The following is a 144179-nucleotide window of genomic DNA, read 5'->3' as shown; positions in this document are numbered from 1 at the left end:
AGAAAAATACTCAAATATATTTTAGCAGATGACAAAACTGCTAACAAAAATACGTGAAAAGCATTTGATTTTTCAGTAGTGGCTTGAGACAACTGGCTAGTCATTGGAGAAAAAATAAATATATGAGTGTGTGTGTATGTGTGTGTGTGTGTGTGTGTGTGTGTGTGTGTGTGTTTCATATCTTACCTACAAGAACAAATCAAACCCAAAGTGAAAAATTAAACCATAAAATCTTTAGAAGAAAATATTGGCAATGTTTTTCTTAAAGTGGATTAAAGAAAGTTCTTTCGGAGACAAGACACCCAAAATAAGAAAGTATACAGAAAAATGTTGAACATTTTGATGACTTTTCAAAGAAGAGTAAGAAATTCTGAATGTATAATATAGTTTTAAAATTTTTAAATACAATTGATAAAATAGAAATATATCTGTAATATCATTTTGATAATAGTGGTATTAGCAGCTGCATTATTTCATCATTAATTGATAATCTATCTTTTAGCATTTGTATGCATCATTTAACTCAACACCCCCCAGCAATTCTTTTATTTTACAAATGAAATAACTACAAATCTATAAGATCTTGCTCAACTCTTGAGATAGTAATTATAGAACCAGGGTTTTCACAATATTTGCATTTATTTCAACATATGTTTATTTAAAAATTATTATACTGATCATAAGAGAAAAACTACCCATTTACACACAATTTATACAGATCAATGAGGACCAAAAAAGAGTCTCCTCACAAATGGTTTACGTATAAGAATAGATAGCGCCTCTCTCTCCCAATCCCTTTATCATTCCCATATTGTCATATACATACAAATTGGCACCACGTACTAAAATAATAAGTAATCTTCCTTATCAAAAAACAAAATTGAAAAGTAATATTTACTTTTCATTTATTGGATTAGTAAAGATTATAAAACTGTTTATATCTATTGTGAAAATATTGACAGGGAAATATGGTCTTTGGTACTTATTAAGAGTATAAACATGTATAATTTTTGGAGAATATTTTGGAAACATTTATCAAATTATTAATTATGGATATCCTTTGAGTCTGCTATAACAACCAGGAATGTTTCATAAATTGATGAGCAGATAAGACTACAAATAGAAAAGATAGAATACAGAGAAGTCATTATAGGGTTATGTATTATTACAAAAACTAAAAATGATATAAATGTCCATAATTATAGAATTGATTAAATAAATGTAGGGCAATCATAGATCCTGATTTTCCTAGGACAATTCTAGTTCATGGTTGTTGTCCTGTCATGGACACTATTACAAATAGAGCCCTCTTAACGTTCGTGAATTGTGTCACTTGGAAATTAAATGATAAGATAAATGTATTTAAATATTTTTCTATAGTGATTGGAAGTGATAAAAGCCTATATTATCTGACATCTTGTCATATGTAACATGAGTAGAAAAGGCAGTGTGGAATAGGTTACAAAATATAACTACTATTTTTGTTTTAAGATATATATAAATGCATATGCATACTCATCTATGTCATTGTTAATTAATATAAGAAATTAATAACTCCAATTAGTGGAAGTCAAACACCTTTATTTTATTACTTATATTTCTATGAATTGAAATTTTGCAATAAACATATACTATAATACAAACAATGAAGCTATTTTCATTTGGGAAAAACAGAAGTTCTTGAGCAAACAGAGCAAATAAAGGACATAATATATATATATATATATATATATATATATATATATATATATATATATATATATGAAATTAAAAGTTGAATAAGTTGTTTTGTGTTCACTAGATATTAAAGTAAACTGCAAGTTAAACATTCAGTTTTTATATGAAAGATTTTATTCTATGAAAAGACACAAAGGCTTATAAAATGCAATAAAAGTTAATTTTATTACTAATATTCAGTGAAGATATGGTGGATGGATGGATAGATGGAAGGATGGATGTTTATTTATTTAGATACATGAATATAGAAATGTGTAGGAACTAAAGTTACCAAGAATTTCATCAAGGAGCAACTTGATCATTATCTTGGAACTTTCATTTTGGTATTTCAGAGGCCAGTCTCCAAATACCAACTGCTACTAGATTAGCCCATGCCTTTCGATAGTTCACTACAGAATAGTTGAGAATGGCAGTAGCCTTAATGTGAAGAGATAGTGAAATAACAAGGACTCTTTCCCATGTGTCTGAACTGCCATGTCCCTTTGCTGTGCACCTGTCGTCAGTGATTTTAAAATGGTGACAAGAGGAATGTCTTTAACTGGTAGAAGACAGGACTGAATTTCCTTTATATTGAATGCCTAATCTCTCCACTTTCCATTCTTCCCTTCTTCCATATACTAACTCATTTTTATTTATTTTACAGAAATAAAGCAAGGAAATAAAGCAAGCATTAATATGCAGAAAAAGCCAAACTGAGGGCTATGGCTCTGACTGACATAAAATTATAAGGATTATTTTCTTCATTTTAATTTTTCACCTGCCAGGATTTACTAGGAACAAGCATTATTCCTCAAGTAGAGCTGTAAAAGTCACTAGTTTTTCTGCAGAATCAGAAAGATTTTGGTGCTATGTAAGTCTTACTTTATGCTTTATCCTGAAAATTTGATCTTCAATTCTATTAATTACAGTAAAAAGAAATAATACTATTAGGTAGTTTTATCATAAATATTTTTAATTTAAATTAATAAAGGTCATAGATCACAGTAAAATTCACATGTAATGGGAAAGTAGGTGTTACAATACTTTCAAATCTGTATCAAACAATTAAATTGAGAAGAGCACCTAGTGATGCTATTAATTCATTTTCTTTCTTATACCAGTGTTTAATGCTCTGATTTTCTCTCACTTATACTGAAATACAAACTTCAGCAAGATAGTAATATTTGATATATATCTTCATCCTTACTCTAAATATTATGATTCTATTCATCTATTTCAAAATCATTTTACTTCCACATTTGGTCCTTTGTTCAGTGAAAAGGAAAAAGAAAAACTTGTATTTTTTACTGCCTCGGCCTCAGGGCTTATTGATACATGGTAAAAATGACAATTTTGGTCTATGATTTTTCTAGTTCCATGATAAATGAGCGGGGAATATGGATTTTCTATGACAAACTTAACCAGAAACATGAGCAGCTGACCAGCAGAAGGCTGACCTCAGCCTCCATAATGAAAAGTAATAATCAAGTCGCCAGTTTCTTAATGCTCAATTGGTTGTTTCTTTTCTTTTCTTTTCTTTTTTTTCTTTCTAAGTAAATGTTCACTTTGGGACCAAATTGATATTGAAAATTTAGAATTAAAAACAGCTAAATTGATCCTTAAGATTGCAAGAACTTTCGGCCTCATAAAACTTGGATCCTTCCCTGGGAGCAGTGATGGCCTTTATTTCTACTGGCTCGTCTATGAGATCACAGGAGACGATATACAGGTTCCCAACACTATAACACCGAAACCACTTAGTTTTCTCATTGGTCATCTACTGAATGTAAAACAGAATTTGTGACAAACTGTTGCTAAATTATTAGAAAGAATACAAGATTTTTCTGACTACTTGGAAAATTCTATATACTCTGCCCCCTTGTTTATCTCCTTGAATCAGTCGCCTCCAGAGAGCAAGTGAGAAAGTTTCTCATCTCCAGAGTGCTTAGTTTTCAAGCTACCCGAATATTCCACTGAGATCTCAGCTAGTTGGATACTACAATTTTGGTTAAACCATCATGTGGGAAGGTGGCTGACATATTTTGAGGAATCATAGAAAAACCTCAGAAACGTCCCTGGCATTGCAGTCATCCAAGGATGGTACATTCCAGTCCAACAGAGCAGGACTCAGGATCTAGAGCATCCAAAGGTGCATTATTAAAAGATGCTACACAAAATTATTGCTGCTTATTACTGAATGGCTTTTTTGTTCACTGTTTTTTTTTTCATTGAAATGAATAAGATCTGAAAAGCTTAGAAACCTGTGATGTGGGTCGGGGGAGAAGCAACATAAATTATACCAAGTATGTAAAGAAGGTGAGGTCTAAGGCCCAAACAACCCACATTAGGATCTGTCTTTCCCACTTGCTGTGTGCTCTCAAAAGATGATCAAATCTCTAGTTTCTCAACAATTTTTTCCCTGTAAAACAGAGACAATACAGTGTCTCCCTCAAAGGGCTTTTGAGAAGGTCAAGTGAATAAAAATACATAAACCTCTTGGAAGGATAGCTGGAATATGGCAAATGCTATGCACAGCATAGTTATTATTATTATTAAATTCTCCTAGAAACTTGGAACTGAATCTACAACTTCTTGCTTCCAACTATAAATCAAACTAGAGTAGAAATAAGGAAAAATAAATTGTGTCTAGAAAATAGGTCTTCTAAATAAGGGAATGGCAAATTTGAAAAACACCAACTATTACATAAAGTCTATAAAAAATTGAGGATTAAAAAAAATGAATTTCCTCCTAGAGAAATTTGGAGAAAGAACAACTTCTAAAAAGGTGAGAAAATAAAAACTTTTTAATTCTCTGAAATTTAAAAGAAAAATTTCTTCTGTAAAACAAGAAAGAAAAATAAAAAGAGAACAAAGTCTAGGCTAAAGATATAATGAGATGCAAAGTATGAGAGATGGGTGGGAGAAGAGATAATTTCATAGGCATTGTAAATAAAACTGAAAAGAAAACTATTGATGCTCTTTGGGAGTAATCAGGAGCTGACGTGGCCTTGTTGAAAACTGAACCAGGGATCTACCAGACAAACATGAGAAGTTTTCCTAAGACAGACAGAAAGAGAAAATGAGGAGTAATAGACAATGAGAAAAAAAAAAGACAAACAGAAAAACAGTTGCTTCTAAATAAGCAAAGAATAAAAGAATTTTAAATAATAATAAAAATATGATTCTTTAGCTAAAGATCAAACTATTAAAGAAACATGAATGCAAAAATGGGTTGAATCATCGAATACTAGATAATTTGATAAAAAGAGATCTATGCTTAAATCTATGCCAGTTTTTACTTGCAGTTATAAGAGCAAATGCGAAATCACTACAGGTATTCAAAGAATAGAATAATAATAACCCATTAAAAATAAAATACTAAAAATAGAAATTCTGACTGTGTTTAAAGAACAAAATCTGTTGGTACTTATACTCCTTTTCTGCAATAGTATTGTCAGAAAACAATAAAGAAAACTCAGTTGGTATTTGAATATGGTAAAATTGTCATCAAAAAAGACCTAGGTGAATTAACAGAAAATTTACTAGGAAAAAGCATTGAAAATTCAAAAAGATTGCATAAATAAAATAAAAAGACTACCCTGGGTGTCTCTGTTTGTTTTATTCTGCTACAGCAAACTACCTGAGACTGGAAAGTTTATAAAAGAAGGAAGTTCATTTGGCTCATGGTTCTGTATTCTGGTCAGGATCTTATAAGGGTCTCCTTCCTACTTCATAACATGGTAGAAGACAAGAACAAACTCAGAAAGCCGAACTCACTTTATAGCAATCCACTCTTGCAAGAATAAATCCACTTCCATGAGTAGAACATTCATCTATTTTAATGAACTAATCACCCCTTAAAGCTCCCATCTCCCAACACCAACACAGTAGCAATTAACTTTCAACTTGAGTTTCCGAGGAGACGGATCATAGCCGCAGATTTATGCTGTTTTAATCACATCAATATGCGTACTGGCTAATGTGCCTTTAGTATCATTGAAAATTGGCAACAGTTTAGTTTTAGCCATGGCTTGGAAACAGCCATTATCTCTTTTCACTGTTCATTCCTCTTTAGTCACATAATGTAATGAAAATTAAATAATGCCTCCCTTTAAGAGTCCTTGACAGTTGACAAAGACTGATTTCCTTAGAAAAATGAAGCCAAACCAAAAAGTCTTCAGTAGATTTCAAAAAGCAGGAATTATCATGCCATGAGCTTTGATAACTTAGAATAAATAAACTAGAAATTAAACCAAGATTCAAACAAAACTACGAAAACCTCTAGAAATTAAAGTCCTGCTAAGTAGCACTTGTAATGCTTCAAGGATTCAACTGATAGTATGACCAGAGAAGGAGAAAAAGTTGCTCCTACTGTCTCTTGCTCAGGAAAACGCTTCCTTGTGGCCAGCCACCAGCCTGCACAGTCTCAGGGCTCTACCAGCTCCACCTGAGATGCCTACCTTGTCTTTCTGCCTGTCTAGTGATCGATTAAGCATCTTCATTACCTAAAGGTGGAGTGGATTTAGGAGGCAGAGGAAGAAGTGGAGCAGCAAGGCTGTTATTACTGGATGTGCGATGTGACTTAGGTAGGAGCTGTTCTGTGCATCAGCATCCTAAGCACAGCAATCCTACCTGGCTGTCCAAGAAGATGTGCTTCTTTTCTTTTGCACTGAAATGCACATGCTCTTGAACTTAAAAGCATTCTTTGCAGAGAGAGATCAGCAGTGAAGGTCACCCCTTCCCCATGGAAATCCCCTCCAATCACTAAACTGATGTTATTAACAGAAAGTATCTCTTTCCCTCTGTGCCTTTTGAAATGAGATGTTATGGGGTCCATCACATTACTAGATGCCATGATGGGTAGCAGTCTGAGAGGGGACATGTTCATACAGCTGGGGAATAAAGTTAGAAAAATATGGTGATGTTTTTATAAAGAACCAAAATATCTATGAAATGCTCAAGTCTAGTCAAAACAGAAGCTCAGAGATCTCAGCCCTAAAATGGAGACTATTTTAATATCACATAATTGGAAGATGCTGTTGTCCAAAGAAAAGGATTGGAGACCTAGTTTATAGGTTCATAGTGGTCAGTCATCCCTCCTTAGCTAACAATGACATTTGATCTATTTTGAAAAAAAGAACCTGAGAGAAGGGAAAACAGAATGTGAAGAAGAAGCAAACTGCGTGGCCCCTTCTTTTACCCTAGAAATATTAAGTGGCAGAACTTCCAGAGAAAGAATCCTGGAAGGACTGGGAAGAGAGAAATGCACAGACATTCAGAATAAAATTTGGGAGAAGGAAATTTATTGCAGACTGATAAATACATTCAAGCTATTCTGCTGCCTAAAGTCTAACGGGTAGCATTTCAAAAAGAACAAAATAGGCAATGAGCTAAAGACATCAGACAGGTAAATGCTGGCTATCTCAGGTGCTCCTCCTCTGCTCCATTGTAGTGGAACACTAAATTGTCCCTTAACTCTTGGTAATGTAATTGTTTGAGTATGTGTGTCTATTTTCATTAGACTCAGAAGTACAGAAGTAGGCTACCTGCCTGTCTCTTGGGTGTTCAGTGCCTGACAACAATAAGTGCTTCTTCCAAGAATAAATGGCATGGTTAGGTAGGTGAGAATGAGTGTGCGTGTGTGTGTGTCGGGGGGAGTAAACCTCCAACTGACAGCCAGATCTCCTTGGATAGCTTCAGTGACAAAGAGCCCATTATCTGTAAAAGCAATTTGGGTAATTTTAAACTATTGGGCAATTTAATTATTCAAGTAAATACTTTAAATTAAATATATTAAATTAAAATCCCCTTCTTAAAGTAGTTTTACCACGGAACACTGGATGGCACATGCTTACGATATAGTCCCTTCTTAAGATCTAACATCCTCTAGCATACATTCTCTTTGACAGTATTATCACAAGCAATTTACAAAATCAGAAACTGAGGCTGAGATAAATTACATAACTTGCCCAATGTCAGACCTTTGGTGTTAATTACTGTTCTGGGGCTTGAACTCAGCTGTCTTTGACTTGGTATTTTATGAGACACAGTGCTATATTGAAAATAACTACAGTTCCTCAGAAGGACCTTTTTAAGAACGGTTTTTACAACATTAACCTCAAAATCATTTTTGTATCTCTCTCCAAGGCAGCGCAAAAATTAACACCACGATTTAGATGTTCAGAATGCAGAAGAACTGTCACCAAACTTAATGTGGGAAAAAATTTCATCTGAGTGAACTAAAATTGTGTCTAACCAAATTTATATTTATTTGGTGGTAAATAAAATTTCCAGATTATTTTTGTTTCAAATTCTTTCAAAGAAAGGCTTTCCCAATCTAGTTATAAAAATTCATTGTTTTTGTTAAAGAGCAAGATCATTTATCTTTGTTAAGTGTCATCATTTCAGATTAGGTCTGTCACAATCATTTTAAAACTTGATTCTGACATCTATCATATTACCTAGTCTCCAGATTTAATGTCATCTTCAAATTTGATCACCACGTCTCCTAAGCATTGTCGTGTCAATGCTAAAATATTAAAAGGGCAAGATGAATCACAGAGTTTGGCAATATTGTATTAGAAAAGCCCCTGAAGATAGAAATAACAACTCTGGAGAGATTGCTCAATAGTTTGCAGGAAAATAATCCAGATTATTTTTCACCATATTGTTAACCAGTAAATAAGAGTAACCTTTGTTTAAATACCATGCAGAAATCATTATACCCTACCTGTCAACCCTATCTGAACAGTCTAATTTGTTCTAGCATATTATTAATCGATGGATCTATATTGACTCCTTGTAATCACATAATATTTTTCTATGAGATAAGAAAAAATACTGTTTATAATATGCCCTTGAGTTTTCTAGAGAGCAAATGTGGGTAGACTTGTGGTGTCTTGTCTTTTTCCTGGAAAGAGAAAACATGGGTATCTCAGTGGAAGATACAGTAAAAACACACAATTATATTCTTCCTGACACCATGTTTGGGATATTATACATTTTGCTTATTAGACACACCCTGGCCATTTCATCAATTTCAAGATAACATGTACCTACCTTTTGTATTATTTCAAAATACATATTTTTACAAAATGTTGGAAAATTTTGGAACTTTTACTATAGTATGTTCAATATAACAGTACTATAAAACCAGAAGATAGGCTTTGTGTAGAATCATCACAGAATCAAGATAAGTTTTTTAATATTGTCAAAACAATTTGCCATTTGAAGACATCTAATATCTTCCTGTCAATTGACTAATACTGGCGGGACTATTCTTCAAAAATATTAGCTCGTGATCCCATAGAACTTAGCTTATTTTAAATGTCATGTCAATGCTAAAATATTAAAAGGGCAAGATGAATCACAGAGTTTGGCAATATTGTATTAGAAAATACAATATTGTATTAGAAATCATTTACAACAATGATTTCTTTAAAAATATCCTGTTCAAAATTGTGAATTTAACCCAATAATATAAATGGATATTTGCCCAGTGAACTCTGCTTTCTGAAAGCAGAAATTGGCACAAATCCTCATTTTACATTTTATGATTTCATTGATTTTGATCTTACATGATTTAGGTATTTTGTCTATCTCTTTCCAGGAATTGATTTTCTCTGAACCTTGCTGGACTGTCTGCAGGTTTACTGAAAATGTTTTGGAGTATATTGCCCAGGCAGTCTTGAAGTGAGGTCCAAGTGGAGATGTGCTAATGACTTGGTCATTTAGGTCTTTGCCCATGCAATGGGAACACGAATCTCACTGCAGTTCCTTCAGATTCCACATGATGGTGGCCTTGTCTCCGCAAACAGGGCCTCAAGTCCCTCTGTGCTAGAAGTTTACTGGCCTCAATTTCAAGCTCTGGCAATAAAGCAGCTTTCCAGAGTCCCTTGTGAAATGGCCAAGGCTCTTAGCTTGGGCTCCATCCACCACCTGTGGCTGAGATACAGGCACAGAGCGCAGCATGATGCTTGCAGAGAGCAGAGGGAAGAGTGGAATATTTTCAAATGCTTTTCATTTCTTCAAGTGTGTTTGGCTTTTGAGTTTTGCTTTTCTGTTGAAATTTTTTTCTAGCAAAAATTTCAAGTTTGAAGATGGAAGATGAAAATATAAAGAAAGAACTTACATAATGCCATATCTTACCTGATGTTTACTCTCTTACCTCCCTCAAGAGAGGAACATTCCGGTACAATAGCCAACATGGGTCTTGAGTATTTAAAGTCTAATCCAGATGGAGATTTGTGTGAAGTATAAAATGCTCACAAAATTTCAAAGATTTAATACTACAAATATACAGTAAAGATGATTGATTATTTACTATAAAGAAAGGTAATACCTTGGATAAGTTAAAGTATATTACTAAAATTGATTTCATCTGTTCCTTGTTATGTTTTAAAAAGTGGCTGCTAGAAAAATTTAAAATTATATGTTACTTGTTTTTGTGGCTCACATTGCATTTCTATTGGACTGAGCTTGTCCAGAACAAAGGTGGCCAATGTCTGTTTCCTCAGAAAATCTCTCAGTGCCTCACCCTAGTTATCAGTTCTACCCAGAATCTAAATTTCCAGGAAAAATTGGAGACCTTAATGTGGCTATGACATGGACACATTTCAAAGGTCCAAAAGATGAGCTGGTTATAGCTGATTATTAGAATTATGGGGAGGGAAAGGCCTTTTAATTGATTTCTGATCTCTTCTAAATAGATATGTTTATTTAACAAATAAAGACTAATTTATATTTTATATGACTACTTTTTTTTCCTTTCCTTTTCCTCTTTCTCTCCACTTACTTTACCTATGAGAAAGGGATGATATTCAGGTAAGAGAATACTATGCTACCTGAATAAACTGATGTGGAAGAGACATGATAATTAGGTTGCAAGAGATAAGGGTGGAGTGAAGATTGCCACCTTCAGTCCTGTTCCAGAATTGTCTGGTGTTTCCAAGTAGGGCACCTTCAATCATATAAACAAAACCTGGCATAAATTATAAAACCAGCTGCTTGACCTGAGGGTATTTTCCATGTCTCAAAGTAGCAGGATATGAGATCAACATACAAAAATCAATAGCTTTCCTATACTCCAATAATGAACCTGCTGATACATCAGGAAAATTATGACATTAATAATAATACGCTAAAAAATAATAAAACAAAATATTTAGGAATAAATCTAAGAAGAGAAAAGATCTATACAATGAAAGTTGTAGCATACTGAAGAAAAAAATAAACACTTTAGAAGATGGAAGTACTGCCCCCATGTTCTTGAATAGGCAGAATTGATCTTGTCAAAATGGCCATAGTACTAAAATCATTATATATATATATATATACACAATTCAATGTTTATAAAAATATCAATTACATTCTTCACAGAACTAGAATATGCAGTCCTAAAATTCATTTGGAAGAACAAAAGACCCAGAATAGCCAAAGCAATAGTAAAAAGAAGAGCAATACTGGAGCTATCAGATCATAATCTGATCTTTGTAACTATAATAACAAAAACAGCAAAGTATTGGCACCAAAACAGACATAAAGACCAGTGGAACAGAAGGCACAAGACAAACCCATGAAGGTATCACATCTGATATTCCATAAAGGTGCCAAAAACATACATTGGAGAAAACATAGACTTTTTTAAATAAATGCTGCTGGAAGAACTGGATATCCACATATAGAAGCATTAAATTAGATCCCTATCTCTTACCCTGCACAAAATTCAACTTGAAGTGGACCAAGATCTAAGAATTAGACTAGAAACTGAAAATGCTAAAAGAAAATAGCTCAGTACTACAAAGGATTGGCGCAGTCACCAACGTCTTCACAAGACCTAAAGCTCAAGAATAAAAAGCAAAAATCAATAAAAGGGATGATGTCAAATTAAAACGCTTTGGCATAACCAAGGAAGCAATTAAGAACATGAAGACAGAGCCTGGAGAATGGGAAAATATCTTTTCTAGCTACTTCTCTGACAGGGTATTAATATATAGAATATTTAAAGAACTGAAAAAAATAACTCGATAAAATAAATAACCCAATCAGTTAATAAGCAAAAGAACTAAGCAGACATTTCTCAAAAGAAGAAAAATGGCCAATACATGAAAAGAATGTTCAACATCTTTAGCAATTAGGGAAATGCAAATCACAATGACATTGAAATTTCATCTCATTCCAGTTAGAATGGCAATCATTAAGAACACAAATAATAATAAAGCTGATGAGAATGTGGGTGTAAACTTACACTCATATCTTGTTGATGGGGACTGGAAATTAGTACTAGCACTTTGAACACAGTATAAAAAGTCCTCAAAAGACTAAGAATGAAACCACCATTTGATCCAGGTATCCTACTCCTTGGTATTTATCCAAAAGAACTAAAATCAGAATACTCTAATAGTACAGTCCCTGAAGTAATGTTTATATAAGCATAATCCATAGTAACCAAGTTAAGGGATCAGCCCAGGTGCCCATTAACAGTCAAGGAAAAATGTGTTATATATACACAATTGAGCTTTACTCTGCCATAAAGAAGAATGATATTATGGCACTTGCTGGTAAATGATGGAACTGGAGAATATCATACTTGGTGAAATAAACCAGACTCAGAAATTCTGTCAAGGGTGAAATGTTTGATCTCATACGTGGAAACTAAAGATAAATAAGGGGAAAGAAGAGGAGATCCCATGAAAATAGAAAAAAAAATTTAAGAGGAAGGAGATTGAAAGGGAAGGGAAAGGGATGAGAAAAGGCAGGAGTTATGGAATAAAATTGAACAAATGATTCTGTGTACATATATGAATATACCACAGTGAATCCTACCTTTATGCATGTCTATAAAGCACCAATTAAAAAAAACAATAAATAAATAGAAGGAAGATCAGTAGAAAAGAGGAAGTGGAACAGAGAAAAGGAGAAAAGGGAGGAAAGGGGATGTACTGAGGACTCAAGTGGAGCAAGTTATACTCCATGCATGGACGATTATATCAAAATGAACCCCACTATTATGTATAACTCAAATGCACTAATAAAAACATTTCAAACTCTTACTGTTTATTAATTTTCAGATGACCAACTGAATAATTCAAAAGATAAGTTTTGGTAGGAACTGGACTGTATGTTAGCAGTTGATGTCATTTCTCTACACCAACAGCGAAGGCCTCTAAGATTTTTTCAGATTAACAGATAAAATTTACATCTGCATAGCATCCAACATATTCTTACATATGGACATGTTGTGGAACAGCTAAATCAAACTAATTTAAATATAATTTACCATACTTGCTTTACAAAATATTGTATAGAAATTTTATTCAAAATTTTGTTATCCTGGAAGCATTTATAAAATCACATACATGGAATGCACATTAGATTGGAGAGCCATCAAGTCTCTTTCCCTTTATTATTTAAATACACATTATCTACATTTGGAAGCTGATGAATCTTGGTTTGAGTTAAATATAACATCTTAAGGGAGAAAAAAAAGTCCCTTATGAAGAAGTAAAATGCATTAATTTGAAGTAACCAAAAAGCTGGGGGTGAGAAGCGCTTTGGAACATCACCTAGAGGAAAAAAGTGATGGAATTCATAAAAGAAACGAAGTTTAACCAAAAAATATAAAATTTTAGCAGACTTGATCCAACCACTAACTTAGTAACCACTCAGGATGCAGGTGACCACTTCATATGTGCCTGACCTGTACTAAGTGTTGAGGTTAAAGCAAGAAACACAAGAGTCTCAAATTCATAGGTTTTAAACCCCCAAGAACATAATAATTACTAAACATAGTAATAAACATTCTAAATATTAATAAACATAGCAATAAAGATTTAACAATAATTATACTAATTAAATTTGTTTAAGCACCTGCTTGATATCATAAATAGTACTAATCGCTTTTTATAGATTATTTCACAGAAATTCTTTAGGAGAGGTAAAATTATTGTCACCATTTTACTTATAGGTAACAGGTTCATTGAGGTAAAGTTCACAATCTTATAAGAAGTGCAGGAGTTGGGATATTAATCAAAGGTATCTCATGGTGCTATTTCCAACTCCACCGAAGAGTGTTCAAAGAAAATGCATTTTCTTGGCTTCACAAAAAGTACAACATCTCAATCATCCCAAATGGAGTCTTATCAAGGTTCAGAACAAATGCTTCTTAACCTTGTAAAAAAGCTGAATTGATCTCCAAAATATGGAGAATAACACTCATTCTCATCACTTGCACATATTTTCAGGAGAAAGTTACTTCAACCTTATAGGTTATGGAAGCAAACACCACCCTGAAATATATATATATATATATATATATATATATATATATATATATATATATATATCCCACAGTCTAAGAAAAAATGTTAAATCAACAGAGCTCTCTTCATTCCTTAACCTTCTCTTTCTGTACCTGTATTCCTGTATTTTGCAATTTTCTGTGTCCAGAGGGTGACATCACATGATGTAGGCTAGTCCAGGAACCCTAGAATAAAAGGCCTTAGTCAGCTTTCTGTCACTATAACTAGTATCTAAAATAATCAACTTATAAAGAGAAAAGGATTATTTGGGTTCATTGTTTTAGAACTCCCAGTCCATGATTAGACAGTCCTATTCCTTATGGGTCTGTGGCAAGGCAACGTGTCATGGCAGAAGCAGGCAGCAGAGCAAAACCACTCACCTTAAGGCCAGGAACCAAATAAGGAAGCAAAAAGGGCCAGGGTCTCAAAATCTCATTTGAGGGCATGCTCTTGACCTAAATGCCTTCCAGTAGGCCACTCCTGTTTAAGGTTCCTCCATCTCCAAAGGTACTCAGCTGAGGATCAAAACATGCTTGGGGGTCACTCAAGATATAAGCTATAGCAAAAAGTAAACATTCATCAATAAATGTTGGTAGACAGATAATAGAACATCTCAAAATGAGTTGGGTAGTAACAATGAAAAAGTAACACCAAGCTAAAGTGACTGTTATGTCTGAGATAGTCAGCCTCCACTTGATTGGACATCAATTGGACATTGATATCAAGAGGACATTGGATATCCCAGCACACTGTGTCTTACCTGTCTTTCTACCTCTGCTTTGTGAACTGGGATAGAACAAAATGAATACATTGAAGGCAAGTGTTTCCTGAGAAGCTGTACTTTTTAGAAAACATACAACAGATACAGATATGGATGGAGTGAGTTTGACGATCGTGCTGGCTTTTTGTCCACCATGTGCAATGTGTGCGACTATAGTAAGATATTTTCACAATCCATATGTCCACCCAACATCCCTGAATAACACAAAACCTCACTTTTGATCTAAGCTAATGGTTCTGTTGTATAAAATTCCATTTATGTCTTCTAATTCCTTCCAAAATTGATGTGGTTCTGATTCAATTGTTCCAAGATATGCCCTTACATCATCGGTTTATTGTTTGAAATATTTGTTTTCTTTTATTTTCTAGGTAATAACATTTATGTTTATGTTTACAGACCATATATTAAAACCTAAAAGAAGGGTGCACCTACCAAAACCCAAAAAGATTACTTAGATTAAGTAACCTGAAGATCTATAGTCTGCATGACAAATTAGGGACATAGGTAGTCAATCCTTATTCATGGATTTACTATTTGGATTTGTCTACTCACTAAACTTTAAGCCCCAAAATAAACAGTTTCAGCCCTTTGATAGTCCTTCATAGATATGGACACACTATACAGTAAAAAATTTAGAGTAGCTCAGCAGGCAAGTTCCCTGTTAAAGTATAAAAAAAGGTAGCACCTGGACTTTTGCTGTAGTTCTTATTTTAATAACAAGTTTCCGTCTCACAGTTTATTTAGTGCCATATTTTCCACGTTTTTGGTGGTTTTCACTGATGACTTTTCAGTTTAAAATGTCCCCCAGCACAGTAATGAACTGCTGACTGGTGTTCTCAGGGACAAGAAGTCACCACGTGCCTTGTGGAGAAAGTTATGTGTATGAGAGAAACTTGGTCCCAGTGTGTATGGGAGTCTCACCACAAGTGAGTTCAGTACTAACAAATCAACAATCCGTATTGAATAAGGTGTCTTGAAATGAGAACACACCTAATTCAAAGTTATTACTGACGAGTTGATTAAAATGTAAATGGAGGCTCTCAGGAACCCAAGCATATTCCCCTGGGAGCACTGATTCCGTACCCACTAATTCAGTGTCTATATCCACTTCATCACATATGACTATCAAAATTAAGAACTGATGATCTCCCTTAAAAAAAAAGTTCCCTTTAATATAATAGAAAAAGAATTTTTAAAGTAAATCCAAGACTCTAAGATGTCTGGGTACCCGAAGACATTGTGGCTATTTGGGTCTCTGTCTTTTAATATTTCACCCATACTTAATCAAAAGAAAGTTACACAATAAGATTTTTCAGCTTAAGTTAATCAACATAAGGCTCAAGTGTGAAAATGATTGTAGCTAACAAACAATAGAATGCCAAATCCCAGTTAATAATCCTTCATGGGCTCCCTCTGCTGTAAGTCTTCAGAGTTCAAAAGCAGAGAGGAGAAATTGGGGCTACTGGTGGAGTACCATGGAATCCATACTAAACACAGAAATGTTATTATAAAATGCTCTGATAGGTCAGAGTACAGTTTCCAAGGAAGAGACTTTATGTACAATTTGAAAGACTGAAAAGAAGCAGCAAAAGGGGAAAAAAAATTCACAGTGTGGAAAGACAAAAATGTACAAAAAGACAGAAGGTGTTATAATCACTTTATCACCAACACAAAAGTAAAATGTCCATTAGAGATCAAGGACTTAACTAACCTTAAAACATGACATGGTACCTCATAAATATAGAGGACATTTTGATATTTAAAAGTAATATTAATAAAAAATTACCACAAGGGCCTACTCTATGCTAACAATTTTGAAAACTCAATGAAATGGATAATTTCCTGAAGAAACATACACTTGCAAAATTAACTCCATTAGATAAAGAAAGATTAAACAAGTAAAAGAAATCAATAAAGTTGTTGGGTGACTTCTCATACTTTGTAGGATTTTCAACAGTAGTTCTAGATGCTGTCTCATAGAAATTCTATAAAAGCTTCCAATATTGTATAACTTTTTCCAGAATACTAAAAATAAATAAATTCGCCCAGCTTTTTAATGAAGTGGCTGAAATATTGACACCTCGACCTATTAAAGAGAGTATAATTAATAGGTCAGTATATTTTATGGGTATCAAAAGTACTATAAAATTCTAACAGAGTCAACTCTGTGTTAAGAAAATGATACATTATGATCACACTGAATTTATTCCAGGAATGTGAAAAATGAGGTGCCAGTGATGAGGAGAAAAGATGAAGGAAACATAACATTGAGATTCTGAGTCTCAGTGGCTGAGGAATGTTGGTGCAATGTTCAAATGGATGTGAGTTGTTTTGAGAAAAACCACATTTCACTCTGGCCTCACATTATGCCCTCCATTGTCTCTTGGTGTACCTTGGTTCGTGGTTTCTGTTAAATGAGAATTTTGTGTAAATATGATAAACTGTAAGTTACCCACATTATTTATTATGTATCTATTCCTATAGCACTTGGGATGGTGACAGAGAGGACAATGACCAGAAAAACTCGGAAGTCAAAGCATCGTTGGATGGCATATCTACATGCAGGAGAAGATCATTGATACGAACAAGCAATACCTCTGTCAAATGAGATGGAGAGAACAGAAGGGCTGGGTAAGAAGTTGTCTCCCACCCTAGGCTGAAGGACCAAGACTTGGGATGACAGTCTAAGCAAATGGCTTTGCAAATTGCAGAAATGAGTGGATGCATCAATGAGATGTTTCAAGCACATCGTGGCAACATCGTCGAGTGCCTGCAGGAGTAACTCCACCGTGCTTTCGCAGCACCTTGTGTTCCTTTCAGAATCTCAAATCTCTAGACAATGGAAAGCAATGGGAATACTTCCCTAAAATGTGCAGCCACGAACTTGGCAATTAGTTAGGTTTTATCATACCCAGGTGCAGTGTCCTGGAATTTGGTCACCTTTGTACAGACAATGCATTTCAGAAAGACTGTTATGCAGTGTGGGGGAGTTTTTTAATATGAGGGGTGAATATTGTACTTGTTGTCATTTAAAACCTCTAGGGTTTTAATTATTTTGTTTGTGTATCAATAGCTGTTAGAACTAGGTTTTCTCCTCATAAAATTGATTTTCTTAGACATAATGAAAGCATTTCTCTTAACATCAACTTATGTAATTTCTGTGCTTTGACTAAACTAGCAGGGTTTTCCTTCCTGCCTCTGTTATTCTCCCACCTGATATCTTCTCCTTTGCACACCCAGAAAGATCAATTTTTCTAAAAGATCCACTTTGACCATGTCAGTCACTCCCCTGCTTACAACCATTTAGTCCACGGTATCTAAACTCTTTAGCCCACAAATAAAACTCTCCACAGTCTGTGAAAATCTCTTCTAGTGTCACTTCCCATCTCTCCTCTGTATATAATCTGTGCTCCTGATGAACTAGCTTACTATATACCATCACCAAATTTTTTTTGCCTCTACAGTACTGTGGAGTTTTTTCTATTTTGTTTATTTGTTTAGCTATATGTAATTTTTCATCAGAAAATAAATTTAAAACATGAAAAAATTGTGAGAATGATACTAAGGATGTTGATATAACTCTTAAACCAGATTTACTGACTGTAAACAATTTTTTTTTATTTTTTTTGTTTTGTTTTATTTTATCTGATTTGCTCCCTGCTTTTCAAAAATTTATACTACTTTTATTAAGTTGAACTTTTAAATTCTGAGATAACTGTAGATTCACATGAAGTTTCAAGAAACAGCACGAAGAGGTTCCATATCCCCTTGACCTGGGATCCTCCAATGGCAGTTTTCTGCAGACCTGTGCTACAGTAGCAGAGACAGGAAATGGACAATGATACTGTCAAGGTGAAACAATTTTAAAATTAGTTTTTAGATATTATATTATGACTGAATTCTATTCTGTTATCCCAGTGATTTTGTTTGTTTGGTTGGTTTCTTATATAAATTTTGGTAACCAAAAATCTTGATTAGGCTCTTATAACCTAATCAACCTTAATTGTTCTTTATTTACACATTATTGGTGCATGAAAATTGTACATAATGGTGGGATTTGTTGTTCTATTTGTACATGCACAATATATAATAATATAATTTGGCCAATGTCCTTCCCTGCTATTTCCCCTTTCCTTCCTCTTTTCCCTCCCCCTGGTCTTTTTCTCTACTCTACCTATCTCTCTTCAATTTTCATGAGATCCTTCCACAAGTTTGTTTTCCTTTTTCTTCTCTATCTTCCTTATATGAAAGAAAACATTCAACCCCTGACTTTCTGGGGTTGGTTTTATTTTGCTTAGCATAATGTTCTTAAGTTCTACCCATTTATCTGTAAATGTCATGATTTTATTTATCTTTATGACCAAATAAAATTCCATTGTGTGTATGTATGTGTATGTATGTGTGTGTATGCATATATGTATATATACATACACACCACATTTTCATTATCAATTCATCCATTAATGGACAGCTAGTTTGGTTCCATATTTTGTCTGCTGTGAATTGTACTGCTATAAACATGGGAATGCATATATCAATGTATTGAATTATGCTGATTTTATTATTTGGAATAAATACTGAGGAGTGGTATGATGAAGTCATATGGTGCTTACATTCCCAGTCTCTTGAGAAACGTCCATACTAATTTCTGTGGTGATTGCACTAACGTACAACCCCACCAACAGTTTATAAGTGTTGCATTTTCTTCATATCCTCTCCAGCATTTATTATTGTTTGTATTATTGATGGTTGCCATTTTAATTGGAATGAGATGACATATAAGGCTGTTTATTATTTGTATTTCCCTAATTGTTAAAGATGTTGAACATTATTTCATATATTTTTCAGTCATTTGTATTTCTTCTTTTGAGAAGTGTCTGTTTAGTTCATTTCCTCATCCATTAATTCTATACTTCTTCATATATTAAATGTTTTTTGTTATTTATTTAATATACTTGGATTATTAATTCTCTGTCAAACGAGTACCATGCAAAGATTTTTCTCCCATTCTGTAAATTCTCTTTTCACATCCTTAGTTGTTTCCTTTGCTATGAAGAAGCTTCTTAATGTGATACCATTCAGTTTATTAATAATTGGTATCATTTTCAGAGTTTTAAGCATTGTATTGACTCATTGATGTAGCAAATTGCATCATTTATTTACATATATTAAACCATCTCTGCAACCATGGAATACAACTAACTGGTCATAATGTACAATCTCCTTAATATGTTATTGAATAAAATTAATATTTATTAAGGAAGGTTGCACTTAAGTTCATCAGGGATATTGGTCTATTCTTTTCTTGGTGTGTCCTTACCTGGCTTTTATATGAGAGTGATATTGGCTTTGTAGAATGAATTTGGAAGAGTTCCATACCTTTCAAGTTAGAATAATCTGAAAAGCATTGCCATTAATTAATTTTAAAGGTCCATAGAATTTATCTGGTCCTGGGATTTTTATTTGTTGAAATACTTTTGTATTAGTGCTTCTATCTCATCGCTACAATCAGTCTGTTAGGTTTTCTATGTTCTCTTTATTCAATCTGCCAGACCTCATGTACCTGGAAATGTATCCAATTCTTCTAGGTTCCCCAATTTATCGGAGTATAAGTTTTCAAAATAGTCCCTACTGATTCTCTGGATCTCTATTATGTCTGTGGTGGTTTCCCCTTTTTCATCTCTAATTTTATTAATTTGGGTCTTCTCCTTTTTTCTTTTGGTTGGTTTGGCTAACCAAATTTGTTGACCTTTTCAAAGAATCAACTCTACTTTTCATTGATCCTTCGTATGTTGTTTGATTCTCTGTTTCATTGATTTCAGCCCTCATTTTAATTATTTTCTTCCCTCTACTGGTTTTAGAATTAGTTTGTTCTTGTTTTTTAGGGGTCTGGAAATATATGATTCAGTTGTTTATTTGGTGTGTTTCTGATTTTCTTAGGTAGGAATTCGGCTATAAACTTTCCTCTTAGAACCACCTTCATAGTATCTCAAAAGTTGTGTTGTATCATTACTCTCACTTAACTTTAAGAATTTTCAAATTTCTTTCCTAATTTCTCCTATCACCTGTTCACTATTCAAAAGTGTCTTATTCAATATCCATGTGTTTGGATAGTTTCTGTGATTTTTTTTTCTTGTTTAGTGATTACTATTTTTGTCAGATCAGATGCAAGGAATTATATCAATTTTTTTTTTGTATTTTCCAATAGTTGCTTGGTGGCCCAATGAGACAATTGTCAACCAATCAGCACAACAAGAAACACACACACACACACACACACACACACACATAGGAGAGGACACAATATTTTTAATTAAAAAATGAAAGAATTTTCTCCATCAAAGTGGTCAAAACTGTTGGCAGGGGTGGATGATAGCTGTCTTTGCCAGACTCTCCTTTCTGTTTCTTCTTGGGCTGCATACACCTTAAAAAGAACAAGGGCTGGGTGTTGTTAAATCCCTCCTGGTTTTGTGTTGCTTACTGAAATGCCAACTGGAGTGGCCTAAAACTGAAGCTGTTTAAAATAGCTTTCAGTTCCCTTCTGACCAGTATAAGGTGGTATAAAATGGGGAGTAAAATCAGTTGGAGTTTTGTCTGGACAGACCAGATTGATGCTGCAGAGTTCTAAGTGGAATGTTTTGGCAGCTGAGGCTTAGCTCTATGCAGGCCTTTGGGACTTTCTTGGGTGTCATCTCCTTTGGAGAGATTAAATCAACATATCCTTAGGGTTGGGCAAATGCCAGTCTCTGCTGAGAGCCTGGATCTCAGGAGCCTCATGAGAATTCTATTCATAGGGCAGGGGAGTCAACCTTCCACAGTTCTCACACACACGGCTACCCACAAATAGGGCCTTCCCAGGCTTAATCCTCAAGTGTATCCAAGCCTGACTATTTGGTTTCCTAGCACTCTCTTGTTGGTCATGTGAGCCAACAGACTCAAAGGAAAAATGAGCTGCACCCCCTCCATATCTCTGACTTAAATCTCCCTGGGTACAATCCTCTATTTGCCTGTTTGATTCATGTTCTGCTAGGTACACCCTAGGCAACATGGTGGGTGCTTGCTGGGACAGTATGGAAATATTCGTTATGATCTCCCATGCTCCTACAGCAGCAAGATGCAGTGTGGCCTCCTTGGTGGGTCCTGCCTTAGCTCTCCACTTACCAGTTAAGAAACACAAAACCCTTTTCATACACAGTTCACCGTGTAGCATCTGTATCAGCTACTGACAGCTTTACTGTCCCACAGATTTTTTTCATGCCAACTTTGCCCATCGGTATTTCTGTCTCTGTATTATCCCTCTCCTCTTCAGTGAACCCGTGCCACTGCAGTTGCCACAACTCACTTGGCTCCAGAGTAATCTTTCTTGTTCTTTTTCAGGGCACCCACATGTTTGAGTCCCTGAGACTGACTGTCCAATATTGAATTTCAGTGAATTTCCTGTTCCACCCACCTGGCTGACAAGCAATAAGATTGCTACTCAAATTCTAAGCCATGGAGCAACAGCCTTTCTTTTATACACTATCTTGAGTTCTTCACATGGTCAATTTTTGGCTGGCAAGTGACATCTTAGTACAGTAATTTGATTGTTTTTATGCCATGTTTTGTGGTTACTCAATTCATATATGATTCAAGCGTCAGTCAGAGATTAGGCAAATATCTGCATAAGTTTGGCATTCCCTCTCCGTTTCTTTCCTTTCTAGAATTCCTCTCACATCATCTGTTGACTGTGGATTTCTGAGCTATTTATAGAGAAAAAAAACGAGTATAGATTTCTACCAGTGATTAGGAAATTTTTTTAAATGATGAAAAAGAAAAATTTTATGAATAAAAAATGAGAAATAATTCTCTGCCTTTCTTTCCTTCCAGGTTATTTTAGTCGGTTATTTTACTGCTGTGACTAAAAGATCTGAACAGAACAGGAGGAAAAATTTATTTGAGGGCTCACTGTTTCAGAGGTCTTAGTCCGTGGAAGGCCAGCTCCATTCCTTGGGACACCATCATGGTGGAAGAGTATGGCAGAGGGAAGCAGCTCACATCATGTTTAGGAAGCAGGGAGAGAGAGAGAGAAATCCACTCTCCAGATACAAATATATACCCCCAAGACATGCCCCAATCCCCACCTCCTCCAGCCACATCCTACCACTTCAGGTACCACTCAGTTAATCCCTATCAGACTATTAATTCACTGATTGGGTTAAGACTCTTACAACCTCATCATTTCTCCTCTGAACCTTCTTGCATTGTCTCACACGTGAGCTTTTCAGGGACACCTCACTTCCAAACCATAACACAGGTATTGCGTGTTGCTGCTCCTCCCAAATCACAATGTTCATGTTCACTTGCAAGTGCCTTCAAATAAATATATTTGCCTTGACCAGGCCCTATATTTGCTATTTGATAAAGGGTTGGTCCCCTACAAATTTATTCAGCTTCATGATAGAAGGAGATATTCTCCATCCCCATTGTTATTTTTCATTTCCTAAATTTCATCTTTCTCCATTTCACATATGAATCCTGGCTAGTGACTTGTCTATTTTATTATTTTTAATTAAATTTTATTTGTGAATTTGATTTAGGGCTCTTCTATTCATTTTTTAAAATTCTATCTTTAATTTTTCCTTACTATGACTTTATATTGACAACTCAATTATTTTACTTTTAATTTTTTTAGTATTTATTGCTATAATGATTCAGGGTTGGGCATTTTGACTACTTTTAAAAGCAACCATAGATTCTGATACATAGAATTTTAATTTTTTAAATATATAAAATTTCTGGTTCTTTATCCTTTCATTGAAGAGTTGTTTTATAAAAAATAGATTTTTTTATATAGGAGGCTGTTTTTCTCATTTGATATTCAACTTCTATTTTCATTATATTGTTGTCAGATAGTACTCCCTATAATAGTTCTACTTTATAAAAATTAATAATTATTTTTTGTGTATTGATGAATATTCAATTTATAGGAATGTTTCAATAGACATTCTCTTAATGTTCTAGAATTTAATTTTAGAGTCTATAAAAATAATTGACCTTCTGAATGAATTCCTGGGAGCCAGATTTCCACTTTACTAACTTAATACCAATTATCATCCCTTGAAAGAATCCTGGTTCAGAAACCACATTATGGCCTAACCTCCACTATATACTATATTTGATTTTATTGAAAAATAAGTTCTACAAGGATCTTTTTATTTGTTTATTTTTTTTGTTTGTTTATTTACTTTAGTGCTTTAGCCCCGGGTCTTAGAATAGTACTTTGTAGAGAGTAGATTTAAAAAATAGAGACAAAGAGCAGTAAGTCAATCAAATTGATTCTTGAAGTTGATTTTTTAAAAGAATTAATCTACATAATTAATGCACATGTTTGGGTTTGGTCAATTTATAGGCCTCCCTTAGGGATGTGTAAAATACATTATTAAGAAAAACTTTGGCCTCTTATGGTGGCTTTTCTACAAAAAGCTGGTTATGTGGTAGGTAGCCTGATTTCAATGAAGAAAATGGGATTTCTTGGTGTCAAGGACCATGTAGTAGCAATAAATTGCCAAAGACCAGAAAAGTATGAATGTCACAATCAAAGGGAGAGCAAAATGGAAAAATAAATGTTTGGTATTGGGTAGTTGATCCTGGTATCCCTAATGTAAAAGGAGAGTATTCTATGGTTTCACTTAATTTGTGTAAGTAGAAAGCTCTAGATTTGGTGAACACAGGTTTGATTTAAGTTACTACAATTACTGAGTAAAGTCAACTTTTCAACAGAACCAAGACTGCACAGGGACTGTTCTCATCTGTGTCAGACAAGGACTAATTCTCTGGCAATGGTATCATCAAGTTCAAAACAACGTACAATGAAAATAAAAAGCAATCACAAAAGCAAGGTATTAATGACATCACAAAATTCCATAAGAACCTTAATCTTGAACTTCTCAGCTTCCAAAATGTTCAGAGATAACATAGTTGCTGAAGTAAGCCAGTCTGTGGTAATTTGCTATAACAGCTGGACCTAAGATGCAACATAGGGTGCACTTTGTTCCTTGAGGCAGCCAAACGTGAGTGTGTGCACCTGTGTGTACATGCACACACTCATTTGGCAATACACTGGAATACTATTAAAATAAATAATTATTTAACTCAATAAACTTAGGACAATTTGATTTGAGTTCTTGAATAAGAACAATATGTGAGCAATTTTGCCTGTAAACCTAGAGGATAAATTCACTTTGTTGTGGATTCTATCCAATGAGTCAAAATGTTGATATAAAGTTTGTGTCTCTTGTGTGCTTTCCACATTGCTTAGATATTTTATTCCTTAATAATAATTAGAGTGCTTAATAGGTATTGGGGCACCACTAAAAATGAGTCTATTATGCAACTTCATAGCAGAAGGAAAATAAATCTCCTTTCCTATATTGTCTCTGATCTCTACTCTCTATTAAATTTATCTTCTCAAATTGACCTTTTAAGTAGCCAGAACATGGTCACATACTTTGAGGGTGACAATTCATGCACTAGTTTTCTGTGAACCTCTCTGTAGCTCATACAAATGCTGTAAGAAGTGTCATTCCAGTCTTGAAGATTTTTTTGATATATAAGAACTCTCCTCTCCCTACTTATCATCTTGAAGTCTCTCATTTCTCTCTATTCTCATAAAAAGTGAGAAGATGCTTTTTCAAGAGTTATTAAATTTTGTTTTGCAGTCCACTGCCTAGGAATGAGATTTCCTGGTGATTTAATTCTGTTGTGTTTCCTAACTCAGGTTTAATTCTATTCACCCCCATGGAAATCAGAGTAAAGAAGTACTCATTACTATGAATATGAACTGCATTGCTATGAAGTTGATCATATTTTAAATAATTTAATGCAGAGCATTTTTTACCCAGGTAATTTAATGACCCATATCAACTATAGGAATTTCAAAAACTGTTATGTAAAACAGAAGAACCACTTGGAAAAGGCAAGTTGCATATTAGAAATGACCCCACGGAGTGAGATTACAATGATGAGTGTTCTGTGGTTCAAGGGTTGACCCCAGCAAGCTCAAAGACTGAATTATCAACAGACTATTGCTAGAAACCTATGGTAGAGTAGATTCACATTAAACATGGATTAATTTCTAGGAATAAAAATAAGTACATTTCAGACTGTAATACTTTGACATCGCATTGATTTTCTTCCAGTATGGAGACCATGTGAGTATAAATATAGGAGGCATTTTGGTTAATCTTCCCCTCCTGAGCATTTTTCTACTTGCACTGCGGAATGAGCCACAGCATATCCTCTTACCCTATGTTAACCATTCTGTCTTATCTCCTCATATAGCCCAGCTCCTCTATCTGATAGGCTCATCCTTGTTTGATAACTTTGTGAAATCAATCTTTTTTTTTCCTACACATTTTTATTTTTTATTTTAAGACTGGGTAGTTGCTTAGGGCCCTGCTAAGTTGCTGAGGCTTGCTTGAACTTGCAATCCTCCTGCCTCAGCCTACTGAGATGTGAAATCAATCTATACTGCTTCTTTTTTTGATTTAAAAAAAAATCATTCCTTTTGAGTTGCCTTTACATGTGCCCCATTGAGTACTGATCTTATAGACATCTTTAGAAGGCAATCTATTTATTTTTAAATATATATTTTCAAAGATCACCCATTCTAAAATTTCTCTCTTCATGTTTTTAACTGTTTCCTTTGCTGTGGAGAAGTTTTTAACTTTAATGACATCTCAATTACTGACTCTTGTTTTCATTTCTTGAGCTTTAGTGGTCTTTCTAAGGAAGTTGATGTCTGCATCAATAAATTGGAGCATTGAGTCTGTTTTCATCTAGGGGTTGCAAACTATCTCATCTAGTTTTTAGGTTTTGATCCACTTTGAGTTGACTTTTGTGCAAGATGAAACATAGGAATCTAATTTTGTTTTTCTATATATGGATCTCCAGTTGTTGGAGCATTGTTTGTTAAAATGTCTATTTTTTCCTCCAGTGTATACTTTCATAATTTTGTCGAGTATCAGATGACTGTATCTATGTAGATTTGTTTCTGTGTCTTCTATATGAGTCCATTGGTCTTCATGGTTTTTTATTTGTGTGTTTCCAGTACCATGTTGTTTTTGTCACTAGAGCTCTGTAGTATAATTCTAGATCAGGTATTGAAGTATTGTGATGCCTCCCACATCACTCTTCTTGCTCAGGTTTGTTTTGTTTATTCTGAGTTTTTCACTCTTCCAAATTAATTTCAGGAATCTTTTCTTTCATACTTTGAAGAATGTAATTGGTATTTTGATGGGGATTGCATTAAATCTGTACAATGCCTTGGTAGTATGGCCATTTTGACAATATCAGTTCTGCCTCTTCAAGGACATGGGGAGCCCTAACATTTCCTAAGATCTTCAATTTTTTTCTACAGTTTTCATTATGAAGGTCTTCCCTCCCCTATCAATTCCACTTATCCAAGAACATGGAAGGGCTTTCTATCTTCTAATGTCTTCTTCAATTTATTTCTTCCATACTTAATAGTTTTCATTGTAAAGGTCTTTCACTTTCTAAGTTTATTCCCCAGAATTTTTTGAGATTATTGTGAATGAGACTGATTTCTTGATTTCTTTCTCAGCAAATTCATAACTGGAGAATAGGAAAACAATTTACTTGTGAATGTTGACCTTGTACACTGTGACTTTGCTAAATTGTTTATGCACTGCAGAAGTCTTCTGGTGGAGATGCATGGGTCTTCAAGATATAAGATCATGTCATCAGCAAAAGAGATAATTTAATTTCTTGTTTTCCTAATTGTATTCCTATAATTTTCTTTTCTTCCCTGATTGCTCTTTACAAGCTGTTCCTTTGAAAGGGCATTAATATTCAGAATATAAGAAGAACTCAAAAATTTTAACAAAAGATAATAATGATAATAGCACAATTAATAAATAGACAAAACAATTAAACACTTCTCAAAAGAAATACAAATGACCAACAAATACATGAAGAAAGTATTCAACATCTCTAGCAATAAGGAAGATGTCAATCAAAAATACATTGAGATTTCATCTCACTCCAGGTAGAATGGCAGTTATCAAGAACACAATCATATATTGCTGGTAGGACTGCAAATTGGTGCAACCAATCTGGAAAACAGTATGGAGATTCCTTAGAAAACTTGGAATGGAACCACCATTTGATCCAGCTATCCCACTTCTTGGTCTAAACCCAAAGGATTTAAAATCAGCATACTATAGTAACACAGCTACATCAATGTTTATAGAAGCTCAATTCAAAATAGCTAAACTCTGGAATCAACCTAGATGCCCTGCAAAAGATGAATGGATAAATAAATTGCGGTATATATACACAATGGAATATTACTCAACATTAAAAAAAAGAATAAAATTATGGCATTTGCAGGAACACAGGAACATGGATGGAGTTGGAGAATATCATGTTAAGCAAAGGAAGCCAGTTCCAAAAAAAAGAAGGCTAAATGCTCTCTCTGATAAATGGATGCTGATCCATAATGGAGGGGTGGATCATGAAAAAAAATTGAGGAATTTTGATGGGGCAAAGGGCAAGGAGGGGTGAGGTGGGGGAAAGAGGGAAGGAAAGATGGTGGAATGATATGGACATCATTACCCTAAGTACATGTATGACTACACATATGGTGTGATGCTACATTGTGTACAACCAGATAAATGAAAAGTTGGGCTGAAATTGTGTACAATGAATCAAAATGTATTCTGCTGTCATGTATACCTAATTAAAATGAATAAATTAATTAATTTTTTAAAAATAATACAAGTTATATGTGCTGGTAATGATGTACATGGAAAGGTACACTAATACATTGTTGGTGGAACTGCAAATTATACTACCATTTTGGAAAGCAGTATGGAGATTCTGCAAAAGTCTAGGAATGGAACCACTAAATGACCCTGTTACCCAACTTCATGGTATTTATCCAAAAGAACTAAAATTGAAATACTATGGTGATACATGTACATCAGTGTTAATAGCTGTACAATTCACAATAACCAAGATATAGAACTAACCCATAAAACCTGACAAGAGATAAATGGATAAAGAAAACTTGCTATGGATACACAACAGAGTTTCTACTTTATTGCATTTGCTGGTAAATGGATAGAATTGGAGAATATTAGTCTAAGTGAAATAAGCCAGACTCAGAAAGGGGAATAGAATGTTTTGCCTCATATGCAGAAGCCAGAGCCAAATAATAGAAAAGGTGTGCCCCATGAAAATAGAAGGGAAATCAGTGGAGTAGAGGAAAGGGATAGAGGTAGAAGGAGGAAAGATGGGAAAAAGGAAGAACTGCAGATTAAAATTGACCAAGTTATGTCATTTACAAATATGAATACACAACTGTGGATTTCACCTTTATGTATACCTATAAAGGACCAATTTTAAAGAGCTATAAATAAATTCAAGGAAGACCAGTGGACTAGAGGAAGTGGTGTGGGGAGGGAGAGGGAGGGAAAGAGGAAGTACTGGTGTCTACAGTGAAGCAATTTATATTCCATGCATGTGTAATTATGTCAAAATGAACCCCAATATTATGTGTAACTATAATTAACTAATAAAAACATTTTATGTAGATGCATATACACACATGTACATAAATATACATTTTTTCAAATTCTTAGACACTGGCTTTCTGTAAACTCCAATCACTGACAATAGGTTAAAAATTATATATATATATTTGATTAAAAATTGAAATGCATATTTGAAATAAGTCCTAAACATTTATGAGTTAGGAAACAGAGTTCATGACTGGTGACCATTAAAGGAGCTTAATTCAAATAGATGTCAAAGAAGATACTTTTTTATGGCTCTTCAAGACTAGGCTGACTTTTTTTTCAGAATCATGCATATATTGCCAACAACCAAAAAAACACTGCCTTTTTTAATATTGAGAGTATGAAAGTGAGAAGTTCTTGTTATAAACAATTTTGCAGATATAAAACAATGATTTGTCAGGCAAAAAGAATCGCTTACATATTTTCCTCCTATGTAGAGATTAATACTTCTTCAGACTAAACTAACCTTATCCACCATATATATGCACAGTAGGACAGCAGAGGTGGGCTCAGGTAACAAGGACCTTAGAGCCTGAAATATCAATGAATTTCACAGAAGGAAGATTTCTGCTAAATGGAAGAAGTTCAGTCACAGGAATTAGATGCTAAATGTAAAACAGGCATTGAAAGGTGAACACTATGCTTATTTACCATTTAATATTTAGATGGAATTCTTATCTTTTTCCATTGAATTATGTAATATCCTATAGATAATCAGTTTTATAGATAAAACCAAACACAGCAGTGTAGGGCAAGTATCTTTGATTGTCCTGAATGTCAAACTCAGCTACTTAAGGTTATTTATTATTATTTACATAGTTATATATGAATGGTTACATAAATAAGTTTGTGTGTGTGTATATATGTATACATTTACATATATATGTATGTATACATATATATGTTTATTTATATATATAAATAGTCATGTTCAGAGGTGGGGCTTTTGAGAAATGGTTGGGTCATTAAGGCTCTGATCTCCTCAATAGATTAATCCATTGATGGCTGAAGGACTACTTGGAAGTGGTGGGAACTGCAGGCAGGAGGACATGGTTAGAGGAAATCAGTCACTGGGAGACTCCCCTAGAAGTATATTTTTTGCTCCTGGCCTCTTCCCTTTCTGTCTCCAGGCTGCCTTGAGAGGCTCTGCCTTGAGAGGAATGGTCTTGCTCTATCATACCCTTTGGCCATGGTGCTCTGTCTCGCCTCAGGCCCAAAGCAATGGAGTCAACCTACCACAACCTAAACCTCTGAAACCATGAGCCAAAATAAACCTTTCCTCCTCTAAATTGTTTGTCTCTGGTGTTTTGGTCACAATGATGTAAAGCTGACTAACATACTATCTAAAAACCTAGTCTCAAGAATCAGGATATTTTCAGATATTTAGAAGACTCTAAGATGAATTAATCATGTTATATAGAAAAATAAATAATTATAAAGTATTGGTTTGTATAAAAGTTATGAAAATATTCCATTCATATTATTATTTCCCTAATTTTTAAAGTCGTTTTTTTTTTGAGTGGACTAAACCTTGATTGTATCTCAGCTACTTGGCTTCTATTTTGCAAAGGTCTAGATTTATAAGACATCAAGAAGCTCAAAAACAAATTTATATTTATTTTTTCCATATAAATAGTTGAGAAATAGTATAAAATATAATCAGTTTTATATTTGTATCTTAAAAGATTTTAAAAATTTGATGATAATCATTGACAAAAACAGGGAATTATAGAAACTCCTGTAGTCTATCCAGGAAGATATAAGTTTTGTTCAATGAATTGACAAGAAGTTTGGTGCTTTGAGACTCTAAGGGCCTATCTTATCTTATCCTTCTTGCCCTAGAGTTTTTCATAGATGATTATTCCATCTTTACCTATTATTGACACCTATTGGCCACTCCATGGCATCTCTCCTAGCTCATGATGCAGGGTGGCATGCACCATAGTCTGGACCTAATACTGAGTCTTTTCCTAATTAATGTCACACTTGCTGCTGACAGCTCGGCACTACCTGGTAGATGGGCCAGAGCACTAATTGCTAGGTGTGAACTATTTTATCTCTAAGACCCCGTGAGGCTTGCCAAGTCCTTTGGCTTTTTGCTCCTGTTTATGGTGGAAGCATAAGCAACATGTGGCATTTGTTTTAGTCTATAGTAGTAGAGATATTGGCAACACCCTTCCCATTGGACACCTAAAAATTTCACTGAAGTGGAAATTCCCTGAATTTTCATTGAGTTCATCTTACAGTCTCTAGAACATAAGTGTCTTATCAAGATCTCTCACACACAAGCCACCTCTTCTCATCCTGTCTGATTTGTTGATGTCATTGACATAGTAGATTGGTTTGATGTTCTGTAGAATGTCCAGATGGTCAAAATCTTCTCAAATAACTAAACTGAGATAGATAATGGGAGAGTTAATGTAGTTCTAAAGCAAAACTATAAATGAATAGTTTCCGTTCCACAAAATTAAACTGTTTCTGGTTCTTTTTTCTAACAACACATTTTTCAAATCAATGGATGCTTATAGTATAGCTGAGCATCCTTAATGATACCAGCTCTGGCACAGAAGCTTCAGTTGGAGATTCTTGAAGTATGCTATTAACTTTTCAAAACCTTTCCGTGCTTGAAGACACTGGTCTGTCAAATTAAAGAGACTGAAAATGAGGACCACAATCCCTACATGCTTTAGTTTTATCATGATATTGATAATCTCTATCAGCTCAACTCTAAGATTATGATTCTAATTTTGATTAAATGTATTGGTTGCAATGCAATGGCAGCTTTAATTTTTCTATGGTAGCTTTTATTTGATGCCCATGAACCAATATCATGGTTACTCCAATTGCTAAATGTGTTCTCCATAAAGGAAAGGGGGAGTAAAGCATTACATCTTTGAATGCCTCCTTCCTGTTCCCTAAAACCTAGCCAAGTTAAAAAACAATAAGAGAAAATCCAGAGTCAGAATGTTTAGATGCATATCATAGAAAGTGGCTTTCTTGCATATACAACAGGACACATGCTCCTTGGGATGCTGGTATACAAAGTAAACTAATGCTGATGGTGTCACTTTCTCTGCAGCCTAACATATAAAAAACCCTCTCAGTGATAATTGACAGAACTGAGGGTACTGTGGAGAGGATATGTATCACTAGTCCAGCCAGTGACCACTAGAAAAAGTACTATGAGGGACTGAGGTGCTACCAATTAAGTCTGTCACCAGTGAACTCTTCTTGGAGCAGTCACTGATCTCTTGTATGCTTACCCCAATAAATCATATGTCTTGCATGCCGCCTCTGGGCACCTTCTTCAGCCTCTGGGCAACCTACCCTGCTGCCCTGGCACATGTGAACTAATTATATATCAATTCCAATTACACAGTCTGGAACTGAGACCACTGGTTGGGTCTGCAGATGGAACAGGCCATCTGTGACCTGGACTTTATCCAGGGCACATTTTCACTTGTTCCTGTTAGCCTCAACTCAAGTAGGGGGAGGCAGGATGATGTTTGGAATCTCTAAGTATCAATGTCAAGTCACTGTCAAGTTCAATATATCTCAAAATATCTAAGAATTCTTCCTCCAGTGTGTAGTAACCATAGATCCATTTGGTAAAGGGCTAAAGAAATCATTATAGTGTTTATTGTCATATAGTTAAGTTTAAATTTCTGATAATCAATGAATAATTTTGTATTAACATATTCCATGAAATATTTATGACACACTTGTACTAAAAATTTCATGTATTATTTATGTGAAATTGAAATTTAAGGAGGCCCTCTGTATTTTATTTGCTAAATCTAGCACCTTACATGTCCTAAAATGCAATCCTAAAACTGCAAAGGTGTATTCCCTAAGCTTACACTTTAGCTAAGCTCCTAAAAAGCCATTCCAAATTTCTATTGGAACACAGTCCAGATAAAGCTAAGTAAGGTAAACCAAGGAATCCTGAGGTCATTTGTGTATTTCAATACCTTCTTATTTGTTTATTTATTTATTTATTCCTGTAAAATAGGTCTTTTGAGACACTATTGTGAAGTTTGTCAGTATATCTGGCACTCTGTGATTTCTTACATGATTAAGGTATCAGACGTGAATTAGGGCCATTCTTTTCATTGTGTGTGGATAAAAATTCACATTTTTATGTTTTCTTTATCTATTATTTTCTTTACTCTCTTTTTCATCCATTTCTATTTCATTTTAATAAACTTCCCTATCATAGCACCTACTTGAAAATGAAGTGACTTATTTGTAGGAAGAAAGGGAGATAAAGAAAGTCTTAAATTTAGAAGGAGAGACCTTTATACATGAATGAGAGTTACTCATGGGAAGGAAACCAGGGAGGAAATTGATCTGCAGAGAGTGGAAAACTACCACAGTATGGGGAATCAAAAATCCACCAGGAAGATATACATGTAGGCCACAGGTTGGCCAGAGACTGACATTAGGGAAACCCAGCAAGAAGTAAAAATGTTTGCTTAAACTTAACCTGGATATCATGGCAGCAGACATTCTAAAATCTGGCAAAATGTAGAGCTGTGTCCTGGCCTGGAGATTTTATTTGCATCACATGTCATTGCAGACATATTAAGATATTCACAGCAAGACTGCAACATGGGGTGGTGATGGTGTGTGTTAGGGTTTGGATCTGGAAGGTCATGTGTTGAAAATGGTCCCCAATACAGCAGGATTTAGAGGTGGGGTTTTAGGCAATGAATGGATCATAAATGATCTGACCACATCAGTGAATTAATCCATTTGGTGGATTAATCCATTAATAGCTGAATGGTCTACAAGGAGATTGGAACTGGTAGAAGGAAGTAGGTCACTCGGGGGGGGGGGGGTGCTCTAGAAGGGTTTGCATCTCTCAGCCTCTTCCTTTCTTATTGCTTCCTGGCTGCCAGAAGCTGAGAAGCTTTCCTCCACCATGCCTTTCCACCATGATGTTTTTAAATAAATCTTTCCTCCTCTCAGCTGTTCTTGTCAGATTTATTGGTCACAGTGACAAAAAAACTGATTAACACAGTGTGTTGGTGGAGGATGATGGAAAGGGGAAAACAGTCTTAAAGGAGCTGACTAAAAAGGAATTAGGTAAGGACAGGATAGAAAGGGAGACTTTACCTCTGATATAAGGCATCACCCTAATTCTTATCCCTGGGTTGAAAGTGAGCATGAGAGAAGCAAGGTTAACTTGAACCAAATTCGTTGTTATTATATTGGAATATCATAAATAACTGAGTAGAGGATGGCTTACAAAATCCATGGTGTTTAGACTCTTAGTCTAAGAGACCTGATTCATGATAAAGAGAATGTAGGATTATGAAGGTCGGAACACTGGAAATTACAGCACTTTGTCAGCTTTCTAACCCGGCTTCACTCCCTGAGAGACCACCCAGTGGGACATTAGGCCCCCAATGCATGAAGCAAAATGCATTACGAAGCCAGATCTCCTTGACCCACAAAGAAAACAGAAAGGCAACCGTGATAGAAGAAGAGAAAAAGGAATAATCTAGAGAGAAAATAATTGGGTAGCCGGGAGCAAAATAAATGACAGATCCAAATGAACTTCATTATTTCTCAGCTGGAAGATGTCAACGAATTTCTAAATTGCCTCCCCATCTTAAATGCTTCACCATTAAAATTTATAATATTAACCACTTCTAGGTGACAGACTAAAATTCTTCAAGTATATACTGTCACTCACTTCAGTCGTCTAGGAAAAATCAGTAACAATTCTTCATTGCCTCCTAAGCTCCTTTTCTTTGCATCCAAATCTCTGCACAGTAGATTCATGTCTGGTCTCATGTTGATGTTTATTCCTTAGTATTTTTCATTCTTAATGTTGAAAATCATAAATTAAAATATTAGCATTCTAATACTTTGTTTTTAATGTTCCTTTCTGTTCCAACAAGTAGGCCCTTCTTTGAAGAATTGCTCTACATCATTTCCATGCAATTCTGGTGATCTGCCAATATAGAGGCTATTAGATGTTAACAACAGGGGCACCATCTGGCCCAAGTTAGGCCAACGAGAGAGTCTCTTTCCCAGTGGCAGTGTCCTAAGAAGGAAAACACACACACACACACACACACACACACACACACATTTTTGTTTGAGAATAGCAACTTCTATTTCTTGCAACTAAAGAACACTAACAGTATCAGAAAAAAGCATAAAAGCAGAGTTGGGAATAGATCCCCAGGGATCTTGGAGTATGTGGAATTCATTATTGAGTTAAAAATGTCATGTGACATTAATGTCGGGGATGAGACTGACATTAATATACTAGACTGGGAAATTAAGAGTCCATGATAAATACTGAAGGGTTGATAGACAAAATTATTGACAGAGTCTCCTGAGATACTAATTATAAAATCTTAGGAACCAGTGGCTGTTTCAATAGATGGATAAATTGAACTGAGGAAATGATGAACTTGATGCTAAAATTTGAGACAGAGACTGAAATTCAGAGCCTTCCTGTAGCAGCATGCCCTAAGCGTCTCTTTTAACCAGTTGTTATATTCCAGATGTTCCATGAAAACTGAACTCAAAAATGGATCATGCAACTTGTTCAAGTTGATAAGTTTAATTGAAAACTTTTCCACTTACCTTACAGGAATCTTAAGGAAAATAATGGGATCCAAGCTGTTTGCCAATTTTACTGGTGAGGATTTAAAGACCTAACAAAACCTAAGCCATCAAACTTCTTGCCAACATTTCTATTTTGCTTCTGTTGCGATATTTCTCACAAGAGAAATAAGTGCCCATACTTCATTGATACTGACCCCATTTCTCATTACTCTCATTGATCTCTAGCACCTTTCTCCTTTTCTTGCTTAATTTCATCTACACACTCCCTTGAATACCTAGAATTCGCTAGAAACTTCCATCCCAGAACTTGTGCCTCACTGCTCTTACTTTCTCTGCCTGCCTGTAAAGGTTCTTTCCCCAATAACCATGTGGCTTGCTTACTTCAACCTTTGTTCCTTTCCAGATCACCTTCTCCTGGAGTTCTTCTCCAGTCATTGCACTTGAAATTTCAACCTTTGCCCAACAATATGTATTGCTCTTCATTGTTTTATTTTTCTGTTGCATTTATCCTAAACCATATATTTTACTCTGTTGTGTACTTTTGCTCAAACTTGGCCCCAATAACTTATGCCTCCTAAAATAGCTTCCTTGGATAGTTGACTCCCCTAAAATCCAGCCCTTGACTCATGTTAACATTTGAGTGGCAGAAATAGTATCAGACAAATTGCTGGATGAAGCCTTAAGAGAGTTTGGTGGCTTTCGATTTTTTTTCTTTTTTTTTTTTTTTTGTAAACTATAGATGACTTTCATTTTTCTTTTATAAATGACAGAAGAATGCATTACAATTCTTTTTAAAAAATATTTATGTTTTAGGAGTAGATGGACACAACACAATTCCTTTATTTTTATGTGGTGCTGAGAATCGAACCCGAGTGTCAACCGTGCTAGGTGAGCGCTCTACCGCTGAGCCACAATCCCAGCCCCAACATTACAATTCTTATTACACATATACAGCACAATTTTTCATATCTCTGGTTGTATATAAAGTATAATCACACCAATTTGTGTCTTCATATATGTGCTTTGGATAATGATGTCCATCACATTCCACCATCCTTGCTAGCCCCCTGCCCCCTCCCATCTTCTCCCAACCCTCTGCCCTATCGAGAGTTTGTTTATTCTTCCCATGCTTCCCCTCCCTACCCCACCATGAATCAACCTCATTATATCAGAGAAAACATTTGGCATTTGTTTTTTGGGGGGATCGGCTAACTTTGTTTAGCATTATCTTCTCTACCGCCATCCATTTACCTGCAAATGCCATGATTTTATTCTCTTTTATCACTGAGTAATATTCCATTGTGTATATGTATGCCATATTTTTTCATCCATTCATCTACTGAAGGGCATCTAGGTTGGTTCCACAGTTTGGCTATTGTGAATTATGCTGCTATAAACATTGATGAGGCTGTGTCCCTGTAGTATGCTCTTTTAAAGTTTTTTGAGTGTAGACGGAGGAGAAAGATAACTGGGTCAAATGTTGGTTCCATTCCTAGTTTTCCAAGAAATCTCCTTACTGCTTTCCATATTGGCTGCATCAATTTGCAGTCCTGGTGGCTTTCAATTTTGAGCTTTGCTGAGGTCTGAGATGTCTTATTAAAAAAAAAAAAAGTCTAAATATCCACTTGGATAGACCATAAAGGAAAAGATGATGCCATATGGAGAAAATGAAGTCTTGAGACTTCAAGACAGAGAGCTAGCCTTCCATCATTTCCCTCAAGTCCAGTTTTCATCTGTTTCCTTTAAGAAGCCATGTTGGACATGTGAGCTCCTCAAGCTAACAACACAAGGATCAAAACAATGTCCTAAATAAGAGCAGTCAAACCACTAGGAGAACCATGAGAAATAAAATGACTTGTTATAAGCCATGGTGGGTTTCTGTGCACTGATAAACAGGGCAGTATTCATTGTCTGTATCTTCCAGAGGAGTGTCAATTCCATGAAAACAGGGGGATTTGTTCGTTTTGCTCTTTGCTGCATTCCTAGCACCTATAACTGAACACTTAATAAACATGTTGCATAAATGAATACATGAATTAGTTAATAAAAATAAACTGGTTTTATTCTTTATGGAAACTTGCATAATCAGTGTTTAGAAGGGGAAATTTTTCCAAAGAGATTTTCAGGAATCAATCTATATAACTAATACTTCCTAGGATAATGAAGTCTTATTTTGGTTATGGTTGAATTTATTGATAAGGATCCATGTAACAGAATGTCAGAATTTAATTTGCCAGCTTTAGTTAAGTTTCCTCATTTAATGAACAGATATCTAAACTAAACCTTCCCAAAGCAAGTTACCTAAGACAGCCAGATATCTACTGGCTTACTATGAAGGGAAGGAGCATGAAGATTTTGGAAAAGTTGGATCAGATAATATACATCTTGTCTCTTCCTTATTGACTACATCTCAGAGCAGACCTACTATTTCTCCCTTTACCCTTGCTATGAGACAATATATTGGAAATCTCTAAATAAATTGGTAAGAATTTCAATTATTGGTTCTTGACTTTTGATCTAGAACACTTGAAATCTAGAAAGCTAGAAGTTCAACTGGAGTTTCAATTGCAATGAGCCCATTTATCAAAGCAGAAAGGAAAAAAAAAAAAAGCAGAAAGGGCAGAAACTCCACTATTTAGGCCACTAAATGGCAGTTGATCCTTGAGCTAATATGAATAAAACTTATTGTTAATAACATTCACTTATGTGACAGCCACAAAGAACTTAATTCAATTATCCTTAAAACAGATCATGTGGTAAAATTTTTCTCTTTTGTTTAGCAAAGATAGGGCTTAACTTTAACCAGAGAGCATAGAAAGCTTCAATATTTTTGTTGTCATAATCTAATTCATTAGGACTTCAATCCTCCAACATCCCACCTGTATGATCACAAGGTGTGATGTGACTTAACTAGTTGGAATCAGTGTAGACTCAGGTGAATTGGTAAGAAACATGCATGAAGAGTGTGAGATAAAATAGTGCAAGTGCAAGTGCAAGTAAGCTTACAACAAGAAAAGACAGCCTGATACTACTCAATAGAACTTCTTATCTAATATGCTCAAACTTAAGAGAGCCAAAATATTGTTTCTCTCTAGGACAAGCATCATGATCCCTGAAAAATCTTTAAACTTTTGTTCCTCTGAATAAATACAGAAACCTCTAAAAATTATAAATGTTAACTGGTATATACTTTCTTATATATGTATTATTGGTGCTCTTTCAAAGAGCATGTTTGAAGTATACTAATTTATGATTATGAGGTGCTACTGTCTTGCCCTTAGTGAGCACCTTTATAAACAGTTTAAACAAGGACTACAAAGATATGCATAGTGTATCCAGAAACCTCAAGGGGTAGTGCAGAAACCAGGGGCAATTTTCCTGCGCATGAATAAGTATAATGAGAGAGAAGATGCCGGTGGTGGGGTGGGGTGGGAGAGGGCACTTACTTCCCCACAGGCACCAAGAACTTAACTAGAGAGATGTAGCTAAGGCAACCCCACAGGGAGAGCAACCAGGGAATCAATGAAATGACCTCAGTAGCTTGCTTTCCTCCCTCCTTCTTGTTGATACTCCCAGGTAGAAATAGAAGGCAAGGTGCCTGGGAAAACCTCACGAAACACAGAGCAGACTGGAGAAAGTAAGACGTAGCCCTCTATGGGCACATGGAAAGACTGTAACACAGCCTCTCTCAGACCTATTCTTTGGGGAAATATCTCCAAATTACTCATAGGCCCTCTGTGGAAGTTGAATGACCACTGCTCTTCCCTTTCCACCTCTGTAGCCTCAGGAGGAAATTCCTTCCACCAGATGCAGAAAACTCTTGCCCAGGTAGCTCTGATCCCACAAAAGACGACTATGGAAAAAAATGGAAAAGTCCTGGACAAAAGTTGCAACAGTCCAATTTTTTCTCCTAAAGAAATGATGTCTCGAAATCAGCATGAACATCAATTCTTGCCTAGTAGATAAAGTTATAGCTAGATGTCAAAGTGTCTGGAAGGAAAAACTGCTCAAATAAGGATTTTACTCCATGCATAGATTACGAATGAAATTAATGAATTGCAGCTGGCTTTTTGGAAAAATGAAAGAGAAAAATATATCAAGAGTATATAATGCATAGTATGGATAAATATGGTTTTGTGAAAACTGTATTTCATTAATAATTGTGTGTGTGTGTGTGTGTGTGAGAGAGAGAGAGAGAGAGAGAGAGAGAGAGAAGAGAAAGAGAGAGAGAGAGAGAGAGAGAGAGAGAGATGCTGCCTGAAAATGCAAAATTCAACTTTATGTGATGGTATAAAACATTTCGAAGATACTATCTTCAGCTTTTGGTAAATTAGTTTAGCAATACTAAACAAATACTGTAAACTGCTTGTGTTCATAAGTCTGTAACATTTTCATACCTTTGCCCTTAGAATTCACTCTTAAACTCCATCTAGATATTATCCATCCTCCAAGGAACATACCAACACTTAACTCCTTCCTTTAAGAATTTGACTCCAGTCCTATAATTTCTTTGAAAATTTTAGGTCTCATCTACCCTTAATCATGATAATCATTATGATTCTAGTACACTACATTATTAATGCTTTTTCCTAATTTCGAAAAATTTTGTGTATTCAGGATCTATAAATGAAAGAGATTGGAGACCATGAATTCCAAATTTTATTTGTTTTCTTCCTAGAGAGTCTAACATCACATTATGCAGGTAATTGTGATTCAATTGATTCTTGATTACATAATTAAAAGAATGAATAAAGCAGAGGATTAGTCAGGGCGTTTTAGGAATTTTACTTTTATCCTGTAATTCAAATGTAATAATGTTATAATGAATTTAGTCAGTTACAAAGATTTTTTTTTCAATATAGTATGTAATTTTATGAGTTTTCAAATATTGTGTATAGCTAAAGAGTTCTTATCATTTTGTGGAAGTTTATTGATTTTTTAGAAGGCATTAAAATACTAAGGATGGTTTGCTTAATCCTGAAATTTAGTTGTGTAATTCTATATAATAATCACTTCATTATACTATCCCCCAGCTCAAGAGGAGCATGTAGTTCACTCCATCTAATTAAGAAGAGAAAAAATTTAAAAGGAGCTACATTGATCCTGGTGACTTTTTGCTATTTTCTCCTCATATCAAGTTATAGGTTATATCCCAGTATGGTATCTATTTAATGCTATGATCCATGAGCAGCACAAGAGAACATATTCACAATTATAGCTGAAATGGTAGCAAATGATAATAACCTGACATCATGGTTATAAGAATTTGTGTTCAGACAAGTTCAACTTATGTTTATCAGGGTCTTGTAAAAAAAAAATAGTGTGGTACCTACTTTTTTTTTCCAGAAAGAATATTAGGCAAAAAATGGCAATCTTAAAAATATATGGTATTGGAAATTATACGTCTAAAATTCATGGCGTTCATTGCTATTATCTCAATCTGTGGTTGCCCATTCACAGTAAATAAGGCATTCATGTGATTCTCCCAAGAATCTCTGAAACTGACGGATTTTAAGCTTTACTCTGTGTTTGATGGAGCTGACAATGGAAGAGGGGATCAATCTCTGTGATTAGTTTACTTTATGTAAATTTTTATCTTCACTAAGAGCAAATCAAATACTTGGACACAATTTCCACATCTCTACAACCTCTCAGGCATCCATTCCTTCCTTCCCAGGAGGTTAGGGATATGGTGGTGTTGGTATTTTTCCATGTTCCATTCTTTGATAAGGTATATGATTTTCATGAACACTTTCAAAGAACAAAGGAAAATATGTAGCAAGGTTGTAGACACATAGCATCTTTAACCAGATCCACAAGTGACCCAGTATAGTAGCTGAAAGGGATATAAGCAGAAGAAATGTGTATTTGGGTGTGCTTTGTATCTGTTTTGCTTGTATATCTATTTCATGCTTTTAAAAAATCACTTAACAGAAATTAGATACTCTCATTGTTCATTATTTTTCTTGCTAGATAAAAATAATTTAACATGTAGATCTGCATTCCTCTTCCATTCGAGTTGAAATACTCCTGAATTACACTGGATTCCTTGTGACTCCAGCAGGATACAGCATTTGTACTTGCTTTTGGTACCTTTCCTGAAAGAGTGAAGGACAGAAAAGTAGCAGGAGGGTGGATTTCTAAGAGAATGATGTGTTTTCTCTGATGAAGATGCTCCACATCTTTTATTTCTAGAAGAATTAGAATCTACATAACTTTGAAGTAGGCATTACTTCCTGGATGCTTAGAATAACATTATGCTCATTTCTCCTCATGCAAATAAATGTAACTTTTTAAAAAGTGAATTGAATGCTGTGATATCCTAATCTAAGAATGTTGATCTGCCTTATTCTTTTGGGAGAGGATGAATGGGAGGAAAAGTCCTTGCTTTTCTTCATTAGAAAAACCTATAACTAAAGGTTGATAACATTCTAATTATTATATATAGGAACTACTTTTAAATTGTTCAATTTGTGGAAGATACTGGTTTCTATTCTCTCTGTTTGCAAAATTATTTTGATCTCTGTTCTTTATTTGAAGAAGTTAGAGAACAATTAGTTTTAGATTTGCAGAATTATGGCTTAGATGTTATGGGGAAAAATACCTCTTATTCCTAAAGAAATATCTGTCCCTTTAATAGGTAAAGGACACACAGCCTTTCTTTTCTCACAATTTATTACAGTCACATGAAATCATTTAACTCTTTTATGCCCATGTCTTCCCACCACCCAGTTTAGCAGGTTGTTTTCACTAGGTTTTTGGTGAAAGTGTTTTACCCCCTTCCAATGACTATAGGAAGAGCTTATCTTCACTTAAAGTCTGAAGAAATCTACATGACTTCTTCACATTTTCCTTACCATCCTCAAGGTTTAACGAACTTCACGGTAACATTCATAAGCCAAGAACATTTGGAAAGAGACTCTATGAATTGCCAGGGACAATCTCTTCTACCCCGCTGGCAATTGTGAGAATCAGTGATTTGGGGAGCTGGTTCCTTTATATTTATGTTTCAGTGCCTTGGTGTGATTTAATGAGGTGTTCGAAGCTGAGGCTGGGTAGAATAATTCTCAGGACTTTGGGCATGTTGAATTTCATACCCTGTGCCAAGAAGATTTGCATCTCAACCCTATTTTAATGGAGAATCGGGGCATTGTTATGGGGTTTGCTAGGAATGGTAGCTGACACAGCAGAGACACTGTGCCCTTTTGGCTTCCTGCCATGCCCTGCAATAAAGGAGTATGCCACAGTTATTTACAGGACTCTTTTTCCCTTGGGAGATTTTGTTCTAGTTCACCTGATCTCATTACTGATTCGTGGTTTTGGCTAAATGATGATGAAGAGGCAATGTTAACTAACAAAAGTCTAACAAAATTTGCTGCAACCATCATTCCACCCTTCTGGAAACTTGCTGTAAAAAAAAAAAAAAAAAAAAAACACATTTAAGATGCTGCCTTTTTCGTCTTTTCCATCCATCCCTATAAGTACTTTTTTTTTATTCAGGTCAGCTTGTAAAAGGACTGTATTTACTATTCATGTTTTTGTCATTTGCACTTTACAAGGTACTTTGTTTGTATGAAGCACCCATCCATAAGACGCCTGGAAGCTTGTCCTGTTTCTATTCTGGCAGCTGGCTTTGACTTAGTGGGAGAAATGGACCCCATCAGCATTCCTAGCTCAGAGAGTTTTAGACTAGATGGCCAAAGCCGCTGAGCTGCCAAGACCCTTTGGCTGCATCATCAGACCAGTATGTAGTGAATGGCGAGCCCAGGGTATGTGGAAGCTGTCATTTCTGAAAATGGGCTTAAATCATCTTGGTAGATGACATTTGTTTATTGAGATATCACATTGGAAATAGCAGCCACTATGTCAAGATAAATATTTAAAGCTAATCTCAACCAGTTGTCCTAGACTCTGAATAGTAGAAGCAAAGACTTGTTTACTTAAAGACTCTTTGTAGAGTCCAGCAGATAAGAATTGCACAAATAGTCTTTTTCACTGGTTAAAGAATTAAATAAAGAAAGAAAGGGGAATGAAAGCTTTGGTTTATGGAAACTAAGTACAAACTATCATTCTGTATTTCAGTGTTCAGATCTTGATTTATACTGTGCTGGCCCAAACTTAATACAATAAGAGCCTTTCAGTGTTCCACTTTCCTAGACTATTGTGTAATTTTTGTTGATCTCGGTAGCATCAGATGAACCTATTAATAACTAATACAAGTTGAGTCTCCCTTATCTGAAATGCTTTGGACGGAAAAGTGTTTGGATTTCAAATGTTTAAGGGTTTTGGACTATTTGCGGGACTGTGATTCCCTTGGGATATTTTGCTCTAGTTCACCTTAACTCTTTCCTGGTTCATGGGCTGTATGGCTAAATGATGATGGAGGAGCAACTTGGGGAGGGGATGCAACCCATACTTATTCATGTTTCCTTTACACTGTACACACAGGCTGAAGGTTATAAGAGTGGCTTTCCCTTCCCTTACGGAGTAGTAGGCTGTACACAGTAGTAGAAGGCTGTACACACTGACTCTCTGCAATATTTTTTGTGCACCTGCATTTTATTTTAATATATATTTATTTTTTAGTTCTCGGCGGACACAACATCTTTGTTGGCATGTGGTGCTGAGGATCGAACCCGGGCCGCACGCATGCCAGGCGAGCGCGCTACCGCTTGAGCCACATCCCCAGCCCCTGTGCACCTGCATTCTGACTGAAACACGTCACATGAAGTCAGGGATGGAAATTTCCATGTGTGGTGTCAGATTTGTAATCCAAATTTTTGGGATTTGGAACGTTTCAGATTTTGGATTTAGTGATGCTTGAACTGTAGAAAGTAGCAAAAACATGTGTCACATTTGTGCCCATAGTGATGTAACTAATTTGAATGAATTCTCACTAAAGTTGCACTGAAGAGTGAAGGTGACAAAAGGAGAGCCACAAAATCAAATTATTGCACACAAAAGCACCTTTTATTCAGCATCACCTTGATTTATTTTTCTAGTATTTTTTCCTCAGATGGAAAAATAATTTCATCAAGAAAACATCTGTTTCTGCCAAAATGAAAAAAAAAATCATGTTTTAATATTTTAATTAGAATACAACAGCATTGCACTAGGGCATGGTTCTGCCTCTCTCCCTCCCTCATTTTGCTGACTTACTTTTTAAAAAAGAATCCAATGGCAGAGAACAAGGTATTTTCCTCAAATGGAGTGATTATATTTTATTGCTGCTTTGTTTAGTATGTACTTTTTTCAATTTGGGAAAAAAAGAAAAGTCTAGGTGAAAAAAAAATATCTAGAAAGATACGTAGTTTACATGTTCACAACATTTAAATTGCTGCCAAAAAAAGTAAAAAAAAAAAAAAAGTAAATGTGAAATATCGCATAACTTCAAAAACCTTACCTCAAGTGTCTATCATTTACCATGTACTATAAGTCAACTTTCTAAATGGGATTACAGTCCTTTATTATAAGCCCCTAGTGGTACTATGGTATATATTTTAAAAAATGCTACTACAAAAATTTCTTTCCTCATCATTTTGCCTATTGTGTACTTAAGCTATAGATATTTTTTGAATAAAAAGCCTACAGTAGGTATAAATGCAATAGTTAACTGATTCCGGTTGCTGATGTCCTTTTCCTGTTCCTCAGAAGGTGGGATCATCTAGTCCAGCATCTTCTCCTGTTTCTTGCCTTCCTTTTTCTTCTTCTTAGATTCTGCTGTGATTCAAAAGAGAAAGAGAGAAATAAGCCATCAAGCTACTACTCCTTAAGGGAAGGGAAAGCCACTTTGCTTATAATTGGTCAGAAATTAAAAGATAAAATTAATAAGATAAGGTGCTTACTTTTGGCAGTTCTCTTGGTAAATGGACAGAAGTGTGTGAGTGTGTGTGTGTGTGTGTGTGTGTGTGCACGAGAGTAGCCAGGAGGAACACAGCCTACCCTGGTGTAACTATAAATGCCTGTTATCTTGTTGGTTGCCTCCATTTGGTATGGAAAACATTGTTTGGGGGTCCTGCTTAGAGAGCAAACACTACATACAGGCATCTATCTCAGGAAATTAACCAGTCCTCCACTTAGTGAAAAGCTTCAGGAGCTTAGCTTAGCTGAGAAAGCTCTCAGCGCTCTCATTCCTTTGGCTAGGAACTGTTTATGAGCATTAGCATTTCCCCCCCCCAAGCATAGTGATTCTAAAATGCTTCCACTCTGCATATGGCCTCTGCTTACATAGTCAGCAACTGATTTACACAGAACAGAACAATCATGAACCACACACAGTCTGCCTGGTATTTCCCTGAAGGAGCTCCTCGTCTTGGTGAAGCTAATGGAAGAGGCCAACCTGAGTTAAACCAGGCAAGTGAAATCATGAAAATTTAAATCCACATCATATACAACAACAAGACCGAGATCCTAAGTAGAATAAGATATACTCCATGTTTGTATAAATTTGTCGAAATATACTCTACTGACATGTATAATTAAAAAGAGCAAATTAAAAAAAAATTAAATCCAAAGGCTCCATCCTTTTCCACTCAAACTTCTTGCCTTTTCTCTTTTGCTAATAAGAGGAGACAGTAGAGGGGAGAACACACTTACATCGCTGCAAAGACAAGAATGGTCAGAATCCCTGAGCTAGCAAGCCAGAAGATACTGCTAGTTGTTTCTGAGCTGCTTCACCCATTTGGTCCACACTGATGGCAGAATCATACCAGGTAAGTACAGGGTCTGAAGTCAGATTGCCAGAGTTTAAATTCTGGTTACATCACCAGGCTACTGTGAGACTTGGGGAAAGTAATTAAATGTTTTTGTGTGTCAGATCACTCACTTTTGAGTGGGCATACAAATAGTACCACAGCATATGAAAACAACCTCAAGATTAATATCCAAATTAAATGAGTTGCCTAAATCCACTGAGAACAGAATATAGCACAAATAGCTCAATAAAGGTGCATAGTTATCATTAGTTGACAATGGAATAAGAACAGGGGGACATTTCTCTGTGTAATTGAAATTCTTCATCATCACCAGGACATTTATACTGAGCATGTCACTGAATGTGGTAGGCAACAGAATAATACTGGGACAAAAGCAATGGCCATCAGGAATTAGAGCATTGTTGATTAAGGAATCCTGCCAATCAGAAACACTGTACACTTCCCAGATCATACTAAGTAGAGCTGGAAAAATTTCCATTCCTATTTATTCTCCTCATCACCTTTTCAAGTAGCTTCCAAAGTCCACTGCACACTAGGCAAAGCAGTAATTCTGTTCAATGTAATTTTCCAAAGCTTCCTTTACTGGGCTTCAAGAGTGTCCAATATGCAATTGAGTCAGCAGTTTCTAAAAGCTGGCTTAATTATTGGCCATAAATATATTCATTCGGTTCATGCCTATCCTCAGCTTTCCCCATTTCTATACTGAAGAGATTTAATCTTTCATTCTCTATCTTTTTTTTGCTTGATTTTATAAATGTCTCATTTCATCAACCTGTGAAATGTGAAATGACCAGAATTTCCAAGTTCAAAGATACACATAATGTCAAAGAAGGTATTCTGTTTAATTTCTGGACAAATATTTAGTGTTTGAACATTTGATAGTATCTAGTCATCGGTTGACATTTTAAGCAATAGCTGCACATTAAGATCGTATCTTCAGGGAACAATCTAGAATATCAGCTGGGATCCTAACTCCAGTTTTCCTTGTCTCAATTTCTTCATGTGCCTTACTGAGCAACCCTTTGAGATTTGTAGTAGAATGGGTACTTGATGCAGTATTTTCATAGTTTAGCTAACATGACCCTATTTTATATTTAAGTCTGAATGGATGATATACGAATCGGCTGTTTTGTGTACATTTATTTTATAAAACTTGAAATAATTTTGAATATTGTGCACTACTTGATCTAGCTAATGTTGGTTGTCCATCTCATTAAACACTTTCCAAATTCAACTTGGCAAAGGCAAGAGAAGAGACTCTCTGTTACCTGGGCCTGACATTTTATTTTTCTTCACTAATTAACAACTTGCCCAGTGCCAGGCAATCAACCACTTGCCCAACTAATCTGCACAATGCCAATCAATTTATTCTTCTGACACCATTGGCACATCATCCTAACACGGCCTCAAAATGGAAATATGAGAAGTCTTTAGTAAAACTCAATGGAAAGATGGAAGAATTTGCATTTACAATGAGATCATTTTGATTTTTCACATAACTGTTTGAATTTTTCCAAATAAAGAAAATCAGGTCAGTAATATCGCCTCCAATCAAAGCCACCTTTTTTTTTTCTGACTTTTATTTAACTGGCAGACTAAAGGAGCTTATCATTGCTTATCTCTGTGGCCTCAAAAACTTATTAACAAATTCTCAATTTTGACCTGGCATATGTGCAGAATTTAAAATAGTATCATGAAACCTATGATCTAGCAAAGACCTGATCTGACTCTTTTATGTAAGGGATAAAATACAGAAACAATCAAATCACCTCCCTTTTCTTCAGTCTTCATATTTGTACTTATTTTTATTCCCCAATGGGTCTTACCTTTTTTTTTCTGTCTAGTCTTTGACCTGAAACCTAGTCCTCTTTGTCAACCCCACACTTCCATTACTGCTCCATCTTCTCACTTCCTCCCACCCTCCAAGCACCAGTGTTAACATTAGTTCTAGTTTGCTGACTTCGTGGTTTGCATTAGAAGCTCTCCTTCCCTGACTGGAGCATATACCTTTGGGGTTCCCATTGCCACTGAAGTAGTGAGGGAGCAGAATCTCTCCTCACTGTTGTATGTCAGCCCAGGGCAAGGTGATTTATGCATAACAGCTAACGAGTAAACCTTCAGTGAGATGCATAAGTGTGTCATTTGACAAGAGCAAGCCTCATTTCTTCACAGTGCTTCCTTGTGTCTTTCTAGCTCAGCCTCTACACACGTTGCCTCTGCTGCATATTTTTCCTCTCACCATCTCAACTTTATATAGCCAACATCTACTCATCCCTATGATCTTAGTTCAGTTTCACTTCTTCAGGAAAACCTTCCAGAACTCCATGCACAGATGCTTATCTTGTACTTCTCACTGCTTTTTCCAAAATTAGAATGGAGCTATTAATTTTATTTCTAATTCACTGATATGCATTTCTACTTCCAACAAGCCCATTCTGTCTTTTCTACCTGTATCCTCAGTAGCCAGTACATTTGTGTTCATGAAATACTTGTTGCACACAGACTGGATAAAGGAACACTTGAATGGGGAACAAAGGGAGTCAACTAACCACTAGGTGGAAAAACAGTATCTCTTAAGGAAAGCCAGGAGTATAAATTCAATTGAAATCTTGCTATGGTTTAGTACATCTTTAAACATAAATATTTTATGAGGAAAGGAATTATTTCAGACATGAAATTTATCCAAATTTCTTAACACATTTTCTTGTCTTTAACGTAGAAGCCTGGATTGATAAAACCAATGTCCCATTTTAGTAGTCCTTCCAGTTTATAGTGAGACATGTTTGCTGTGACCATCAGAGTCATGAATTGGCCTGGAGCAGGGCTGTAACTAGATAAACTCAAGTACTCAGTAATGTGGTCTTGGAGTGATAGTGGCCACCCTGCAAGGTATTCAGAGCAGTAGGAAACCAACCTGATGTGGAACAGTAGGGCACCTTAGTTCACACTGAACAAGAGCCAAGTTGCAGGTCTCACCTTAAATAATACCCCAGGCTGACACTCTTCCCCAGCTGGAATGAGCTGTGAGGCAGACACAAAAGCAAGCTGGAAATAAGCCATTGTCAAAAGGTGACTGTGAAAGGCACCTGCTGAGAAGTGACTTGTTCTGCTCCTTGGATACTGCCCAGGAGGACATCACTGCACTGGAACTCACAGTAAGGCCCTTGGTGCTGTTTGACTTCCTGTGTTGGCAAGCCTTGGTCCTTTCGTTAGCCAGTTTTGCATTGATGAAAGCTAGTGTGCATAAAAACTGGGATATGGACATGAGAGAGGAAGGCAGGTGTGCCAAATCTTGTGCTACTCGAATAGAAGCCAGTTTTGTTTGAAGATATGTTTGAAAGTGTTCGAAAAGTCCTGAGACTTTCCAAAGGAAAAAAGCCTCAAAGATTCAGACTTTATTCTACGGATCACAGGAACTGAAGTTCCATTTTTACCGTATTTTCTACAAAACTCAAAATTTCACCAAAGAAATTCTTTTAATATATAACAACTACTGACAGGAAAAAAGAAAGGAAGTGGGGAGAAAGAGGAAGAATTAATATGCACCATTTCAAAATAAATTCTGAGTCCATGTATTTTTAATTCTAAATACAAAAAAAACCACCTTAATAAACAATGAAGTAATAAAGAGCACAATGAATGACCTTTGGGTTCCATGAGGCAATGGGGCAACCAGGAAATGTTGCTAGGATCATACTGAGAACCAAGTCCTAACCTAGAGAATTAGTTCTAATCAATATCTGCCACTCAACCAGCTCTGTAATTTGCAGGAAATCAATCATTGTGCATCTGTTTCCTATAACCTGGGGATAATAAAAATCTATATCTTTCTCAGAGGGCCATTGGGAGTATTATGTAGGATTATGACCTTTGAGATCTCAATTGACCACTGCTGTCCAAAATTTTCCATTTATTCATTGAGCAAATATGTACTCCCTTTCCACTCGATATCAGGCTAAATTCTAGATGCTGGGATATAGTGATGAGCAGAACAAAATTCTATCCTCATGGAGCTGATATAAGTAATAATTTTAAGATATCCCTATATCAATCTTTCAGAATTGCACATAAGTTCATATTAAAAATTATGGGCAGACGTGGTTGCTACTTTTATAGCTTTGAGGCCCATTTGTCTTGCTTCTCATTTACCATTACATTCCAGATATACATAATGTAAAACCTAGAATATCAACAAGAATAATGAATTCCTAGAGGGAAAAAATATGCCTATCAGTGATAACCTGAAGAAAAAAATAGAATTTGTCCCCTATGAGTTATTTCATATTTTAAAAAATAGTAATTACTTTTCTGGTTTGAAAGGCAATCCAAGATTATATTAAAATAAAGAAATACATATACATTTATTAACAAAAATTATCCATTATTTCTCAATATGTTTAATTATGGGCTCTATTTATGTTTTCTTCCTATGATTTAATTGGGAATATGGTAACAGCTAATTAGGAATATTTTTATGCTAAATATTCAACTGCATCTATTTTCCATCACATGTACTTTGAAACATGACCAAGTAGAATCCCTTTGTGTCATCCTCTCCCCTATAACCTTTCTTCTTTTATAGGTCATTGGAATCATTCCACATTTTGTTATTATAAATAATAATTCAATGGTAGTTTTATTCACAAAGCATAACATATTTAAATTTTGCTTTAGTAGAGGTTATTAGAAGAACACTTACTGGATCAAAGAGTAGGACATTTTTAAAGTTCTAGGTAAGAACTGGCAACTTTCTTTCCAGGAAGGAAGTGCCAATCTAAATTCTTAGCAATTTATGAGAGAGCGTATCATTGCAATGTTGTTCTCAAAAGGCAAAAAATCAAACAACACGCAGCATCTCTTTTCCATCGATTCAGAGGTCCTTTAGGAATACAATTGCCTTGCAGTTGGCACAAGTAAACATCTACTCCCACTACCTATATATGGGAACTCTGGAAGAAATGGGGTTGGAAGAGGGCCTCGAGAGAATAACATCAATTTAAAGGTTTCTTGAAGACTTTGACTGAAGATGCTTTTTCAAAAAGCAAAGAGCTGAGAATTCTGGAACTGGCTAGTGTCAGTCAAAGGCTTTGCTTTGATTACTTCATTTCAGATGGCCTGCTGTATGCACAGAAAACTAAGAGGGAAGTCAGGAGATAAAGTAATTGAGAGGAGCCCACATTGTAACTCAGTCAGCCTCTCTTTGCTGCTGACTTGAGAGGCTTTGGTCAGGGGAAGGAGTATTGATTAGACTAGAAATGAGAGACTTGTTCCTTAAAAATTCATACTTTGTGGATGGTAGACACACTCAGAAATGCACACTTCAGATTCAGAGGTCAAGGGCCAGTGGCTATGGACGTCATAAAAACCATTATGAGTTTGTTTCAGGAGACTTGTTCAATAAGTCACAAGAACTCATTGAAAGAAAAAGAACACATCACTATCAGACAGTAAATCACAATGTAAATACACCCTAAATCCTGGATATCACCAAGATCCTTCTAGTCCTTCTTGAACCTACTAAAATAACTCACTTGCTCTAAAGATCAGCTACTTAGAGAGACCTAATTCCTTGCACCACATCAACTGTACCTCAGAACTGATAATAAGACTTGTTGAATTGTGAATGTACAACTTGAAGGTCCATCCAAAGTCCAGGCTCTAATAGATTGGGCTTCTTAACACGGCACCTTTCATTCAATTTCCAAACATTTCCATTTAAATCAGAGTAGCACATATTAAGTGGCACAATGCAGAAAGAAATTTCTATCTATTTGAAAATTGAAGTATCCTCTTTAAAAAATTCATTTAATATATTATTCACAGATAAGATTCTGTTGAATAAAATGTGTAGTAATTTTGCTTCTTCTTTGACTTCTTGTGTTGTAGTACCACTTGCCTCATTTCCTGTCTCATGAACTCCATGCATGAACTCCTAGGAGCGTGCACAGAATACATGCTGCCCACAGAACACGCATATATGCATGAGCAGGACTGCCCTTCAGTGCTACCTGCATACACACAGGACTGCCCTTCAGTGCTACCCACATTCTGACACTTTCCTGCCCTCACTGTCCTCCTGTTTCATCTTCTGTCCATATCATCACATCACCTCCCTCTCCTTCTCAACTATCTGCACTTCAACACATACGCCTTCTATCAAGTATAAGGAAATAAAAATAGAGCATGCACCATGTGCAGACATTAACTCAATTTCCACAGCCCTTCAGGAGCTTCTACTTTGCTCCTACTCACTTTGGGAAATGGCTCAGCTCTTAACTGCAATCCTCAAAATCGAAAGATCCTCCGTGAGAGCATTAGTGAGTAATGTAGATGCAACTGAAGGTTTAGTGGAGGAAATAAGGAAATTATTTCATCAACCAAATAGAGCAAAAGTAGTAAGAGTCCCTGAACTTGTTTGTTTTCCTACAAAGCAAGTCCTGAAACATCAGTTAATGAATGTAATTAATAAATAAAATAGTAATAAATAATAAGTAATAATAATAGTAACACATGAGTAAATATAGTAATATAAAGTCAAGTCATTGCTGTGGAATCCAGACTCCTTGGCACAAAGTGTTTAGCCTCTTTCCCCTCCTATCTCTCTATTGGCCTGTCATTAGAGGAAGCCAAAGAGGTATCTACTGGCTTCTCCAATTCTTTAGGAGGCAGTTTGTACTATAGAGTCAGAAGTGGGCAAATCTGCCAATGCTCAGATGTCCTGCAGAAAAACTTTATACTGTGTGCACCAGGCAGAAAATCACCAAGGTAAACTACTTTTAATTAACACATATGCATCACATTCTTATACATGAGCTACACCTATTCTCTCCCCCTCCACATACCCAGATGAGAAACTCATATTTGCTTTTCTTTGATCCAGCAAAAACCTCTGTCTCTTTCTTAATTTGTGGGCCACTTTCAAGACATTTTATTTATTGACAGTGATCTCCTCATCCAAATAGATTCACTGACTTCTCCTATCCCAAAACAGGAAGAAACATTGTCTCGTATATGACATTTAAAAATTTAAGAGCTTGTATCTGCAATAATGAAGACATAGGTAAAAAAAAAAAAAAAAAAAAAAACTTGCCCTTTCATAAAGTACTGTAGGTTATATCTAGCCTCTGTCAGAAATAAAGCATATTATTATAAGCAAAAGTAAGTAGTTCCTACTTAGTACATCATTATTTCCCATTATCATGTCTGATGCCTACTTTAACATAATATGACCAGTGTTACTAGAAAATCAAATTATGATTTATGAAAAGGGGGAAATTTTGAACTCCATCAAGTGTGAAATTCTAGTATGTACAGCTCCATAAATCCTTCCATATTTGCTTCCAAATGGATTTTTCTTTTTGGTTCAAAAAATTATAGACATAGTCAGTAGAGAAGAGGAAGGGGAATAGGCAGAGGAAGCAGAAGAGGGAAAGCAAGGCACAGGAGTTGAAATGGAGTAAATCAAATTCCACGCATGCAATTTTGTCCAAATGAACCCAACTACTGTGTATAATTTAAACGCTTTAATAAAAAAAGATTGCATTGACTAAAAAAAAAAAAAAATCACAGAAATAGCATCAATTGGTATCCCTCAATGCACTCCAAGCCCTAACCCCTATACCTCACAGTGTGAACATATTTGGAGACAGAGACTCTGTCAAGGTGATTAGGGTAAGCCCAAATCCAATACCGTGTCCTCGGAAGACAAGGAGCTTTGAACAGACACACACGTTAGTGAAGACACAAGAATATGGCCACTGCCAAGCCGAAGGGGAGCTCAGAAAGCACCAACCTGTGACATCTTGATCTCATACTTCCAGGTTCCAGAACTGTAAAAAAACACATCTATGCTATTCAGACCACACACAGTGTGGTGTTTTGTTATAGCAGCCCTGGCAAACACATGCAGCCACAAATTAGATGTCTGTATGTGCTTTAAAGTATTCTCATTCACTGTAGAGGGACAAGATGCATATTTATTATTTTTCATTTGTCCATCAGAACTAAAATTTCTTTTTAAATTTTAAATAATTAAAGACTGCAATAGTATGTAATATAGGATTTTATGCTCAATGATGGTTTCATAAATGCACATTGCATTAATGCATTCACCCATCTCCATGCCTGTCCTCCCAATTCCAAGCAGGGAAGGTGTTCATGCTCTATCTATAGAAGCAGCAAGTGTCCTAAAGAGCTTTGTCTGCCCTTCTTTACATTTTGTAGACAGCAGTCTTCAAAATTGAATTTTATTATTCTTGTGCATCTGAGTGAGGATCTGAAATAATGTTTTTTTTTATTTTTGTAGAATGAAAATTATTTTCAATAGCCTTGAAAGAGAGTGCTACGAATTTGTTTATCTGAATTAAATATCTCTGGGCCCTACCTCCTATGTGCCTGAGCAGCAGGACACCAGAGAAATTTTTACCTGCATATTGTGCTCTTAATTTCTGATGAGCTTTTCTACAAATAATGTTTACTCTTCTAGAAAAAAGTCATTTTTTTTTCTTTCCTCTGCCTTTGTACGCTAAGCACCAGCCAGTCTGCTTTGATTTCCCTGTGGGCTCCTGGAAGCTTTGCATCAGTCACTGTGAGCATGTGATGTATCCTCACCGATGGCACTGCTTTCTAGTACGGCAGTGCCTAAGATCCTGGCAAAGCACAGTCTCCGTGAATTTCACAGCAGAGAGAAGACAGTGCAGTCTAGGGTCTAGACTGGGAGGAGGCTCAGTGGAACAAGGTGTCTTACACCAATATTTCTAACTTTCAAGAAATGAAGCCCCTATAATTGATCCCTGTTTGAAAAATACAGCACAATAGCAACCTATAGTGACCCATCTCCTTTGTCTTTGCTTCCATCGTTATACAAAGGCATGCTCAGGTCAGGAATTATTTAATAGGAGTCAAACATAAATCATTCCAAATATGCCTATAGGAATAGCCTATGATTACTATCAAAAAAAAATATTATTATTATTATTATCATCATCCTCATCATTTAGAATATCAAAGACACCCTCCAGGAATCACTCACTTTGGGAAGCAGTGGTATAACTGAAAAGAACTAGAAATCCACTGTCCTATCTTCAAGTTCAAGACTGACCATTCAGTGGTGGGGTGACCTTGTATAAGTTACAATCTTAGTGTCTTAGACTGTAAAATGTGAATACAATTGTTTGGGGATGCCATGAGGTTTAATGCAGACAAAGCATGCTAACGGTTAAGCATAATTCTGTTGTATCACAGATATTCAGTGAATAGAAACTGCTTTAATGATGCTCAGTAAATGACAATTGCTACAACTTGAAACACCAGAAGAAATTCTCCATTCAGAAGTCAGAAAGGAAAAATGCAAAAGTTTCAGGGGGAGAAAAAATCAGGTCCTCAACCCAGTAAGTAATTAGTGTGAGCATTGTTCTATTACACTGCCTTCCTTAACATTAATTACTGTATGGCTGTTTTCTGTGTGCACAACTAATGAGTCTCTGAGCGTGGAATTTACCCAGGGAGATGAAAGTAGACACACAGTATGAAGCAAACCCTACCTATATTTATAGCTCCTAGTTCTCACATCTGCCCTGACAATTAGGACCAAAAATTATTTACTAAAGATGGATGTGAAACACTGAGATAACTACTCTTTCAGGTGAGCTCCTTGTGTGTTAACCGCAATTTCTCTGCATATATTTGAAGCCAGTGAATGAATGAGGTGTCCTAGTGAGCCAGACCAGGACAATTTAGCCAGATACATCATTTTTTCATTCCTGCAAGTCAGTACGCTTAACTGAGTTCCTCCCATGAACCAGTCCTCTGAGATGCAGCAAGTTATGAAGGTGAATAAGATGTGACTCATAGGAGTTTCTGTGTGAGGCAAGGTAGATGTGCGCTCAGCACAGCATAGTGAGTGACTTCTCAGAGGAACCACTCTCAGAGAAGTCAGTGGCTTGATATTTCAGAAAAGAAGTCTGGCAAGATTCTACTCTGATATCTTTTCTAGTCCTTCAGCAAAATTCTTGGCCTGAAGGGCTTTGAACTTCACCTTGTTTCATTCATAGCACTAAATTGGTTCACTTCTTCTCTATCATGACCAAGTTCAGAAGTTACCTTCTGAAAAAGACTTTCCCTGGTTACTTTCTCTACACTATTCCCTTTCAGTCAATTTGGTTTTTAAGGTCACCTATTCCAATGTGGAGTTATCACTTCAATTATTATTTCTTTATGTTTTCACTCTCTGTCCACCTCCAGTAGAACATAGCAATAAAAGGACGGGGGCGGGGGAGACTTACTTATTAAGTATCACAAGCACTTAACATACTCTTCACCCCATTGTAGGGCTTGTATTCGATTTTATAAATAAGTGAATAAATTAGAAATGGTGCCAAAGGACTAGTCTTCCTTTTCATAGCATTTGTTACTTGGTGTGAAAACACTGGAATGTATCTCTCTGCTTCTACTGCTCCACTTATAATCCCATTAAAGTCATTATTTTTTCACTGGTGCTAACTCTAGTGTACAACACCCACTCAAGGAATGAATAATGCACCTATCATCCACTCATGCCCCCAGTGACCCATCTCCTGGCCACTGAGTGAGCAAGCTAGATTTTATAGAATGAATGATAGGAGAAAAAGAGTTACAGGTGCAGAGAAATAGATGCATAAGACATCACGATGCATCCTGCCATCTTCTGAGGATTGGGAGTCTTCTTGACTGGGGCAGAGTGTACCAGCAATGTCTGGTCCATGGGTCATGCAAGAGACCCATTAGGATGACTCATGAGCAGGGTGTCTCATTATGTTTACATGAGAAACTTGGATACCTATATCAAATAGATACAGAGAAGAAACTTTTCATAAGGCAGGGGATATTGCATTAGACTGCCTTGCTTATGAGCACTATTACCTTGCCCTAGGCATTTAATTTCACTACATCCTCTGTTTCCTTGTATGTAAAACTGAAGATGATAATACTATTTTAGAGTTTTGTGAACATTCAATGACTTTGCATGTCAACAATGTACTAAACTATGACACTAAATAATTATTAACTATAGATACTATTATTATCAGCATGAAACACCTACCTCAAGAAAGCGATTTGGAAAAAAAGGAAACAGTCTCAAAACCACTACACATTTACCAAGAATTTTTAACTATAGTCCTTAAATTTTATCTTAACAACAACGCTATGAGGTATTCATTGTTAACACTAACTTACAAAAGACAAAGCATATCATTCTAATAAGAAAGGAACAGAATTAGATCTTCTCACCTCAAGTGCAATATCATAGGAAGGAAAATATAGGTGTTAAAAGAAATTTCCACAAGCAGAATACGAAATTTAAAAATCTTGAGACCAAACTGAGAAAGAGTTCTTCCTCTGATAACGCGAACTGTAGGACTCCCACAAGGTACCCCATGCTACCACTCCAGGTCAAATTCAAGGGCAGTAGGCAGTATCCCTGCCCCCATTTTTCACCCCTGTCAGTGGTTATGGTGGGGGAGGGGTAGGAGGGGTAGGTCCTGGGCTAGCCCATGGTGGGATTCTGACCCTCTGCCTCTCTCAAAGTCTCAGCCTAGCAAAGCCCATCTACACAGTGTTGCTACGCTCCTTCCTGAGGGGTATCAGAGCCCAGAAAATAGAAATGTTGGAGAACTTCTTTTATCTTTAAAGGAACTAATAAAAGCATCTATTTAATAGACAAAGGATTGAGAAGACTGGGACTATCCCTTTACTGACCCCTTTTCCCATTTAATAATCAGCTGCCAAACACTGAGTCCTGCACACAGAGGAGCCTTGACTTAAATAGCTACTGTTCTTTTGATCTTCAAAGATGAATTGTCAAACCTAAGAGAAGGCTGGGCACTTGTCCAAAAGAGAGTGGCACAGTGGCAGAACTTTCAGAAATAGCTGGGAAGAAATAAAAGGAGTTGGGGTTATCATGAGCAGGGAAGTTGGTCAAGTGTCTGGTTGCAGCACAGTGTGGATTGTTAAAGAAGGCAGGAGGGATTAACGCTCATTCCCCAACCACCTACAACCCAACATCTATCCAGGGACTCCTGCCTCTGCCTGTCCCAGGAACCATTTGAGAATGTCCTTTCTGTTGGCGGGTTCAGAGGTCAAGTTTAGAGGCCGCCATGAATGCCATGCTAACTTTGTCAAGACCAAAAGGAGTTTCACAATATCTTTTATTTGTCCATCTTATTTTAAAAGCAATGACCAACAACTGCCATGTGAACAATAATCCAAGACCCTGGAATGTTCCAAGATGATCATCAGGTAATATCTTCTGTGATCCCCAGAAAATTCTAAGTTCACTGGCTCCTCCCACACAAGCCCCAGCCCCAGACCCAGCTGCAGCCCCAGCTTGACTCTGCACTCTAGAGACTGATGCGTGCTCCTTGAGGCCACACCACACACAGATGGGACTGGCTATAGGGCCATGATTTCAAGACAGATGGGTGTCTCCTGGAAGCCCTCCCTGTCTTGGCGATCCTCTAATTCCATAGAGAACCAACCGGCTAAGGGGATCCCTGAGAAACAGCCAAGGCTGGGAAAAGAGTTACTTATCCTCTGAAGAGTCCTCTACTCTGAGGCTCTCCACAGAGCTGTCAGCACGACTGACTTTTATTTCCAGTTTTCTTCACTATTTCACAGATCAATTAGCCCCACAGGAAAAAGAAAAAAAAAAATTCAGATGGTTCCAAAGAGGAAAAACCTAACTCTCTATATAATTGAGTGTCCCCAATAAGACCACTTCCGTCCACCTTTTCTCCAGGCATCAGGGCCTCATCTAGTCCAAGAAAAGAAGCAGGATGATTCTAATGATTGACTCCAACACGTTCCAACATTCCTGCTCGCTCTGGCAGAGGAGCTCACAAAACACCAATTCAAGACCCTTTCAGCATCCCCTCTTGTGTTTAGAGGTATAGTCTGGAAAGCCAAAGACACATTTCCCAGACTCGCCTGCAGCAGGTGAGCAATCGAGTTTCTACCAGGTAGATAGGTTAATGGACGGAGACAAAAGTTAGTGACTCACAACAGTGGCCAAACTTAGAGAGACTGACGATTCTGGAAAAAAAAAGATGTGTGTCTGGTTTGGGAGACAGCTATAGTGGAGTTTCCGGGGTTCAATTCTTCACATCATACATGCCAGGCAGTGGGTAATTTCAGTAAAAGGGTTTCAGCTAGATCAGTCACATGTGTGATTAGGTATTTCTTCTGAATCTATTGCCTTTGGCTTCATTATTGCTGGCTTTGCAAGACTCAAGCCAGATCCTCCAGCCCTCCCAGAGAGTCTTTGAACTATATAAGACCCTTGAATAAACACCTTTCTCCTAAAATAGTTGGAGTAGATCTTGCTATGCCCTAAACTCTGACAGATATAGGGTTTTTTTTTCCAGTAATTAAATGAAACTTAATTAAAACTTTTCAGCTCTTTTTCTAAGAAAATAAAAGCTGAAGTCTCCAACACAATCATTCACTAATATATCAATGTTAAATTCTTCTAATAGTTAAGCACATTCCGGTTTCAATTTCTCAGTTGAGTAATGATCCTTCCTCGGAGCTGACTTTCAATTCCCAGGTAAGCTGCCTTCCAAATAGGCATCTTTACAATGTTATGTCTGCAGAGGAAAATAAAATTGCATGATTGAATGTTCTCTTTGGTTTAAGTGGGGCTTTCACGTGAAAGAATCTTTAGGTAGAGGCTCCAATGTGACATTGATAAGCATTGAAATTGTGGGCTCAAGCTAGACTATAGAATCAACAGGAATTTTCAGAGCACTAGGAAGGGTACCTTCTACACCTTAGTGACACTGATGTTGGCCTGCACTAGGGTGAATTAGAAAGCAATTTTTAAACTAAGTGGTATATTTTAACCAAGTGTTTAAATATCAACTTTCCATATTAAACCTCCCCTTCTTTCTCAGTAAAGTCTTATAATAATCTTTTAGCCTTATTAGTAGTTGTCAAAATCAAGGTTATTATTTAGTCTTCTTCAATTCACTCTTGAATAAGTCACAACCTTATCCACATCTTTATGTTCCATTCTAAAATTTAAGCATGGGTTTTTCACACTAGAAATCAAACAGTTTTTATATTAATCCAGTACCATTTCCCAAAACAGAACAGGTGAGAAAGTAAAAGAGGTAAATTTGAGGGGTTCTCGAAAACAAAACAAAATGAAAACAAGACAAACAAAACTTAGCCTGATCATGGGTTTGATGAGAAGGATAATGATGGAGGAAAAACATGTTTTTGTTCATGTACCCATTAATTAAATTACATGAAATAATTAAGCTTATTTTTTTCTTGAAGACCATGATATCCTATGCAGTTTATTTTTGAAAGTCTGCTGTAAAAAGTCCAATAGTCCCTGTTTGAAAAAAGACAAAAAATATAAAAGATCTCAGCAAGAATGAACATTGAAACTGATTCCACTAGACAACAGGACAGACATGGCTGAATAATTGATTTTCTGTCATTTGACACTGAGCATTAGCACAGATAGGGAGGTTCCCCAGAAACTCTACTATTTAATGACTTTAGATGGGAAAATTATCTAATATTACCAGAGTTTCATGAGTTTGGGGTAACAAGAGAAAGCATGGTGTCATTGAAAAAGCAGACGGAGTTTGATGTCAGTGAACTATGGATTTAAATCCTGCTTCAAGGACTTAAAAGCTGTGAAACCTCAGGCAAGTTGCTGAACCTCCCTGAGCCTGTGTTTTCTCATATAAGGCAGGATAAATAAAATTGACTGCATAGAGATGCTTTGAGGTTTAAATTAAGTGATGAAGAACTCCTATCACAGTGCCCACTTAAAATTAGTATATTTCTACTTGTCTTTCTCCTCTTCCTTCATTGATTTAAAATAAGAGAAGGCATTATTGATTTATTCTTTCCTGAATGAAGAAAGTCATTTCTATTTGGACCACTTTGGGAAAAGCTTAGGTAAAGGACTACCACTGCAGTTTCCACTAGGGTTTGATGGATTTCAGGTGCAAAACCTTTTTACTTAGCACTCATTTATTGCATAACTATATGTTCACTACCTACTATGTGCCACCTTGTTCTAGGCATAAGGGATACAATAAAAAACAAAAAGGCCAGGTTCCTATTCTCCTGAAACATGTTCTGCTGAAAGTCTTCCAGAATTGTCTTAAAAATAATATTGCAGAAAACATATTCTTCCATTTGACACACTTGTCTTGGGCTTTACAAAGCTAACCTTCTACTTCAAAGGAAAATAAATCCCATACTCATATGGGATTTAGATATCAGCAAGTGCAAAAGAGAACACAAGTTTAGAGTTGGCCAAATCTTGGCTCTGTCATTTATTAGAGATATACCCCCTAAGTAAACAAATTAACCACTGTTGCTCAGTTTCTATTATAATAATATTTACCTGTAAGGACATATGGCATTATATGAAATAATATATGCAAAATACTTTGAGCAATGCACAGGGGTAGAAACAGAATAAGGGTGCCATTACAGATTCCATTTTAATATGATTGCTAATTTCACTGATCAGAAGAAAATGAGCTATCTTAAGGTTATGGTTTCAAATAATCCATAACCTAGCTTATTTAAGTAAAACAGTACAGAATCATATAAATTCATACATGCCACTTGTTACATAGTATTAATTAATTAATTAATATTTGGTACTAGGGATTGAATGCAGGAGGGCTGAACTCCTGAACAACATCCGTGCCCTTTTTTATATTTTATTTAAAGACAAGTTCTAACTTTCTTAGGTCCCTGCTAAATTGCGGAGGCTGGCTTTGAATTTGGGACTCTCAGTCTCTGGCGCCAATGGGATTACTGACTGAAGCCACAGCTCCCGGTGTTATATTGTATTTAAACCATGAAAAATACATCATGGAATCTGTGTGTTTTTCCCATTAAGAAAATTTGCTATCTGCCACATCTCCCTGGCTCAACTCCTACAATAAGATTATTCTTTGTGCAGAGTGTCTAGTGCCAAAAATGGCATTCATAAAAACCCTCCTCTGTTGAGAGGGAAAAGATTGGTTGGCTTTAACAAAAGCACATTATGCACAGAGGGAAAATTACATTTTAATGACCTAGAAAATGCATAACTAGTAGTTGAAACATGGCACTCACTTAGGCTAATCCATTTTCAATTAATTACATAATTTAGCTCATTATTATTTATGAACATTACAGAATGTCTACCCACCTGGAAGACTTTTTTTTCCACCATTATTCAAGCTGAAAGCCTGAAACAAACTTTTAACCTTCATCAAATATTACTAGGTGGGAAAGGTAAAAAGTTGAGCTATCCACCAGTTCAATTAAAAGACTTGAACATATTTACTTAAACCCTTAGGGGTCTTTCTTAAGTCATGGCCTGTGTGTTCTAAACTTATCAGCATCTTTCACATTCACCAAGCCCCACCATCCCCTACCTAATCACATTCTCACTTTTTTCTCCCCTTTTATTAAGCTGTGGTTTCTCCTTCCCTCTGTTCCAAAAACAATGTGAATGCGTGTATCCCCGCTTGATTTGTTGGTGGTGTTTCTTTTTTTAATTAGAAAATAGCAGCTTTCAATTTTGACTACATAGTGAAACTGTCTGAAGATCATTTAACTTTTTTTAAACAACTGATGTTGACTTAGGTGCTCTAGTTTATGCTCATGCACTGGGATGTCTATAAGCTTCTGCAAAGAATTCTAACGTGCAGCTTAGGTTGAGGATCACAGTGCTGGAGCGCAGAGGTCTGCATTTCTTTTTCTTTCCATTTTATATTTATGCTGAATATGTTTAACAGCTGGTTTAAAAGAAACTAATTTGAAGACTATACCTCTGAATTCATTGATTTGGAGAAGTTTTACACTTCATAGATGCAGTGACTGGTTTTAATTTGATCCATGTGGTTTTCCATAATACTTAGAAAGTTGGCACAGCTACCCACAGCACTAACCTTAGCCCCAGTTCGTGCTTTCTAAAAACACATAATCTGGAAAGGGCAGCCTGAATCCTGGAGCGATCATTCACAAGTCCAACCTCATACCTGGCCATCCTGAAGTTGAAGGTAAACAATTTCGTGGACAACTCCATCAGAGGCCAAAGAGCTGGGCATGCATAAAGAATTCAGGTACCAACTAGCCATTCCTCCTCTGCTTCTTGGGGATTTACTCTTTTCTGTTTTTATTCATCATATGGTCATTATTCTGAATTTCTCTGTTTAATTTTTCTGGTATTATGAATTTGGGGAAGATTATTTTAGGGCTCAAATAGGAGTAGAATCCAAGAGGATATTTTAATTTAGAGCTCACTGAGACTTAGTGCATTGGTTAGCTGAGGCTTCTGTAATTAAAGTACCACAGAATTATTGGCTTAAACAATAGAGATTTGCTTTCTCAGAGTTCTGGAGGCTGGAAATCTGAGATCCAAGTGTCTGACTGGTCTGATTTCTTCTGAAGTTTCTCTCCTTGGCTGGTAGATAGCTGTCCTCTCCCTGTGTCTTCACATGGTACCCCTGTGTGTGTCTGAGTCCTAGTCCCTCTTCTTGGAAGAACACTGGCCATATTGGATTTTGTGAAAACCCCATTGCAGATCATGTCAGAGAGGTCTGGTTTAAAATCTGCCTTGTGAACCCCCTAAGTTTGTCGCGTCAGGACCTAGTTCTGCTGTTTTAGAGTTTGGAATGTATGTCCACCTATCTTGAATACACATCTGACAGCTTAACTGACAACTGACACCTTTTACTCACCCCTCCCTGCCTCCCTGTCAGCTATGCAGAAGACATCAACCTGAACTCTCTGGCTGCCTGCACTGCTCGGTATTTGGGACTTTTTCAATCACTTTCTTAAGGGGCTCGCTAAGATTTCCTTCTAGAAAATTCAGGATCCCGCATTTGGAGATTGTGCCTGAGTCCAGTAAAATACTCAAGTTGTGGAAGAAGGACAGGGACCTACCTTGAGGTTTGGGCTTGGTCAGCTTGCCGCAGGGCTTGGAGATGGTGACTGTCTTCTGGCAGTCGGCATTGTGCAGGGCGCGCTTCAGACTGCCAGTTCTAGTCTTCAAGGCCGTATTCAGGTCACATTCTCCCCAGGCCTGGAACTGATACTTGCACTCGGCTAAAGCAGGGTCAAATAAGACACAAACCCTTGAGAGATTCTGTTTTGGTGCCATGGTAATGACGGTAGACTTCTGTTTTTAATTTTTAGTATTGGGATAATTATAGATGAACAGATGTCGTTAGAAGTAATACAAAGAAATTCCATATAGTCTTCGCCCAGTTTGTTCCAACCTGGTATTTTGCATAACTCTAGCCTGGTAGCACCACCACAAAACCTGCCACAGAATAAGTTCTGTGTGTCTATTTAAATTTGTGTGTCATGTCAATGCACATCACTACCAATGCCATGAGCAGCTCCTAATGCACAGATCCTGTGCATCATCATCTATAGACACAGTCTTCTAACTTCTAAATGCCTGGCCACCAATCTTTTCTCCAACTCTTTAATTCTGTCATCTTAAGAATGTTATGTAAGTGAAATTAAACAGTCTCTGACCTTTTCAAATCGTCTTGTTTTTACTTAGCATAATTTCTTGGAAATCCACCAAAGTTGTATGTGTCAATAGACTGCATTTATTATTGCTGACTAGCCTTCCGTGGTATGGTTATACCACATTTAGGCCAATCATTCACCAGTTGAAAGATATCTGTTTATTTTTCTTTCTCTACTTTTTAGCTATTACAAATAAAAGTACTATAAACTTTCATATTTTAGTAGAAAGAGAAGTTTTCATTTTTCTGGGATAATGACCAAGAAACTGATAGATTGCATGGTAAATCCATGTTCAGTTTTTTAAGAGAAAAGCATCACAATCCTTTCAAGTGCAGTTGAATAATTTTGTATTTCCTCTAGCACTACAAGTGATCTAGGTTCTCTGCACCCTCACGAGCATTTAGTATTTTTACCACTATGTTTGTCTGTGTAGCTGCTCTGTGTAGCCACTCTGACATGTGTGTAGTGATATTTCGTTATGGTTTCAATTCCCAGTTCTCTGGTGGAGAAAAACAGTCGAATATCTTTTCAGGTGCTTATTGGCCACCTATGTATTATCTTTGTTAAAATGTCTGCTAATGTGTTTTGCTCACTTTTTTACTAGTACTTTCTTCATATTTTTCCTGTTTATATATATATATATATATATATATATATATATTTGTGTGTGTATATATCTGTAAACATTATATATATAATATGTCAATGTATATATATATATATATATATATGCCAATTCTTAAAGATGTTAAACTTTTCATAGATGGAATTTTAAGGTTTCCATAGGCAAAACTAAAATGTATCTGAACCAGAACCCAGTGTGCCTTTACTGAGCTCCTCGTCATTCAAAAATGTACCCCAAGGACTTGGGAAGTAGTTCAGTGTACAGTGTTTACCTAGCATGCGTGAGGCCCTGAGTTCAGTCCCCAGAACTTGGAAAAAATGTACCCCAAAGGTTACAGAGAGAAAGAAACATGCATTGGCCTTCTTCAACTTGCCAATAGACCAGTGTACATTGCATTTCTCCATCACACAGGTATTACATTGGGGGTATTAGGTCCCACAATGGCCACAAAAGACAAAGCATCTGGGGTTCAATACTGGGTTGAAGTTGAAAGTGTTGAGAGAATCTGCCTCAGATATACAGATCAGATCCACATGAGGCTGGGCAGTCAGTGAGAGGAAAAAAATCTATAAAAATTGGCCATGACCAGCCCCTGTTTGATCAATAAGTGAATCTATAAACTTATGTGAAGGGAGGAGAGGAATTCAAAGAGAGAGGGCTTAAGTGTAACAGAGGGACATAAGGAAAAGGAAGTTAATAAAATGGGGAAAGAAAATTAAAGGAACTTGAAAGAGGGAACTTGAAAAAGAAGTTAGTTCAAATTTGGCCATTAATACCTGGAGATATTTTTTGTTTACTCATCTGTTGGGGGGGAAGTGTCACTGGAAACCCGTAAGCACAGGACATATCCTGCATAAGACAACAAGAGATCACCTGGACCAGAGTGTCTCACTGGTGCAGAAGCTGAGAAATCCTGGGGTTAGACAAGATGTGTGGTCATCTTGCAGCTGATAAAATAAACGTTTTTAGAAAGAAATAGTACCCAAACTCAAAAAAAGACATTTGATGGAAATACACCAGGATTATCTCAGAATAGACTAAAGCCGTAGCACAGTAGAAAGAGTCTTACCTCCAAATTGCTTTTTCCAGTTGCAGGGGATCTTACATCTCTGGGTCTTCATGGTCTGCTTGCACTCGGCTCCAGTGCGGGTGCCCTCCCGGGTGCCCAGCCCGCAATCCCCGCTGGTGGGCACACACACGCTCCACTGCCATTCTCCACAGTCAGACTTCTTCACTTTTTTTTCTGGAAGTAAAGAACCAAAAATAACCAACATTCAGAAAACTGTTTATCTCCTAGATAAAACTAGGTTCATCCTGAGAGCCTTAACTGTAGAGAGCTGTTTACCTCTATCTTCTGTCCAGTAAACAGGAGGAATGTGACAGATGTCAGTCACCTGATCGAATCAATGAGTAATCAAGCAAAGAGAGAAATAAAACTGAAGGAAGAGCTAGAACTACTACTAGTTTAACACCTATATGTGTTAAACTAAGTGACTTACTGACATCTCTTTCTACCAACAAATATTTCTATTAAAAAAAAATCAGATGTTCAAGGGCTGGGGTTGTGACTCAGCGGTAGAGCGCTCACCTAGCACATGCAAGATGCTGGGTTCGATCCTCAGCACCATATAAAAAATAAACAAATAAAATAAAGGTATTGTGTTCCAAATATAACTAAAAAAGTATTTTTTAAAAATTAGATGTTCAGAAAAAATTAGGCCGAAAGAGAAAACATTCTATTAGAACCAACAGTTATTAGATCATCTATTTCACTGCAGGTGGACATCCCTTTCTGCCTTGTGGATGGAATAACAGACATAACACAGACATAAGCAGACTCCCCACTCCACAGCCTGTTCTGACTCTGGGAGCGACACAGGGAAGGTGCTACATAGGCTTCAGTTTCCTTCTTTGTAAATTTAAGATTGAAACAAACATCCTTGTGTGACATTATTTGGGGAAGAGAGATGACATATTTAAATGACTAAGAGCTGTTATTTCTAACACAGTGTCTCCTCACATTCTTTATAAGAATTATTATAAGAATCTCTTCTTTTATAAAAGCACCTGATTAATAGTCAATGTTCTATACAGGGACCCCCTAATAGGATCATATTCCAGAACCTACAGTGAGGAAAAAATAAGGGAGATGTCTCTGCTGCTTCTAAATAATTAGAAGAAAGAAAGAAAAAAAGGGGGGGGAGGAGGGATTAAAGGCAAGGGAGCTGGGAGCAAAGGTGGGGAGCTGGGTTCGATGGCTATTAATCAATGAGGCATCCCATCCTAACTCTGCTGCTTACCTGGTTTCTCCTTCTTCCCTGCCTCAGCAGTGTCCACAGCGGCCAAAATGAAAATGAATGCCAAGAAGACAGCTGCAAATTTTCGACGCTGCTGCTGGTACTGTTGGGACTGCATTCTAGGAATAACGAGAGAAAGAAGAAACAGAGATGTCAACCTCAGACAGAGAGACGTCGAACCCCTTCATGAAGGAAGGGCTCCACTTTACATTTGTGGAATGTTGGCTTTCAGAAAGATGCATGTCAACTATTATAAGCAGAATTTTATCTCCTCTCCCCAGTAGCTGCCGAAATACATGATCTTCTGTGACCAGTCAAGTATTTACAGATCAAATGCAAGTTTTCCACATAATTCCAGGAATTATGGAAGTGAAAGAATTTTGAAGACATGTATTTTAGCAGACTCCTATAGCAAATTTTGCTGATAGCATCACTTGGTAACATCCACAGCTACAACCATCTTCAGAATTCCTGATAATTCCTAGAAACAACCAGGGCATTGTAGTTCACAGGGCTCATTTGAATAATGAAAGATTGTCCCATACAAGTCTATGTCTACTTCTTCTCTTTAGATGCATTGCTAATAACTAATGGCTTTGATAGTTTTATTGCTTTCCGGGATCTTTTCACTCATCATTATTCCGGTATTCATTCATCGACCACAGATTGGAGCACGGAAGTAAAACTAGCACACCTGTGACACAGGCAGCACCAGCTCTGAACTTATGTTCTCAAGAGTCTCTAAATTCTAGGATGCAGAGAGGTGTCATTATATTCACTCATAATTGAAATTCTTCTCCACATTTGACTTGAATCAAAATCCCCAGATAACATTAGAAAGACCCTCTAGATCTTGAAGCCACTTGTGACAAACTGGTATCATATAGATATAGGTCACATCGCCAATACACCCCTGAAAGAAGTCTCAGTGGAAGGCCCGGGCCACCCAGCGGATCCAATGTCTATGGTCATTAGCTCGGAGCACTTCTTATTCCAAATGTGGCAATAGATGACTTTAGCTGTTTTTACACTCTAATCCAAATAAAACCTTTCATATATATAAAATATTGAGACCACTTTATTCTCATTCAAAAATATCTATGAAATGATACCATTTTTGGTGAATTTGTCCCTACTTCAGGGACATGGGATATGCTGTCTCTTATTAGTCTTTATTTTTCAACCAATCACTTGGGATCCATTGTATGAATAAGGTTCATTTCACTTCAGAATTAAAATTAATGTTTTGGTCATTTTGTCATTTCATTGAGTCACCTACCCTGGCGAACTATTCACCAACCATCTCCATCACTTTCTACACTCTAATATTGGATGTTTCATTCTTCCTAATACTAAATTTTTATGATTGTGCCCAAATAATGGTCACACAGGAAGGTTCTGATTGATTCCGAGGGTTTTTTTTTTTTTTTCCCCTGTGCTTTTCAAGGGACATGAATAACATAAGAAGCCAATCGAGATTTGCTGGTTTCCAAGTCTTGTAAGAGTTCTCACAGTTGAGTACCCTGGGCATCTCTATGATGACAATTTTCATAACATTCACTTAGCATTTAAAATTATTAGTTGTAAAGTGAACCAAAATGGATGTCTTCCAACTTTCTCCTAAGGCTGATTGAGAGCCTTCTTTCGGTGACTAACCACTTTGGCAAGAAAAACTGTTCATTTGAGTTTTTGTCACCTTTTCATTTGACTTTTCTTAAAACTCAACCAACTTTTCAGCTTTGAACTTTTAAATTTTAATGAATTTCTTTCCAAAACACCCCATGGATTTTCCTTCATGTTTAGCAATTACCTAGGAACACCTGAAGTGTTTAGCCTATTGTGAATTAGATTACTACGAGAATTTGGAAATTCCCACTGAGAACATACAGCTCCTAAGGAAAATTTCTGACCAAGGAATGGGACGATCCACCCTACTCTGGTAGCACATGTACAGGAAGAGGGGTGAGAAGCACCTTGGAGTCCTCCAGGGAACCATGGTCACTTGGCAGAAGTGGAGCAAACTCCACCTTCCACAAATAGCACAATAACATGCATACACACGTACACACACGCACACACTTACACCAGAGCTGTGGAAACAAAGGAGCTGTCGTACACAAACTCAAACCTCAGCATTTCTGGTTTTACATTGCAAACCTCTTACTTTCAACGTTATTTTCAAGATCTCTTAAGCAAGTTACATTCACTTATTGAGAAGAGGATAAAAAGCCACGCAGACCAAGAATTTCCTTTTCATGTGAATTTTTGAGTCCCAAAGTGATCCACTAAATGAATGCTCATAACTGAACTATGAATTGAGTAGAAAGAAGGGGGGATGGGAACTGGGATGAGAGTTGGAGAGATGGTCCAAGGAAATGTGCTCTGCCTGCTTCTGATATTGATTCAGAGCAATTTAGAATTTTAAGGAGTGGGTCAGTTGCGAATTTCAGCCCTTAAATATTCTAAGGGAAAACTGCGCACAAGCCCACGTTTGCCGTGAGCTGCCTGGCCAGACGTGTGCAGCCCAGGCTTCTGTTTCTTCTTTGCATCCTCCCTTCCTTTTCCTCCTCCTTTGCCCCTCATGCTACTTAAGTCTGTATCTTGAGAACTTAGATTTTCTGGGTAGATAAAAAGGAATAAAAGTTATTTAAAAGAAAAGAGCAAGAGGTTTGGAAATGGGATTATTAAAATTATCCCAGACATCAAATGTGCCTCAACAATACCCAATTAGCCTGCTGGTGCCTCCCTGTCCTAGTAAATACTTGAGCAATCAGTATATGTGCAGATAAATAGTTCCCCTTCCTTGTGGTATTTGCATAGTTGATTGTTCATTTGTCCTAAGCACCAGGTGAAGGTGTAGAGTTTAACCCTGCCTGTTCCCCAGCAAAGGTTGGGATTTTCCATTGGTTGGGATTTTTCCAAGATACTCCCCAAAAGTAAAGGGTGGTGTTGAGGTGCCAAATGAGCCTAGTAGCATAAACTTTGTGCTTAACAAACTGACATTTGTTTTTTCATATTGAGGAAAAACAGTGGGAGAATGAGGCTTATTTACTTATTTCTCACCTCCTCCTTTTACAGCCTTCTTTCTTGCACTTGCCCCAAAAGATGTAATTTCCTACAGTTTAACAACTGAGTTGAACATTGCCATAGAAGAATGGTGGTGTCCGGAAGTTATTGTTATCTCAATGAAGTCTGAAACTCAAGGATTCGTCTTCAGGAAACTAACCCTAGGGGACACTGCTCACTTCTTAAGAGCCAATCTCTTCTCTTGAGAAATAGCTGATTAGGAGAAAAGAGCTCACCTTTCCTAAAGCATTGTAGTGGGATCTAGAATTTTTAAGATTGTGACATCTGCTGTAAACTCAAGGCAGGGATGGTGGGAACTATCCCCTGGGATCTGTTGGAATGGATTAATATGGGATTTCAAGGCAGAAGTTTTGGCTAAAACCTCAACACCACCCTTTACTTTGGGGGAGTATCTTGGAAAACCCTAACGAATGGAGTTATTCTTCATATCTGTGAAGTGGACATACCATGTAGGACAGTAGTATAACTGCTAATGAGGATTGTCATAATGATAGCAAGACGTAGACATAGAGATGATTCCAAATATGAAGAAATATATTATTAGTTGATGAGCAAAATTGGTTTGCCCTTACATCTTCTTTACTTAAATGTTTGTTATAGAAGAAAAAAGGAGAAGAGGAAGAAAAGGAGGAGAGAGAAGAAAGAAAGAAAATGAAAAAACAAGCATACACTTTACATTATCTAGTATTATCCAAATGCAAAACAAAACAAAAAAGAAACGGAGAGAGACATCATTTAATTAAGGCCAACTAAGGGGTTGTTCACCTTTATCAGGGCACAAATTCATCTTGCCTTTACTCTTAATGCATAATACAAACTCACAGATCTTCACCCATGGTATTTCTTTTGAGTCCAGAGGTCCTGTGTTGAGAGCTAGGAAATATGTTGATGTACTTAAGCTCGTGTGAAACATGAAAAAGCTTCTCTCCTTACAAGTATACTTTTACGTCCTCCCCAGGTGTTAAAAACATTCTTCCTCTTCTTTTTAATAAAAGTACTGAAGACCAGCTCTAGGGTTTAGTTGATGCTCTGCTGGTGGAAAATATCTCTGCATTCAATGGAGGAGTGAGCCTTCATGCTGAAATGTCTCTGGCCTTTGTTGATGCCACAAGATGTGGAATGCACTTAAGAAAGTGAGTTTACAACAACAGTGCTCATGCAGTATCACAGCAAAAGTGACATCAGAAGGGTGTAGGTGTTCCTCATCACCATCCCAGCCACATTCCTCTAAAAGTAACTTAAATCGTAATTAGATCCTAGTGTTACTCAAGGGCTTTATCTCAGTGTCCTTCCCTAGATTTGCCTAACTTTAACATGTATTTTAATTTGCTTTTAGCAAATAGGATGGCCCTCCATTGCGTTCTATTTCTTGCTTTTTATTTTTTGCAAAACCTGGGCCATCTAATCAATAGTATTACTTTTTGATGACTGCAAATTTGGACTGCAACCCTCTTGTGTTTAGCCTCAGATTGGCAGCTAGATGCAGAGACTCAGGTCAGACTCAGACGCTCTTTCTGTGTCAAGACTATAAGTGGTGTCCTGTCCTTTGACCAGGAGCTGCATGATATTTTGCTCTTGCTCTTCTGTGATGTTTGCAGCCATTGGTGTTTGATGGGTACTGATGGAGCTTGCCAAATGGTGAGATCCTAATTCTACCTTTTTATTTTCATTTATTATGTGAGATAATTCCATAAAGAAATGTTTTCCTTTGTCTAATAGTTTGCTATACAGTTTACATTTTGTCAAGAAATGCTGGATAAATGCTGTATTCTTTCCTTTTAATCACCTAGTTTTCAAGATTATGCATTTGTTTCCTATTATTATTAAAATGTGGCCAATTACTTTCCCTCTTTAATCTTATAAATTGATGAATGTATTCATATTTTAGGGGTTTTAAGACAGCACATTTCTTAATCTTTATTGAAGCTCTAACTGTGCCATCTTTGGCCAGTGTGATTCTCCTAAGTTCACTCTTCAATTCTTTGGACATAACCTTTGCAATCTTGGATAAGGTCCTTGCTCAGGTAGGCTAACATGTCCCTGGTCTATCTTGCCTCAGATCTGAAATCAGTAACTCACACATGGATTCTTTTTGTTTTGATAATAAATGATGTTTCAAGCCCAAATCTGGATAAGGATGTTGGACATAGAAAATGACATAATTAACTATCACAAAATTAATATTTTTATTTGTCCTACATTACATAAATAAACTCATATATATTAATATTAAAATACCAGTTATGAATCCTAAAAGCAGTTAAATTCTTTTTGCATATACCATCTTCTTTTAGCCCAAATTTTTGCAGTTGCTTCATAATCTGTCTTCAGACGTTTTATTCATGACCTGCAATGTCATCTTTTTGAATTCTCATTATTTTAGTTATAAAAACAGCTATATGTTTATGTCGACCACTAGTTTTTATATCGGTGCCTATCATGGCAATCCAAATCTCATTCTGCAGTAGATTTTTATAGAAAAGCTTGTAGGAATAGTATTCAATTTATCGAATATTGATAACAAATTGGCCCTTTCATCTGTAAGAGTGACATTTGTTGAATGTAACCTCCATGGTTCATGGCTTCTTCCTTTAAGGGTCTAAAATATGTTCACCCATTTTCTTTCATCATAAAATATGTCTGTTGAAAAGTCTAATAATAATTTAAAGTGCAAAAATTTTTCAAACATATGGCTTAGTGGTGTTTATTTTGGGCTGAGATTCTCAGATAATTATGGGCCAAATTTCTTTGTCTATTTTGAGCATTTATGACTTCTCTCAAATCCTTTCCATATTTTTTAATTTAAAAGAAAATTACTTGTTTTATCTTCAACTTATATTGATATGACTTGTGTTTGCTCAATCTTGTGTTCCTTCTAGTTTAGCATTCATTTCTAAAATATTTCACTTTTGTTTCTAATTCTTGAGTTTTGCCACCCTATTTCTGAGTTTTCCTGATGAGGAGGATGTGGTGTTCTTTAGCAATTTGAATTGCTTCCTTAACATTTTCTAGCTCATTTTGCAACAATATGTATTTTAGTCAGCTTTTTCACTGCTGTGACTAAAGGATCTGACCAGAACAACTATAGAGGAGGAAAAATGTATTTTAGGGCTCACGGTTTCAAAGGTCTTAGTCCCTAGAAGGCTGGCTCCATTCTTTGGGGCTCAAGGTGAGGCTAAAGGTCATGGTGGGAGAGTGCGGCAGAAGGAAGCAACTCACATCGTGGTAATTAAACAGAGAGAGACTCCAGTCTCCAGATACAAAATATGTACCCCATAGCCACGCCTTAATTCCCATCCCCTCCAGCCACAGCCTATTAAATGCAACAGAAATTAATTCACTGATTGGGTTAAGATTCTTACAACCAAATGTTTCTCCTCCAAACTTTCTTGCATTGTCTCACTCATGAGCTTTCAGGGTACATTACAACTAAACAATAATAATACATGTCAGAGTTCTTTTTTTTCTGTTTCTTGAGCATATTCAAATATGCTCACACAAATATGCTTTTGTTGCCTGTAGGGTTATTAGTTCAGTCCTCATGCTCTGTATTCTCTTTTTAATGGTCACATTGAATGCAATTTTATTTCAATATGTATCTCTTGTTCATATTTACATGGAGATAGCTGTTCTAATTTCACAGGATTCCTCCCTCTTTCTCCTCAAGATTATGATTAAAACATAATGGCTATCTTTCTGAGGTGTTCTGGTTCAATTTTCTTCTACAGACTTTTTCTCTGGGCTTTGCTTTATTTCTCTGGTGCTCTTCTGATCAATTTCAGTTTTATTCCCAGCTGTTTATCCTCACTGTCAGGTCCTGACCTGAAAGGGAGTCCTGGTAGGTTAGCTTTTATTCTCAAATTGGCTCATCATGATTTGTGGATGTGTGGGGAGGGTTGGGAATTCTCCCTGATCAGCTTCCTCTCAGACACCAGTAGCCTGAAGGTGTTGAGGCTATTAGCGATTTGCTCTCACCCACTTTTATTTTCATATTTGTGGGAAATAATCTGTCCCCAGTTTTGCTTTAAATCTCTCAATGGCTTTGGTTCTACCGTCTATCAACTTGCTCCCTCTATTTTCATATGAGGATTCAGGAAGATCCCCAAAACATCCTCAGATCTCCTTCTTCCCCAAATTAACACATTATTTCGCTAAACTTTTGGAGGGCACCCACCCTGTGCCAGCCATGGATTGATATTCTCATGATACACTAGTGACAAATGCCGAAATATGCATTTTGTCTTGTCCTTGTGAAGCTTTCGCTTCAATAAAGTTTACAGTGCAAAAAGCAAAATAGCCAATTACAGTTTATTATGCTGTGATTAAAAAGTACAGAAAGAAAATCAGGAAGAAGAAGGAAAAGGCAACTAATTTGTATTTCCCTCTGTTTGTTAAAAAGTAATTTAAAGCAGGGATACAGTTAAGGCCAAAGATAGAATTTCACCAGCTTTTGCATAATGTTATTGAAAACATTTATAGACAGAAATTAGGGAGTATAAACTATTAATCATTTCCTGTTTATTTTAGTCAAATAATCCAATTCCTATATTTCCTTACTTAGTAATAATTTTAATTTAGTTTAAGAGCTACTTATATTGATTTATCAGTTGGAAATGTATTTATTTAGTTAACAAATATATTTATATGCTCTATTGCAGGACTCATTTTTAGTTCTTTGCATATACTGACTTAGGTTGATATTAACTGATAATTGAATCATCGTTGAGAATGTATCCATCTACTTCATTACTTAAAAACTTTGAGATTGGAGATGAGTCAATCAAGATGATGAGATTTCTAACCTCGCCATACAAGCTAAAAGTTCACAAAGGAACAAGTAGCAAGTAAACAAATTCAAAATTAAAATAATTGACGATGGTGATAAATTTGGGGAAAAAAATCTAAAAGATGATTGATGAAGGGTGACTGTAGAAAGATGACTGATGGGGTGGCTTTCAGGGCTTTGAACATATGACTAAGAAAGAGCCAGTGGAGGAGAGTATTTCTTACTGATTAATATTTTGCATTATGGAACCAAATTATCACTTTTTCGTCTTCTCCCTTCTCTTCTGAGGCTGGATTATCGTGTTTTTTCCTCCAAACATTTATAATTCCCCTAGAATTCAATAATTTGCCATTTGTGCTCTTAACTGGCCTCGTTCTCCCCATACTACTGTGATCTTTATATCCATTTAATCTTCCTAGGTTTAACAAATCAATTTATCCTTCCTCTTGGACCACAGGATTCAACCCATTGAAACCTGAAGTCCTACCAGCTCACAATCTAGTTAATACCTAATATCATAATTTCAAAGTTAATATCAACTAAACAAATCAATTTTAAGTAATGTTTACCTTTTCCAAGAAATATAATGATGACCATTATTTATTTAGATGCAACATACCAGAATATTCATCTCTTACATTTTCTGACTTAATAATAGAGCAGGAAATTCATTTTGAAGAGGAACCCTTTCACCTCTGCCCCCTATTAATCTGTACAAAGATGCATAAGCTTCTTGAAAATTGCTTTCTACTTCTAACTGAACTCTAAATACATAGAAGCACGCAGGAAGGAGGAAGGAAAAAAATACATCAACTAAAACAAGTATTCAGAGGAAATGTATCGGGCTTTCCCTTTATAAGATAACTGTGGGTGTTTGTGCCATTACTTGGCAGTGCAAATGAGTTAAAAATGGACTTGGGTTGTGTATGATTCCCTTGGTGCTTGAACTGGTTATAATCATAAGAACCTGGAGATTGACTTTGGGAATTCTAGAGTTTTCTAGTTTCCTTGTCATTCTTTTAATACTCTATCTGCTGCAATTTGTAAGAGGAAGAAGTAAGAGTTGGGGAATAAAGCAGACCTGGGTTAGAATCCCACCCTGGCTGGGTAATGGGAAGCAATACATTTCCTTTCTCTAAAATGTATTTCCCTTAGTTGTAGACATAGGTATAATATCTTCCTCACAATATTTTAGGATTAAAGACTCTGCATAAAAAATAGGCAAGACAGTGCCTGGCACGGGGCTGACCCATCTTTCTTTCCTCTGTTTCCTTTCCTAACTTCCACAGCAGCCCTCTTGCCTCTGCACCTTTAACTGTACTAAAGCAACAAACTCACCATCTGCGTAGATGCCATCCCATCATTGAAGGCCAATGCTGAATGTTCCTGGGCAAACCTGGCAACGCAGGTCTCCCCCTCACCACGCCATGGTCCTGTCCCTGGACACACTCCTGCTGCCTTTCTTCTCTCCTTCTAACCTGTACTCCCCTGAAGCCTCGCTGTCTAGACTAGCTCAGACCTTTCTCTCTCACAGGCACCCTTCCCCTTCGTCCCCTCTCTCCCTACACCTGCTCTATACATCTTTGGCCAGAAAGAAGTGCTTACTCTTCTTTGAACCCAGAAGCAGTGTTTTAATCAACTAGTCCTTGCACCTGCTGTCCTGTGTGATTGGAAGTTCTTCCTCAAATCCTTCTACCTGGTCAAACTTGATGGCCTCAGAAGTTTATTTTACCCTCAATGAAGACTTTGCTGGGGTAATGATATCTTTGTACCTTCAGAGTGCACTGTGCTATATCCATTCTTCCATAGACTGTTCTCATTTGCATCTCCCAAACACATGAGACTCATGTTATTGATTCCATAGCAGATAGCATGCGAAACGGAAAAGAAAATGACCCCAGCTGTCTAGACCTTCATGTCTGCTAGCCATCATGCCTTTGGACCCCTTCATTTTCTCTTCTTTTATTATCAATACTAGCAATTATCTCTTTCCTACAGTTACTTCTTTTCAAAACATCGAATGAAAAGCAAAATCAAACAATATAAAACAAAATCAGACATTAGAATCGTGATAAACAAAATGTAGAAAATAACAAAGCTGTTTTGTGAGGCAGATACTCAAAACACAACTAAAATTCTTCCCTAGCTGATTGACGGGTGTTTGGTTCCCATACCATAGTCAGATCACAAATTCTCATCTTAGGAATAGCTCTCAGCCATCCCAGCAATGGGCTTTTGAAGTTCTAGATATCAGAGTGGCTGACATTCCAAACAGCCTCTGAGGAAGATCAAAGCCTTTGGATAATACAAGTATGTACGCATGTGTGACTGTTTAATATGTGTACATGTAATAGTAAACGTGTTTACTCACTTAGATACAACTTTCTTGTAATCAATGAGTCCTTCAAAGGACAGCATAGTTGTCAAGTATTTGTTAAATAAATGAATAAGATAAATATAGAAGAGAAAAAACCAGCTTGGGTTCAAGTAACTGACCAAGCTATCTAAAAATAACACTCACCAACATCTCTGACCCCTTACCTGGAGTTATTTTTTTTTATTTTTTATTCTAATTTGTTATACATGACATCAGAAGGCATTGCAATTCATAGCACACATATAGAGCACAATTTTTCATATCTCTGATTGTATACCAAGTATATTCACATCATTTGGGTCTTCATATAAGCATGAATTAATGTTGTCTGTACTATAGCTTTATTTTTGCTGGCTAATTATCTCTCTCTCTCTCCCAAGAGGGCCGATTTCTGAAGAACAGCAGCTCTGGCTGGTGTTGAGATCACATTGAAGACAGGTGGGGAAGCACAAAGAAATGTAAAAACACACCCCAGGGGTTATGCTGAGCCCTGAGCATTATCTGCCATAGCAGCTAAAATATATCTTAATTCTGACTTTTTTTTAAAAAACTAAAGGACTTTAATTTTTTATTTAAATCAGTTTTTACTACCTTGTTTATGAAATACAAAGAACTATTAGGAGTAGCCTAACTTTAAGGTTACAAAGTCTAAAGAACTCTTGGGTAGACATGCTATTTTTACTTTATCATTCTGCTTTAAAAATGTACCAAAAATGGTGGTTTTCTGTTTTCAATATTATATTTGAGGGATTGTATTCTTATGGGGGATTTTGTACTTTCTATTTTATTTTTCTTTATTTATAGAATACTTTTCCTTCTGAACTCTCACTCATTTTATATTGGTCTTTTGTCAAATGATTTGACCATTGCCTTCAATTTCTATGGTCACATGTAAGCAGAGATTATGTTTGTGATAATCATTTTGGTCTTCTAGTGCTGCCTTATTTAAACACCGAGCCTTAAAAAGTGCCAAGTACATGAGTGTAGAACTTCAGTTGCAGCTACACACAGCACAGAAAGGAATCCAAGTTCCAGCTTAAACTAAGTGCATATCAGTTAGACTAATAAAGTAGGGCACACATTTAATTTACAGAAATAGGCAACTTTCAGACTGAACCATGTTAACGGCATGGTGGCACTCACTGGAGAAGTATATTTTAGGATATTTTGATTAGACCTTCATAAACAAATTTTTATAGAAACTACTAAGAGCTAGACCTGTGTTGGGGAGTGGGAATATGAGAAATCAGTATGATACAGCCCTCTCCCTAAGAGTTTTTTATTTAAGTCAGTTTTTACCACCTTATTTATGAAATGCAGAGAACTAAAATAGATAAATGAATATGATCTAGGGAAAAATAGATAAATAAATATGATGTTACACTACAGTAAATATTGTGAAATTATTACACATGCGATTTTATCTGAATACACAGGCCCAAGTGATCTTGTTCAGTAGGATGGAAGGTGACAGAGAAAAAGCAATGTTGACACCTAAGTGAAGAAGGAAGGGAAGAAAGGAAACTGCAGGCAGCGGAGACCACATAAGCCAATGTGTGGAGGTGACTGTTCTGCAATATTCAGAGACAAATTGTGGTTACAGAATAGACAGTAGCCAGAAGTAGGGGATAGATCTCGAAAGGAGAAAGAGGAAATGGGTGAATCCTGAAGCTTTGAGGGAATTTAGTAGAAAGACAGATTCACTAAGCAGACTGGAGAAGTGGTAGGGTAGATTGTAGAGGGAAGAAAAGGCCATGTACCATATCAAGGTGGCTGAACCATAGTCATCACACAAAGACTCAGCCTCCATGTGAATAGTTCATCCAGATGTCCTTTGCATTGTACTTTGGCTACTGCTTTGATATTGCTCTTATTTTGGTTCATCAGTTCTGTGGATGTTTAAGTATTTCAGTGTTGGTTAATTTTTTATTATAAAAGTACTGTAATTGGGATTCAAGAGCAAGCTCCAAGGCCCCAAAATGTCACACTCACATACACAGAAAAACAAATTCTTATTTTCTCTTAGAAAAACAAAGTTGAGCTAAAGCAGAACTTTTTTTTAGAGCACAGGAGTTTTCAAAGGGAGGCATCACGGGTTGCTGCAAAGCATTAGGAGGATCCTAGCAGGTGTATTGAGAGGCATGTGCCCTTCAGAGTTCCCCCACCTTTATCTCAGTTTTGGTTAGAACGGGTCCTCTATAACTATTTTAATCATTGACTTCCTTGAAAGATTTTATTTGTCAAATAATAATGGGTTTAAAAATCACTCATCTATCCAATCTCAAGGCCTAACGGAAGTATAATGAGATTTTGGAGTCAGTCCAATTTCCTCTGCATTGGCTTAATCACTTACTATATCTGTGATCTGGACAAAGTAATCAATTTCTTCCATTATCATTAACCCATCTGTTTTTGTCAGGTTTTTCATTGCTGTTACCAAAAGACTGACAAGAACAATTAGAGGAAGAAAATTTTATTTGGGGGCTCATTGTTTCAGAGATCTCAGTCCATAGATGGCCAACTCTATTCCTTAGGTATTAACACGAGACACAACATCATGGCAGAAGAGTGTGGAGGAAGAAAATGGATCCGCACATTACACCAGGAAGCAGAGAGAAAGACTCCACTCACCAGGGAACAACAGAAATCCCAAAGGCATGCCCCCAGCGACCCACCTCCTCCAGCCACACCTACCTGCCTACAGGCACACCTCAGTTAATTCCCATGAGGAGATTCATGCAATGATTAGGTTAAAATTCTCACGCCAGTCATTTTACCTCTAGACTTTCTTGCATTGTCTCACACATAAGCTTCTCCAGGACATCTAATATCTAAATTATGTCACTACTTATAGAAAATAGAGTTTTATTATGTATATTCATGATTTATATTATTAAAATGAGATAGAAGGTATAAAATGAGATAGAAGATATAAAATGCCTGATGTTTTGTCAGGCACATAGTAAGTGCTTCTTCAATGCAGCCCTTGGAGTTCTGATGGTGAAGGTGAAAGAGTATACATCTCCCTGAAGGGATATCAGAGGTAGCTTCATGAAGAGGGGGATCTGACAACATTTAAAGATGATTTAGATTATGATAAATGCTATGGTTTGAATATGAGGTGTCTTCCAAAAGCTCCCATGTTTATGCAGGAATATTCAGATGTACAATGATTAGATTTTGAGAGCTGTAACCTAATTTGTCCATCCTGATTTGAATGGTGAGGCAGGTGACGCATTGCTGGAGGCACTGAGGTCACTGGGAGCCTGCCCTTGGGGATCTTGATACCCTGGTTCCTCTGTCATGCCCTTCCACCACGCCTCTCCTTGGGCTCAGAACAATTGAGTTGGCCCCCCATAGACTGAGACCTCAGAACCAGGAGCCAAAATAAACTTTCCCTCCTCTAAATTGTTTGTGACATGTATTTTGCTCATAGCAATGAAAAGTTAACTAATACAATTAGCAAATCTGGAATGGAAAGTAATTCCAAAGGTGAAGGGGATCAAATAAGTCAGTTTCAGGTGAGAAATCAAGAGATCTATTTGAAGTCAGTTTGGTTTGGTAGTAAAAGAAGTTAATGTGGTGTACATAGTGGGTAGAACTTTGAAATTATAATTAGTTTTAGTGATTATTTAGTGACCACCTCCTGTATGCAAGATAGTATCCTAAATTATAAGGGAGATGCAGATGAGAATTATATATGATATAATGAACTCTACAGATGGCAAACTCTTTAAGGAGACTAAAACAATAACAGTATATGCCATATTTTTGTGTGAGGAAAAAAAAATGTAAGAAAATCAAAAGTGTTTATGATAAAATTCTTGGAAAAATCTCTTTTATGAGATTAAAAGGACGTGTCTTAAATATTGGCAGTAAAAACCAAAAGAAAGTCTTCTATATTGCAAACCAAATCAGTTTCTCAAAGTAAGAATCTCTAGCACTCACTAGTTATGGATAAATGCTCCAAGTTTACTGAAAATACAAATCTATTCTCATACAGCCTGAGACCATATTTTAAAATATGTAAATCTCAGTTTCAAATAAAACTTTTTCTATCAGGATTGTTACCATATTTTCATATTGCTTTAAAATAATGGTTTCATTAACTGCTGAGTTCAGATAGCATTTTTAATAACTGTTGACTTTCTTTGTTCAAATGAATAACACAATTAAAAACATAATTAACAAAACAGCATGCAGATTTTCAAGTTCATTGGCATACCACTAAGCAAATAAAGAGTGTCCCACATTTCCATGTACTTGAGGGAAGGTGAAGAATAAAAATTATCTGGTTGATCTTGGTTATGAGTGTAAGGCAGATTTCTTAAGGCGGTATGAGTGAACTCAGAGACAAAGCTCGTCTATATCTGCCACAGTCAAATAACTAATCAAAGTGCTCATCTGAAAACTGAGAATTTTAAAAAGAGATCTTAATTTGTTGACTAGTCTGATGAAAACGATTAAGTTGATGCAGAGAAGAGACTAATTATTTATTGGATATGTCCCTGAATGGCCTCGGAGACCTAACTCGGCCCTCCTTGTTTATAGTTCAAGAGTAATTGTAGAATGTGCTGATAATATAATATCCTGAGATTATGAAAAACTGGAAATAGCAGCCCAAGTTCTATTCCCTCCTGTCTCAGAAAGGAAGTCCTGCAACATGTTAGACTAGACAATTTACTTATTGTGTGTATAAAACCCAACACAGAGTGGATTTCGAGGATCCCTAGGGTGCACTACACTGTGGGGCACATATCAATAACACTCGATCCTGAACAGCTTTCATTAGCCTCATGAGACTGGCTCACCATGAATTCCAGGTTTCTGTTATCCTTTGCTGCCTATCTGCGAGTAACAGAGTTGCTTTATGTAACTTGTGTAAATTTTCTTTTTCACCAGTCTGGTGCAAGTTGCTTGATACTGGAGCATGATACTAGTGTAGTGTTTAGAGTTCCCTCCTGAAATGTAAAAGGGTACACAAACAATGAACTTGCTTCATAGTTATTTTCTTAGCAGCAAATAAATTGTAGAAAGTCTTACCCAATACAACTTGGTTGTATCTAAAAGACTGTACCAGGTTGCATAATTTGATATATAGAATTACCAAAGAGCCTGTAAGAAATAGAATTATATTTCCAAGCCAATGGGATCAAATGCTAAAGCTACTTTCCAGTTTGGGTTACTACAGGAAGTAAAGTAAGCTGCTATGAACATTTGTGTACAAGGCTTAGTGTACACTAACATTACTAAATTAGTAATGTTGCAGGATATAAGATCAGTATACAAATATTATATATACATATATATATATATATATCACATATAAATATGATTTATATATATAATTGGTATATATTATATATGTAGATATATAGAGATATACACATATATGTAGATATATACATATATATAATGGGTAAATGAACTGAAAACTATTAAAGAAGATCCACAGTACATATACCAACTAACATGAAAATATTTGTTTAGTCAACAGCATTAGGAAAACTCACTGTAATACCACTAAACAGCCCACTTAACTGAATGCAATTTAAAGACTGTTGACAAAGATGTAAATTAACTTTCACAATCCAACTCTGGTGGTGGGCCTATTAGACAATTGCAACCCCTTTCAAAACATTTGGCAATTTCCTTAGAATTAAAAAAATACATCTACTGTGCAACTCAACCACTCTACTAACTTGGTATTTTTCCACACAAAAAAAAAAAAGAAAGAAAAAATTTAGGTCCACATTAAGCCTTGTACACAAATGTTCATAGCAGCTTACTTTACTTCCTATAGTAGCCCACACTGGAAATCATCAAAATGCCCACCAACAGGTGAACTGATAAATAACTTGTACTATATCCATGTTATCCTAAGCAAAAAAAAAAAAAAAAAGATTCTTGATACATGCAACATGTATGAATTTGAAAATCAGTAGTTACACAGATACGAAGTTTGGGGGAGTGGGGTGGTAGGTAAGATAAAGAATAGAAAAGAGCATAGGAAACATTTGGAGCTGATGGACATATTCATTATCTTGATTTTGGAATTTCATAAGTATATTCATAAATAAATAGTCATCAAATAAACAGATCAAATATGTGAAGTTTGATGATTAAACTAAATAAAGCTTTAAAAGAGTAGACACTGAAAAACTATAAAATAGGACAATAATCCAGAGATACCATGGTTGACCAAAAAATATTAAGGTCAATAATGTTGGAAGTAGCTAACAAGAATGCTGTGGATATGACAAATATATACAGCCATTCTTGTGAGAAGACAGAAGCCCTGCAATAACAAATGTAGTCAGAAAAGGGGGAATAAAAAAATGCACATGAAATGTTTACTGGATGAGACTAGTAGATGAATATATGCATCACAAGAGGGTTAAAACATTAAATGTAGTTCAATAGAGACAATCTAAGATAAACTATTACTTTAAAAAAATGAATAAAACTTCAGCGAACGATGGGGAAGTATTAAGTCTCATATACTCCAGTTAGGAGTTCTAGAAATAGAGACGAGAGAGCATGTGCCACCAGAAGTATTTAAAGATAGTAGTTGAACACTTTTAAAATTCATCAAAGCACCAACCTGAAAGACCAAGAAATTTAGCAACTCCCAAGTACGGTAAATACAAAGAAAATCTGAAATAGACACTTCATATTCAAACTGTTAAAAACTAAAACAAAGCGAAAAACAACAAAACAACCTTAAAAGCACTCAAGGAAGAAGTTATACTTCTTAGGGTGGAACAACTGTGAGGATGACTGTTTGTCTCTAAGTAAAATAATGGAAGTTGAGAGAGATTGGAACAGCAACAGATAAAAGAAAAACAGCAAAATAGAATTCATATTTTTTGAAAATTTATGATATATTTTTAAAAACCTGAAAGAATTTGATGCCAGTAAATTCTTTATGCAATATATTTTAACTGAAGTTCTTCAGACTAACTGGAAATATTACATACTGTATTTGACTACAGTCTTGCTTTATATGTATTACACATACATGTAACATATAAACATATATGTCCATGTGTCTTTTTTTTTTTTCTTGATACTGGAGATTGAACACAGGGACACTTACCCTCCACTGAGCCATATCCCCAGCACGTTTAATTTTTTATGTTGAGACAAGGCCTCATTAAGTTGCTGAGGCTGAGTTTAAACTTGTGATACTCCTTCCTCAACCTCCTGAGTTACTGTGATTACAGGCTTAAGTGTGCCACCATGCCCAACTTGTCCACTTGTCTTATGGATATATGAAAGTTCAGATCTACAGAATAGAATTAATTAAAGGCACAAATAAGGAAAAATACATTGCACAAATATAAGATGCTTTTTGTTAATTTTTAAATAGGTGACTACTTAAAGCAGGCACAATAAATTGAATATTTAAAGCAAACTAAATAAAAAATATAAAAGAATGATTAACCTTAAACGTATGATTAATTGCACTGAATATAAACTGACTGAATAAATCCATCAGAAAGCCAGTTGTCAAGCAATATTCAAACGTATGCTACCTAAAACAGACATATTTTAACTATTTATAAATGATTAAAAAATATTTTTTAAAGGATGGGAAAAGTTTTTTCACAAAAACATTAATTATAAGAATGTTGGTGTGATTTTAGTGGTCTTAGTCAATTTAGACATCAACAAAGGGAGAATTAGTAAAATAGGATTATTTCCTAAGTAGAATGGTTTATATTGATCAGGAAGACATTCACATAGCAAAATTTCCAAACACATCAATCAGACACTTCCAGAGCTAAATAAAAACCTGACAAGGATGTTACAGGAAATTGAAAAGCAATATGCAATGCATGTAAACATTAGAATATTTTTTAAAAAGTATAAAACCAAACCAAATCCAGCAAAAAAAGAAAGAAAGAAAGAAAAAAGATAAGAAAAGCTGAGGCTGTGGCTCGGTGGTAGAGTGCTTGCCTAACATTTATGAGGCACTGGGTTTGATCTTCAGAAACAAATAAAATAAATAAATAAATAATATAAATAAAATAAATAAAAGATATTGTGTTCACCTAAAACTTAAAAATGAATATTAAAAAAAAACAATATCAGGATACAAGGTCAGTTTACAAATTGAGTGTTAATATAGATGAGTATCCTTTATCCAAAATGTTTGGATGAAAAGTGTTTTGGATTTCAGTTTGTGTTTTGTTATTGTCATCATCATTTTTGTTCTGTTTTGTTTTTTGACATATTCACATATACATAAGAAGATACCCTTTGTGGGCATGCTTCAAGGAAAATTAGAGTATGTTTCAAAAAGATAGACCTCAGCTGAAGGTGTCTGGAATGATCCTTTTTCCCTTGAGAAAGCTGATTAGATTGTGTATTTTGACACATTTTGACAAAAACCTGTTACATGAGGTCAGGTATGGAATCTTTCATTTGTGATGTTATGTCTACATTCAAAAAATTCCAGGATTTCTCATAGAGTAGAAAAAGAAGATCCAGGGGAAGAAGGGAGGGAGGGAACAGGGTGATACTGGAGACTGGGATGGAGAAAAGTATGTTATACACTTTCATAGATATGTCAAAATGAACCCTATTCTTATGTATAGCTATAGTGCACTAAAAATAATTCCAGGTTTTGTAGCAGTTTGGATTTCAGATTTTAGGATTAAGGTTCTTCAACCTGTAATAAAACAATGGGGGGAAAATCGCAGGATCATCTCATCAGAAGCAAAAAATAATACAATTTGTTCAATTTCTAAAACTCTTGATGAAATTACGATGCATCAAAATGAGAAAACTGCTATAATAAAAATTCCTTAGGTATGTTCAGAGACTGTAAGGAAAAATGTTAAGATTTGGATCTGGAATGTCCACTGATAGCTGAACAGACTACTGGAAGGTGGTGGAAATTGTAGGAGGCGAGGCATGGTTGGATAAAGTAGGTCACTGGGGCATGCCCTGGAAAGGTATGGCTTGCCCCTGGGCCCTTTCCTCCCTCTTCCTACTTCCTGATTGTCATGAGTGGAGCAGTTTTCCTTCACCATGGCCTTGAGCTATGATTTTCTGCAATCAGGAAACAGACAGAGGAAGAGATAGAGGAACCAGGAACAAGATACGACATCTAAGGCCGTACCTGCAGCCACCTATTTTTTCCAGCCTCACCCTGTCTGCCTTCAGTTATCATCCAGAAGTCCATTCAAATTATTAATTAATCAGATTATTAGATTAGAGCTCTCATAATAAAATCATTTTACCTCTGAAAATTTCTGCATTAACACATGAGCTTTTCAAAGGACATTAAAGATCCAAACCATAATAGGGCCAAAGCCATGGAGCTGGCTGACCATGTACTGAAACATGACCCCAAATAATCTCTCCTCTTTTCAGTTGTTTTTCTCAGGTGTTAGTCACGGTGATGAGAATTTGAATAACACAGAAAGCTTCCAATGGAGACTAATTTTGAGTTTAGTCTTGAATAACAGATTAAATGAGGAAAGGAAGGACACTTAGGAAAATGTGTCGATCGAAGTAAGAATGATCTCTATTCCAGATACTATCCACTAGTTAAATGTTGCTGTAGCATCCATGAGAAAAACTGTGAAATGAGAAAGTAACTGCAGAGAGAGAAGGGACTAATCTCACGTCTCTTCCTTGTCCTATATAAAGGTGACATGAGAAACGTCGTGTCGCGCGCACTTCATGAGACAGGGAACCATGAAGAGTTTTGAGCACAGAAGGAGCCTAGTCATGTGTGGGTTTCTCAGAAAGCACTCAGCAGGCAATTCACAAAGTGAATGGAGAATGATGAGGCTTGACCCAGGGAAACTTAGAGAGGGCAATTTGACAGCCCAGCTGAGAGGAAAAGTCTTAAATTGTAACACTGAAAGGTGTGAGGAGAGGGGAAAGAGAAAGACTATTTAGTAGATAAGATCTATTTGGCTTGTCAAATTAATTGAATATTCTATGAGAAAATACATCCTAGGCTATCTTCCAGATTTCTGATGGATATGTTGCCAACATAGACAATGTGGGTTGATGAGCAGTTTCTTGCATAACACATACCTGCAGGGTCTCTCCTAGCAGCAGTATGCTAAGCATCTGACATATATGAAATGTGATTTAATTCTCAGAAAATCCGATTATTTTCATTATTTTACTAATGCTACATTTCAGATTAGTAATTAAATCCCAAAGAAAGTTAAGCAACTAAAGTAAGGAAAGGTAATAAAATTCCTTTGGGAATGTGAAGTTTGAGGCACGAGGTGGATATCTGAAGTGAAGCAGACAGTGGATGTGGATCTGGAAGACAGCTCTAGTCTAGACATAGAAATTAAAGCATAATCCAAAAATGTTTTTTGACTGAGTAGAAAGATTTGCAATTGCTGAAGGAAACCACAACTCAAGGAGTCTTAGAATAAGAACTTAAAAGGCAAGCAAGAGGCAAGAAATTCTTGTTCTGTCATAAGTGAATTACGAGCTGCAAATAGAAATTTTCTGGAAGAAATTATGAAAAAGATCAAATTCTTCAGCTAGGTGCCAATGGGAATAAGCAATAAAAAAGTATTCGTGGGGCTTGCTATGGTTTAAATATAAGGTGTCCCCAAAAGCTCATGTGTGAGACAATGCAGGAATTTTCAGAGGTAAAATGAATAGATGATGATGTTTTTAACCTAATCACTTGGTTAATCCACTGGTATGGATTAACTGGGTGGTAACTATATGCAGGTAGGGTGTGGCCAGGGGAAGTAGGTTAGTGGGAGAAATATCTTTGGGGTTTATATTTGGTCCCTGGCAAGCAAAGCTGTCTCTGCTTCCTGGTTGCCATGCCCTGAGCTGCTTCCCTCCACAAGGCCCTTCTGCCATAATGTCCTGCCTCACTTGGGCCCAGAGCTATGGAGTCAGCCAACCATGGACTGAACCTCTGGAACCATGAGCCAAAATAAACTATTCCTCCTCTGCGTTGTTCTTGTCAATGTCTTTTGGTCACAGTGACGAAAAAACTGACTAAATCAAGGCTTAATGAGAGTTTTAGTAAGTCATGAAGTTGGAAGAGAATATTGCTGTTTTAGAAGCAACCATTCATTTAAGATGACATTGGTTTACAGGCTGTTTCTTGGCCAGTGGCTATCCCGTGTGACCAGCCAAGTTACTGTGTTAGAAGAGACTAATAAATATTCAATGTGGCCTCCCGAATGGCTTGAGAACTTATGCAGTGGAAGAGGAAAGACTGCCCAAGAGTCAAGGCCCCAAGTGCCTCCTAAGGGAGTCAGTATCACTCAAAAAGATGACAAAGAAATGGAATCTCCCAAGACTCTTGCAGGTAATGTTGGCTAGAGAGACAAAGCTTTGGATCATAAAAGAGTAAGAAATAAGAGACCATCTCACTGCTTTCAGTCATGCCCCAAGGAGTCTGATGCACTGAATACTAGATACTTCTACAAAGCGCCAAGGAACTCTTTGCTACACAAAGTGCTACTCTGGGGCCAGCAGAATCAACATGCCCAGGCCAGGTGCTTGCTACAAGGCAGACTCAGGTTCCTGCCTGGACCTTCTGAGAGAGAATTGGCATTTTACAAGGTTGATCATCCTCCACATCCTTAGCATGTGAGATTTTGACTGATACTTTATTATTCTCAAGGAGAAAATGGGACATGATGGAGAAAGTGCCAGCATAGAAGCAAAATAGAGGGCCAGGAACTGACTGCTGTTATTCATGTCATTTTGTGCACTGAGCACTAAATTCACATTGTCTGTCACAATAGAGTTTTTTTCTTTTTAAGGCCTTCAAAAATGTTGGAGATATGGAAAAAAACTCAAAATATTTGAATGTAGTGTTAAAAATGGCTACATAACAAGGCATCATGCCAACTTTATAAAATAATAATATTTAGCACTCAAAAATTTCACTCTAGCTGAAAACCTTATTAGATTACATTTGTCACTTTGCAGGAATTTTTTAATACACTTAGTGATGATTTAGAAATAAATTATTTAAAGGCAAATAATTTTTAAAAAGAAACATTATAAATAAGTTTTACTCTCCCAAAATGCGTGTGTGTATGTGTGTGTGTGTGTGAAAGGAAGAGAGAAAACGGCTTTATGTGTAGCTCCCATAAACATATTAAAAGTTTTGGCCCCTCCCTTGACTTCCAGAGCTCCTAGATTCTCCTGGGTCTGTGATCTGAGCCCTGTGCGAGGCTAGGGTAGAATAGGAAGTATCAGGAATACCCCCACACCACCCCCTGTACCACAAATGATGTAAACTTCTTTCCCACACAGTTCCCACAGTCCTGGGCAGAGTGCAGATGGGTACTAAGGCATCACAAGGTAAAGATGAAATGTGTATTTCTTGGCTCAGCTGGCAAATGCTGGGTTGTTAATGCCTGCTTCCATACCAGAGACAAAACCCTAGAATCATCAAACAATTGCCCAGGAAGCCATTTGGATTGAAGCTAGCCTCTCCTTCAAGAGCGGAAGAGCTACAACTTGCCAGCTTTGATTTGCACGCCTTTCAGCTGCTATTTCCAGCCGATTCCGTTCATACAACTCTAGCTTTCATTTAGGGCTGAGCTCATTGACTAAAAAAATAAAGAAGAACAGGGGGGAAGAAGAAAAACAAGAAAAGAAATCAAGGAAAGGCTTAATTGATTATGCAAAGTGTTGCTTTGGGAAAGAGGAAAATCTTGTTAGAAGTCTGGCAAACTTAATTCATTAGAGACCTAGTGACATCTTCTAAACCCAGAACATTACTTCAGGTTAGTTTGAAACATTGAGTGCACTTGTGATTTGGTACGGTAAGGCCATCCATTCTGTCTGCCACATTCTTTGCATTCCACATCTTACTTTTAACAAAGCAAGAAGTTTGTACTACTGAAAAACATATGCTAAAAATGAATGTGAATTGTAGAAAATTAAAAACACAAAAATCAGGGATGGTGATTCTGACCACTGACCCTGTCATCTTAAAGTTCAATCTCTTTTCTGCATACACGGTCATTTGGACCTTATTTCCACTGTCTTCTCTCCTACACATGGTCCTACTCAAATTCCCTTCAACCTCATGATCCACTGTATGCAAGATCAATAAATGAATGTGAAGATTACATCAGATCTCATAATGGTGTATGAGATTCAATTGCTTCCTGCCCCTTTGGAGATACTCTGATTATTTACATCCAGTCCAAAAAAAAAAAAAGGTAGTTAAGTTTTTTTTTTTTCTTCCTCTCTTTGGGAGCATCAGATGAACTTCTCATTCACCTCCCTCCTTTGGATAAATAATTAGCCTAAGGGTTATAACTACCTACCACTGAAATTTATAAAAGTTCCACTAAGAGATCAAAATGGTTCAGTCATCCCCAATAAACTGTATTTAGTTTTGTGAGAAAATGTTCAGATCATAGTGATTTCAATGCCACAGAGTATCTTGGTTTTAGGAAGTGTTCTCAAAATACATGTCTGAGTACAATAATGAAGTTTGAGTTATACAATAATATGAGAAGGTAGATAAACTTGATGACTACATTCTAAAGAAGTCAACTTGGAGAAATTGATGGAAGAGTCTTTCTTTAACCTGTTCTGGAAAAGATCTTATTAATAACTGGAATGAAAGCATCAAAAAGATTATAGCTCAAGTGCAGTTACTCAAAAATTGGGATAAATGTGAAATTACACTGATGATAGCATCAAGGTTAATAATATTTGGAATGAAATCCAATGTTAACTTTAAATAAATTAATCAAAGCTACCAACAAGAAGTGTAAAATCCTGCAACTGAATGCATTTAAATTAATAATTTAAGGACTATGATGACTTGCTTCATGGTGATTCACAGGATACTTTTACTTGATCACAAAAGTAATTATATGCAAATGATAAACATAGATAGCAAAACAAAGCTAATGAGCAAATGAGTACATACCATTTTTTTTTCTTTTTTTGAGGGGGGATCCAGAATTGAACTCAAGGACATTCAACTACTGTGCTATTTCTCCAGCCTTATTTTGTATTTTATTTAGAAGAATAGGGTCTTACTGATTTGCTTAGCACCTTGCTTTTGCTAAGGCTGGCTTTGAATTCATGTTCTTCCTATCTCAGTCCCAAGGCCCTGGAATTACAGGCATGTGCCACTGCGCCTGGCTCTGTCTCTCTTTTGAGAATCTCAAATTGTTAGAAAGTTTTTCCTTACATTGACATCATTGTAAATTTAATTTAACTTTTATCAAAGAGGAATGAGGTTGAATTCCTGCTCACTCATTCATAGACAATAAGATCTAGAATTAACTTGGATTATCATATGTCTGATGTGACTATGACAGCAGAGAACAACACTCAAAGAGATTAGCAATTATTATCTTACGGTTGCAAAATTTAACTGGATTTAAAGTAGAAGTAGTTGTTAATCCAGATGCTAGTATTTTGTTAAAACTAACACGTTTTCTTTTTAATTGTGATATAAACCCAGCAACAAGATGCAATGAAAAAAAATATATGTTCTGTTTAAACTTTGTACCCCTCTGGCCAGTAAAGTACCTTAGCAATTGGCAAAGATTGAATGGATGAATGAACAAATAAATGGATGAAATTTTTAAAAAGACTTACTGGCCAAACCCAATGAAACAAAATCTCATGATTGAGACTGTTAGGATGTTAGTCATTATCTCTTGAATTTTATGTATCATTCAGTAAACTTGGTTATCTGATTTTCTGTAGTAAACCAGAAGAAAGAAAAATAAATACTATAGCCAAGTATGTCAGTATCAGCATAAAAATATAGAAAATAGAGGGAAATTGTTTTTAAAATTCATGTGCAGAGAGTTTGGAGTCATTTATGATAGAATTAAATAACTCCTAATAACTCATTTTGTTCTCCTGGTGAGATCACTCACAGCCTCACAGTACTGCTATCCATGCTACCCATTAAGATAGCCAAGATCATAAAAATGCAACCTATTTATAAGCCAGTATGTAATCAGCAAGATAAGAAAGTATATGCGATTTTTTTTTTTACAAGGCTACACCTACAAAGGTAATTATTTGAAATAATTAGTTCAGGAAGGCACAAGCCCTCAGCTCTTTAAGGAAACCCAATGACTCATGGTCACTGGCTATGCCTGGGATACTGAAAGTCTCATTTTCATTACACTTCAAGAAAATCTCATGGAAACACATATTGCCAGCTTCCAGAAGGGATGTCCCTTAAGAGAAATTCCTATTTTCAGCTCAATGATCATGGAAACTCAGAGTGGTAGAATGACATCATATCCTGTTCTTGAATAGGTTTAACAAATAATATAAGAAAAAGGAAAACAGGGGAAATGAGCCAGTCTACTCTTCAAGAGCTAAAGGGTTTTTCCCCCCACTTTTTCATTCATAATAAACAAATATTTGTGGATGCACTCTAAATACCAAGATGGATGGTGAAAATGCAGACATAATATAACCCTTTTGGGAAATAAACACATAAATATTGGAAAGAAAGTTTTCAGAAGGAGTTAAAAAATCACAAGATCTGACATGACCAAAAACTGTATATATGGTTTTAAATTTCCTCCCTTACATCATGATTCCATACTTAGTAAGTCTAAATAAGCATCAACTACTTTCCCACTCCAAAATGGTATCCTTCTATCTTGCTCAATTCTAAAACATCACTGTGAGATAAACATGAGAGGAGTCCATATTCAGTTAATAGGATATAAAATTCCAGATGTAGTAGATACTACAACTTTCTCTGAAACATAAAGCTTGTTAATCATGAAACCAGACAAGAAGTTAACTTTGAGTTCTAATTAGTAATTACTGCTGATTACGCACCCTCTCTCATCCATGCTTCATGAATGTGAAAACATTAGCTACACTGTTTCATAGGTTGAAATCTCATTCTGGTGCTATGTTTACAAAGCAGCATAAATGAAGCTTGTACCCCAAATGGGAGAGCATTTGCTGATTTGCTAGTGAACTTTTTCTGCCTCCCCTCTCGACACTCCACCTGCAGAATTTATGAACCAATTCGTTGTTAGCCCTACTTATAGTGCCTCTTTGAAATAACTGCTGTTTCCAGAGAAATTGCAAAAAGTGATTTATGAACAACCCAAACCTTCTTACTATGTATATTTAAAGCTTGTCAGATATTGTTGGGATAGAATGAAGCTTCTTTATACTTAGGATCATTCGAGATGTGATCTAAGTACAAACAAAATGTAGACTTTATTTCAGAGAATTTTAAATGGAGAGTGGAATTAAATTGGTCTTTATCCTCCTTATATTTCAACTAGAATTTACTTCATGATGTCATGAATAAGACCCATAGAAATACAAAATAAACATGATATAGAACCCTTTACTATAAAGAAACTAAAATTTGAAGCTTTTCAGGAAATTTGAAAAGACAGTTCCTGTGCTCAATATGACAAAATATTCCATAGAATTAAAAGCCTTATATATATGCGCTTTCAAAATGTTTACAGCATAGTCTATTCTGAAGTCAAGGTGATTTATTAAATAACTGCTTTTCTTTCAATAAAGTTTTTTTCTATATTATAAAACAAATATATAATAATGTCAACTGTTAATTCCTCCTGAAGGACCAATCAGAAAAAGGCTACTGCAATAGGACCATAACCAAGATTACAGTCTTGTGAACTGTCATTTAACAAGCAAGCTGTTTACCCAAGTATGCAATCAGTTATTCTAATGTGAGAGCAATTAGCCCAGAAGAATTTGAAGGCTTGCTCCATTGGCTTTCAGGAGTATTATGAAGCAATAATGCTATAAATTGGCTTTATCACCTTATCCTCCAGGTCTGATATTTTCTAGAATAATGGGAGTAAACCAGAAACTCTGCCCAGAATCAATCTTTATTCTGTTCCTGGAGATCCCAGGTGACATGGATCATTTATGGACTGTCCAGTTTGTTAAATGTGATTTATGATTATTGTCTCTACTTTAAAGGATATCTTGCCACATTCTAGCACCCTCCAATTAAAGGAGAACACGTCAAATGTATTGATTTAATTTTACCTAAAACCAAATGTGTTTTTTCAATTTAGTGTGGGGATCTACCAATCAAAGAATAAATATCTGCATAAAGATGAAAAGAAACATTTATGGGGGAAAAACAAATCTTTCATGTGGAGTTTGGAAAGTTTGGACCTATCATTCTTCAAGGAAACTGAAATTATATACAACATATTAACTTTCAGGAAAAGCACTCAGAAGGCAAAATCAGCATGTTTGCTGGATGGTGCATTTAATTTAAAAAGGCCAAGAGAAGAAAATAATATAAATCTAATAATAACATATACCTGCCCAACTGAATAAAAATTTGAACCTCCCCAGGAAACAACACCAAGAATACTATTTATTTTTGCACTTCCATGTAGGTGCCATGCTGAGACTTTGTGTGCGCACTATTCTTATTTAGCAGTCACACTTCGAAAGGCAGAAAAACACAATAGAACAGGTTAAACCCATTGCTCACTACATGCATAAAAGTAGTGATAAAAACAAAATCTGAACTTAGTATATTTCATTTCGAAGTCTGGTCTCCCCAGACTAAGAAGCGGAGGGGATACAGCTCTAATCTTGAAATTATAATTTTGATATTGAAATGTGGTCCTTGCGGTCCTTAGAACTTGAACTTTCTGATGACTTTTATGAGAAAATAGCTCTTCTTTAGTGGCAAAGAGCTGTGCTGTGAATCTTTGGAAGAGAAAAACCTTGGCTTGCAGGGAGGTGTATGGTAGGCAACATTGTAGGACCAACTAAGTGTTGTTGTAAAGGGGTTTCACCAAAGCAAATTAAGATCCCAAATTAGACAACCTTAAAATAGGGAGATTATCTGAGTGGGCCTAATACAATCACATGAGGCCATTAAATCTGTGTCTGGTGGTCAAAAATTCAAGTGAGAGAGACATTTGGCCCAGGATTTTGAGGTGGAGAAGTTGGCTAACAGGGCATGCAGATGATCTCTAGAAGCTGGTGGCCCCCAGCTGAGAGAGAGGGTCCTCAACCTACAATTGAAGGTTGCTGAATATGACTGACAAACTGAATGAGCTGGGAAGCATACTCTTCCCCAAAACCTTAAAAAGAAGAAACACAGTCTGGCCAACACCTGGATCTGAGCCAAGACCTTGCCAGGAATCCACCATTTCATAACCAAACTTCTGCAAATTGATTTGCAGAATCAGAAGCTAATAAATAGATGTTGCTTTAAACTATTAAATTGATAGTAATTTGTTACTACATTTATAAAACAACAGTGTTAACCTATGATTGGGTCTTTAATGAGTGTTTCAGATAAAACTGAAAATGATTTGCCTTATCTAGAAAATGTACCATCAATTTTCTGCAAGCACATTTATAAGAAAATATTGATGGTGTACAAATAAGTAGCAAGTGCATTAAATTCCTTTGGTCATCTAATCATGTGATATTATTAATAAGAATATGTAAATAATGTTTCAGAGTGTTCACTATACTTCCACATTCGCTTTATCATTTGAGACTTCTACAATTCAGTAGGGTAAAAAAATTATTAGCTTTCCTCATTAAATGTGATGTGGAGCTTTTTTTTTTAATTCAAACTGGTTTCATTAAAGTTTGAATAAAGCCTTAAAAAGATTGAACCTCTATGATAAAAAAATTGTCCATAGCCAACACGGGATTCATTAAAATCTGTAAAAGTCTGTGTGTCATTAAAATGTGATCTATAGTAATCCACAAAAAAAATTATGATCTATATTTATTTTCATGAGAATTATTGATCTCATTTATATAAGAGAAATCCATTTTGGGTTTTTTTGTTGTTTGTTTTTTTTTAATGTACATGCATACACATTCACACACACACACACACAATAAACCCAATTTTTTGACAGAGGTTATCTTTGGAATGTGGTACATTTTATTTTCTTTCTAATACTTTTATAAATTTCCTGCATTTTATAAATACTGTAGTTTATAGTATATGTGGAATATTGGGACACTAAACCATGTTTCATTTCACAGAATAAAAGTATCTCTTGGTCTAGTTGTATCAAAGCAACATGGTTATTGTCAAACATCCTGGAGTCTATAGGAAGCTTGAGAAGTAAAACGAAGTTTTTCATCTTCATCAATTCACTATTTATTCCTACCTGTGTGGCTGTGCACTTGTACATCAACAGCTTGCATCTTCTGCTGCAGTGGCCATTGTTGAGAGCCACAGCTGAAGGGGCCCCAGCAAACTTCCAGCTGCCAGCAAACTTCCAGCTGCCAGCTGATGATTGGCTCACAGCAGCCACAGCAAACTTCTAGCTGCCAACTGATTGGCTCCTCTGCGGTGATGCTCATTGGGCTGTTTCCCCGCCCTTTTAGACCAGGGAGCTGCTCATTGGGGGACTTTTTTTTGGCTCTGCCCACACGACCCAGCCAATCAGCCTCAAGAGCAGGAGGAGTGGGGGAGGTTGAGAGGCTTGTGGGAAGCCGGTGGTGGCAGGTGGGCTCTGTGGGGTTTTCCTGAGGAGCCATGTTGTTTGGTGTGTGTGTGTTCTAAAAATAAAGTTCGTTTCTTTTGACAAGTGGCTCCTGAATTGTGCCCAGCCATACTGTGGCAGGCCATCACATGTGCTCTCTTCTGTTCTCCCCCAGATATTTTGTCTTCTGGAGCAAGCTCCAATTCAAGTCCCCAACAGCCTCCCAGATCATTAAGGTGTGCCAGGCACTGAAGGAAGCCCAAGGAAACACTTCTGGTTTTTCAAAACTCCAACTGAAGAAAGTTGAGGGAAATTTTCTTCCTTCGTTTTCTACTGCATGAACTGTGCAAATGTCTTCTCGAGTTGAGCTTCCATTCAGGGCTGCTGAAACATATCCAATTCTAGCCAGAGGCAGTGAGATAAAAAATACCATGGGCTCTTTTGCAGGTGTAACTTGGCCAGGGTTTCAAACTCCTACACTTATTGGAATTGTGTCCTTAGGCATCCTCGTCTATGTCATTCACTCCTGTGTTCCATTATGTCTGAAGAAGAAAACTAGGATTCTGATACAACATGAGAAACCTTGGGTCTTTGGCCTGCCCTGAAACTATGAAAGTGTACATGAATTTAAAGTCCATTGACAATGATGGAAAATATTCCTTGTAGAGTCAAATGAGTGGGTTAGTTTGGGCATGTTGGTAGTCACCTTCGAAAAGGAAAAGTGTAATCAAAATGTGGCATAACATAATATTTTAACATTTTGAAAAAGAAAAAAAGAATGGATCCTTAGGCTTAACATACCATCAAAATTATTTTAAGTTTTAATTACTTTCAGTCTTTTTCCCACATACATATTTATTTGTTTTTACATAGCTGCCATCCTATAATAGTCACCATCTGGTATTCTTCTTCTAAAAATTTATCAAGTTACAAAAATGTTCCCATGCTTCTATGTAGTGTCTCAATTTCTATTTTTAAAAACTGCACAATGCCTACCAAGTAGATGCAGTAGTTTGATGTATCAATTATTTCTCCACTTTTCAACAATTTCCCAAATCGAAAACATTAGACAGAGATATGTAGGTACCAGGCCATATCAGCAGCCTGCTTGCCTCAAACAAGCACCCAAGGTTGCTTTCCTTTGCAGGAGGTATTCCTGGTCATGTAAATGGGGTGAGATAAACTGTGTCTTGTGAGAGAGCTGAACAACAAGAGTCGAGTTGGAAAATAAGCAAGAAAAGATAAAATCCATAAACAGATGGGAGAGAAATCAGCTGCTCCTTCCTGATTCATGGGACTAGAAATAGGTGATTGACACCAGTTTTTGCTGATATGGAATAGGTAGTCTTCCACCTCTCAAGCAATATAACTCTTCACTGAGGAAGAATAAAAGAGCAAGCATCCCTAAATATCTTCAGATGGGTCATCGTCATACAAGTGAAGTTTCTAATCTACCATATTTGAAGTGCTAGTAATTAAGGTTGGAAACAGTTGTTCAAGGAAGACAGAAATATTTTATTCTAGAAATAAAATGAGTCTTCCTAAAGGATATCACGAAGATGATAAACTGATAGTTCTTATTTTTTTTTATTTTAATAGACTGTACAGGACAATTTTAGGTTCAAACCAATTTTGAGAAGAAAGTGTAGGAATTCCCTGTGCATCCCCTGCCCCCACACATGTGCAGCCTCGCCCACCAGAGTCGTCTGTTTGTTACAGACAATGGACCTACAGGAACACACTGTTAATACCCAGAGTCCATAGTTTACATTAGGACTCAATCTTGATGTTGTACATTCTAAGGGTTTGGACAAATTTATAATGACATGTATCTGCCATTATAATGTCGCACAGTGTCGTTTCACCTGCCCTAAAAACCCTGTGTTATGACTTCACTTTTTGAACTGAACATTTATTATGGAAATAGAGATCATGCTAATGAAGGTCAGAACACTGAATCTTTTGTTAATTGTACCAATGTCTTGTGATTGTAATTGTTAAGAAGCTTTTAACTTAGCATTTTCAGATGAAATGATGTCTAAAATTCTGGACATAACTCTGGTGTTAAACACATCCTGCTCAGGTCCTAAAGAGAGCTATTGATGGCCCATAAGGTGAACTTGCACAAAATTTAAGAAGGAAAACTCACACCCATGGCAGTATACACCAGTCATGTATTTTTCTCCTACTGTCCCCCTGGCTTAGGTGTCCTTGGACAGGGCACATTTGACATTACCGTGTGCACCAGTCCTGATCCTGAAAATTTCTTTTGTAAAGTTTGCCTCTGGTTTCTTTGCTTGGCAGTCAAGTATCTAGTCAGATGCCAAAGTCGGGTCATTTGCTCCCTACTGGGTCATTTCATGCCTCACCAAGAGAGTTTGGCCTGTTAGCAAATTTCTCTGCCATGTACCCCAGCCACCAGAAAAGAGGCCAAGATGCAGTTACTGAAAAGCCCATTAAGCAACCCTGTCTTCCTTTTCTCCTTGCAGTATGTCTAGGTATATGCCTTTGGGGTATTGCTCATTTGCACATTGGGGAGAAGGTGAGGAGGTAAATACAGTGATTGGCCTTTTCCATTAGCCAAATTGTTTGGATTGGTAATAAAGATAACCTTGGTAATAAATATAACTGTTAAAATAATGTAAGGGCTGCGGCTATAGCTCAGCATCAGAGTGCTTACCTAGCATGTGTGAGGCACTGGGTTCAATCATAAAAATAAGCACCACATAAAAATAAGCAAATTAAATAAAGGCATTGTGTCCATCTACAACTACAAAATTTTTTTAAATAATAATGTAGAATGGGGCATGGATGGTAGATATGTTGGCTTTTTCCGTTTTTATAAGGTGGCTCGCAGAATTTTAAACTCTGAACTCAAGAGTTCCAGAAAGTATGACAAGCAATAAAAAAGAAGTTGCTTGCTCCCAGTCATCCCTGGTGGATGACAGAGTCTATCTTTTATCTTTACAATCTTGACCTCATCTAACACCATGGCCTCTGGCCATTTGTGACTATTGGTCCTATGAGATGAGGTCATAACAATTGAGGTGTATCATTAAGTGTGAAATACACATGCAATTTTGAAGACTTAGCTTAAGTTAAAAATATCTCAAATATAATCATTTATTAAATCATTTCTTTATTCAAGAATTGGCCATTGTGGGTAGTTATTAAAAATAGAGCAATGAGTCCGACAGGTTCAGATTGAGCCTTTATTGAGTTCAAAGGCAAGCCGACTTTGTTAAAAAATTTCTTCCGTGATGGCTTAACATTTCACGTGAAGTCTTTGACTATATTTCTGATACTCCTGAACAGACACCATTGTCGCCTGCTGAAATGTGAAGCCAAAAGATGCGAACCAGGAGCCAGTTGCCAACTGCTGCCAGGCAAAAGCGCATTTTCTCATTGCTCTAGAGCCTCATTGTTCACTAAAAGAGCCACTTGTCCCACGTGACTGTGAACACTTGAAATGTGGCTAGTCTGAATTGAGACATGCTGTTAGTGTTAAATGCACCCTGGATTCCAAATATAGTATGAAAAAAAAAATGAACATAAAGTATCTCATTCGTATTTTTATATTGAGTCCATAGCAAAATGATAATATTGCATGTATATTGGATTAAATAAAACATACTGGTAAAATTAATTTCACCTGCTTCTTCTTAATGTGGTTGCAAGAAAAATTGACATTACATATGTGGCTCACATAATGTTTTTAGTGGCTAGCATTTCTCTATACTAATTCTTTCCATTCTGTCAGTGCCAATGACCACAGTAAACGGAGCTTTGAACTTAAGGAGGAACTTGATTGAACCTGGCTAGGGCACTGTAAGGTACCTCAGCCCACTTTTTCTCTCCTGTTTGAAGGGTCACTTGTATCTTGAGTGATTAGTGAAGTGGCTGAAAAGCCTAGAGAGCTTGACGCAATGGAGAGGCAGCAGATGGTAATCAGAAAACCTGATTTCTCTGTTCTCAGAGTTCCCACTTACTGAAGGATAAGAGCAAATCGTGAGATGTTGTGGAATCTCTATCTCTTTAGATATGAATATAAAAATAAACTTCCTCTCGCTTTCAGATAATATTGGAGCAAGTGAGATGAAGATATAGGAAATCACCTGATACATTGTAAAGCCTATTGCCATTATTATCCTTTGTAATAATTATCATCATAACTACTTTAAGCAATCAAGAAAAATTGTGAGAGAAAAATATCATAACTCTGGGGAATTTCCAAAACCAACAAAAATTCAAACAAATATTGAAAAATTCAAACAAATAATGAATAAACAGGCTGACAAAGGAAGAAGAGAGTTAAAGAGATGGGGATTTACAATTGAGGCATGCATGCGAAAGAGAAGAGACAATTTAGTTTGGGGAACTCACTTCTTAATCAGTTGTCTGATGCCAGGCCATCACTTTGAGTTTTTTTTTTTTTTGTTTTTGTTTTTGTTTTTTACCTTTCCAGTGAATTTTCTCCTGTTGTAGCCATTAAAACACTACTGCTGAAAAATAAAGCCCTCTCCCTATTTATATTTGGTCAATTGTTTATTTCTGTGGTGGTGGCAGGGGGTGGACTCTGATTTCACACTGCATAAGTTGAAGCTTTGAAACAGAGGAGACTCTGTACAATCTCTGGCTGAGCAATACCAGGCACCACACCACTTATCCTACAATGGCACACTAGGGGAACACAGAGACACGATTATTTTCCTGAGTATCTGAGCTGGGTGCAAAATTCCTGGTCTCCATTAGACCCTGAAAATCAAGGCAGATCAGAGGGCCTCAGAAGTCCTGTTTGGCTCTGCTTGCTGTAGTCTGGGAAGTTTGTGGCAGTGTGGAAAGCTGAGTTGTTTTGTGCTAACTGGACTGCACAGAGATTCAAAAAGTATTTCAAATGAGAGCTAATTTCCATCAATGAATACATTTTCTAATGTGCATGACAAAGCAATTCATACCACAGGGAAAGGCATAGAAATGAAAGAAAACTGCTCCAAGAAGTTTCCAGAAGATAAGACATATAGAATAATATTGGAAAATTAAAATATTTTTTAAGTAGGGTATATTATAAAATAGTGCATGACCATTTTTTCCCAAAGAAAGATCCAACCATCACCTCCCTCATAAGAGTATGTTATATTTATTTTAGATGTGGAGTAAAAGAGCAAGGGCATCCAATGTGGCAAAATCACAGAGATATTTTAGAACCGTGAGCAAATTTGTCTGGAAGGAATGGAGTAGCTTAGGGAGAAAGTTTCAGCGGGAAGCAATGGCATACTCCAGTGGAGGCACTGAGTAGCATTTAGTGAATGTATTGTTTGCAATGATATGAAGAGCGTTAAAGGGCCAAGGAGAGACACTGGAACATTGTGAGTTGAGCAACCAAAAGGTTTTTACCATCTAAGTCAGAAGTAGAAAGTAGAAGAGGTCACTGTTGGAACCTACAGAGAGGAGAACTGTAGGAAAGTGCAGACTGAAAAAGAACAAACTCCCAAAGCTCACAAATGTGCAGAGAAGGAGGAGGAAAATAAACAACCGGAGAGTTATTCTTCTCCAACTCTTTGATCTCCTGACAGGCCTCCATTGGCCAAAGCCAAGCCAAAGCCAGACTGGGTGGGGGGTGGGGGGGAATCTGTTGATGTTTTCCATAAAAATTAGCCTCCTGGTACACAGTAGAACAGCGAAGGTAGGAGAGAGTAGAAATGGAGGTGCAAATAGAATAAATAAAAATGTATCCACAAGAGCTTACAAATTAGACCAAGAGGTTATCTATGGGACTTGAAGCTTTCCAGTGGTGGTAAGATGGGGAAATATTCACAGGAGCTGTTTATCTCAGTACCCTTGTTACAAGTTTGCCCTGAATATCTGTCTCATACTGTCCCATGTCAGAGAGCTCACACTGCAGAGAGCAGAGAACTTGGTTAGAAGCAGCTGTCCTACTGAGATCTAACAGGAAATACCTAAAGCAAGGATTAAGTAGTAGAAAAAGATAAGAGGCCCACAGATCATTTTAACAGTCCATAAGAATTCCTACAGTTAAAAAAAAATTATTGTTTCTGATCTTGAATTTTCTATAATCCTGAGATTTATGTTAATCTAAGTTTTGATTAAATTTTGATTGAACTAATCCCCAACTCTGTATTCATTAGGCGAGTAAATATGTTTTAGATTTTCTTTTCCTTGACTTAGCCAGCTATGGACCTGAACTGTTCAAAAGCTTACTGAGTCTCTACCTAGCCACTACACAGAAAACGGTATATTCCAGATATTGAATAGGGTATTTTCTTTAATATGAATTTTTAAAAATTGTTGGATCCTTCCATACGTTTTAACATAAGATGTTGACAATTAAAGAGTTATAAACTGTTTGGTATAATTCATGTTTTAAAATGCATGGTCCCTGGATGGCTGGCCACTGACTCAGTGAGACCTGGTGGGACTCTGAACAGTCTCTCCTGGGTGCTCAGCACACCATATTGAGCACAGATTGTTTCCATGGAGGCCCCGAGTTCATCCTGGCCCTGTGGGCCATCACAGTTGCAAAGCAGGACTATTTCCTGCCTTCCTGCCCAGGGTAGCAGGAAGCATCCAACTCTGTCAGCAACCTTTGCTCTTGGCACCACCTCCCAGCAGGGCAATGGGTTCTCTGCCAGGAATTTCAAAAAAGTAACTCTGTTTTGTTTTGGTTTTTTCTTAGTTTTTTTTTTTTTTTTTCTTTTTTAATCCAGAACTCAGCTTGTGAGCAAAGAAAGGGAACCCGATTTGTAATATATCCAGGGATTTAGAGAAATGACATGGCTTCAGGCCTGGTTCTAATACCAGGCTGGAGCAAAGCGGCAGCCCTGTCTCTCCGGTACACTCTCCAAGATTCGTTGAGGGAATCAGTTCTGAGTGAGATTCTGTGAGCTTCAAACTCACAGAACTGGGGAACTCTGCAGAGTGTCTTCAGTACTGAGCACAAAGAGCCATAGCAGCTTAATGAATATTTGCTCTGCTCCCTTCTCCTGCTTCCTCTCTGGGTCTGTGTTCTGACCCATGAACATCCTCAGCTAGAGTACTATTTACCACCCATATCTCCAGCTGAATTTCCTACCTTTGGTAGCCGCTCAGATTATGTTATCCAGATATCCAGTACCCAAAATAAATGCTTTCAAACTATAACAAACTTCCAACTCAGCTATCAAGTTAATGTTAGATAACACTAACTGGAATTTTTGTTGTTACTGTTCTTTTTCATTTGGCTCTGGTATAACACTAAATGCTTTGCTTGGAATTTAGTTAATCATTCTCATCTCTCCATTAGGAGATGATTGTCATTCCCCATTTTGTAAATGGAAAAACTAAGTTTTAAAAAGATCAAGTCATTAGGCAAGGTTTATAAGAAAGTATGGTAGACAGGGTCTGCTAAGTTGCTCAGGGCCTGACTAAGTTGCCAAAACTTTGAACTTTCGATCCTCCTGCCTCAGACTCCCAAGCCCCTGGAAGAACCTGTGACTTCTAATCTTCAACAGAGACCCTGCCTTGACCCATCTCTGTTCCTGTCCAAGGGACAGACATCAGAGAAAGAGAGCACCTCAGTGTTTTGCTTCTCTGACCAAGAACCAGCCCTGAAGATTCATTTCCTGACCCTTTGTCAGGAGATCCTGGTTCTGGTCCCAGAATCACTGTGGTCCCATAGTAAAAGGCACCCCTTTTGCCAGAGAAGTCCCGGATTCTACCATGTAAAACAAATCCTCAAAATTTCCCTCTTTGGGTTTAAGTTTAAGATCCTTTAATGGAGAGCTAGATACATAGATAGATAGATAGATAGATAGATAGATAGATAGATAGATAGATAGATAAAACATTAGCATTACATTAAAATTCATGACTTAGACATTTTTATATATTTTACTCTGTCACACCCAGAGTTTTATGGTCATGAGAGCAGCCTTAGGGCCAAAGTCATGGGTGGTTGATTCCAGTTGTATGGATTGAAAAGCATAGAATTTATCAGCTATTTCAAATGAGCTTAATAATTTATTCCTTACTAAAAATAGACTATTTTATTTCTTTGTGCATTTATTCTTATGGATATTATCAAGTACTCCACAGGCATCAGCCACTGTGGCCAGACAGGAAAAAAAAAAAAAACATCATGGGAACTGTGGTATGGTATTTGGTGAAAATCTGGCTCCTGTAATGGACATTCTTATATGATTAGAGTCTGCTTAGCAATACTCTGAATAGGTGTAGAATGTGTCAGAGAAAGCAATAACCAAGGCAATTTGGAGAAAACCACAGCAAGACTGCAGGAAGAGACCATTATAAGAGCAACCCTGAAAGGAGAGGCTTTTTGTTCCCTGGAGGAGCCCAGGGTCTTGCAAAGACCATTGGAGATGACAGATAGGATATCACTCAACTCCACAAACCCATCAGGAGAGAGAGAGCCACAAGAGTGGTTATAGGTCAAAAGGTGAACCAGCCTGCCTGAAGATGGGACCAGACATTTAAAAACAGAGGGATAAGACACATGTTTAGTTAATTCAGAAAAATAGAGGTTCACAATTTCCCTTAGGGTGCCAAACAGATTGAGATTCATGAATATAAAATGAACAAAAATGTATGATGAGGCTACTCAGTGCAGAATTCTGCAGGACCTAACTTTAAAGTCTGGATTTCCTTGGAAAAGTACCAATGAGACTTTTTACAGAATGAGCAGAGTCCCAGGGACACAAATTCAAACAACAAATAGCTAACATGCTAACAGTTCTCTTGTCCTTTGAACTCAAAGGAGTATGTTTTCTCCTGTTGTTTTTTAAATTAATGTCATCATTTAAAAATGTACTGTAGCATTTAAAGATTAAGACCTAGCAAGGCAGACACAATCCTAAACTTCTTTACTCTTGCATGTCAAAATTCAGGACAATAATTACAATGATAATATAGTGTCCCTTTAGAGTTCAATAATTTTATCATCCCTCGTTGTTACTGTTTGATTTCTCAAATATGAAATTTCAAAACTTTTCCTTTTTTATATTCTGTGTAAAATTTAAAAAATTAGAGATTTAGAAACGTCAGTATAATAAAGTCTAGCAAGTCTCTGTTTACAGAATGACTTATGGTTTACAAAGAATGTTGCACATATTTTCTGATTTGACTTCAACCATTTTGTGAAGAAAACAGGGCAATTTGTATTAATTTCCATCATCCAGAGGTGAAACCTAATCCTCCAAGAAGTTAACTGTCACCAAGAAGTTGACACAGCTAGTAAGAAGGAAAACAGAGACAGCACCCCATGTTCTCTGATTACTAGTTACCAGATTAGTTGAATGTTGCCAGGACAGCAACAGAATATCAACTGCTGGGAGAACGGCTGCTTTTATGGAGATAATAAACAGCTTTAGCATCAGGTGAAAGTCAGTGGAAAAAATTTGGAAGGCTGAGCTAGATAAAGCAAAGAAAGGAAATCAGAAATGCATGCAAAGGACCTACTCCACCTCTAACCTACCACAAGGGGTCTCACCACCCATGGGCCCCTTCCTCTTGAACTCACTACTGAGCAAGTTCTCTGTCTTAACGCTTCTGACAAGGAATTTCAGGAGACGTCTGATACTGTTGGTGATGCTATTATAATGAAGAAAAATGTAATAGAAGACTCCAGCTCAAACTTGCATGGTGCTTTTATAATTCAAAAGCTTTCACTCTCCCTCTCTTTATTTATTTAATTTTATTTTTTCCGTTAAGGTGCGTGGTGGGGATAGATAGCATGCACCATTTAATGGCAGGACAGACATAAATAGGGCAAAATAACACAAAAGTGCATCAATTCAGCTCGGCTCCCACTCTGTCCATGTACACTGTGAGCAGTTCAGTTCCTTACTGAAACAATGGCTGTGCCTTGTATGGCCTCAGTGAGAGAGCACTTGATGTTCGTGTATATTCACTGTATAGTATTTATTGTGATCCTATCAATATGCCACTGTTTGTATGGGCCAGCTGCATGAGACATGGAAATGGCTTTGTTTTATAACACTCTTGCTGTATTTCATTGCTGCTGTTGTTATAATGGAATTTTGTTGTATGTGGCTCTGAATCTTACCAGGTGTTGTAGAGTTGGAGAATTTTTTTGAAAGTCTTCTTCCTTCTTTACTTTCCCTGTCCTGTGACAGTAGTTTACGAAACAAGTCACACTTCAGAATCACCACTTATGGAGCCTATAGCAAAAGAAAATTGCTTCCCAGGTAATTCTGATGAGCTATTTGATTTTAAAACAGCTGTCTTATGTAATGGCCTTTTATTTCAATATACAATGAGTTTGAATCATTGTGTTTTGAGGACTCAATCAGATTGTCATTATATTAGTAGAATGAAACCTTTTCCTAGACAAAACTAGCCTAAACTTCTCTTATGATTCCCAGTTGGTATTAGAATTAGTGGACACAAACCAAGTAATTTGTTCATCTGATTAGATCATCTGATATTAACTAAGTAATTTCCTGGCATGTAAAAAGTACTTAAGATGCCTAGAAAATTCTTAATTTCTTTTGTTCATCATTTTATCCTTTCCATACACAGTTATGAAGTGCTGTAGAGATCTGTGCTATGGGCATAAAGACAAATAAAATGGAAATCAAGGCTTTGAAATTCACTAGGAATATTTTACTTTGGTTTTAATGTTAATTCATTTCTAGTCAAAATTAAATTTGGGGTGTTAAAATAGCCCACAAGATCGCAAAGCTAAGCAAATTAACTCACTGTTACTACTGAATTTCTTGCAGTTGAGCCACAAGACCAAATCACTAGGCTTGAGTGCATGTAAAATATGCACAGAGACAGCCTCTCGAGGGTTGGTCTTGCACAGTCTTTAGTGACAATGAATTTCACATACAGTATCACTTCTCCTACCCCAAAATGCTTCAATGTAAAACAACAGTTTGCCACCTAAACTCTTTTAGATAAAGTCATCAGTGAGGTGGGAAAGCTTTCATCTTGTGTCCAGAGGCCACACAATAAATGCCAAGTCTGACCCTTGAGAAGATCGGCAGAGGGATTCAAAGCACAATGACTCTTGTATAAAGTCACCAAACAGTTTTCAAAAGCACTGCAAATGATGTCAACTGACCCCAGGATCTGCGCTCCTCCCCCTTTCTCTGATCTTTCCCTCTTTTTTTCTCCTCCCTCCCTTTGTGTGGAGCCTTCTGAGAGTCAAGTCCTTGCACAGTTCCTTTGGGTTACAATATGTTATCCTCAGTGGAAATCAGAAGCTTTAATTCAAAAGGTGACCACTCTTGACCTCTGACCCTGGGGCCTCCCACCCCGAGGCTTGCCTCCATTTTCTGTCTCCATGGAACTGAATAGCCAAGTGGAAAAATGGGAACAGGCAGAGTCTATAGCTATTCATAGACCACCCTGCTCCCACCGAACCCCTCCCACCCCCACAAAAAGAGAGAGAGAGAGAAAGATGAATGAAACACATTCATCAATAAGCAGGAGATGAAGAAGAAAGCCTTACTGGCTGAAAAGCAAGTGGAGATCTAGAAAGGGCAAGAGACAAGAAACACCAGGGAAAGAGATGGAGGGAAATGAGGAGGTCAGCCAGGGGCAAGTGCTCAAAATTAAAAATGCAGAAGATGAATCTGTTTCCAAAATGAGTCTCTATTATATTTCATAGTCTTCAAACAAAGCAGTGAACCTGAAAGAGGAGGAGACATGGAGTCTGTGAGACTCTACTTCCTTAGACATTAGGGACCCTCATTGGGATCGGGTCCACTCAAAGAGCTGGGGGCTGAGACTGCCCATAACAACCAACACCCATGCATGGGAAATGTTTCTACACATCAGAAAACAAGTGACAGCAGATACATTCTTTAGGCCACTCCTACAGCCAATCTATACTTCAACCAGTGTGGCTGAACATCTCAGAGTGCCCCAATCCAACTATCCAGTGGATCCAGTCAATAGTCGTGGTAACAACATAGAGGCCAACAAAGAAAGTGCATTTCCTCTCAGTTTAAGAATGTTAGATATGAAAAAAAAAAATAGGATTCAATTCACATCAAACTCAAAAATTGGTAGACTTCCAATTATTCTGTGGCATTCACTGTATTTCTTCTTCCCCCAAAAGATAGAAGTATTTCCTAATTTATGAATCGTATTTCTGAAAATCGGTCATGTTTGTCACACAAACACTGTCTTTCAGGTTCAGACCCTAAAGAGTTTTCATTCCAGATGAACCAAAGTAACCATATGCTTCACAAGAGGTATCCCATCTCCTTTCACCTATTTTTCACACACAAAATGAACATCTCCTGGACTGTTCTGATGGATAGGGTCTAGACTTGCAAGAAATAAATCCCCCTACTTTCTCAGTGTTATATTTCACCCACTTTCCAAGAGAATTCTAAGATGATTTCACCAGGAAATTTTGCATTGATTTTAAATGTCCGTCTGCACTTTCCCTCTATCTCCTCTGACAATTTTCTGACTACATTTTTTAGGACTGTCAGTTTTCAAGCATAAGTGGATGTATGAAGACGTGACATATGAGCATGGGGGATAAGTGCCTGACAGTCCAATTGGCAAATTTACATAGCCTGAACCAAGTGGATACTTTCACCATCCATACTTACCACCATCAGGGGCGGGGAATTTGAGCACCTTCAGAAATCACACAATGGGACATTGAAGTGGGGGGAATCCCACTTGATCAGAGGCTCTATCAATTGTCCCTTAAGAAGAAACACACTAAGATTAACCTGGAACAAATACTCTTGTGATTGTCCCCTGCCGGCTCTGCCTCCTCACCTCCTCTCCTTACAGTTCTTCAGGTTCCCATGAAAAGCACCAAAATAGGGACGAGAATGCATAGCCAAGTAGATTCAACTCCCTTTGGGCTTCTGCCAGATTCTCATTAGGTCCTGGACATGTGTGCCAATACTGATTTCCATGGCTGATCTACCCTAAATCTGCCCTTCCTGAAACACTAGCCTTTGTCCTGCCAGTTGCAGTCTTTAAATGGGGATTTGGGTGAGAGCAATACCAAAGGGACCATCATTATTCACCCATTATTATGAAATTGATGGGCTCTAAGTCTTTCTGGCTGAAAACTCTGACAGGGTGAGATCACATTGGATTGCAGAATCATTGCTTTCCTTGGTAAATCCGGTTACAAATGAGAACTGGAGTTGGGAGGGAGGGTAGGAAGGAAGATAAAGCAAGAATGTTTTTCCTCACATTCACCTCACTTCATGTTAGAGTGAGAGGCCATCCATACTCACCAAAGGCTAATTATATAAATCAGATGCCCTGGCTGAGTTTCCAACCCCCTGAGAGCAGGAGAGCTAGGAATAAATGAGGTCTTCTGCGAAATGAAAGAAACCCTTTGAAAAAATGCCAAAGCCAATACAGCTTAACTCACTATTTTTTTTTTAATAGAAGCAGAGAAATCTGGACCAAGGATAACAAAAATAGCTGAGTTTTCATCTTCCAGCAGATTTGGAAATGTATTCACCATTTATTTACCTCGCAGCTAATATCCACTCATCTTTATTCTGCACCACTAAATACAACCACTCCCTAGCTGTTGAGACATCTAAGCACATCCTCAAAGTGAAATCCCATTTACTGTTTTAGAAGATCATATTTGTAGTAGGAGGTCATGGTAATCAGTCCTCACTAGGTAGCTGGGGCTCAGTGCGATGGGGAAAATCCACAGAGCTAAAAAGCAGGAGTGTCCACCTTTGGTTCTGGCTTCGCCTCCACTAGCACACCATCTTGGGCAGCCACAGCACTTTCTGGAGGTTCAGAATCCTCTTAGGAACATAATGGGTTCATATTTCACACTAGCAACTAGAACTCCCTGGTATCTGACTCCCATTTTTCATACAGGCGATACTTGGTTGAAAACCTGAATTTCTATCCAGCTATCAATGACCTATATGCCAGCTACTTTGAATGCTAGATTGAAGTTTGGGCTTTAGTGACTTTTGACCTCTTATCTTCCCTATGGACAGACTCAGCCTCTGTGTGTGTGTGCGCGCGTGCATGTGTGTGTATGTGTGTATGTGTAGCCTTTCATTTTAAATGTTTGTGTAATGATTAATTCTAATGAACAAGTATTGAGTGGTTTCCAGGTACAAGGTTTGGGAATCCACTGAATGGCATCTTTAAATATGTGTGTGTGTGTGTGTGTGTGTGTGTGTGTGTGTGTGTGTGTCCATTAGCTTCCTGAACCTAAAATTCCATTCTATATACAGGATGCCTCTAACTTAATGAAGAGCGAATTTATTTATACTAGTTTTTCTTTCAAACTACCCATTTATCTCTAACTTTTATTTCTGATGAGAACCAACAAATTAAAATTCATTCTTGCTTGATTAAGAACTCTGACTAGATATAGTTACTTTGGCTAGTCCAATTTGTTATGTTATATGGCTTATAATTCTGAGATTAGAGTTGATAGTGGGCCCCAACATACACCACCCACACCATCACCTCCCAGCAGAAAGGGATATTGGGTAATAGGCAAAGTCTGAGGAAGGGCAGAGCCATGGAGAGAGCAGATCCTTGAGTCCCTCTGCCTAAACCCCAGAAAAACAGTTTCTGCTCCTGCTCTTGATCCATGCCCCTTGCCATGAGTGGAAGTGAAAGAATGCAAGATTTGCAGTGTTCTTTGGAAATGAGAAATAGCTTCCTCTGTTCATGGAATCTCCAAAGTATTTAGAGCTACATTTTCTTTTCCCTTTCATCCAAAGGGAGGGGTACTGAGTTCCCACTGAGGGACCCCACTATGCTTTTGCAATTTTGCTCCCTCCAGCTTGTTTATTTTACAGCCTATAAATTTTTTATCTAGTCCAGGGGGAGGAAGAGCTACCTCTTGCTGAGCCAATTCATTGTTCATTATTATGAATTTTATGTCCAGAGTCCCTCATGGCTTTGGAAGCTCCAAGATTTATTGCTATTCAAGAGTCATGAATTTTGCTCTTTTTTCCTGTATTTTGCTATAATCTCTCTCTCTCTCTTTCTCTCTCTCTCTCTCTCTCTCTCTCTCTCTCTCTCTCTCTCTCTCCCTCTTCGTCCCTCTCTCCCACCCTCCCTCTGTCCTTACGTTTTTTCTAGCTTCTCAAAGGAAGAAAGAAAAGTGAAAAAATACCTGAATTTTCCAATGGGAAAAAGAAAAATCAGTTCAGAGCCAATCCTGCTATTTCACATCACTATTTTACAGAAATACAACTCTACATCCATGCATACATACTACTGGTGGTGATTAGTTTATCAAATCACCTGACCAAAAACTATTGAGATTACTAGGGGGGACTGTCCATCTGAGACTTTTCCTTTTCATGACAGGTTATGCCAGGCTGTTGGCAGGTGCTAGGATTCATATCTTAATAAGACAATTACTTTTGTCACATAGATCACGAAAGGAACCACATATCATCACAAGGGAGTGATCTAATCAGATCACATTCTATATCCTAAGATACAATGAAGATTACAACTTCTGCGGCTAACAGATGATGTCCAAGGATAAAACTCTCTGACCCAATGTGCATCTATCTCTCAACCTCTCCCCAGCACATTAGCTTTCAGTCAATTACCTGAATGTAATCACTATTCTAGGGACTATAGATTTCAAAAGGAAAAGGAAGATTCGAGTTCATTGGGGATAACTCTGAATTTACTGGATCACTCCAAATCAATGGAAACTGATATTTTTTGATACCTGGCAGGTTCAAATGGAAATAATGTTACCCTGAGACCTAAAAGGTTAACTTATCCTAGAGCAGAATACAGAATGAGGATTGGATACAATATCTCTGCAATCTGGAGGGCTGGAATACCTTAGGAAATGGGTTTATTTCATCAATGGGCTATGTCTGAGAAAGGTAGATAGACCTGGTTTTAAAATACAGGTGGCAATTCTGAAGTTCTGTGGCATCTATTAAACTCACCAGACACTGCCAACAAGAGAGAGTTGTGGTGTCTTCCCAATTAAAGGGGAGGATATTAATTATTGTCCCTTTGGTGGCCAATAGCAAAGGCAATTTTTTAAAAAAAATATACATTTGCAATCTTTCTCCAGTGAAAATGCACATAAATTAGGATATGCAGCCATGAGGTGGCCAAAGGAATCCACTCGTTTCTGTTTGGGGAGTCTTTGCAGTGTGCATCTCTGAAAGTTTTGCTCAAGGATGCTTCGCTTGCTTTTCTGCCTGTGACAGAGAACAAGGTGAAGAGACAGGGAACAAAGCAGTGGGGAGCCTACTAATGTGAGAAGCAGAAGATGCACAAGGACAAATTCACCTGGCTTGACATTTTGTCCAGATGGTTGTTCTGCCCTTTCACTTTACTTGAAGCCTCCTTGCGGTCTCTGCAGTTTCCAAGACATCCTTGACCTCAGCCTTCAAATTCTGTTTAAAAGCATACCTTCAGGGAAATTTCTATTTATTTTTTTACCACTCCCACACCCTTCCCACATATTTAATGAAAAGTGAATTCAAATTTATTAATAAAAATCATTTTATTAATCACTTAATAAAGAATTACTTAATTAATTATTTATTATTTAATTCATTATTATTTAATTCAGCAGAAACTGAGCCCTCCTTAATGCCCTCACTCCCTACATGTGTGTGCAGAGACACTCCTGGAGCTATCCATTTCCCCATTTCCAAGCCTAGGTCGGGCACCAACTTTCCTCTGGTCAGCAGAAAATAAAAAGCAAAAACGCAGGAAGAAAATGAAAAAAAAAAAAGACAAATTTAAAAAATAATTATTCTATGTCCCAGTCTTTCTTACAGTAGTTTTGAAGGTGATTTGGGTAACTGTCAGTCAGAAACATTCCTAAAAGACTTGGAGAACCAAATTATAAAGGGACAAAGGGAGGGTGTGTGGTTTGCAGGGGAGAGCTGAGATGGGACACCTTTGTCTAGAGAGAGCAGTTCTGTTAGTGACCTTGGGATCCAGCCAGGGAGCCCTTCCTTCCTTCCTTCCTTCCTTCCTTCCTTCCTTCCTTCCTTCCTTCCTTCCTTCCTTCCTTCCTTCCTTCCCAAGGCAGAAATGGCATGACACTTGAACCACAGCTAGGGCAGAGCTTCTTGAATCTAAACTTTCTCATCATGACCCAGCTCTGCAGAGTGCCCTTAGGAGCCCTCCCAGAGGTTCAGCCCCAAGTCTGCCTCTTCAACTCTTAGGATAACTGAGGGAACCATCTCTGCCCCTTAATCAATTTCCCAAGGCTTTCACTAGCCAGAAGAGAGTTTGATGTTTGCAATTTTTAAAAGTTGACCTTATTAGCAAATTCTTCTCTCAGCTAATCTTGATAACTGACAAAGGGTGCAATGAATTCCCACTAATATGTTTCACTTCAAAATTCACACATGGAAAACAACTTTGGAAATTAATGAGGCAAGGTCCTCTCTAGCTCCAACAAAGATATGAAATCTAATGTACTCCAGATGTCATATCTGTTGGATTGACAAGCATAATTTAACCCACTTAAGAACCCAGTAAGAACCTGTACCCTCTTGGAATTGAACATCTCCTTAGTGTTGAATGGTCACCTTGGACTGGATCAGAAGTAGGTCCCCTGTCTTTAATTAGCTTCTTTTTTTCAGCCTCTTTAATCAGCTCCTAGATTATGAGCAGAAACTGGGAAATCACATTTGGAAAGCAAAAACAAAACAAAAATGTGTTATTTATTTTATCTTAATTTATCTGTGGTTTTATTTTACTTTTATCTATTAGTCTATTACTCACTAATCTATTAATGGGTGAATCCATTTTCCTTATGTGATCAGGAGTGGAAAATCCCATTAGAAAAGGAAAAGAGGGCTGGGAATGTAGCTCAGTGATCAAGTGCTTGTCTAACATACACAAAGTCCTGGGTTTGATCCCCAATACTACAATAATATAAAATAAAGAAAATAAGGAAAGCAGAAGAAAGTATCACTTTTAGAAGCATCAAAGCTCAGCTTTAGACAATGAGGCATAGCTGACATTTTCAGAGGACTGCACAATATCCTAAAAGAAATGATCCCAAAGCAGAGTTTCCAGAATAGATGTACATTAAGAATTTACAGTCGTCTATATTTGGAATGTCCCTGAAAGGCTCACATATGGAAGGCTTGGGCCCCCATTCAGCAATGTTCAGAAGTGGGTTTTTGGAGAAGTGATTGGATCATAAGGTCTCTGACCTCATCAGTGGATCGATCCACTGATAGCTGAATGGACTACTGGAAGGTGTTGGAGGCTGCGTGTTAAGTGAGATCTAGTGGAAGGAGTGGATCCCCGAGGTTGTGCCCTCTGGGACTATATCTTGTCCCTGGCCCCTTCTGTCAAGATGTTTCTGCCATGGAGCCAGACTGACCATGGACTTAAACCTCTGAAACCATGAGCCAGTATAAAGTCTTCTTCATTTAATTTGTTCACATCAGATATTTTTGTCAAAGCAACAAAGAGTTGCCTAACCTCATATCCCATTAACTAAAACAGATTCAGCATTATTGTGGCTCATTATTCTTTTCTGTGTGTATTATGCTACCCTGTTCCATGTACTCTGGCACCTGGTAGAGCTGAAAATGAGTCATCCGTGGAGTATGCAAAGTTGATGGAAGGTAGACATGTATAAAAATACTTAAAGCACACCTCAATGTGTGCCTTGTGAAGAAAAGAGCTGTAAGAATAGACCCTTATCTCGAGAGATAGGATAGACTTCAACATCAAAGGAAACTGTATGTATAGATGTATAGTGTACATTATGCCTACCTTTAAGTTATTATCTCTCAGGTCTAAAGCCATCCTATTATGTGCTACTTTGTGATGCTTCATGATTCCTGAATGCCTTATTTCAGTTACCTAATTAATAACTTTATATGTTGTTAACTATCATTTATGTTTGTTGTTTCTGTTAAAATGATTACTTTTGGCTGGTCCTAATTTATAGAGAAGTTGATAGGCCTGAGATCAGGAATCAGACCCCCCGAGATGAGAGTTAGGGATTGGGTTGGTTGTGTCCTTAAACTTGAACACAACGCAGTGATGGGCTCCTTGCCAAAGGAAAACAGGGTGCCAATAACTTTGCATTGAAGTGGCATCACTGTTAAATGAACACCTGTGGTTGATGGTGATAAATGCCTGGTAAATAAAGTGCCTTCAGAACCCAGATGGCAGCTGTCCTTACCATTATGGAGGAATGGTGACTTTGAGGACTGTGGAGTAGGGTGGACTCCTATGAACAGCCTGGAACAGTTACAGAAACAAGGGACAGGTTGAGTCTAAATTCTCAAATCCCAGAAGAGAACATAAGTGGAAGCCCTAAAGGAGTCTCATCTCTTACAATCTTTGAGCTGATTCTGCTAAAAATCAAGCCCAACATTTAATTTGAGCATATTGCAGAATTACAATCTAAGTGGACGTTACTATTTTATCAGTTCTCTCAAGTGCAGATGAGGATGTGGTTTATAGAAGACCGTTCCTGACACTCAGAAAAAAAACAGATCTAGCAGGATTCAGCAAAAACCCAGGGTCTTAATCATGTAAGTTTGGTTGAGTTTCCTTCTATTTGCCCTTATTGATAGCCTACTATGGTAGCAATTGAAAAAACAAAACTGTGGTCTCAGTGTTCCAGTGCCAGCATTAGGGTGGAGACTGGCAGACTGGGTTGGAGCTGAGATCCAGGCATACAGTATCTGGCATAGACATGCATCTAAATTGTATAGATTATGGGAGGTGGCATCAGGTACCAGAAAGATCTAGTCATACAGTTCTGTGATCTTATCTCTGCTTCTGTTTCTGAGTTTTCATATTGAAAAGAAAATAGATTGGTAGTAGCAACAAGTAAAACAATGTATAAAACTCCTATATAAAGACAGATAAAAATTAAGCTGCTCTGATTCTATCTTGTGTCATAATGGGAAGTCTGCCCTTTGCCTACTGCATCTTGCTTAAGGACCTTCTTCAGAGCCCTAAAGATTACAGAAATGATTCAATAAACCTCTTTAAATAACCCCTCATGGCCCTTCTTGCTCCAAATACAGCTGGTTCTGAGATGCTTCTTTATGTCCGAAGTACCTGTCCTCAGACCACCAGCATCACTGTCACCTGGGCACTTGCCAGAAATCAATATCCTCAGCTCTCTGAGCTCATACTGCTTCAGCTCACTTCTCAGTCTCCCCACTCATTGCTGGGTAAACTTGGAGCAAGGAGATTCTCCTATCTTTTAATTTCTACTCCAGAATTTCAGTCTTGAGCCATCTTCTAAATTAAGGGAACACAAATCTCATAAGAAATTCTCACTGGAAGATAAACAAACATTCCCAAGAAATTCAAAGTGATGCATTCTCTATGAATATATATGTCAAGGGACACAATGAAAGAAAAGTTTACAAAGACAAGCCAAGGTCACCTTTCATTAATAACAGGAGTCTCAAGTCTTTCCAACAGGAGGAAGCTGCTTTGGAAATGACCAAGGTAAGACCAGAGAACCAAGCGGCCCCCAAGGAGAGCAGAGAGCACTTTCTTTGCAGGAGAGAATGTCCAGGCATTTTGACAGGAACTAAGGAGCCGGTCAAAGCCCTCCTGGGGAGTGTTGGGTTGCAGACAGGGCTCTTGAAGCAGTACCTTTCCTGCAAATTAGGCAGCTGCCAGATCTGGGGAACATCATAAATCTCTAAGAACAGGGCTGCACTCAGGAGGGAACCCAGGTGTTTGACCATCTAGGGTGTTGAAATATGCAAGGCCAGCCCCGCCGGTGCCAAATGGGTCACAGCCACCCCTCTGTGCTTGAGTTTCCCAGGCCCCTTAGTGGAACTGTTCACAATTAGCTGCTTTGTTTGTCCCCAGGCAGGCCTCTCTGTGGGATGTGGGGTTCCTCTCAGGTTGGTGGTCTCTCCCTGCCTCTCATTTCTGCACATGCACAGCAAACTTAATCATAAAGCACATCCGTCACCTGGAGCTGTTCTAAGGCCCTCAGGGGATCCATCACTGGGGCTGTCAGGCTTGATGAGCAGAGGCCTGGGAGAGCAGGGAGCAGGGAACAGGCTCTGCTCCCCTCCTCCTCCTCCTGCTTCCAGACACTCTTCCTTCTGTCCTTAGTGCAGGAATCAGAAGACAACTTTTAAGTGTCTTCTCCTATTGTTTAGGATGGTTACATTTAAATATCAAGAATTTTATAAATGTCCAAGCACTTCTAGATTTATCATTTCTTCTTTCAATTTTCTAGCTCTCAACAGGTCTGAGTATGGAGTATGTGGGTAGAAAGTGGGAGGAATCCCAGATGCCCTCCCTGGGGCAACCCCATGCCACACATCTACCTGACCACACGTCTGGGTGTCTGTCCCCTCTTTGAGAAATCATGTCAACTTTGAGACTGTATTCATTTCCTCTTCATCTTAAAACCTTCAAACTATTCCAGCAACACAGCAATAAATTCTTTAACAAGTAACCAGGTATTTACTTTCTCTCTCTTTCTGAATTTCATTGGGTCTTCTTAAAAAGAATACCTTCTCTCTCTCTCTCTCTCTCTCTCTCTCTCTCTCTCTCTCTCTCTCTCTTTTTTTTTTTTTTTTTTTTTTTGGTACTGGGGATTGAACTCAGGAGCACTCAACCACTGAGTCACATCCCCAGCCCTATTTTGTATTTTCTCTAGAGACAGGTTCTCCCTGAGTGGTTTAACACCTTGCCATTGCTGAGGCTGGCTTTGAACTCATGATCCTCCTGCCTCAGCCTCTCAAGCCACTGAGATAACAGGCATGCACCACCACACCCAGCAAGAATATCGTTCTTAAATACAGTAAAAATAATTATGTAGAGAGCATGTAACAGGTAAATAATGCTGTATGGAAGAAAACTGTGCTATACACAATTGCTCCCTCCAACAAATTCTAGTCTTGCTGGAAGAATATGTCATCTGAGACACTGACTGACACAGGAGTAACTCCCTGGGAACTCAAGGAGTGATACCAAGTGGGCTGCAGCATGCTCACTACTTGATGAGGTGGACTTGAACTTTTCTTCCTAAGAAGTCACCTGGGGTCAGAAAGCCCACTGGAGAAGGTATGAAGTTGGCCAAGTGTTCCATGAAGCACCTTGTTCTTCCCAAGCTGGCCCTGAAAGGGATTCAGCAATTCCAGAAACTTCAGGTGGAATCCTACAAATCCCTTCATCTAGTCTTTTATCATCTGTAGCTCCATATTAAATAGAACTTTTTAATATGCTTTAAGCTCATCATATATAATTTTAGGACCACAAAGGGTAAGCTTTTAGGTTTCATTTAACTTGGTACCTCCAGGTCTTTCAGAGAGCAGATACATAAATGCGGGTGCCTCGAATGAATAAGTGAATGGATAAATGGCCACAGATTGTTTTTTGAATGGTGTGATCCACCTTCCTGTCCTTTCAAGTCACCATGGGATGATAAATGGCATGGATTTCGTAGTCAGACAATCTAAGTCCAAATCTAGCTTCTGCTGATTACTGGCTGATGACCTTGAGAAATCTGCGTTTGTAAAACCCATTTCCTTCTTGGTGAAAAAAGAACAAAAATGCTTCAAGTGAGATCAGGTATATTAAAGCAGTGACCATACCACCCAGGGAACAGAATTAACCCCCCACACAAAAGCACCCGTGTTTCCTTGATTGCTCTATGGCCTTTTCATGGTTGGTTTAACGTGTCTCTCCCTTTTTATACTGCTATGACAGGAGGGAGGGGTGTTCTTTTCGATCCGTCTACTTCTGTATCCATCAGTTTGCCCTTTTCCCACAGATGTTTGCGTAACTGCTGACGAGTCAAGCTCTGGAGTAACAGACACACTTTCCAAGTGTTTGGATCTGAAGAGACCAGGTTTCCCTATGACCCGTTGGCCTCAATTTCCTCATCTGTAAAATGGGATTGGTTCGATTTCACATCTTAAACATTTCTTGCCAGAATTCATAGAGTCATATACATTCCAAGTGTATCAGAGGTGCCGGGCCAAAAAAAAAATGTTAGGAGTCACAGAACATCAGCCTGCACCCCTTCTGTTTCTTCTCAGGAAACTTGCGTCTCCAAAGAAGGCTTTCACTAAATACCATAACTGGAGAGTTCTTGAAGGAATCTTTCCTAAAACCTGAAGTGGCTCCAAGGGGCTGCAAGCAAATGTCTCTTTGTCATTTTCCCAAGCCTGCAGGCCTCCTCCTTCAGCTCACAGCTCTTGTTTTAGCAGGTCTGCTTCCTGTGTCGTCATTGAAATGGGAAAGCCAGGATTTCTCCACCATAGGGTTTTGTTTTCGGTTTTATCAGAATCTCACCGAATCTCAGACTGTCTCCCAGTGTCCAAAAGGGTATTCAAACCTGGACAGATGAGGAAGAGGGACAGACTGCCAGGACCAGGAGTCTCTGGGTGCAGGACCCCTGCTCGTTTTCTGAAGTGGGTCGGGTATGCTGCCTGCAACCTAGCTTCAGCCACACGGCTTTGCTAGCATTCCTTCATGGTACCATTTCCTACATTTAGGGTAGTAGTTAAGTCGCTCACATTTTGTTCAGGAGTCTAGGTCCCTTTTCAGTCCACACCCGCTCCGTATTGGGGTCCTCTTGGGTACATCTGCTACAACACCCCCCCCCCACACACACACACATGTCTGTGCTTCTGTGACATTTGAGAAGGCAGAAAACAAATACCTCCCCCTTCCTAGCAGAAAATTTCCAGTGCCTGCTAGCTTGTAAGACATAAATATATGTATTCAGACTTCAACAAATGGAAGCAGTTTCAATTAGGTTATTATTTTAGACCATGAGGAGATATTTTTTTTTCTTTTTCTGCTCAGCTTTCACTGAATTCTCCCACACACTCCATGCACCCCTTCCCCCAATGCGCATACTCACCTTGTACTTACCCAACAGAAAGAATAAAAGCCACAAGGGGGTTGCAGAATTTTTCTGTAAAGCAGATAATTTTAGTTTCAAATTAAAAATGAAGACCATACCTTCTAAGCATCCTGTCATAGGACAACAAATAAATCATTGCACACTTGTAGGAAATTTAGCACTGCTGTTTTTCTCTTAGAGTTTAATACCTGCCCTTGCATAAATAATACCAAATGAATTATATTTCTATAGAGATTGGAAGCACTTTGGGTTCATATCAAACTTAAAACAATGGCTGAGAGAGAAAATGCATTGAAGGGGTTTCGATGGAGAAGAGAGCTCAGGCAGAACTCAGGAGCACTGTAGAAAATAATATGACTCTGGACACTGAGCAGAGAAAAATAAATAAATTTTTTTTATGACACTGTAGGTGTTTTCCCCAAGTTTGCATTATATGCTTTCTCTTTCTCCTCTGACACTCCCTTGTCAGTTGAATTTCAATGGGAACAGCAGTTGCCTTACACAAACCTGCTCTCTGCTTCCTGTGGTCCTGCAGCTCACTGTCAACCTACCCCACAGGACACCTTGTTATTTCTCTTCACACATCTTGATGTGGCTGCTATTCTTCTTGCAGAGCAAGCTCAGATTGGGAGAACACGCCGTTATAACTTTTGGCTTTATTTTTCACAGACTGAAAGCAAGCTCGAGGTGGACAGTATGGACCCAGGCTCTATAATGTGTGTTCCACCCTGTGTTCTGTATCCACAGGTGTCTTATTCAGAGCATCCAGGCTAATGGACAGTTAAGGCAACAAGAACCCGACAGCTGTTCGTACTCCCTGGCTATTGCCAATCTTGTTTCCTGCTCCAGGGGGTAGTGAATTACATAACGTATACACAGCTAAACAAGCAAAGAAGTTTCCAGGTCCCCATCCATGTTCTCCTCCATACTCTCAGTTATACCATTTATCAAATTTGCTTAAGGCCAGGCTTTTTATCTGTTCACAGCTTGGCTAAGAATCAAAGAGATGTTTGCTTTGGAAGAATAAAAATCCTTTAAACCAAATATGGTTTGGATGCCTCCTTGACTTTAAAATAAGTCTTTAACCAAATACAGCTCACATTTCGCATTTCATCACCTAAAATGGTAACCCCGTGTGTTTGTTCATCCACACAGGCTCATTGCAAGACTAGTGAGAGTCTTCTGCTATCTTTAATAGTATTTTTCATTGATGTCAAGCTCTTAGATGAAAAGATATTCTATGGCTTTGTAATTTTTTCTATAACAATCCTGTTTTTGCTCGATATTGACTAAAGCTTGACTGGCTTTTCTTGGTTTTAATCAACAGCACACATGGCTTCCTCTTCAAGCTTGACTGGCTTTTCTTGGTTTTAATCAACAGCACACATGGCTTCCTCTTCTTGCCCCAACACTATTAATATCTGTTACTCAGCTGGGCTATGACCACAGACTTTGGTATTCACTTTCGACTGCAAATGTACATATATGTAAACAGCAAAAATTAAACTGATTATTTAGTGCTTAAATTATGAAATAAAAAGTTCTCATACTCTTGAATTAAAGTTCTATCCATAAATTAATTTTTTTTCAATTTGTCTTACTAAAATAGGCCACAGAAGACTAGAATAAGTAAGACGATATGTTTCATATTAATAACTACTTTTTATAAATACATTGTAACACAATTGTCAGTTTTTTTCACTGCTGTGAACAAAAGACCCAACAAGAACAATTTTAAGGAAGAAAAGGTTGTTTGGGGGCTCACAGTTTCAGAGGTCTCAGTCCATTTGAATGGAGTATGGCCAACTCCATTCCTTAGGGCTCTACTTGAGGGGAGGCATCATGGCAGAAGGGTGTGGTGAAGGAAAGAGGCTGAGAACATGGCATCAAAAAGTAGAGAGAGAGAGAGAGCTCCCCTTACCAGGATTAAATATAAACCCCAAGGGCATGCCCCCGTGACCCACCTCCTCCAGCCAAGTCACACCTTACTGCCTACAGTTACCACCCAGGTAATCCCCATCATGAGATTAGCACTGATTAGATTAAGATGCTCGTAACCCAATCAGTTCACCCCTAAACCTTTATGCATGGTCTCCCACATGAGCTTTGGGGTCATTTCCTATCTAAACCATAACAAAGGGCAAAATAAAAACTTTCTACTTGGTCATTGAAATAGTACCAAATAAGACTTCCCAGCTATTTTATCCCAGCCCAGGAGCAGAAACCCATCTGGTTGAAACCCAGAGGCCTTCCCTGACACCCTCCTTACTCACCCACCTTTCTTCCCTTCTAAATCTCATTACCCTCTTTCATGTTTTTCAAAATCCTTGCTACTGTCTACTTATTTGCTTTTAATTTGTTGAGACTAAAAGAAGATACCTTTTATGTCTTTATCCCAGCACTGTTGGGGCTTAAAGAACAGTGTGTGGGCATTCCATAAATAGTTGATGGCTGGGCAAATGGATAAATGTTTTCCATCAGAGACCTCTGCACCCTATTTTTAAAATGTAGCACTTTCTCACAGAACTGTTTTTCAGGAGTGATATGTAGACAGATATACAAAGATGATATAGACATGGCTATGGATGATATATTAGCAGTCCTTCCTTTGCACAGTAGTGTGGAACTATGAAAAGGATCATTGAATCTGAAACTGTGGAAAGCAACCTTAATATTCAGTGGGAAAAATATGATTGTCCCATGACCTTTGAAAGTTTTTGTCCAGTTAGGAAAAATTCTTTTACTATCATCTATAAAAGTGTACAGCAACGAAGATAGAGAGAAACTGATACTTATTTAAAACCATCAGTTGCTTCCTTGTTCTCTTAGTACCCTTTACAATACAGAATGGGCACCTTTTCTCATATTTTCTTTACCTTAGCAAATTTCCATACTTCTTACTAGGTTTGGGTTAGTTCTCAGCATTTTAATTCTGCTCACTCTCAATATTATAAAATAGATTCAAGAATTCCACAAAAGTGAGTTAGTAGGCAGCAGAGTCCTTTGGGACAGCTTCACCCTGTTTGTCATGAGCACCTGTGGTACTTATGTTCTTGATTTTTCCTTTGCTAAATGTTTGCCTCCAGGGGAAGAGTCTCAAACAGCACCAGCACCCATGTTCTCACCTTCAGTTATCTTCTCCAACTCCATTCATGTTGGATTGGAGTTTTATTTAAATTACTTCCCATTTCTTGTGGGCACTTTCATTTTTGTTGGCCAATTTCTTCTTTGGATCACCCATGTTTGAAAAATGTCTTACTGGTTCCCCACTGGGAGACAGATGACAAAACCACATGCCCTATACAAGCTGCCTAAAATGACTAACAGATGCTTGGTGACCAATTGCAGACAGATGACAGCAGGGATGTGATTGGTCACTGACTAGAAAACACATCTGTCATTCATGTAGTGATTTGTAGCCTGAGTAACTAGCAGTGAAATCTGTGCTTTCCTCAATTACTTATCGCTACTTTACTAGAATTTAAGCCATGTTGTCAGAGGACTGGTGTTAATTCAACTGCAGTAACTAAAAGACATGTGTGTTGGGACCATGCAAAGTAAAGATTGTCAGTAATTGAAAACTTAATTTCTCTGCCAAACTTTCGAATGACCTCTGAATAACTTTATATATTACAGAAGCCACTTTAAAAACACAGAAAATTGGGTTCTTATTCTTAGAAGTCACATATCCAAAAAAAAAAAAAAAACATTCTTAATGCTTTTCACTGAGTCACCTTTAGTCATAACCACAGCATGGGTTTAGGAAAACAAAATGTAATTATAGAATTATATACTTGCATTTCACATGGGGAAGATATTAAAACACAGATTGCTGATCCCATCCTCAGGGTTTGGGGCACTATCTGAAAATGCGGCTCTAGTGAGTTCCTGTGTACTCAGATCTGGGAACCACATTTTGAGAATCAGTATCTTAGGCACAATCAGAAGGGAATTTCATAGAGGGGGAAAATCAGAGATTCCATGGCAAGAGCCCAGGCCCTGAATCAAAGAGCTTAAAGTGATCTTAGAAGTCCCCAATTTAAGCCTTTGTTTCACAATTGAGGACAAGAAATCCAGAAAAATTCAAGTGATTTGTTGAAAATAAAGAGTTAGACTGTGGTGAAGTCTGGATCTACACTCTAGAATCTATTCCCAGCAATTCTGGGAAGTAGTTTTGTAATAAGCCCTCTTTTTAATAGATATCAGCTGAACATCTCACACACACACACACACACACACGTGCACACATGTGCATATACGTGCATGCACACACACACACACACACACACACACACTCAGGTCTTTAAGATTTACTGTTCATGAAAGGAGTCTTGAGGTATTAAAAATTAGCATTCCTGAAGTCTCAGCTAAAATTTTCAGATTTCAAAGGTGGAGGCTATAGGCAAAGCGTTCTTTAAGAAGCATTGCTCTCGAATTGTGAAAGCAACATTCTAAGCCACAGATTCTATGAATAGAAAAGAACAGAATGCCAACATTTCTTTGAATGTTTTTACCAAATACTTTCACAGGCTGCAAAATTTCCCCAAGCGATCCTCTGAGGAGGAGGAGGCCACTGTCTGTCTCTCTTCTTGGAGAAACCCGAGATGGGTCTCCTCCACCCTCAGAATCTCATTTTTCTCATCTATAGAGAGGGAAATGATATGAGGATACAATGAGATACAATAAATGAAAGCAATTTGTGAACACTAAAATATTACACCAATATTAGCTGTTAAAGTCATTAGGGAAAAGCCTAGAGAGACTGAAGTTCTTTCCTGAATACCTAATGTGTCATCTACAGATAATGAGCCTTAGAAATACTATAGTAGACTCATCCTGTCAGAAGCTTCCTAATAGGCCAAAGGGACCAGAGGAGGCAAACCCTCAATGAAATCACAGAATGTTTTCCTCATAGGCCCCCAATTACCCGGACCAAAAATTGCTGACTAAGCTGCCTTCCCATCTGGTACCACATTAAATAAAATATATCCTGAGCTAAATGGCTTTCTTAAAGAATATCTAGTCTAATCTCTGTCTCCAGGACATTTCCTGCCTCTTCTGACTCATAATTAAAGTGGGGATTGGAACCCAGATGATTTTGACTTCCTGAGATTTAATTTAGCAAAGCTAAAAATAATAATAATAAAAATGGTCTGTTTACCCTCAATTCTGCCCTCACCATGAAGAAGGCTTCCTAGAGTTGGATTTTAAAAAATACAAAAAGAAGAGAGCATCTTCGTATCCCAGCAGGGCATATGGAGGAGGAAGGGACCCCATTACAAAAGATGCTCCCAGGACAGGGGCCTTTTCACCCTTTTAACCAGTATTTATTGAGCATTTACATTCTGGCTTTCCCTTTCTTGCTATAGAAGTAATGACCCTACAAGACTGTCAGATCATTCACTGGAGCATGGGACAATGACCAGTTTCAGGAGTACAGCCCACATATAATGTTGGTAAATCTGAGCCTCTAAAAGGTACTTACTTGAACTACAGAAGGTTCCCCTAGGCCAATTAGCCCCTTTCAGAAGATGTGGCCTCAAGTTGTTTTATATGCATGTAAAATATCCAGACCTGAGCTTTCTTGAAAGTCCCTGCATCTAAGAAACCCCTAAATAAAAATCAAAGTAAGAAAAGCAAGGCTCCATAAAATAAAACTGTTTACATGGCCTTACAGCATTCGAGGGAAATTATGTTAGAAGAACTCCTGGGGGGGTATCTACAGCCATGAGCTTGGAAATCTGGAGTTGAGGCTGGAACTGGATCCCCATGGACCAGTAGCTACATGGCCAAGACTGTTCCTCATCAGGAGGCCCCACAGGTATTGAGGTTGCCCACAAAGCTCAGAGACACTTGAGGATCCTGTGTAGAGTTCGTACTCAGTTCCAAGGACAATCAAACATCCAACTCCTTCCCTAAATCAGCTCTTGCTGCAGAATTCCCTCTTGCACCCAAAGCACTAGAATTCCCAAGGCGATCAATTTCAACATCTCATTTTTTTATTTACTCTTCTTGATGAATTTTTGATGCACTCTTCCTTCCACCTTTCATCCCAAAGTCTAGGCTCTAGAAAGCTTTTATATTTCCATCATCTTTCTAGAAAGAATCCCTCCTAACTATCCAGTTACACCCAGGCACTATCAATTTGTTCATTCATTTGTTATTGTGGAAAGCTTTTGGGCTAAAACAAAACCCACAGTCAAGTGGGGAGAGAGAATCATTTAAAGTAACTGTTATTTGAAAAGAATGAGGTAAAGATTCACACCATTACCTCTTCCTAGAACTCACATTTTCTCTCTTATATTCTTCAGTCTTTAAAACTTCTGGTTTGTATTTAAAGATTCTAGATCCTTCTGGAAGCTTACCCCATCCTACTCTGCTGATTGAGGTGTCTCTCCTGTGTGCTTCCACAAGTGCCTATCAGAACCATGACACTCGCCTGCTATTTATGTGCCTGCATGCTCCCTGCCACAGAACTGTGTGATCTAGGACAGGAACTGGGTCCTGTTCATTTCTGTATTCCTGACACTTAACATAGAGCTGGGCATGTTGTGTTCCTTACATATTTTTGCATGGATAATGAAAAACTAAAAGTGAAGAATCATAGAAAGTTGTGGAACAGAAAAGGGGGAAAATACTCTATTTAAGTAAGGGGGTAAAGACAATTTTCATGGCAGAGATGGTATTCAAGTAAAGCACTGGAGCATGAACAGGATTTCCAGAATTTAATAAGATCAAGGGCTTGGGGGCGGGTGATACACAGAGGATTACTCATAACCTAACTGATTCTCTCCGCCTCCAAACTGCTACTTCTCTAAAGATAATTTTTCCTACACCTTACTTATACCAAGTTTTTTCTTCTCTCTCTTGTAGAGAACCTTCATCAACTCCTATTCTATCTAACACAATAGAATTCAAGCAAGTTAACTTGCACCAGAAGGATCTTGCTATTATTCCCCAACACTTTTTTCTGACTCTAACTTCCATTTGTGACCACTCTACACAAATCAGGCCCATTTGTCTTCTGACACCAATGTCATGCTTGGCATCACCTAATTCTCCATTTCTTTTACCTCTTTGCTATAAAAACTCTGTCTTTGAAAACCCCACTTCTGCTGGGCACAGTGGTGTATGCCTGTAATCCCAGCAGCTTGGGAGGCTGAGGCAGGAGAATCTTGAGTTCAAAGCCAGCCTCAGCAATGGTGAGGTGATAAGTAACTCAGTGAGACTCTTTCTTTAACACAAAATAGGGATGGGGATGTGGCTCAGTGATTTAGTGTCCCTGAGTTCAATCCCTGTAGCAAAAAAGAAAAAAAGAAAACCCTATTCCTACATAGTCTTCCTTTTTCATTCCAAGTCTTCCACCTCTAGAAAGCTTGACTGAACCTCTTTTATCATTTAATTAAATGCTCTATTGTCTAACTATAAGTCTTCTCTGTCTCTCTGATGAAGGCCCTGCTAATGTGTGCACAGGCTAGGATACTGGCCAAGTCATCTTGTAACATGCACAATGTCTCAGACAGATAATCTATGAATGAAAAACTCTTGTTAATCAAAATATTGCTTTAAGGAGAAATGAGCCCTTTGCTTCATGCAGACATTTTGTGATTCTGAGTGCTCAGATGATAGGTTTACTTAGGACCGGTTCAGAGCGAAGAAAGAAAATTCTTTCAGTGTGGTCTAGAAATCACTGACTTTGTCTATGCAATGAAATAAAACTTTCTACATACTGTTCTGGTGTATCAGCACACAGTAGGGTGACAGTAGATACTGGTCATGTTCCGTATATCTCAAAAAGCAAGCAAAAAAAAAAAAAAAAAAAAAAACTTGAATGTTTTCCCCATAAAGAAAGGATAATGTTGGAAGCGATAGATGCAGTGAGCCTGGTTTGAACATTATTCAGTGTAGCCATGTATCAGAATATCACGTGCACCCTATAAATACGGACAGTCTTTATGCTTTTACATCTGTGTTCAAAACTAATTTTAAATTAAAGCAAAACTTCCTACTTTCCTGTTTCATTGATAGAATTATAACTATGGTTATTTTTGCCTCACATGGCCCCACTAATGACATTTTAACTGCACGACCAGCCCTTGGTGATAGGTAAATCACCTTCGCTGCCTTTGCCCTGGTTCTTGTAATCATGGGGCTTCTTCATGCTTTCTAGTGCTCAAGTTTTGTCCCTCATCAAACTCCATGGATATCAGTCTCAAACCTGAATTATAAGACATTTAGAATGACCGAGGCTCCACACCTCATGTAACAGAGTGACCTCATCACACACGACAAGCTGAGGGGCATGGAGAATCCATCACCTAACCTTTCCCAGCCTCTGAACATCCCTGTCCCACTGCTGGGTGTCCAAGTTTGACAGTAAATGCTTTCCAATGGGAAACTGTAGCAGAATTTCTTTTTCCCCATCCTCTGGTCCCTATTGTGTGTTCAGCTGCAGTGGAACTAGCTGCTAATCAAATCCAAAGACTCTTGTCCATAAACAAACTCGGCATTGTGGCCTCCCCCAGGGCTGGAACACAGCAATCCAACAAACAATTCAGTCAGGTGATGGCAGGTGGAGCATCAGCAGGAGCAGTTCCTGGACATTTCTGCCTGTGCTCCCAGGGGAGCCCTTCCTCAGTAAGCAGCACTGGCTGGTTGAACCACCACACCAGGCAAACTGGTGCTCTTTGTCCTGGAAAGGGGAATGAAACGAATGCAATGAGATGTAGCTAAGAAGATCTGCTCTAATGACAGCATTTGTTAAGCAAGGGAGTGCATTCTCCCAAATGCAGTGTAGTAGAAAAAAAAAAAATAACATAGAGCATATTCCAAGATGAAAGAAGGAAATATTGAACCAAAATACTCACTGGGTCCTTATCATGAAATAGGGAGATGAAAGTAGAAGAGTATGGTATTGAAGACCTTTGTGGTCAGATGTATTGGGGCTTCAATCTCAGTTATGCTTCTGACTAGTTTGTGATATTGGGTAAGTCACTCAACCATTCAGACACTTGGTCCCTTCATTTAGCAGGGGTGGGGGAAAGAGTCTTTACCCTATAGGCCTATTAAGAGCATTTGGCCTAGCACTGATTCTAAAATTTTAGTACCATGGCATCCACCAGATAGGACACATTCAATAAACACAAACTATTGGTACTAATGCGGTGAATGGTGCTCAGGAAAGAAAAAGAGCTGGAAGTGATAAGCAAAGAGCAAGGTCTTCAGGTTCTAGAAGCAATTGGCGGTAGACAACAAAGTCTCCTTGGCCCTGACCATTCCTAGGGACAACACCTCAGAGGTACTAGTGGACACTGAACTTTCACGTAGTGCCACTATCCTCAGAGCATGACAAGGGAACTAAAGACACCAATAGCCAGCATGAAGGCAGATCACCAGATGTGTATTTGTATGTAGCAGGAGACTGGCCTCTGGGTACATGAGCACTGACAATGGAAATACCTCAAAGTACAAAGGATAGAGCAGGAGACTGGAAATGTCAGAGAAAACTGTTGTTCAGGACACAGTTTTTGGCTAGGGCAGCCAGTTAATATTTTACCTCTCTTTGATAGAGAGCTAGGGGTGAGAGCAGAGGGACAGGTAGACACTAAGTGAAAGTTTATTCCAATCCCATGAATTGAACAACAACAAACATGGATTGAGCACCTACTATGTTCCAGTTCTGGCATTGAAAAGAAAAAGGACTGGACACAATTTGCTAGCAATGTATTAGGAAAAGTGAGTTCTAGGAAAAAGATACATACTCCTAAGTAATATTGTGACTTCCTTTGAACAAAATAGAAATGACCCAAGATGATTTGGCAATTGAAGTTACTTTATATAGAAACCTCCAGATGGAAATAATACCAGTTAGATGCTGTCTCATGGGATATAACATAATTCCTGAAGATTTTCTAAACTTGATTAATATTTCCATGCTTTATTCTGTCTAGTATGTTCCTGTTCCTTGAATGCTTCTCAATTGAACTCAATGCTTCTCACTGGACTTTTCCCCATCCTTTTCCACTGATCATCTGATTATCAGTTTCCATAGTTTCTCCACTCACCCCGGCCCCCATATTGAGGATTTTGTTCCTTGCTCTCATTGGTCTAAGCTTCTCTACTCCTCCAATTCGGGGATTCCTGATCTCTTTCCAAGTCTTAAAGGTGCTCCCATCCCACTTCAGTATTGATGTATAATAGATAAAACTATTTGAACTTTCTCAAGGGACAAATTGTAATTTTGTTAAATGCTACCAAGAGTCAAGATAGCAATCCCATGTCCAGTTAAAAAATAATGGAATCCATTTCAGTGTGAGAACAAAAAAAAAAAAAAAAAAAAAACACCAAAATCACTGTAAGAAGAAACGCTCCACCTTCATGTCCTATACTTGTTTTTTTCAATTTCTGTTGGTGTAATGCATGGTAATGACAAAATTGGTTACACCTGTTTATGGACTTGGATAAGGAAGGGGCCAATGTGAGATGGGAGGGGAAGAGAGAAATTTTTATGGTTCAAAATTATATTAGACCTTTTAAAAGAAATGATAGAACCTATACTCTTTTTGAATTGAAACAGAATTGTTTAACATTACTCAGTACAGCTGGTAAACAGCAATCAAGGCAAAAAACAGTCCAGCAAGCTGCCAGACCGATGTACAGACACATCGTGGGCTGAAGGGAGCCTATGTGCTCCAGCCCATGAAAGAAGCCTCTTAGAGTCTTCTTGCTCCATGATCTTCCATCAAGGGTGCACAGGGATGGGGTCAGTGGGCTAGAAGCATTCGGGAAGAGTTGGCTCCAGGTACCAGATTGCCCAACTCTGGCCCTATACCCAGGAAGTGAAGGTCCTAATAGTGAGGAAACTCTTTTCTGGAACAGCTGCTATTGCTTTTGTCTTCAAATACCCGCTCTGAGAACAGCAAAGGGGGTACAGGGTTGCTCCAGAGTTGACTGACTTCATGGGATCATTATGGCAAGAGACATCTGGAGCCCAGAAAATTTGGAAGGCAAACAAGACAAACCCACCCCAGAAATATATCTCCAGGGATAGCCCATAGGACCCAATGACATTTGCCCAATGCATGGTGGAGGGAAACTCAACACCCTGTAAATAGTATTTTCTATAAGGTCTGCAGCTTCTCTTTCCAAGCATAGGGCTTCCATCTCTCCCATGTTCTTGGAGTTTTTCCCTAAGGTTTCAGTTCAAGCCCACTTTTATTTCTTTTGTCTTCTTGATTCTGCTGCCTTTGAAGTTAAGAACTCTCATTTAATCTCTTGCAAAAGCACATCATGGGATGACATATTAGAAACCCACAGCGTTAGCCTGCATTTAGAAATGTGGATCTGTTTAGAGAGAAATTGGTAGAAATCCACATCTACCCACTTATAATTCCAGCTGAATTGCTTTTGATCTACTTCTCCAAACCAAATTTATTTATGACAGCCTTGAACTACATCTTCAAATCCCCAGATATCACATATCAGAAGGCAAACTCTGTGATTCCCTCAACATCAGACTAAAATCGCTATTTTAAAAGGCTAAAAACCCCACTCCAGGCTGAAGTTGCTTGGAATCCTAATACTGGCATAGACAATAAAGGCATTTGACTTTCACTTCTCTGTGATCAAGAATGTGGTTGTCAGACCCAAATTTGATCTGACTCACTTTCAACTAGAGCCAATTGTACACTAGTCATTCCAAATAATAACAGAACAAATAAATAACTCCCTGAAGGGTGCCAAGCCCTAGAGCATCAAAGAGGTTTGTTGGCCCTGCAGTTTACCCACCTGCAGTGCAAGAGGCCCACTCCCATGAACCCCAGGGCAGCTCAGAAGTTTCCCAGGCTCCTGGGACCAGCTGAGGAGTTAGATGGGACCTACCAGAGCCCCGCAGCTGTGTCTTCCCTGGGGAGACTCTCACCCTTGGATATGTGGAAGGGTCCTCCAGGGGAAGAATGGAAGACAGTGTTTAGTCAGCTTGATCTTTAACTGGCACAAGCCAGTTCCTCAGCATTATTGGTTCCCATCTAAACAACACACTGTTTGCTGGGACAAAGACTTTTTTAGTTTGCTGTACCGGATGTTTGCTTGTTTCCATTTTTCTACTTCCAGATTTTTAATGAGAATCCTTAAAGTTACTAAGCAATTTTTTTTGTGATTCTAATTTACCCATATTGAACTAAATAAATTGAATTTCCATCTTAATTGATTCATTTGGTAGCAAGAAATGCACATGTTAATGTGTGTATAGCTGTTAAAAAAACATTGCATGGATCAATTACAATGTTGGTGGAAATGAAGGACACACTATTATGCATGTAAATATTTTTTAAAGTGATGCCAGAAAATATAAAGGTATATGAGAGTGTTAATAATATCTATTTTGAGGATTATGAGTATGTTTTTCCATAAAATGTGAATACCTTGTACTATAAATGTGTATTTTCCTACAATGGGGAAAAGGGCTGTTTCTTTCAGTATTTTTGTATTTTCCTAATAACAATATAAAAATTAAAAATATCCTTTCATTAATTTTTCATATGATTAAAATTAACCAATGTATTCACAAGTTTGACATGGACTGGATAGTATTTGAGAATCTGCATGTTCCCAGAGACATTATTTAAAAGTGAAATTATATTGTATATTTTAAGAAAATGAGAAGAAAGATTTTATTTTATTGGTGCAAGATTTAAGCACATACACTTGTTCAACATGATCTAATAAATCACTTGCTTTATTTCCCAAAGAAGCCTTAGGTTTCCCCATTTGAAGCTCTTTTAAGAAATGCATCGTACAAATTTAAAAATTAAAAAAAAATGCATTCAGCACAGAAGGCAATTTTTTGTAATGAATATATTTTTTCAAAGAGCTAAATTGACCATTGCAATCAGGTTCTCCAAAGCTGCAGGGCATCTTTTTTTTTTTTTTAAGAATTCAAATCCTGGCTTGCCATGGACTTGTGCCACACTTGGCCATTTGGCAGATGTTCGCTACACCTCTGATGATCTTATGCTCACAAATGAAGGTCACCATATGTTAAAACCAAAAAGACAGTTCTGGTACTGGAAGCAGTGGTCCATGGCTAAAACTAGAAAAGGCCATATTCTCAGCAAACAGAGAAGGATATAAGGAAAACATTATTCTAAAAATGCTGTATGGATTGCATTTGTCTTAGCCTGAATGAAGACTTTCTCTGTCATTCGAGATTGTTACCAAATTATATTCCTTGTTGACTAAATCTGCCCTGTGAGGCCCAAAGCCCTGGCTTGCTCTCTGGCCAGCCCAATGTCTTACAGAGAGTCCCATACATGGATGATACCTGCTCTTCTTCCATTATTATAGCAGGGGACAGTTTGAGTGCAGTGAAAGATGTTAAGACCAAATCGAAAACAAGAGAATAACACTAAGAAAGCCTTTTATAATATATCTCTTTGACATTAAGAATGTCCTAACCACTTTTCATTAGCCTTAAGGCAAATTAAAAAGGCAACATCTGGATCCCTTACCCCATCTTCAGAGAAAGACTTAACAGCAGTCAGGGTAAAGAGGACCCCTACACACAGAGCCCCGACCTTGTACTCTTTGGGAGCTTTAGCCAAGACAGTTGAAACTCTGGAGGTGGGACAACTTTCTTTCACAAACAAACACTTTAAATATTTGGACATGAGAAGATACAAATGCAAGCAGTTTTTGCAGGTAGTAAGGAGTGACTATCTACGACCCTCACATTTTTTGTTAAGCTACAGATATCACGAGTGCTGTGTTCTGATCCCTCTGTGTTCTCTCTGGTTTGTTGAACTCAACTAGGTGGATTGATACTTTAGAGTGAAATTCCCCAGGACAACCTTGCTGTTGTCACCTGGGCATCTACTGAAAATGTCATCTCTTGGAGCCCCCTCCCAGAGTCGAGAGAAGCAAAATATGGAATAGGGATCTGCATTTTGGTAAGGTCTGCAGGTATCTGGGATGCATGTGAAGGTAAAAGAGGCACCACTGTTGTCTAAACTGGGTGCAGTTTCCTGACACCTGTAAAGACCTAAATTTAGTGAGAGTAACCAGCTGAAAATCTGGTACATATCATTTAAGACTCTAGAGAAGGAACTAGAATACAGTATTTACTAAAAAGAAGTCATGACTCTTTAATGTATTCTTATCTAGGATTGTCCTCTCACTTTTTTTTTTTTTAAATCTATGACTCAGATTGCCTTCTCTTCATTCCTGTCAAACATCTTTCCTCTTCTCACTTCACTGGGTCAAACTTACCTTCGGGCATCTTAAGCCTTCTCTTGGTATCCTGAGAAAATGACAGTGACAGAAGTAAAACTCGGTAATGAAAAAGACAGAACATGCCCTACTGGGCTTTAATAATGGGAGTTCTTATTCAGTATAATAGTTTACAGTTTATGAATGTTACATGGTGCCTATTTACCTTTCCCACCAACCTTCCAGGTGGACAACACAAGTAGCATTGTCATCAGTTCCAACCAAGAGCTAAAAAATCTAAGCCTGCAGAAAATTTGGTGGCTCATTAGCATCCTAAACTGAACAACAAGAAAAATGGAAATGAAATGCTGCCTCCTGAATCCAAATTCAAACTCCTTCCTGTGGACTGAAGGCTCCATCAGCAGGGGCTGATGAATACCTGCCTATGGGTATTACCAAGGTCAGGGTGCGGTGGCTGCCACTTGGAGTCCCCTGATTGCAGAATGCTCTCTATGATTTTATGGGAAAGATCAAAGTCAAACAGTGCAGGAGTCAGCGGGGAAGGGGCCTTTCATCCAGGGCTGCTTCACCAACATTAACATCTTCTCTTTATTAAGTCCTCTGTGTGTTCAGCACCTTACATCAGTTGTCTCAATTCATACTCACCTGTCAATCCTTGAAGATAAGTATCAGTGCCCCCATGTTAGAGAGAAGGACGTTGACCTGAGAAAGACCACAATATTTTTCTCATAGTCACACAGCTAATAACATGCAAGGTGGCTTGTGGCTCAATTTCTTTGATCTTAGAGCTTTGATATTGGACCATTAGGGCTAATATTTCTAATGGATCAACTCCATCCAGCTTCATTGATTCTACCTCTTAAATCAGAATCACCAAAGTTGGGTCCCAGGCATATGGATGCTAAAATATGACTAGTCAATCTGCTGAACATTAAAGACAGAACCGCTGCTCTGTTATTTGGCCCGTTAGTATATATACATTAGATTTTAGGTTTGAAGTAAGAGGCAACTAGGAGATAAAAACAATTTATTAGCCAAAAGGAGAAGGGGCATTCTGTAAATAATGGAGAGAAAAAATACCCAAATTAGAATTTAAAGATGTTTGTCTTATTACCCACATGTCATTGAATACAGCCCCCTTACCATCTCTGACCCTGAGTTTCTGTATCAATTAAAAAAAAAAATCCTACTCAGCCTGCCTGAGTAAGGTTATTATGAAAATAAGATCGGAAAAAGAATATGGAAAATTCTTAGAAGCAAAGGCCCCCTAGCTACATTGATGTTATGGTGAAATTAATGCTTCAAATAAGTAGTCTTGTTGCTTTGAATAATAAACGGTTTGGAAAAGAAGAGGGAGATTTCTCCATTCTGGAGGTAGCAGTAAGTCAAAAAACATGATCATTGAGAGCGATCCAGGTGGGTAGAGTGTGATTAGCGGAGACACTCCAGAGAGCTCTCAGGTCTGCAAGACACTTGTGTCATTGCCAGTGAAGGAATGAAGGACAGAGCTGGAGAGGCTTCTCCTGGAGGTCTGAGACAGGAAATGGGCACCAGGTGATAGTTAGTAAGGCAAGAGGCTTGGTATAGAAGGCAGTCAAAGGATAGGATCATTTGGAAAAGAATATTCGAGGTCATCTATTTATTTTTTCACTTATTTGTCAGACATCTACTGGACATCTTTCAAGGGCCAGTGCTAGCTCCCCAGGGCTCTCTGAATGAGTGAGAGAGACTCTGTCTTCAAGAGGTGCATGGTGTGGGTGGGTAGAGCTGTGCTGGCAAACTGCCAGCTCTTCAGCAGCAACCTTGCTGACAGAGGGGCCACAGAGGGGCCACAGATGGGAAGATTGGAGGCTTTGCCTTTAAGACCTTTTGTGCCTTCAGTTTCTGACGACTTTACAGATTCACCCACATCCCACAGGTGAAGTAGCTGGATTTGCTTTCTCTGCTTTCTCTCCCTCTGTGTGTATGTTTTCAGTGCAGAGAAGCCACCTCAAGTTTGCATAAATTTTCCTGAAAAAGACATCTAGGGTGGCATGCCTTCAAAATTATATTTATTCTAAACAAACTCGGAGTGACTTCTCAAACTATCACACCCAATCATTTTTTTTCTTCTCTATTATGTGGCAAATGTGAAATGAAAACATCAGAAAAATGATGGTTTCATTTCTCCTCCAGAACAAATTATATTAAAGGAACAAAAAGATAGGGATGCTTTTCAAATAAGCATTTAGTACCGTTTAGTCTTTAACAAGCTTTATTGTTTCTTTTTCTCATAAAAATGTGATTTTCTTTGTCATTGTAGGTGCTTAGGACAAAAATGGGGTGGGTGTATATAGATATATACACACATACATACACACCTCTTGTGTTGAAGTAGTTTGTGTCTTACTCTTACATTACATTGAGTAGACCAAAAACTGATTGAAGACATATTATTTATCTTCATATCCCCTGTCATACTATATGGCACATGGCAGGGATGTCATCATGTGTAGAAGTCTGTTAGGTATAAAAATAAAATAACAAGAATTGCTTTACTTTGCTTCGCTCTCCACCTCCAAATAAGACTGTGGCCAAATGGTTCCCTTCAGTACAGAAGGAAAGAAAGGAAGAAGGAGATTAAGAGAAAGAAGGAAGGAAGAGAGGGAGGGAGGGAGGGAGGGAGGGAGGGAGGAAGGAAGGAAGGGTTGGGTGGAGGGAAGGGGAGGGGAGGGAAGGGACAGGAGAGAAACTTAAAATGTGAGAATAGAGCTCAGGAGAAGACTGAGCATTTTCCTGATAAAAGTTGGAGTTGAAGCTCAAGGAAGAGCTGTGGCAGTGTTGAGGCATCTGAAGAAAGAGAGATTCGAGACCAAATGTCCACTTCAAACATTGAGAAAAAAAAATTAAAGAAGAAAGGAGGACTGGGCAGAGAAGCAGAGAAGTTGTAGCAGGGGATAGCTCGGCAGGGTGGGCACAGGGAAGGACAACCTCAAGAAGCTGGGATCAGCAGACAGTGTTGCTGTGAGGGAATTCATGGAAGAAATGCAAAATCCATCACTTCATGAAATGGCCTGTGACTTTTAAAGTTTGTTGTTGTTGTTGTTGTTGTTGTTTTCAGAGATAGGTGGGGGAATCATGGAGTTTGTTGGAAATCTATTTTAAGAGTTTCTATAAAAAGATTTCACAAGTTAGCACCTCCTGCCAAACACAGAATGTCTAAAGTTATAAAACTGTGAGTCTCAAGATGGTGGAAAGAGATGGACATCATTACCCCAGGTGCATGCATGACTGCACAAATAGTGTGATGCTACATGGTGTACAATCAGAGAAGCGAAAACTCGTGCTGCAATTGTGTACAATGAATCAAAATGCATTCTGCTATCATATATACCTAGTTAAAATAAATAAATAGATAAAAAACTAAAAATAATTTCAAGTTAATTTAAAAAAAAACAACTAAGTTTCTGAGAAAAGAAGCTGCATTGTATTTCTTAAATATGCTACGTTGTTCAGCACGGCATCAGGCACCCTAACATGTGTATAACAAATATGGTTAAATTGGCCACAGCACCAAGAAGAACTGCTTTGTCTGGATGGAGCTGGGAGGTTGAGATGGAGATGAGCAACCCTAGTGAGGCTCTCTGCTAAAGTTAGGAATCCAGGAAGAGAATGAAGCCAATTTTACTGCAGCGATAAGAGTGTAAGCAGACCTTACCAGTCCCTGAATCAAAAGTGGAAAAGTCTAGTGGAGTAGGAAGAGAGCGAATTGGTACTGAAAACAGATTTAGGCTAGAAGTAACTCTGAGAACAAAGAGCTCAATTGTTAGTTACTATCACTCACTTCTTTCAAGATTAATACGCAAAAAATAGATTTCCTTTGTTATTATTGTTATAGTATGTATGAAGCTTAAGAATCTAAGAATTCTGCTTTTAGGAAACTCACCATGATGAATAAAGAATGCTAGAAGTAATTAAATTTTATTTCTCAATATATTTCAAACATGAACCATCACTGGATTTCTTGCCTATCCTTAAGACAGAGAGATTTATGGTGATTGTTACCTATATGATAAATCCATAATATTACCATAATTATAATGTCCTTTAACAATGTTTCATCATAACTATCTTTTTAACCTACAGAATCCAAAATGTTTATAAAAAGATTGTTAAATTTTACAATCTAGAAGGATCCTAATGATACCATGAAAATTTCAGCACATATAAGACTGAACCTGAAATGGATGGAAAAATGGCCCAGTGGGTAGAAACTTGAATTGGCCATAAACATCAGGAATGGAGAACAAGCTTTCCAAAGTGAGGCCGTGGCCCAAATTCCACTGAAGCCAAATGACTCTGGGTAGAAAAAAGTAGTCCAAGCTTGTAAAAAGAAGTCCCCTATCTGCATATTACTCGACCTCCACTCCTAGGCAATGGCCTGGCCTGATGCCAGGAGGACACAGCAGCTTTTCCATTTATTTATTAGAATATCAACCGGAGGAGAAAACATGCTGAACTTTATGGAGAAACTCAACTAAGCAAAGCATGAGCTAAGGCAGCTGAAGGCTCTTGGTGAGCAGGGGCTGCAGAGCAAACCACACCTCTAAGTTGTGTGAGATGGGGGAGCACATTTGCATGGTCCCGATGGTCTCAATTTGGACATCACGCCCCCCCCAAGAGAAATCAAGGACAACTCCCTTGTCACTATGTTCAGTGTTTGCAAAACTGTATTTTATATTCTGACTTCTGACTTCTGACCCTCAATGTACCTTTAACTCGTAAAACCATTTTGAACAAGCCAGCTAAGTCAGTTTGCTGGGGAAATTTTGAGCAGTAATAAAATCCCCACATCACAATTAGAAGTCTGATCAGAATTCACCTGAGAATGTCATCTAGGTGAGAAAGCAAGAATATCTTCAAAGGAAAATTAAACATTTAAGCCCAAAATATTTGATTTCACCAATGAAAATGATTGAAGTGTTTGGGGATCTTATTTCTCTTATGTTCTTTTCAATGATTAGGTTTTATGAAAATTCACAGTTGGGCATTGACTTATGTAGAATAATAATTTTTTAAAATGCCCACAAAATTTAAAAATGCAGATCTTGTTACAAATTGCTGTATGTGAAGACCAAATAAGGGACATGAAAACTCCCAATAAATTACTAAGTTTATTATTCCAAATTTCATAGAAAGAGACCCAGGAAAGCATAGCATTTTACATTTTATAAAAGATACATTATACAATATATAGTCAGATATATTTTATTATTCCCATTCTCTATGATATCTCATTTAATAGCCAGATAATTAAAAAGCCATATGTTCACAGTAGTTTCATTTCTGTCATAGCTGCACTTTTGAAAAAAGATACATTTGTTCCCACAAGCACATGGTTAGAATCCAGCATCTAAGGTGTTACATATTGGCTTCAGGAGTGAGCTCCCTCTTAAGGTTGTTCACTAAATAGGGGGCAAATGTCCTGAAGAAGATTCATGAGAGGTAGGAGAAGGAAGGTCACCATCTAAAGACGTAAAGTACATTTTCAAAAACATAAAGCACAAGAGAATAGCACTATGGTTTTCTAAAAAATAAAATAATTAAAACATCTCAACCTCTGGTACAAATATCTCAGGTTCCATGAGGGAGAAAAAGATAGTATTCCCCCATAATTACCTTTGAATTGAACTGCACTCTGTTTTTGATGATTTGGTCTTTAAAGCACATAATTTACTAAAAAGGAAAATAAGGAAGATGGCAAATACAAGTTTTATTTCCTATATTGGCAGACTTCTCTTTTGTTTCACTCCCATTACCTTTTAATTTTCTGCAAATCAATTCATTTCCAGATGATCAAAAGGCTAAAATGGGCTCTGCTCTTTCATCAATTCCACATTTGTCTAGGATCAGGAAATTACTCCATTATGTTATTAGTTCAAAAGCTTCTCTTGGTAGTTCCTAAATCTCCTCCCAGGCCCTTCCCTCCAATTCTCTCTCTCTCTCTCTCTCTCTCTCTCTCTCTCTCTCTCTCTCTCTCTCAATGCAGGAGCAAAATGCCTGACAACACTTTAGGAGAGATGCAAGAAATGCTAAAAGACTAGGACTTCGATATTCCTTCACATTATTCATTCCCTTTCTCATGGCCCACCCACAGAGAAAGGTATGGTATGTGAGCATGTGTGTGTGAGTGTGTGTGTGTGTGTGTGTGTGTGTGTGTGTGTTCAGGTTCATGTTTCACCCTTTCAAAAAATATTTTGTTAACTTATTAGAAGCATCAACTCTGAAATCCTAAGTATCTGGCAAATTGGAAAACAACGCACACCAGGTTTATGTGGGTGAAATTAAAAGTTCAAGTGCCTGTGTGCAGGGTGGTTATTAAAATTAGCATTCAAATGAGAGATGGGATTCAAGGTGTGTCTTTGAAACTTTGGACTGAACCACTTCTGGACTACCAAGCAAGTCCAGGAGTGTCAGCCAGCAGCCCTGGAGATGTGCTGTGTCAGCAGGCACCAGGACCAACCAGCCCCTGCACCACACCTAGAAATGCCAACCAAGAGACATGGGTTGCAAACTCTGGGGCATCCAGAGAAGCAAAGAGGAAATGGGGGAAAGAGACATCTCTCTCTCTTTCCCACCCTCTCCCTCTCCCTCTCACTCCCTCTCTCCCTCCCTCTCAGTCTACCAGCCTCAGACACACCTACCAAAGCTCCAGGTTTTGGGAACCGTTCCCTCTAGGGCCCACACCAGCGTGTTCCCCAGCAGATAGCTAGGACACCATCCCCAGGCCCCACACAAGCTCGCTTAACATTGCAAACGCTTCCCTTCCTCCCATCCAAGAGCACCCTAACCAGCCTGATCCGAATCCCCCCAGATAAGCCTCGGGTTGCCTCTGGAGCAAGTCAGTGTTGAGAGCAGAGGCACCAGGCAGCCTCTCTCCCACTCCTACCACCATCATCCGCGGGCGGCCCCGAAGTGGCACCGGGATCGGAGACCCCAGTGAGGGATCGCGCGTTCCCTCTCACTTACTTTGAGTTGCAGACGTCCTCGGGGCGCGCAGGCTGCCTTTGTTGCACGGGGCGAGGTCTGTCTGCCGCGGCGGAGTCCAGGTAGGGCTCGCTCTGCTCCCGCCTGGGCGGCTGCCGCTCGGCTCCTCCTGGACGGATGGCTCTGGCTTCTTTCTTCTCCTCTCTCCACTTTGGATTTTCCTACGCTCTGGGGCTCCCTTGGCGGGATTTTTGGACTGGAAGGCGGGGAACCTGATCCTGCCTTTGACTCAATTACTCCCTGACTGGGAGGGGACGGAAGGGAAACGGAGAAGGGGAGGGCTGAGAGGACGCAGGCTGGGCGAGGGAGGGAGAGCGCTTTGGCCCGAGAGCTGATTGGGAAGCTTATTAAAAGCAGAATACTCCAGGGGCAGTCTCTCCCCACGGAGCACGAAAAGGGATTTGAACCAAGAGGCCAGGAGATGCAAGATGGTTTTGTTTTCAGCAGAGCCCCAACACGAGATTTCTTTTCCAAACTCCATGCACGACCTATTCTTTCTATGGGTGCCTGCTCCTGTTTACCGAGTAGGATGCCTTAAAGGGGCAATCGATGGCATTTTAGCTGAGAGTTTGGGATTTGCACAATTGAAAGGATGATATTCGAGATGAAAAAAACACAGTCTTCAAATCCAGCCGCTCCTTCCTCCCCCCCCCCACAACCGCCCTCCCTGCACCGAGCCCCAGTTAATTTCAGCTGTCAGTCGCAGCCCACCTGCAGTCACAAAACCTGCAAAGTACTTTTTCTGGATTGTCACAAAGAGTGGCAGATCTCTGAAAGTTCCCAATTAAGTGCCACTTCCCTTTAGGGGGCTTTTTCCTTTTGGGGCTTCCTGGAGCCTCTAGTGACCTATTTAGTGACATGATTCTGCAGCACTCAAGAATTCAGGGGATTAATCCAAGGGGCTCAAACTTTGAGGTCTGTAAAACGCAGAGATTGGAGATCCTGTCTTTCTGGAACTTGCGTTTCTTTTAGTTGAAGAAAAAGGCTAAAGTAATAGATCTAGGGTCCAATGAGTCTCCCATAGACCAGTATCTATGATATAAATGAGATAAATTATAAAAATGAATAGGAAGCATAAAACGTATTTACCCAAACATTTTCAAAATGTAAGTATTGAGATTTTAACCTCATTCATTAGTTCTTTCCTGCTCCTCAGCTTGCACCTTTTATTTCCTTTCAGTTTATTAGCTGCCACCCTCAAATTAGTTGTAGAATATACTTCCATTTCCCATAGT

At 37.5% G+C, this 144179-nt stretch overlaps 1 protein-coding gene across 2 annotated transcripts; it reads right to left on the bottom strand.

The window, feature by feature from the left end:
* Positions 1–44932: 44932 nt before the first annotated feature.
* On the bottom strand, positions 44933–143175 carry Ptn (pleiotrophin). 2 transcript variants are annotated; one of them, XM_026398569.2, is made up of 5 exons: positions 142927–143175; positions 68150–68265; positions 66919–67092; positions 64628–64789; positions 44933–45683 (listed from the first exon to the last, which is right to left on the bottom strand). In XM_026398569.2, exons 2-5 carry the CDS (start codon positions 68262–68264, stop codon positions 45628–45630), a joined length of 507 nt encoding a protein of 168 aa, XP_026254354.1. In that variant the 5' UTR covers position 68265; positions 142927–143175; the 3' UTR covers positions 44933–45627. The 2 variants fall into 2 exon arrangements, with proteins under 2 accessions (XP_026254354.1, XP_026254357.1); XM_026398572.2 differs by having other exon boundaries at positions 44933–45680.
* Positions 143176–144179: the final 1004 nt, after the last annotated feature.

This window comes from Urocitellus parryii, chromosome 3 (genome assembly GCF_045843805.1).
Source record: "Urocitellus parryii isolate mUroPar1 chromosome 3, mUroPar1.hap1, whole genome shotgun sequence".
Lineage (NCBI taxonomy): Eukaryota > Metazoa > Chordata > Mammalia > Rodentia > Sciuridae > Urocitellus > Urocitellus parryii.
This window is presented reverse-complemented; position numbering and strand designations above follow the sequence as displayed.

What these genes read in the sequence shown, in the direction of transcription:
- Ptn (XM_026398569.2), bottom strand. Translation starts at nt 68,264, where the DNA reads ATGCAGTCCCAACAGTACCAGCAGCAGCGTCGAAAATTTGCAGCTGTC. An exon ending in AGGGAAGAAGGAGAAACCAG is followed by an intron (nt 67,093 to 68,149) that starts GTAAGCAGCAGA and finishes CTTTACTTCCAG; the next exon opens with AAAAAAAAGTGAAGAAGTCT. An exon ending in CTGGAAAAAGCAATTTGGAG is followed by an intron (nt 64,790 to 66,918) that starts GTAAGACTCTTT and finishes ACCCTGCTTTAG; the next exon opens with CCGAGTGCAAGTATCAGTTC.